Raw genomic sequence first — 143,505 nt, 5'->3', positions numbered from 1 at the left:
ACTTGTTGAGAAGATTGGATGCTACGAAAAGGAAGTGTTGGGATGCACATTTACTTTTCAGGGCAGCAGAGATTCATTTTGCATCAGCAGGGAAGTTTCAAGGGCTAGGAAAAATGATTTAATTTTGTGTCACACCTCTATGGAGAAAGCACTCTTTGAAATAAAGCTAGTCTTTACTGGCCCAAATACATGAGGATGAGACACTTCAATCTGTTTTGCCCTGTTCGAACACTCAGACATATGCCAGGAAATCCTTCCAGAGAGATGATTTCAGTGCTATCAGTTCAAGAGCCTCTAGGGCTGCTCAAGATCAAGCAGCCGAATCTGTTGGAAGCTTTCTGTCCCAGATGTGTTAATGTAAAGATCAACAGTATAGATTACCTCTGGTCAGTGACCACTTTGATTTACTTGAAACCTGCAACTAAATTCTAGTCTCTCAATGCAGTGCAATGCAAGGTGCGGAAAATCTATTTGTTCTCAATTACACTGGTAAGCACCATCAGACTCCCGTCCCCCTCCTTCCTCCTCAAAGGGCTCAAGCAGCAGAGAGAATCTAATTACCATAATTTAATCAGTTGAACAAACATGACCCTGCTGCTCTAAAACTGACCACTGGATGAACGTGTACCGGTACTGTCCTAAATGGGCCCACGGCTAAAAGTGCGTTCCAGTTGGGTGGCAGAAACTATAGTTTGAGGATGCTGTAATCAAATTTAACTGCGTTTTATTCAAAGGCTATCCAAGTAACCTGGTTTGTACTGGCCGGGGAAAGCGGTGTTCTCCCAGATGAAAAGGCTTTCTGCACGGTGCCCATGCTGCACCACCATCTAGCAGACCAAACAAAAGCACTAAGGTCATTTAATTTCTTAGGTCATTGCAGGCAATTTCACTTTTTGTACAATTTTGAATAAAACCCCTTTACACTTCTTTCTATTTATCTCTCTTCTATCTATCCTTTTTCTCTGAAATTTTTCCTGCAACTCTAAATTTAACGCACATGCAAATTCAGTGGAAGCCCCTTCAGGGACTACACAGCTATGCTAATTATGTATGCTGAGAAGATCAAGTGGCAACTAAGGAGATGCCCACTTAGTGCGAGCACCGCTCTGACTCACCAACCATGCTGTGTGACCACAGGCGGTGGGAGGCTGGGGGTACTGGGGTGAGTCTGGTTGGCTCTCCCATGAGGACAACATTGTTACCAATTCTAGTCCATCAGAGGAAGCTGCTCTGGGGAAACAGTCAATACCAAATGTTTTGGCACTTAGTCACTGTTGTCAGCTGTCAGATACAGCAGATTAGACCTCATTTAGCTGCACATAGCGAGCAAATCATCAGGAGAATGGTGTTCACACGACAAATACACGTGATGCCCCCCCGGCAGACGCTGGAGGTGTCTGGGGAGAGGGAATTCTGGAAATCCCTGCTCAGACTGTTGCCTCCACGGATGAGTGGTCGAAGATGGATGGACTCATAAGCAGGCAGATCACAACTATTTAAGTGGGTTGTATTTCTTCCTGCACTGCTTGCTCTAAGCTTGCTGTCGACAAGAGACTGGTGACTTTTCACTTTCAGATTGATCTGTGAAATCATTGAAAAAGTATTCATATTTACCTCTAGGTTACATGAATTACACATGTACTGCAGAGCAGTCCCTATAAAATATGTTGTCTTGGGCGAGAAAAAATATCAGAGTGGATCCTGATAATATGGTAATCTCCTGGAATTAAAAATAAACATATTTTTAAGGGTTTGGAACGGCATCTGAATGTGTACGTTTTTATGAATAAAATACAGAATCTATATGCAAAGTGAAATTATGAAAATAGTATTTTTATCCTGATTTCAAGATTGCTTTTTCACTTACATTGTGTGAAATGCATGAATTTAACACTTGCCTCCATGTCCTTAACATTCCCACATTGCCTGTACACTATTCTTTTTCTTCACATTGGCTTTATACATAATTTAAATATACTGTACCTTCCAGACACTTTCTCAAACTGAATATAATGTTAATCTGTGTCTGCCAGGGATTAAATTGACCTTGTCATCAATTCTTAATATTACTTCTACTCCTTGAACATTCTGTCCCATAGCATCAAATACAACCATTTTGGCACCTCCTGCAGACACAGATGGTACACTTTACCATCTGGGTACTGCTCTTGAATGGACCTCCAATATCAACACTCAATTTACAACCATCCATATTATAGAACGTGATATAATTACAAGTAGAGAAAGGCCATATAGAGGTGAAGTGGTGGATTCCTTCATTCTCACACAGTCTATTCATATGCACATATAATTCATTGCAGACATTCAAACAGGCTCGTTTGTCTGAGTTCATTTCCTGATGGCTCGTAATTTTGATATTTTATTGAGTTGGAGCCAGTGATGATGTGACAGATGGTTGCAATGTTTTTTTCGTTTGTTTGTTTGAGTGTCAGCTAATCATGTATTTTGGGGTTTCTCATTGGGAGAGGAATGAAATGACCGTGAAAAAGTGAGGATAAAAAGCAAAACAAAAAACCTTGACAGGAACCCTGAGCTGTAGACAGTTTATCTGGATAATGTGATGCTGGAATGGTCTCCATTAGGCATTTGTGACATCTGTGTCAACATAGACCAATGGGCCAGGTGGATAAGATGATGCCTCTGTTTGATCCATCCTTCATGTCTGTTCAAATTAGAATTAGAATGGGCCAAGTTTGGACACATTGCACTTTGTTTCTGAGCATGCAATATAAAAATATATATACCAAGAGGTAAACACAGCAAATTGTTTGGCCTTCTTCCATCAGGTAAGTAAAACTGAAAGGTTGCAGGTAGATATTTTAAAAGAGCAAAAGGAATTTGGCACATTGTGTATGTAATTGCACAAATTATCACACACTGCTTTCTCTTTCCACACTCGAATTTGAAGAGAGGCCATCTGTTGCTTGAGCGCCTGTAAATCAACAGCCCTGTTTTTATGTCATATTAACAAATAAATCCCTCATTTGTTGGCCGCATTCAGTTTATTGCTGTCAGTAACATGGTCATTCCATCACATTAAAGTAATTAAGGTTCAAATAATATTATGCGGCTTCTGGAGAACATACTCCAAATACAGATAAAATAATTAGAATGGCACTCAATAGAGCACGTACCTTTGCCAGGGCACAGAAGTCCATTTTAATTCAATTAATCTGAAATTGATGCCCGAGTCACCTCAGCTGACTGGAGCCCCCCCCCCCTGTCCCGCTTGTATCCGGGATCTTGTCCTTTCAGTCATAACCCAAAGCTCATGGCCATCGGTGAGCGTAGGAACGTAGATTGGCCGGTAAATCGAGAGCTTTGCCTTTCGGCTCAGTTTAGCTCCAGCTAGCAACCCACAGGCATGAACATCAAAAGTAAATTGGGTTTTCTCCTAAACAATTCTTGAGCTATGATAACTTAAATGCTATAAGAAACTGTTGAAATTCAATTAAATTTTGTGTTTTAATGATGATTCAGGATTTAAAATTACTAACAAATCAAGTTGCACAGATTCACCCATTTTTCAGTCCACAATTCCAACATAAACGTAACAATAATTACTAGACATGTTGATTGTTATAGTCCTAATCAAATGCATTTATTGTCCCCTGCCTCTCACTCTTCATTTTAACAGACTTTCAGCTATGTCTTTTATTCTTTAATTCCCCTTGCCGTCTTTCAGCCTGCCCATTTCTGTCTTGCTGTATTTGCTAGGTAGTGATTGAGCAATGTTCTCCCTTTCTCCCTTCCCTGTAATGACCAGCTCATGCATCACCTGCATACCAATTAGAGATCGGGTCCCACTCTATTCATACTGATCGCTGAAAATCAGGGGGACTGCAGGCTCATGCATGCCCTGGAGTTGAGATCTACCCCACCCACCCACAATGGGGCACTGATTTCCATTACACCTTAGGCTGTGTCTTGGTGACCATGACATACGCTAGGGCACCAACCCATTGCTCCTTGAAAGTGAATGCTCAATGATTGGAGTGCCTAGCTGAAGAGGGTGGTCTGCGTTAAGGCTGTTGAGGTAATCATCGCTGATACTCAAGCACCTAGACTCAAAGCTAGTTGAGACATTCTAGGTTTGGCTGAGGTCATATTTGCTGGTGCCCCTTGATCTCTTATGTTCTCAAGAAATGATGATTTTAAATGTCTGTAACTGTAAGAAATCACACTGAATAGTACCAGAGGAAATAGCAGACTATTTGTGTAGCTCTTCGAAAAGCTGATCTATTACATTGCAGATGAGTGTAAAGTCCATATAAACTTTAAGTGACAATGCTATTGAGGTGTATGCTAGTGTTCTAAAAACAATCGGAAGTAATTGTGATTGGGGCATCAGCAGTTAATTAAGGTAGGGACCAATAAAAGATTTAAGGGGTTTCCCTTAATTATGGACTTCTTCACCTAAATTAAGTCTAAATCTAAATCTCCCTCCCAATTAAATTCAGTTCTCCTCTGCTGACAGTTGGGGAAACTCATAAATTCTGCTGGTCAGACTAGGTTCCAGAGAAACCATGAATAAATTCCTAAATTATAACATAATTAAAATACGTTAAACCTCACCCTATAATTTCTAGCACTAGGACATATTTAAGGCAGACTGATAGCCGAACCAATGCATTCATTGACGGTAGCTCAGACCATGAATTAATGTGACTGTCTGGTGTTGTTGTTTTTTTTTGTTTGTTTGTTTTTTGAAGCACTGCATATGAAATCAACTTTCATCACATTGTCTGTACTTTTAAAATGATCAGCAGTGATGATATACATATAGGTTCATTCACGTCCAGTTCAGCTGTGTGACATCATCGCTACACATTTTAGAGTGTGAGTAAAACATCAGCGTAATATTGATTGTAAATAACAGTTTACTATAACAGTTTATAAATCATTCATCCATCCATCTATTTTCTTGCAGATAATTTGGAGTCGTCGGTTCACCTAAATTGCATGCTTTTGGAGGTGGGAGGAAACCGGAGAACCTGGAGAAAATTGCCGGATCTGAAGGATGGTGGAGGGTCTTTGATTTCAGGAAAAGCATTCGCCATCACTTGTAGCTTCTGTCTCAGCAGCTCGGACTGAATGAATACGGGAGGCGCCGTTCAGTGGATCTGTGCTCGACGCTGAACTTTCAGTACAAAGTGCCTCGTCAGAAGTTTATCAAATGAATATGAAATTGCGTATTGTTAGATACATAGGGCGTACCGAACCGAGACCCCTGAATCGAGCGGTTCGATACACATACATGTATTGTTGCACCGCTAATGTATCTCACATTTTAAATGGGGGTGCACAGAATAAAATAACTTGGTGTTTCTCAGGTCTTAAAGGAACATTTTGGCGTGATAAGGGAAAGGCAGCATATCCTCCTCCTCCTGCTCAAGTTTGACGGATGAACTTTTCCCAAAGAGAAATAAAGAATTCATACTTTATAGCTCAATGGAGGTCATGCGGCTCCTGGGTTAAGCCTTTGTTTCCTGCAATAGAAAGCTTGCAATAGTAACACTAACAAGCAGACGTGTTTACAGACCCTGAGAAGGGCCTTGTCGGAACACATGGACAGTTTGGTCTCATTGCTCGGGCTGTGCACCCACAGTCGTGATGTTGCCTATCAAATACAGGCGAGGCCCAGAGGGACTGGATCCAGCTTACTGCCGCGCCAGGCACAAGTCCAAATGCCTGGCACACACTCAGAAAGTTTAGAAGTGCTCATTGTATGCTATAGGAGAAGATATCTGGTGTCAGGAAAGAAACTACAGCAGAAATTCACCGTGAAAATTAAATCAAGCAGAAGGGATGGAGTACTACTAGCATAGTATGTATCCCATCCCATATATGTGCAAAGTGCATTTCAAAGGTCCAAGACTAGTCGACAGGTAAGACACATTTTCAGGTCTCTTCAAGGTGTTTGACCATTTGTACTAAATTTCATTTCTGCCCACATCTCTGCCCACAGAAATCGGTAAATAATATATTTTCAGATTTGCCTCATCAGCCTAACTGATTTTTCATTTTTATGAAAAAAGCAAATGTCTCATAAAAAGTAGTGACTGGGGCGACAAAAGGCTGAGAAAATGTTCCTGCAATCATGGGCAGACTGAAAACGATCATCCGGACTGTTGGGCAGTCCGTAGTTCAAGAGCCAGTGTCTTGGGGGGGTAAGGAGGAAGGGTTAGCACCCATGGTATGTGTAACCTGCATATCTGTCACATATATTAATGCTGAAATAGACATACAGGTCTAAGAACAACACATGGTGCCATCCAGACAATGTCCTCGACAGATGGCTCTACTTTTTCCAATAGGACAATGACACCACATTCTGTTGCCAGAAAACAGTGTCACCCCAAGAGTAAGAATCCTGGTGCAAGTCTGATCTGCAGCCCACACCTGTCTAGGTTTAAAAGGATCAGAAGTGCATCACCTTCTATTTACATGTTTTCCATAATGTACCAACTTCTAGCAAAAGGAAAAATGGATACAGCATATTTGTCTGACTGGACTGGACTGTGACAGTTGTATGGGTGTGAGCTGTGCTGGTGTTTGATGTTCTCATTAGTCCGTCCTGTTCTGCCGCCCTTCCTTCATTCTGCTCCACATGTTGCATAGCAGGTTAATCTGTCTCTCTCCTCTTTTTGTGTGTCACACTCAGGCTGTCATATCAGAGGCCCACCGGTGGAGCCGTACGGCTGCTTCCCGCAGGTTTGGGTTTTCCGCACAGCAGTTTGAGATGTCTTTTCTCAGTGACCCTGCTTGAAGTTCCTTTTTGGAGATGACTCACCTCCATCTGCCTGTTCTCCAGGAAGTCAATCTACTCCTTCAGAGCTTTATTTCCCTCCTTCGGTGAAGTGATTTCATTGATGGCAGTTTATAGGGCTTATCTGAACCTGTGCACAACTGAGGTGTCAGAACTCTGCAGCTCACTGGAACAGCAGAAGGTGCTGCAGGTTGGCAAAAAAGAGAGGCAGAAATATGTCTTTGGTCTAAATACAGTCCTATTCTAACATCCAGTGCACATGGAAGCGTGTTTTTTATTATTATTATGCTTTTCTTTTAAATCTGTAAATCAATTTTATAACAGAAGTGAAACCACCTTTTATTCATGCGCAGCAAAATTCTGATTTATCTTGACAGCAGCCCATTAAGAATGTTCCATTCTTTCTAGGTCACCACTAACCTCTCAGCTTCAATTGAGTTGTTAGTACGTTTCGATTGTAAATCTTTACTGAAGCTCTTTCCTGAAAGACTGGTTCTAGTCACCGAGTTACTACTTTACAAAGTCACCAAATTCACTTTTTTGTCTTTCGTTTGCACCAAAATACACAAGACATTTTACACAGCCATTACTATTTAGACTAACCTGTTTGGATCTTCACTTTGTGGGTCATGCACACAGACAAAATAAAGTAGGTAAAGAGGTCATTCTTCTATCCTAACTGCACTCATCGTTATTTAATTTAGGATTGCACAACATAATGCACTGATTGTAAATATGTCACTCTTATCTGTTTTAATGCTGTTTGATGAGGATGATGTAGGTGTGTATTTGCTATGGGGAACAAAGCGTCATTGATAATAACATCATTCATTATTCAGAAATCATGCTTGTAATTCCTTGAAGCATAAATTACCATGTTGCTACTTCATTAAGTCAACCAAGAGATTCCATTCATATAAGTGCATTGCTGAAAGTTTGTGAGGTAATTTCTCATGCAAGGAGTCTCATTCCTGAATGAATGAGAATTGTAAAGTGTTTAATAAATGATTTCACTTCGGCAAACAAAACATGGGCTGCAACATGTTTGAGCCTCACCGCCCCCCATAGCTCCTGTATATGCTAATGTCTGCTGTCTCTGTAGGAACTAGTGCCTCTATATATTGGACACCACACTGAAATCCATGGAGATCAGCTGAATTCCTGCTGAGATTATAAAAACTTTAGACCCTCTTACTTGTGACTCTAAAAGAGGTTCCTTTCAGATCTATGTCCCATTTTGTCAGCACTCTTATCTAGCTTACTTTATAACGGTAAGTGTTTTAGCAGCTTTGAAATAAAAGACTTCATCTGCATTCTACACTCTCTAACCAAGTAATCCGTGAGGCAGAAAAGCCCTTTTTTACGAGAGTGGTGAGTTCTCCAGTTGGTGAAGTGGGGTAGGCCAGAGGACAATGATTGAAGGGATATCAAGAAGGAATTCAGCCCATTTCACAAAGGGCTGTTTTATTGGTAATTACAGGGGAGTACTTCAGACAGTGAAAGCAGGAGTGACACCATTTCACTTCCGTGCAGTCGAGGAGAGACACAGCAGAGGTAAATGTGAGGGCAACAACCACTACCCATTATTGTCAGACTTCCAGTCCTTGTAGCTTCTAAAATACATTTCTTCACAATTGGTTTCGCTGTTCTTTTTTTATTGTGTGTGTGTGTGTGCACACACAACATTTTGATGAAGCTATGGTTCTCCTGTTCTCTGTTTTGGACGGATGACTGTAATAATTACTGTTCTCTTCTTTCCTGACTATTAGAATATAACAGAGCATGTGTGATAACATTTGCAGCCCTGATCGCTGACATGTATATCCGTATTGCATATTCGGATAGTACCTGTATGTTGTGTTGTTACTTTGATTGTCTCATATTGATGCACATGCATCGCCTTCGGGACTGCATTAAAGTCCAGTCTGTCTAATTAGGCACTGCCAAAATGGCAGCATTGGACCCACCGGAAATGAGACAAGAATAGTTAAGAATGTTTCCATCCACCTCTTTTACACATCTTAGCAGTTGGAAGATGGAGATTAACAGTTGGCAATACTGAATCTCTCTGCAGCCCATGTTTATTTCATGTAGGTTGCGTCTATTTTCAGGGGAGTGGAAAACTCAATGGATGCTTAAATTACACACTTCGCTTACTGGTTTACCATTTATTTATTTCCAATTCTTTACACAGGTGTAAGAAATATTCTGTATTTTTAGATGAATGACCAGAAGTGGACTTAGTATCAGAGGTGGATCTAATGTTTTAGGTCACATGGCTGTTAGTGAAACTCATTAAATGTGGAACGTGGTATCTTTAACAAGCCCAGTGATTGATAACTGGGACTGGTTTCAATCAAGCATGCTAATTACGTTGCTCTTTGTGTTGTGAGTGCTGGTTAATATTTATAAGCTCCTAGAAAGGAGACATTCTCTAAAGCAGTGACATGAGATATAATTTAAGCTAAGCATCCGCTGTCCTGAATGTGATTGTTGTCAGCGCAATGTCCCAGAAAGCTCAAACAAATCTCGAATTACAAATGAAGTCTATTAGATATTAAAATGAAGCTGTGCTTGACAGACCGCTCTGCTGCCTTGTCTTGAACACAACCAGTGATGCATAACCAGGAAAAGACAGACCAGACAATTGATGCCAACATCTTTTTTTAATTAGATCACCGAGCCGGATCTCTGCTCTGTTGTTACCTCTCAGCAAAAGCAGAATGTGTGCAAGACAACACGCATATATTGTTTATGCCTTGATCCTCACCTGACACACGTACACACACACACCTTTGCCTGAATTACCTGGAGAAATATATTGTCAGATGCTGTGGTTGAATATTTTGTTTTAGTGTAAATATATGGCCTTTTTCTTTTTGCATTGAGGTGCACACTTAAACTCCCCCCCTGTCTTTAGACAGGTTAGAGCTGAGGCTCCCCAGATCTATAAGCTTTCTCGATCATCTCATTGCTGTGTTTATCAGTTGCTGTCAGGGAGCAAAACTTCAAATCAATAAAGCAATTAGTACATCCCAACCCTTGACTCTCACTAGGGAAGATGTATTGGTTGCTACAGCAGCTGAAGCACAGCGGGACTTCATCTTCTCTTTGTGGGCAGCTGGACATTGAGAGATGCAGAGATCCATGGGCGTAATGCTATCGCATGCATGCTGTCTGAAGGAGCACCTGCCACTGAAAGAAACAGGGCACTCCTTTGAGGACAGTAATGTCCAGGTTTTAGCCAGGGAAGACCAGATTGTTTGAGAGAGGAGTTAAAGAAGCCATTTTTGGACCCAGATTTGTCTGTCCCAGCTTGAGGCGGGCCTGTGTTATTTCATGCACTAACTTCTGTCTTCTAGATTCTTCCCCTGCAATCACCTGCAACTCTTCACTCATCAGTCCTGACACTTCTTCTGATAGCTAAAATCAAAGTGCCCCCCCATTTCAGTCTGGGTCACATGAACACCATTTTGTCCCACTCACTCGTATACTGTGACACTTGATGTGAAGGAGTGTCCAATTGACAGATCTTGCATCCGGCAGATGGTGGACTATTTTGTGGACATTTGAAAACATACACACTCACTGATTTGCTCTAGCTTGTTTGTTTGTTAGTTTTTTTTGTAAATGTGTGTTTTATAGGAGCAACTGTTTAGATAAAAACAATATTAGCGTCGAAGTCGGCGATCTGCTTGAAATGTTTCTCTGCTCAAAAGGCACTTTGTCAGGTTTTTGTTGAAAACTTGGGATTTTGGTAAATTCTGACTTTTCAATGGCCAATAACTCCAACACTTCTGATGAAAGAAGATACTTTAATATTTCATTTAATACATTTGTTGTTTTCATAGTATTGGCACACAATATTCTGTGGGTCTTGAAAAATTGGGCAAAATGAGCAAACTGCTGGCAATCTGAGGGATGGCTGCTCTGAACATGGCTGGCATTGAAAGAGTTAATGGCTGTTTGTCTCTGTGTGACCTACTGACCTGTCCAGTATGTACCCAGGGCTGCCAAGTGTAGGTGCAGCTTATATGACCCTGCAGAGGATAACGTCTTAAAAAAAAAAGGAAAATAATGGCTCGAAATAAGGCTTTGTTTAATTGGAGCATAAAGTTCTTACATCAACAACTTTTTTTTATTTGATTTTGCAGAGTAGGAAAGGATACTCTGAATAAAGCATGCTGCCAGCTCCCAGTAGCGCCTAACACACACGAGTGGATATAAAGAGCTGAGCGACTGCTCAGTCTAACTGCCAGTTTGTGCCAATGAGACTGACTGGAAACCCGCCATGAGCATCGCCTCTATCCTTAGACACTCTGTGTCATTTGCCATAAAGGTACTCCAAGTATACTTCATTCTGATATACAGTACATAATCGTGAAATGTGGAAGTATCTCAGAGACACCAGAGCTTCGTGATGGGTAAAACGTCCCATTGGAGCTCTAAAAAAGGGTGCAAGATATTGTGTTTCTGCTTTTTAGAAGACAGGACATGACAACTGACATATTTACAGTGTTGGTGGTCTGTTGTGAACACTGACATAGATTCCATCTCATACCAGTCCAGGGTATGCCAATTAATAAGAACTAATTAATTTGCTTTGCTTTTAATGATGTTGCAGGACTTTCAACTCATCTGCACAACATTTTCTTTAAATTCACTCTGAAAATACAGAGGGGGGAGGGAAGTTGTCTCAGCCAGTGGTTAAATACATTTTTAAAATAATTTAATTCCCCATTAGATATTTGTTTCACTGACTTCCAGCGGTTCTCACTTTGCTAAAATGAAGGGGGGAAAGCGCTAAAGGAAGTCATGGTGCTATAATCGATATGCATGTTCTATGGTTATGAAAGATCATTGTTGCCTTCACAAAGAAGTGTTCTCTTAATCTGTGCTGAAGAATGTCACAAGCAAACTGTATACGTCTTTCAGTGGGAGCTCAAAGCTTCATGGAAATATGTTTAATTGCATGTATGACAGTCCATATTGTCATTGGCACAAAGAGCCTTTGTTTAGCAGCAGAGGGTAGCATCCAGTACGCTGCTCACATACAGGAGGAAGAGGGCCAGAAGACACGGCGTGAAAAAGAGAGAGAAGGGAGTCGATGGGAGTTTCCCAGCAGAGTCTGCAGAGACGGCGTCAGTGCTCTGTGAAATTTCACTTTGTGAAAAATCCTCCTGAAGTTGTCAATATTTATTTGATGATGAATTAATGTGAGTTATGCTGCCGCTTCCTTCGAGAAATTGCCGCTGACACTGCACACTAAGTTGGCGTCCTTAATTAAGTCCTCTTGAAAACGAGATGGTTTCATCTCAAGGGGTTTTATCCTTTCAAATAAATAAATAAATAAATAAAATAAATATCCTGAGGTCTGGTCCTGATGTGAAGGCTTTGCATGACAAACCTCCTTAGACCTCCAATAAACCTCTTCTTGCTCCCAAACCTGCATATCGTCTTTCATCTCCTCCTCCTCCCATTTGTGCTCTTTAACAAAAGTCTTAAGCGGCCCAAAGACTTTTGTTTTACCTCCTCTCAGTTGAAGACTGCACCAGATGGGCTTTATTCACCAGCGCTTGGCAGACGGCGAAGCCGTACACTTGAGGTTTACCGGTATTTATTTGAGGATGAATTAATGTGAGTTATGCTGCCGCTTCCTTCGAGAAATTGCCGCTGACACTGCACACTAAGTTGGCATCCTTAATTAAGTCCTGTTGAATAAACAACATTATGGCTGACCCTGAAGATGGCTGTGTTCCTGTCGCTATAACAGCCAAGTCAAACTTACCTTCTTCTGCTGAGCTGCGGTTGATGTCCCACAGGGTCACCCTATTTTCAATGTAATATAAGGTGCTTGTATTTGGTGCTTTGTTATCTGTCCCTGCTCATATTAAAGAGTCCTGAAGTAGACTTTACCCAGCTCTCCATTTGTGAAACGAACACAAGGCAGCCATATGAGAGATCCCCATCCAACAGTCATAAACTGCCTCCTCTGAAATGGACTTTTCCATTGTTTTATAAAACTTGATGTATCACTCCGATCCACGCCAGTGATTTATTTCTGTTGGTAACTTTCTAAAAACCTGAAAAGCATTTTACAGCATGCCCCCATTCTACCAAGCAAAAGGGGATAGCTGGCTATGCTGCTTGTGAGCAGACACTGAGCACATCCACTGAAAAATGCTGCAGATAAGCCACGGCAACAGATAACGCCATGATTCACTCCAACGTGGCTTCGCTCGGAAGCATGACAGGCTTCAGCTTTGCGGCCGGCAATCTCCTATGCTCTAAAATGCGACAGATGGCAGGCTGCTTGTTTGGTTTGTTCCAGGTGGGTAGTAAAGTGCACACAATCTGAAGATGTGCTGTTTCTCAAATATTAGTTCCTGCCTCTCATTAGAAGCTGTTCCAGCTGCAGTATGCAAGATTTAAAGATCCCCTCCAGTCATCGCTCCTGCAGATGAATGCCTGAGCTTCTTTGTGTGCAAAGATTTTAGAGTGAAAGAGCTGGTTTTGCATTCATTACCGAGAGGGTTAGTCTTCTGTGTTTCTGTGAGCTTGAATGCCACTCCAGGTGATGGAGAAACCTAAAATCCCCAACTGACCAACACAGGGAAGTAGGAGATGCATAAATATAGTAAAAAAAACAAAATTCACATTCATGTATTTTTTATTTATTTATTTTTTGCCGTGAAATGTGTTTTTAGGGAGTTTAAGAGAAATTATACCTCTTTTTATTCAGAGAAAAAGCTAAAGAGTGTGTATACTATTTTTATTTATGTCTCCATAAACCTTGACCTTAAACAAAACAATACAAGTTCAGCCTGTTGGTGAACTACATTATCAAGCTGCACAAATATTTTTATTTCAAAAGAAAAAATCTAAATTGTCTTATTGATGACGTATGCGGTAAATAAAATGTGGCCGATGTGTACATTTTATTGTCTTTTAACCAGAATACCAGCAGACCTTTTTCTGTCCTGGCAGTTTTTCTTCCAGAACCGGATGTATGTGAATGAAAATAACTAAATAGGATGACAATTATTTCACTTTCATTTCTTTCCATTTATTTCTGGTCACACTGCTTCAGTCCTGAAATCTGTTCTCTGTGTTTTACCAACTGTGATACTCTCTCTCTCACACACACACACACGCACCAGAGGCTCCTTAAAAGCCTTGATTTTTGAGTCAATATTTCAACTATAGAGAATAATCAGAATTTTATGTTTTGAATTCTTAAGGAAAGTCTTTCAAGGAAATACCGGACAAGCATGAGCTGAATGGCCTTCATTGTTGTGTTGTCAGCAACATTCCATTGTAGACGAGCACAGATGACTCATTCAGAAGACGTTTTTATAACGTTTGGCTTTTGGATTCAGAGATTTAGCGCTGCTTATATTTTAATGTAAAAGGAAATGAGTGCAAATTAACAAAATAAATCAGTTTTTGTTTTTAACCCTTCGTTTACTGAACACCTTCCAACCCAAGTTCACGTGTTAAATTATTTATGTGCAGGTCCTCGAGTTATTTCTCCTCTTGTTCATCCACTGGTTTGGGCAGCACGGTGGCGCAGTGGTTGCAGGTTCAAATCCAACTTGCGGCTGTTTGCGTGTTCTCCCCGTGTCTGCGTGGGTTCTCTCCGGGTTCTCCGGCTTTCTCCATCACCAAAAACATGCAGCTTAGGTCCAGGTCGTTATTGAAAAAGATAATTAATTGACTTACCTTGTTAAATAAAGGTAAATAAAATTAAGGTGCATTTCCTGTAATTCCTATGCAATGCAAAAATCCGACCACTGTTTTGCATCAGATAATAATGGCCCATTATAACAGGCATATAAATGACATGAGGCTAAATCACTCTGCGGTGGAACTGGAATAAAGCTGCTCCCAGCGGTATCTGTGCTTTTTGTTCTTACAGTCTACTTATACTAATAACACACATTGATTAGACTATTTATGTCACTTTCAATTTGTTTATTCCCTGTAACCCTTTGGTAATTAACTTCATTATACCATTTATTGGGTTCTAATGATCCCTGACAGTTAAGTGAACTCAGTGATACACATCCTCATACAGTCTCAGTGACTCATGCGTTCCCACAGATTCACCTGTTAAATGAGTCTAGAGAGAAAAACTACTGTGGAGTTATTTGCTTCAGTAAGACGATAAAATCACCCTCGCGTCTGTTTCTCCAACATGTATACGCCTCTGTTTCCCTCACATATTTGTTTTCCCTCCACCTTGTTGGCAGATTGTAATGTAAATGAGGCAACTGTGGACGTGCAAAAACAAATGCAGATGCTAAATATTACACAAAAAGCATCTGTAGATAAGAAAACATCCAAGAATGAGGACAATTCATGTGTGAAATTCAGCCTAATTGGATCACGGTGCTCCATCAAAAGCAACCTCTTTGTGTAAACATGCTGAGGGACTTTTGAGCGAGGTTTCCGTCAGCGTCCGTGAACGCCACACGGCCTGCTCATGTTTATTAAAGGGAAACTGATTCTCCATCAGATCAGCACAGATTTATTTGGTCAAAGAGGACTTCCCTCCATTGATGAGATTCTCTTATTCCATGCAGATGTTATAATGAAAATGCTGGTTACACATACTGTAGCAAACACCCATTCAATTCCCTATTATGACTGTGTTTTGTACAGGAACTGTCCAGTGCTGAATTTAGTGTTTTACATCAGGCACCTTGGGCAGCTCAGGGGTCCTTGGGGAAATCAATGTTCCGTTATTCACGACGTACTCGTTCGTTCTGCGTTGATGCCTGTCTGCGTTTGTGATGAAGGTGGGTCGCAACGATCGGTTAACGATCACTAATTAGTTGTTTAATATGCAAATGAAGCATCAAATTTCACCGCAAATTTAAACTAACATTACTTGTGTAGCAGTGTTTTATATTGATGTTTAATGTAATAACAGTTCACTAAGTTGAAGTTAATGTGCCCATTAAGCCAGATAGTGTCACAGGAAGTGACATCATGCTGCACGCGTTACCATCTCTGTCTGTAGGAGAGAGGTCTCACTCTGTGCGACAGCGTAACTCCAGATCTGACAAAAAAAAGTAATGACTATAACGATCCATATATATCCGAGTCCTGATCGGGAGCTAACGTCCGATTCCAATCGAGTCCTCAAGCTCGTGATTGGGCCCGATTTCCAATCACAAGATCGGATCTGGACATCCCTAAAAATGAACATTTAGCCCATTTAGCGCTACAGTATTTAAAAGTTCTGTTAGAAGTGCATTTAACCCTAAATGTAAATTAGTGCAATAGTTTTTTTTTTTATGAATGAATTCATTTGACACCTGACTACGGTGGCTGCTGCACTTGGCCCATAAACCTGCATCCAGACATGAAGGGAGGAAAAAGCGTAGAGAATCCTTTCAATTAAAAAACACAAAGCAAAAAACAGGAGGCCTACTTTGACATGCAGTGGAGTATTTCTGCCCCACAGAAGCCATGATTTCACACACACACACACCCTGCCCCCACCATAAGGCGTGTGTGGTCGCCTTTCAGCTGCTGATAAGGCGAAGACAGACGGCGACCATGGAAGCAACAGAGTGACCATGGAAGCCGTTCTGAAGTTGGAGGGGAGTGACACACAGGCTCTCGAATGCAACTGTTTCCTTCGTTTGCAACGTCACTCTTGGGATGATTTTCCAATCCGAAGTGGACAGCTCATGCCGTTTCATTGTGATCAGCCATCCCCCAAATTGACTGTGTCTGAAACACATCAGTGACTTGGACTGTAGAAATTGGGGCTTAAGCAGACCAAATAGCCATGTTATTACTACAGGGGCCGCTTGACTCCAAAACGCACATCATCCTTCCTCTCTGGTTCAAATACGGTTTCCCTCTTGTCACTCCCTGCAGGCCTGGAATCCAATTTAATGGATGTATTCACACGAACCTGTTGCCAGTGATGAGGGGAAGGAGGGGAGAGGGGAGGAAAAAGGGAGCGATGTAAGAAACGGGAGACCCCTCCTCCTCATTTGAATTAATTATTGTTGTGGTCACTAGAGCAGGGGTCTCATCAGCATAGGACCATGTTTAACTGTGAGACAGTATAAATGTAACTATATATAACCATGATTATAACATGAATAACCAGATAAAGAGGGAGGAGCTTAGTGTGTCATAGGAGGTTATGCCACCACTGTTGACTGAAGTCGCCTTATCTACAAGTGGATGGATGGATTGAGACAGATGAACATGCATTCAATATTGCTGCATCTGAAGCTGCTCTGCACCGCCTCCATCTTCCTGGCCATGCAACCCTTGAGCTGGAGCGGTCGTAAGGAGTCCAAAACTGCAGCAGATGCTCTCCTCTGACTTCCATTCAGCGACTTTAATGAGAGGAGGAAGCTAAGTCAATTGAAAGACTGTTTTTACAGATGGATTTAAGAGTGTGTGAGTTGAGTGATGAGGATGACGCGTACTTAAAAAGATGCAAGGCATTTTGCAAAGAACAAATTTCATTTGACTGACGACAATAACGGGCTGAAAACATTTAACTGCAGTAGTGACCTTGGTGCAGTCATCTCAGTTTATAGCAGGCTAAGCACACACACACACACGCAAAACGGTGACACTCTGGAACATTAGATTAGGGAACTGATACACTTTGTGTCATCTCTACTACTGCAAAGCAAAGTGACAGTACAGATTCCTCTGCTGTGTTTTTTCCTCATTACCAGCAGCCTCCTGTTTGTCCCTCTGAAGCCGCTCTCTATGAATACATATCAAGCAATGCTTGGTTATACTGTACCATACGAAGCGCCTTTCATCACAATGCTATGTTTCACAGTCGGTGGTCTGTTTCTGTGTTGTGAATTTTTATTTATTTGTTAAATACTATTTAAAAAAACGGCAGAGATATGTTCAGTCAAGCTGTGATTTTTGTCTTTTGCTTGCGTTTGAGTAAAAACAGTGTTTATGCATGCTTCTCAAAAGACTGAAAGAGCATGTGACTTTGTTTGTTCTCTTTTTAAATCATTACTTTTTTGGCACTTTGCCTTCATCCGATCCAACAGTGTGGCTACAGACAGATACTTGAAATTGTAGGTGAATTGTATTTGGTTTTATTACTGAGTATACACTCTATATTTGCTACATTTACATGGTTAATGTTTGCTTCAACGCCTGTGCTTTGGATATGCTAGCAAGATCAAGCTAGGATAAATAGTATTGGTAATTAATTAGTAACAATTATTGAAAGTTAAATTACCCCAGCCAAAAATATTGACATGCATTTTTACTGGCTGTAGAATAATTTGACTGCAGTGAGCTTTGGGCCAATAAAGGGCTGGAATAAGCAGAAAGGTTGTGGGTCTAAAACAAAAAAAGTGAAGGACTTAGTCCTGCCTGTCAAATCTTTTGCTTGGAGACCATGCATATTTGTTCTTCTTCAAAGACCCAATTATCACACCAAACAGGAACTCATTAGAACCGAGCCAATCCTAACAACACACCGCTAACAAGCTGTCCGGTCTCGCAACAGTTACTTTACAGGGAATGAACATCTTGCCTTTCGGTAACCGCATCCTTTCTCCTGTGGCACCACCCTCAGGATAAATGTATGATTTATAATTTAGCACATTTTAATAATCCAGCAATTGTGTTTACTGGTTTGGCAGCGAGCATTGCAGCTTCAAACATTAATCTGGAGATATACTGTTGTGTCCATGAAACGGTGGCTGGTGGCGCTTTATCAGTGGACTCACAAGATGCATTGCTATCCTGGAACATAAGTAGCCTGTTAATGTGACAGAGTATCCAAGGGAACGGTTCCCATAAGCCGTATTATCCACATTGTGCAGTAACTAATCATTCCCTGTGTCCCAACAGCCCATTCTTTTCTTGCCCTGAACCTCCACTGCATTTAACATCAGCAATTTCCAATAACTGCTTCATCATTCCCAGGATGTTCTTCAGTTTCCACCCGAGTCGTGGAGAACATGGGATCATCATCCACTTCCACAATGAACCTGATGCCACCTATTGTCTCATCGCTGCTGGAAGTTGTGATGGACTGGACAGCAGATTGTTGAAAATGCCTTTTATAGGACAGAGGATGATTTGAAGCCGTTTGGTATGATTGGAGATTCATTCATTCATTCATTGTCCCAACCGCTCAATCCGTTATCGGGTCGCGGGCCAAGCTGGAGCCAATCCCAGCAGTCAATGGGCGAGAGGCAGGGGACACCCTGGACAAGCCGCCAGTTCATCGCAGGGCCACACAAAGACAATCATTCACACACACACACTCACACCTACGGACAATTTAGTGTAACCAATTCACTTAATTTGCATGTTTTTGGTGGTGGGAGGAAGCCAGAGAACCCGGAGAGAACCCACACAGACACAGGGAGAACATGCAAACTCTTCACAGAAAGGCCACAAGTTGGATTTGAACCTGTGACCGACTTGCTGTGAGACAACAGCACTTACCACTGCGCCACCGTGCCCAATTAATTAATTTGTCCATTCACATTAACATTATCTAAGATAGATCATTGGCTTACAACAGATATAGAGCTCTTGTTTTATTCAAAGATAAAGCATATGAACTATTTGCTTCCATTTCAATTCATAACTTACTGCATAACTTTTCCCTCAGAAAGCAGCTTCATCCATAGTCAATGTGCAACAGATTCACACAATGTATTCATTGCTAAGCTAAGCGCCTTATCTGTCACTCCCTGAAACAATTGGATTGGCTAGAGTCACAGAAATATGATAGAAATATAAAGAAGCATAAAATTGAAAGTAAACAGAAAGGACTTTACAACTCGGCTTGAGCTTTTAAGATTTCCCTTGTTAACATTTGTCATGTGTGTCTCCTGAACTCCAGCAGGAACTGGTGAAACTCCTGACAAAATGTTATTCAGGCAAGACAACAATGAATACAAATTAAGTATTTTCATTACAAATTCTCTTAATCAGACTTTACATGAAATATTTTCCTTGAAGCTGCCTCCGGCCAAAAACTCGCTTCTTTTCTCATTCCTACATCTGACAGTTCAAGCTTCGCTGTGTAGAATGATGAATGTGCAGAGTCTGACACCAGACATTCATTTACCCAGAGCGAAAGTGATTTTGTTCACAATAAAAATCCAATTTTAAAGAAGCAGGCCTGCAAATGTAATTTGTGACATCATGAACAGATTGTAAACCGCACTTAGAAGCCAATCATCTGAGGACTTGTCGACAGGGAAAGGCTTCAACTGTTAGGATGACACACGTTGTCATAATAACAACTTCATGATTTATAAAGAGGAAGAAGAAATGTAATTATTACAAGGTACATAATTGTGGTGGTGTGGATAAACATCTCCATCTTAATGCCACCAAAACCAAGGCAATAATAATCAGCCCCCCCCCCCCCCCCCCCTCAGCTCAGCACTCCAACCTCATCAACAAGCAAACAGTGGCAAGATGACAGTTTTAAATGCCTTGGGGTAACATTGAAGAATCAACTCTCTTTCAACCAGCACACCAGTGGCATTCAGAAAAGAAGCCATCAAAGACTGTCAGCCATCCGTAAACTGAAAGGACTTTATGTCCCCCCCCGCCCCCATCTCCTCCTGCTGCTGTATCAAAGCATGGTTCAATCCTTTCTCCTCGACTGTTCCACCTCATTCTTCAACATGCGTCTGTTAAAACCAAGGCCAAACTCACACACACGATAACCACCACAGCGTCCAGAATAATCGGTCTCCCCCCGGCAAACCTCACAGACTTGAACAACAGGGCCGTTACACGCATTGCAGCCTCAGTAGAACAGGACATCACACACTTCCGCTAAACACCCATCTCACTCACCCTCGGGACACGGGTGCAGGTCACTGAGGTGTGGAAGGGCGCACTTTGGGAAGAGCTTGATCCCTGCTGCCATAGCGGCCCTTAATGAATGAATGATTGATTGATTGATTTAAATAAATCAAACTATTTATTCCAGGACTGCAAAAAACTGAGAACCAAAATAAAAATAAAGCCCCCCCCCCCCCCCCCAGACAAAGAGCGTTTTCGACGTGCTTTCTCAGTCTTCATTTGTGAGCTGGTTTACTATGTTTACTGAGCTACAGGCTTGTATTTCCAGCTGTACGTGACGCATGTAACTTCTTAACAGTTGTGTTACTCTCACTGCCGGAATGCAATTTAAAATATTGTACATTTTCTATTGGCATTGTGTTATGATGATTTGTTCTCTGCTGTAAGGAAAGAAATGTTTCCTTCACAAATCTATTCTTTGTGCTGCAGGCCAACAGTGTATGCATCAACATAATCATATTGATTTTAGAAAAACATTCCCATCCCAGGAGAGTGATAAAGTGTAATTACACACTTTATGGTACCCAAGTCTAATGTTTGTGAAGTAATTGAGACATTTTGCTTCACCTGTCATTCCGTGGTGTACTTCTAAAGTATCGTTTGCTGTTTTAGGTGTTTAGTGTGAATGTGGTTGGTGGATATTTTTCTGAATTCTGCTCACTTAAAGATTTTGCGACCCTGGGGCGTTTATGGGTGCGGCAGTGCAGGGGCAGAAAGAATCGTTAATCGTTTCAAGCAAGGAACGGCACATAAGCAAAGTGTACAAAGCGAAAGTCATCTCAAGGCACTTTAAAGGTGTAGCAGAGAAAGACAGAACCGAACTTGTCCCACAAGAGCAACCACTTTGGCAACGGAGGCAAGGAAAAACGTCCCTTTAACAGGCAGAAACCTTGGACAGAGCCTAAGGCTCATAGTAGGCGGCCATCTGTCTTGACCTGTTTGCTTGAGAAAGAGAAAGCGAGACCGAGGTAGAAAGACAGAGAGTAAATGTGGTATTTTTTTGTTTTTTATTTGAAGTCCAGCTCCCAGACTGAGAACCATGGTGGCCCTTGGACAAATAAAGCTGATGACCCTTGTCATTTGATTTTGTTGTTGTTATTATTTGCCACATAAAGGCAGCAATTTCTATAACAGTTTGCCTGGAGCAGCATCCATACTAGCGTCAGCGCCGGGTAATGCTTCACATTACTGAATATTACTAGGAAAAAATCAGATCTAAAGACACATAAAAGTGGCATGCACTTACACGTACCCATAAATGCCTCTGGTCCTGTGTGATAATACACATCTGGCTGCTCACATATTTAGATGCCCTGGGGATATTTTACACAGGAGCTCTGAAGAGCTGGCGCTCAACAAACTATTTCAAAGTGCTTCTCTCATTAGTAGTACATGGAGTAGCACCGGCACCATGCCACCTGACCTGGTTTTAACCAGCTGTCCAACCCATTCTAAGCGCTGCATCCTCACCTCATTGGTGTGAGGCGCACACCCTGCCCACAGCAGGAGCTGCTGCTGGAAAGTCCTTTAAATCCATCCCCAAGGGGAATGAACCCATTAGGATAAACAAGCACAGTAGAACCTTCACTTCTCTAAAAGCTTATTCCCTCCAGCCCCAACTTACTTCAGGCAGGAAACAACTCTGAACCTTACAAAGCTATGAATTTCCTGGAGGAAACCCGGCCTTAAAAAATGCTTGGAGTTGAAGGGTTAACCATAATCCTGGATCAGTTTCGTGTCGTTGAGGTATTTAGAGAGGAAGGGTTTGTGTTGCAGGGACCCATTCATGGGCTTCGTGCAGCAAATTGTTAAATTAATTATGCTCCCTCATTAGTCTTTCATCTGAGTCAAATGAGGGACCTATCTGTGGGATTATCCTGGGGGCCATTTATAAGCAAGTAGCAGATACACCAGGTTAATCTGCTATTTAGATGTTAACGCTCACAGAAACTGTGATTATTCATATGTTGAAAGTACAAACAGACAGGATGCGACTCAGTGTTTAATTCCAGGCAGAAGCAGAGTCAAAAGCCAAGCAATATATCAGTAGAAATAAATAGAGTGAGACATTGCGTTGCAACAACAAACCGGCACAGGAAGGAAGCAATCACAACACCCTCCATAAGGAGGACAACATGCAGGCACAAGTAGAGTTGGGTGGAAATAAGAGGTGGCAGGAAGACAGGCGAGTTAAAAAATAATACAACACAGAAAAACTAAGATGGAAATATCAAACCACTCGAGCTGACTCAGCAACACTTTAAACAGACAATGCTCTGCCGGTTTAACAGATGCGTTCTGTTATCTTTTAAAAAATTTAATTTTTGTTCTTTTTTATTTTGAAAGTATAATTCCAAATCTCCCTCTGGGGACAGCCTGATTGGCTCTCTGCTCCTAGGGAGGTGCTACAGGCCATTAAAAACACAACCAGCAGGCTCACTTCTCTCCCACAGGCACTCAGACTCTCAAGCAACACACAAAATAAACACATGGCTATTTTAACTAATGTGAAATCACCCCTGGGAAATGTTCAGTAAGATATTTATATGTTTGTTTATCAAGCAGGGGCAATAAGTGCCTTTACATATTTACCTCCGCCGAGGTGTTTAGGTTTTCGCCAGCATTGGTTTGTTTGTCTGTCTGTTTGTCTGTTAGCGAGATATCTCAAAAAGTTATGGAAAGGTCTTGTTTACATTTTCAAGTAATGGTGGAGAGTCTTACCAGGAATAGTTGTTTACATTTTTGTGATGATCCCGAAAAGATCCTGGATTCTGGATCACTTAAAAATCTTCGTTAACAATGACGTTTCAAAATTTGTTCCTCAATATCTCGGTTGATTATTAACCGATTTTTATGGAATTTGACATGGTCATGTAGGGTGGGGACCTCTATCTTGCCACCGAATTTCAACCGGATCGGATCCGGATTTCAGGTACTGTCGCAATCTGGATTTTCCAATTTACTTATAATGGGTTTCAAAAGATTACATCTTGTAAAATATGGATTAAATTCACTCACTAATAATCCCAGTCATGAAGGGGTCCGATATGAACTAGCATGCAAAATGTCTTCTGGATCTGATCCAGAATGAGGTCAGGAAAAAATATTGAATTTTAACATTGAAAACTTAATTTACTGATTCAAAAATCTGTTAAAAATACACATCAACTTTACGTAAGATACCAAGAACAATTTCTAACCTTTTGGTGAATGGCGTAAATCCAATTAGGAGGGGAATGAGCTGCTTGGTGGAGGTTTGCGCTCTCTGAGTGCTTTTCTATTTCTATTTATCATGGATTCTCATGCACCAACTTTCGTGCTTTTACCTGTATTTTGCATATTCTGTGACATCGAATAATTAATATTCCATTCATTTCACGAGCATCCTGTTGAGTATCGTCATGACTCTGCACTCCTCTTACAGCAGCATGAAGGTCAGACACAATCCATTTTTCATCTTTGACCAGATAAGAGAAGTCACAAATAATAAAAATCTGTTGAATCCATTAGCGGATGCACTCTACATCCAACTGTTACGTTCCCAGTTCTGTTTTGTTTTTCCTGCATGACCAATTTCTCCGGCTAATGCGGCAGGAATGCGTTAATATAAAATGGAACGTTGACTCTTTCCTGGTGGTATTAATGTGTAATCCCATCTGAAAATGACACGGATAAACTGAAATGCTTTGTGAAATTCCACAAAATAGAAATAGAATACTGTATTTCATAATAGAAATATGGCAGCAGCATTCAAAAGCAGCTCATTTGCTCAGTGAGATAGTTTTCATTTATTTCTCTGTCTACTATGCAAGATAAGGACTCACTCAATCACTGCTGCCACTTCTAAGATATAACGCTTGGTGTGTTTGAGGAACGTACTGCAACGGCTTTGGGAGTGTGAGCTAAATGTCTTAGACGATAGTAATGAAAAGCCTCTTCTGGTTTACAGCGCCTGTAAAATGTTGAATTCTGATGATGATGATGAATATATTTATTAGATAGAATGTTAGCGTAAGGTGGCTCGGTGGCGCAGTGGTAAGCGCTGTTGCCTCACAGCGAGATGGTCGCAGGTTCGTCTCCGGCTTGTGGCCATTCTGTGAGGAGTTTGCATGTTCTCCCCGTGTCTGCGTGGGTTCTCTCCGGGTTCTCCGGCTTCCTCCCACCTCCAAAGACATGCAGCCTAGGCTGTTTGGTGACACTAAATTGCCCGTAGGTGTGAGTGTGTGTGTGGCTGGTTGTCTGTCTCTGTGTTGCCCTGCGATGAACTGGCGGCTTGTCCGGGGTGTACCCTGCCTCTCGCCCATTGACTGCTGGGATTGGCTCCAGCTTGGCCCGCGACCCGATAGCGGAATAAGCGGTGAGAAAATGAAATGTTAGCGTACAAGTACAGTCACACAGTAGCATGTATTACAGTACATATTTTTATATGAGGTTTAAGGTTGTGCTTATCCAACCGCTTGCCATCTCCGGCCTGGCCTGCTGCATATCCTTCCTGGATGAAGCCGGTGCATTAACTCTGGTCATGGAGCTCTATAACCTGCTTTATTTTGTAATCCCCGATCAAGTAACTATAGAGTAAGGTGTCTGTCTGGCGTCTTTAGTTGCTCCAGAGCCGTCTGATATACATCACCCTGGGTGGGTGTACTGCCGCAGACCCAAGCTGTGCAAGCGTTGAATTTGATGCGATTTGTACTTGCAGCACTTTGAATATTAATATACTGAAGAGAGCCAGGCTCAGGACGAGCCCAAAAAAAGAGAACAGCAAAGACAGACTGGCAGGGAAGTCAGAAGAAAAGCAACTTCGCATGACATCCTCTGAAGAGAGTTGAGCAGAACGCTTACAGTATTCGGCACACCCAGCGTGCACTTTGGAGAAGCAGCAGTAGTAGCAGTGTAGCAGTATTAGCAATCAGTGTACTGCTGTCAACCAAACAGCAGCGTCTCCTGACCTGACGGTGTTACACTTTCACTCCAAAGAAAGTGGCAGCGTTGTACTTTTCTGAATACAATTAGGCATGTTTATTGAAATAGCTTCTTTTGAACAACAAAGCAATTGAAAGTTATTTTTTTAGAAAAAAGAAACAAAATAAAAAGTATTAGTAGGAACATGTAATTATAAAATAAAAGCTGTAAGGAACACAAGAGTAAAGATTACAATGTAAGAACTGAGTAATTAATTGGTTAAATAGCAGGCAGCGGAGCAAAAGATAAGGAGACCCCATTAAGTCCGATTCGCTTTTACTTTTCATGGTTGGTGTATAAAGACACCAAGAACAATCTATTCTAGAACCTTTTGGTGCGGATCCAGATCACCATGTGGACGGTGTACATCCAGTCACAGTGTCTCTCACCTTTGTAGTGTCGGGGGGGGGGGGAGACAAAAGCTTCTTCTGGACGAAATGCATATAAAATGCTTCACCTGAGCTGTTTCTTGAATCGTATTTCTCGCAAATGTATTTCTCTTGGACAGCTGTGGTTTTTAAAACCCAGTGGGGTGGAAAGCTTATATTCTGTGTCTTATTCGTGTAAAAATGCAAAGCCGGCCTCTATTTGTGATTGCATGCCTCACATTTCATGCTCCAATGACAACCAGCTGACAGATAATAATAGGAGACACAAAAGATTTAAGAGACGCCTTATCAAATAGAGGAAATCAACAACAGAACAGTCAAAGCAGTTAGTGGTAACACATTTTAAGAAATAGGGGATTTTAAGAAATAGGGGATGTGATCAGGATGTACCAGGGATTAATACATTTAGCAATTAAGCCGGTATCCAGCCACAGCAGGATGCAAATCTGAAAACTCACGTTTCCAATTGCCAAGACATAATTATTTTTATTCCAAATGGAACCTGGAAAGATGTTTTCTGCAATTTCCAACACAGTTCTAAAACAGATTTTCCACCTTCAACGTGATGTCAGTGTAAATGTGGCTGATCCCTGATTTTGTGGTGTTTGAACAGATATGTTGTGCGATGTTTATGGTTAGATGGCCTTTAATCACCCAACATGGCCAGACAAATCCTAATAGCCTGTGATTTGGAGAAAGGTTGCTCTAAGGTTTCACAGCGTTTCACACAAAGCTCCGTCTGAGACCTTTACTTACTCTCAGCAGTTTTGGTGCTTCGCCATTTCCAGGGTGCATCAAGTAGAAAGTCTTGATGACACAATGAGTGTCGATTTTAAAAATGCCTTAAAAGGTTTAAGAAGGAGTCACCAAAATGAGGTTTTCTTCTGTGTAAAGGGTATAATTACTGGTTAGAAAGGAGATAAATGCACTTCATTTCACAGGCCGAGGAAACAACGTAGGCAAAACAGGAAGTGGTTTGTTCTCTCTCTCTCCCTCTATGATTAAAAATTGTATAATAATATGATTGGATTGAATTTCCTTTGATGGAAACTATCAAAGGATTCTTATACAGTATTAAATATCAAAAACTGCAATCCCTGTGCCGCATCCATAGAGTCCATAATGGCCTTAAAAACTTTGATGCAGCAAAGGAAATGAAGTGTCTATAATTAGTTCACATTTTCTTCATTTAATTAATTCCGTATGCGACATCTGCCTCAGACGGTCTGATTAGATAAGAAAAGTTATACCAACTTGTAAAACAACACTTGTACAAGTTTCTCTCTCTCTCTCTCATGCTTGACTGCTTATCATAAATCTTGATTTGCTTTGGATCTGTTTTTACAAGCTTGCTGTATTCATTCAGGGTTGTAATGGCTGCCACGGACTGAATATTGATTAGGAAGATTATTATTCTCATATTTGTAGTTGGACTTTTAGGCTCACTGATACATTTCATAATTGCTCATAATTAAAAATATTGCTTTCTGGGGAATTCCTGTGATTTGGAAATGTGTAGCCAACTAATTTCACACATAGATATCAGTGGACTAAAGTAAAGTGAGCAACTTTTCAGTACAACCTCGACAGTCAATGGAATTTTATGGAATGTTATTTTCAGGCAAACTGCTTTGTAATTTTTGTTTCATAGATTTAATGGCAAAACTAGACTGTTACACCATAGAGGCCTCACCTAAAACTCCATCCGTCTACAGAGTTTCATCAAAATGCATCCTGTAGTTTGTATTTATGCATTGATGTCTGTCTAAAATCAAGGTCCTATTGTTTCAAATATTAAATATTAAACCCTGAATGATACAGACCAACTAAGAGGGACATGATAAAATAAACCGAAATTTCTTACTGAACCTTTCTTACCTGGTTTACCAGCAGATTTCCAAGCTCCTAACTGCAGTTTCCTCAGGTAACTTTCCCCCGGGTGTTTCACGTGATGCAATCTGCTCTCATCTTCCAGTTTACGTGGTTTGTCCTGTTTTGTGCATGCACCATAATGCAGATGATTCAGCACGGGGAGCAGCATTTATTTTGTCTCCCAGTTCTCTTCTTCCTCAATTGTGCATCCTGAGCACACGCCTTCCTCTCAGATAGAGCGAGCAGAAGAGGATGTGAAGGAGAGTGATGGTGCCCTATAGGAAGGAGGAGGCTTGACTGATGATCCGTCCTTGCTGCACAGTTGGTTGTCAGTGTATAAATGGTCACAGCCTCAGAGCTATTCAATCTAAACTATAGCGAGCTGAACTTATTGCAGTGCAGTTGCACTTGTCAACAGAATCCAAGTGAAAGATGTCAACACAGAGAACAACAACTGCATCCCAGCACCTTCACTTGATGATCCTGAGATTATATTACATTCCCCATTCTCTATTTTGATGTAAATGTGACTTTTGTTTATCCGGCATTACCAATAATGCTGGGGAAATATCATCTTGGCTGTTTATTTGAGAATATTTCTGTATTCATGAGATTGCTTGACTCAGTCCATCAATAAAACAAGAATTGTGCAACTGTTTTTGTTTGTTTGTTTGTTTGTTTCTCTATGAATGAAAATAAAGAAACATTAAAATGTCCTGTCCAGCATGACAGACAAGATTCCACATATGCCATTTCCTCTGCCGGCATCTGGCTCTTCCATTACAGGGAATTACTAACAGTCAGTCAGTGGTATTGGCAGCCGGCGCCGGTGATGTCGCCCCTGTGCGTGCCTCATTTATTGATGCCGAATCCTCCCTGAGCGCTTCAATGCTTGTCTACAGATAAGCAGGTTTGAAAGGCAGTTCCTCATGGGTGGAGGCTTTTGTAGTAAAACCACATGAGATTAAAATATAGTGGGATTTGAATGTAGCTTATTATAAGTGAATTTAAAAAAATATATATCAATATTTATATGACATCTCAAGCCCAAGAAATATGAGCGAGAGTTTCAATTACAAAAACTGACAGACAGAACTGAGTAAATATAAGATGTGAGTCTGACAGACATGGAAGGAGAACATCTACATGGACCTCTGTGACATTTACACACGAAACGCACTTAAGCATCAAACTCCGCTGATGTTTTCTTTTGACAGTCCTCCATCCTCTAAAGGGAAGCATATATAGAGTACAGATGCAATCAAGTCATGACACCCACTCAGGATTATCCATGGTGACTTACGTCTTGTCTGTCTCTCACTTCCCAAGTCTTGCCAGATCTTGCAGACTCCTCTGCATCTGCGGCATGCGGCAGGGAGGTTACCACAGCAACAACTCATCCCCCCCCCCCCATCTGTGCAATCTGATCTTGTTTATCGCGTTCCTCTTCCTATCTGAGCAGCCACATGAAAATAGCCCTTGATGCCTTTTGGGCAAAGGAATCAAATCTGAATGGTAATTGATCACAAAAGGACCGAGATTGCAATGTGTTAAGGATCCCTCAGAAACCCCAGTGTTAATTGGCCAATCACATGTCTGCCTTTGAGTCTGTGTGGCCCCACAATACACATGGGGGCCACCCTTTCATGGCTGAAGCAACTGCATGTTCCTGCATATACATTAACTCTCACCATCACGTCCTCTGGCTTTACCTGCAGCCATATCCGAGGTCTGGGGTCAACCGCTTCAACATGTTTTAATCCAACGATGAGTATATTGTCTCCATGTCATGCCAAGCACTTTTAATTATACACCCATTAGTAATTTCTGACCATCTCATTCTAAAGTGTTGTGGCTTTTTGCTGTAAATGCTTCTTGTAGGAGGGATTTAGGAACCTGGCTGCCAGGATTTGCTGCTTTTCAGCCACATGTGAGATTAGATACCAAACGATCAGATTGTGGCTCACAGCTTGTGTTCCTTTTTATCCAAAAGGTGTTTGATGGTGTTGAAATGGAGGCTCTGTGCAGGCTTGGAAAAAGAAAAAGAGCACCTTCTCAAAGCTTCCACAATTCAGGTGCTTCTCACGTCAACGTTTCTGTCATGTCACTTTGCATACAAATTGTGACATTTCTCATCAGGAGTAAGACAAAATCGCCCGATCAGACAGTTTCTGAGAAAAAAATCCAGTTTTCAGACTCAAATTGATATTTTCAAACAATATTTGTGGCAACAACGCCACCACCACTTTTCATGTCTGCATGTGTTCGTTCTTGTGTGAAACCATTTGCTCAGACAACCCAACCTCCTGGCGCTTTGATTAGCACGTTATACAAAGGCAAAAAAAATCAGTTCATTTTTATTTATAGAGCACCAGATCATAACAGACCGCTATCTCAAGGCACTTTACAGGTGTAGCAGGGAAAGACAGAACCCAACATTACCCACAAGAGCAAGAACTTTGGAGACGGAGGCAAGGAAAAACTTCCCTTTAACAGGCAGAAACCTTGGACAGAACTTAAGGCTCATAGTGGACGGCCATCTGTCTTGACCTGTTTGCTTGAGAGAGAAAGCGAGACGGAGGTAGAAAGACAGAGAGACAAAGAGAGGGAGAGCAGGAGCAGACAAAACTTAATGTCACAGGATGGACAAATGATGGACAAATGCACAGACATTTTTGTATTTGCATGTTTTTATACTTTGGCTTCATTGTGTGCTTTTATTTTGCCAAAAAGATAAACGGTGCCGCGAAAGGAAAGGTTACTGAATCTATTCGCAGTGAGCAGACGAACCTCTTTATACTTCCTTCATGGTCATCAACACAACCTTTTTTCTACTTGTTCCAGCAGCTGGCCAGAATTGAGAACAAGCTCTTCCGGCATTTCTGGGGCAGGAAGGAAGGAAATGTTCTCTCCCGTTCTCAAGGCTGAGCTTTATTAAAGGCTTCAGAAAACCGGTCATCTTCATCCATGTCTGGCCGGGGTTTAGCGACAGACACTCTTTGCCGAGAACACAAATTGATAAAGAGTGTTGCACGGTCACCAGCCAAATTGTCTGAGTAATGTCGCTATCCCGGTGTCCTGCACATCAGTACCGGTAGGTCCAAAAAACCTGCCACCCATACATCCTAACTTATACGGGGACTCGTTGCCTATTCTCTCACTGCTGATTAATGAGCAAAGGGAAATGCCAAAAAAAAAAGTTGCATGTGATCAGGATTAAATGGTTTTAATAGAACTGCATTAATTAATAGCATGTAAATCTGACTATTGTATGCTAAAAATCAATTTCACATTTTCCTCACAAAAGTCAGAGGGTGGCTTACATTCTTGTCTGAATATGTCACAAGGCTACAGGCTTTTCACTGCATGACATGAAGCCAAGACAATAAAGAAGTGCAAGAACAGGAGTGAATTCTGGCGTCTGTGGTTAGACTCACCCACTGCATGCTGGGATGAGCTCAGCCGCTCACATCCCTGCTTAGGAAACACTGCACGAGAGAGACGTACAGATTAATCGTGTGATTCAGGAACAGCATTAGCTCAAAATGTTTGATTCATATAGCGATGCACTGGGCTGTACGGTGGCGCAGTGGGTAGGGCTGTCGCCTCAAGCTGTCCTCAGAGCTCACGTTTGACAGTACATCTGAACACAAATAAAATGCAGTTTGCGAGAATGGTGGGACTCGCCCATTATGCACAGACTGAATTCATTATATTGCTTTAATAGAAAATCATAATGCAACGTTCGAGGGCATGTTGAGTTCAGCGAGGTTAATTTCATTCGCTCCTCTTTCTCTGGCAGCAAAGCGTTATCTCCACTGGCACATTTTAATAGGAGGAGTAATTGAATCGTTTGTGTAGCAAAGGCATTTCAATGCCACCGTTTTTAAAACCAAAGAGCACAACATATGAACGTCTCCGTAGCGCAGGGTTTCAGTGAGCTGTATTTTAAGCTGATGATACCTCAAACTGATTTGTTTGCATGCAGCACAGAAACACCAGCTGATAGAACCACCTCATAATAAACTTGTTTCAGTGTCTAGAGATGCTCGCAGTAATCGGCATCGCTGAACATCATCCTGAAGTTGCTTGCACATTTTGAGGGAAATTGTCTGAATGCTTGGAGGCTGTTTATGATTTCTCACGTTCGTTTGCGTGTAGTTTATTTTCCTCTTTATTTAGTGCCGTCGCGGTTCTTCGTGTTTTCATTTCCAAAGCTTTCAGTTATCGAGCTCTTTTATTGTGGAATCAGTTCCCTCTATTCATCTCTATGTTCAAGAGAAGACTGAAGACATTCCTTTTACAACAATGCCCACAGTTAACCCTTAATATGCTGTCATAGGCCTACACCGCTGGCGTAACCTCCTATGACACACTGAGCTCCTCCCGCTCCATCTGGTTAGTCACATTTTATAAATATATGTCAGTAATTCCTCTCTCTTCCCCATAGTCTTGTGCTCTCTCTCCCTCTGTTTGTCCCTCTTTCTGGCTCAGTCTGCATAGCAGTGGAAATTTATGCTGTGTTTCTTTATAATGTTACCTAAGGGAAGCATATACAGCGTGAATAAAATGGGTCCAAGCACCAAACCCTGTGGAACTCCATATTTAACTTCTGTCTACGTAGAAGATTTATCATGAACACGTATCTGCAACTTGTTTCAACAGTTGTGCTCTTAGGTATTTGTTCCTACTGGTCTCATTTTTAACAACACTGGCATGTACCATCATGTGACACGAGAACTTCTCGAGACAGTAAAGCTGAAGTAAACTGAGGCTCAGCTTTCATTACTTTGGCCTATGGCAGACAGACAGGAAGGAGAAGCTTTTGTACTTCCTTGCGTATTAATGAAACAGAGGAGAAAAGAAGGCTTGAGGTAATTACTCCATTTACCACTACCATCTCTGTGGCCTCCAACTGGACACCCACCGTACTGACTCCTAATGTTGTGCACAGAAGAACATGAGTTACTCAGACCTCTAAAGAATATTCATCAATCGCACTTGTTGTAGACGTTGAAGTTTGTCTCAGCATCAGCGATGTGAGGCGACAGTGAAACGAAGCCGCTGAAGTGTGATTCACGGATGAAAGGCTAAGAAAGACAGCAAGGTTAACTAGACTAAACTGCGCATTATTTGTTCTACTTCATTGCTGTCAAGAAACAATCTACCGCATGGCATGACATAATGAGGTGGGGGGGGGGGGGGGGGGGCAGAACTTCAGCTTAATAGTAAAAGACAGGAGCCTGTAAGAAGTATTACTGCAGACGGTTATACCTGGAAAACAGAATAGCAAATATCGGTGTGAGATCGCATCAATTCCTTCATTCATTCCTGAAAAGCAGTGAAAAAGGAAACAGCATGTTACAAAGAATATGTGAAGTTGTGATGGGATTTTCTGCCTTTGAACATGAAAGGTGATGTGATAAGTTTGAGTGGGAGACAAATAACAGCAGGGAATTTAAAAAGGAACACATAGAGAGTTTGTGCTGCTTCTTGTTCTTTGCACTTGATTTGAACTAAATTGTATATTTTGCTTTGTCCCAAAAGGGTTTTTCCAGGAAGGTTAGCCTCACCTCAAGCAAGTAAGCGTCGTCTGCACAGCCAAAGCCAGTAATGATGGAAGGCATGCCGATAAATAACCGTTGTGTTTAAATGGTGCAAAGTGTGTATCAAACAAACGGGTATCGCCATTCCGAACCTCAGCATCCGGCTGTCAGTCGCTACTGCCTTGCGCTCGGTTTTGCACTACCTCCGAAGTGTTTTGACAGTTTGGAGAATGTGCCAACGGATAGCAGACCGAAATGGGATGGTGGCGTACACCCGGCATCAACAGGCTGACACTGAGGACTCATCAAAGTGTCACAGCTTCACACACTAAGGCGGCCTCGTGACAGTGTGTCAGACTTAACACGGAGACTTTCCCAGAATAAGCAACGAGGCGGAAGGTGACTCGACCAACGATCCATCCATCGAGGATGGCGCTTTGCAATTGGGATTTGAGGATGCAACTCTTGACCCATAAGAAACACCCCACCGCAGCATTCCAGCACATCAAGCCGACATTCACAGCATTTTACATTTTACAATGATATCACCATTGTATTTATCTGTTAGTCTGATGTGCTAAAGGTTAGTTCCTTGTATCAGCGGGAGGTTTCTAAAACAGTGTTCTGAGGTGCAGACAAAGCACGAGGTGAGTTGGTGGGGGGGGGGGGGGGCATGCCGATGCAGTGATTAAGGCCATTAGTGCAAAATTGAACTCCTTCATGGAGTCGAGACAGTCAAGTCACATAAAGAGCCCCAAAAACTTCCAATTACGCGATGAATGCGGAAGCACACGGTGAACTTTAAGCCAATTTATCAAACACAAACACCGAGAGGCTGCACTGGAGCCTGCGGCAGGTCGATTACTGCAAGATATCTGCACCATCATCTCAAGAGCCGTTACCCACAGCCGTATCAATCACGGTGAAATGCAATGAGAGAAAAGTGTTGCTTTTTTTGTGCTTTTCTTTTGTGTGTTGCCAACAGCGATGTGGAGGTACCATCCCATAGTTGGTTACCCTGACGCAGATGAGTGCATTACTCAGAAGTGTCGTGTCAGCAATAATAATTGTACTGCATTCTTACGGGTTTGGTATGAAATGACCGATTAGGCTTTTTAGCTGCATTCCATACAGTGAAATGGCGGCGCAGCTGCAACTGCGAGCTAATCACTGGTGTGTGATGAGGAAATGCTTTCCTCTGGTAGCATCGCCGATCTGCAGCATTCTGATGCCATGAAACTGCCCCTCGCTCTGAAGGATTAGGAGTGTCCAGGTCTTCATGGTAACGGAGAGAATATAAATCCTGGGATTGAGGCCTTTGCAAAACTGCAGTTGGTGAATGGCACAACACTGCCCTCCAATGGAAGACTGAAGAACTGCCCCGACATAGAACTGAACTTTTTCCACATGCTGAAGTGTCCTTGGGCAAGACACTGAACCCCATCTGGCACCACCGTGCATCGCCAGCCGTCGCCCACTGGAGTGTGTGAATGGGTGAAAGTGAGGCCAAATTGTGAAGCGCTGTGGACAACACGAAGGTGGAAAAACACTTTAGTCCATTTACCAGCCCATTACAAATACTTGAAGCTGTCAAAGACATGGAATGACATGGAAGCCAAGCATGGAGTTCAAGTATTTAAATGAATATTGTACCCTAATGAGACAAATTGGACTTTCACAGAGCCTCACTCCACTTCCTGATTATACTTCTGGCTGCCCTGCAAACAAATGGATGAAGTCCAGATTGAGGAGATTGCAATTCTTGCTTTATTGCACATTTCATTCAGATTGCTCTGGATTCAGATTGAGGCTGTGGCAGCGTTCGATCAAGCCTCTCATATCTGGAGAGAGACGCCTCCAACACCGGCCGCTGTAGCACGGACACCTTTGAACCTGTTACATGTCGTATATGTTTGGGGACAATCTCCCTGATGACATCATTAAAAACCGAGAATCTCCTCTCCGCTCGACAAGACACACACACACAAAAAGACAAATGGGCACATTGACATTCAATTTCTTCAAACTAAACATGTTCCTCATTCTGCTCGCAGACTGCCTGGGAAGAATACCTTTCTGTTCTCTGTGGAGGAATGTAATTAATCACTTTCTCTGGCGCTGAGGGTGATCTGGCCTTCACAAGGACCCCCGCTCAAAAACACATCTTGACATTTTTACAAATCCACTTTTTCCCCACAGGGCAAAGTAAATCAGAAGCTACCGACAAGCCGAAGGGTCGCACGACGATGCACGGCATAAATGTAACAAGCAGCGCCGCCGCTTCAGCGCACCGCAGCTCGGGATTTCCTGGTGGGAGCAACACATCTCCAGAGTATTTCACTTTGTCGCTGTGGATAAACTTCAATTCCTGAACCTTTGGCTCAGTTTCAGAAAACACAACAATACAAATCTCAAAATGCAAAATGAACCAACAATGTTGTCAATGCAAAATCATCTTAAACCAGTTGTAATAGTCCTCCAATTAGAAGAGCCGTGTGGCGGTCAAAACTCACAATCCAAAATTGACTAGCTGGTTATATTTTAATCATCTTTCTTTAACCTACGTTTCATTAAGGCCGCCCGCGTGCTGCTGAGTCTCTGGTGATACATCCAGACACCATCGCTAAGATTCAATATAATTGTGATATTTTGTAAATGAATTGCTCCACAGGCTTGTTTGTTTGTGTTTCATCTACCATATTGACATTACATTGTCGTAAAAGCTAACAATAAATTAGCACACCGCCATCTCGCTGTTGGGGGTGGAAACGGTTTAAAAAGAATGCAGTCATGAATCTTTGCATGTGAATTAAAGCCAGTATTAAAGTGTTTTTGAGAAGCTTTGCAGGATTAAAACAGTCGTTTGCTGCCGCGTAAATGCTTTTATGTACGAAGGACTTTCAACGGAAACAAGCCCGCAAGGGCTTTTTTGAAATGCTCCTCTTAGACAGGATGTTTGACGTTATTTGTACTGTAATACATGCTACTGTGTGACTGTACTTGTACTCTAACATTCTATCTAATAAATATATTCATCATCATCATCAACCATTGCAGGTAAACTCCGTAATCAGATCATTCACAAATCCTACAAGTTCAAGGCTTTCACCTTCAGCCAGACTCCAGATCAGAAGATGCTCCAACCGCTTCAAAGGAAATGACAAACATCATAATTCGGGTTGAGGAATCTTTGAAAAGAAAACTTTTTCTTCAAAAATGTTAAAGTGAGTCTTTTGATTTCTTTGAGGTTCAAGATTAGACTCCATTATTTCCATCTTGAACAGGATTTAGTTTTGCATTGACTGAGGATTTGTTTTTATTCATGAAAGTATTCTCTTTCATCTTGCCTGGCATTCTGACTTAAACTTTCCACCTGTTCACACGGCACAGAAACACATTTTATGAGGTGCAACATCGATATTTGTCCTCTTAATTGTGAAAGTGACAGAAAATAATCGCATTTACTTTAAAAGGCTTGCGCATTCAGCATGCAAAATTATGCACAATTAATTTTCTATTAAAGCAGAATTGATGTCGCCTTCATGATGCAGACAAGCAAGCCATAATTGTCTCTGGTGTTGCATCGGCAGCTTCGGCTCATTACTGAAACAGATGCTGATTTAGCGGAGAGGGCCTTCAGGTTGGCAGGTGTTTTTGTGCATGTGTGTGCGCGCGCACGTGCACGTGTGTGTGTGTGTTTTCAAGTGGGACGTTCCTCTGCATTTGCAGTGTATGCCAGAATGCAAACAAGAAATTGAAAATACATCATAATAACGGAGTGCGTGTTCGTGTGGGGACAAAATATTTTCATTCTGGTGATGGATCTTTTCATTGTAATGAATATTGCAGATATCAATCGGTACGTGAAGACAAACCATTTTATAAATGATTAACTTGTTCAAAAGATTTCCTTTTGAATGGCTAGCTAGGATGAAAGAAGAGACTTTAATCTTTCGTTGTGTGCATAGTCATAGTAAATAATATTCCGTGGGTCTTGGAATGCCGGGAAAAATGCACGAAAACTGGGGCGCTCGGCATATAGCTAAGATGAAAATGGCTGGCACTCAATGAGTTAATTATGCTAATGTCACCGTCCTCGAATGCTTTCTGAAAACCCCCCCCCGTCATGAATCAAATGAACATGACCGATGCTTAGAAAGATGTTTATTCGTTTAAACCTTATTATAATGAATGCTGTAGAAACAAAAAAGCAATAAACAGAGATACACAAATAACAAATAAAACAACCACAAAGTATTTCCTTTCCCTCGTCGTTCCAGTTTGTTCTCGACCGGAGCGTCCCACAGTCCAGCGTGTCGCCACCTCGGGTTGTTTTGTCTTTTCAGGATGACCCTGAAAACTTCCTGGGTCAGGTCAGTCTCCAAACACGGCCTCACATCTTCCTCGCCCGTTTCTTGGGTCGCTGGTTGAAGACGGGCGAGGTCCCCATCAAGGAGTCAGGCGAATGTGACGCATAGCTTCCGTCGGACGCGGTGCCTCCAGGAGAGGGCGCAGTGGCTCCTCGTGATTCGCTCATGGTGGACATGGGCCCGCCCTCCTCAAACACATCCTCGCCCAGCACGCTGTGGTGGTGATGGTGGGGAGGATGACTGCTGGCATTCTGGCCCTCTTCGCCATCCTGCGGCTCCATTTTGACCTGCGGCCAAAGTGGCGAGTTGTTGGCTCCGCCCCCGCCTTATGAAGGAAGAGAAATAGTTTAGAAAAAGGAGATTTTCTTCCACAACAGCACTGGTCAAATCCACCGACTATTACTGTGTAACAAAGCGCAGGGCGCTCTCAGGCTCAGCAGCACGTCTAATAATGCCAAATGAAAAATTAAACAAATAAATAGCTTCCTGACATTTTCAATAAAGTAAATAAAATGAAGTTAGCTACTTTTGTTTTTACAGAAATGTGAGTCATATTAATCCCGATTGAGGAGCATTAGCTTGTGGTGCAAAAAGCAAAGTTGTCCTGCGTGTTCTCCGGAGTTTCTTCACTCGCAAAACGTTCTTTGTCCATGAGCACCACGCATGCACAGCCCACTGCTGATTGGCTGTTTTACCCGCGCCATGGCTCTGCATGTAGCCAATCAGATGATGCTGGTGACAGAGTGGTGTCGCTGTATCAGAGCCAAAATCAGACAGTTTTACATTGATCTCTTATCCGCCGTCTTATTGGCCGATGTGTGTCAAAGGCCGATTATCAGTCGATCCCTCGTACATATGCTCTGCAAGGAAGTCCGTGATACCGTGAATCAGCGGGAAATGAACTGCGATGTAGCGAGAGACGACTGTACACCAAACACATTTCTGATGATCAAGCAAAGCAAGCAGCTCCTTGAACTTCTCCGTATCATAAACACGGAGAGTTCGATCCAGCCAGGCTGCTCGTCTCACCTGAAGCGTGAGGGGAGGCTTCCCCATCCAAGCCCGACGCCAGCCTCTCGCTGTGGGCCCCGAGGACGCCCACGGGCAGCGCCTGGTCCCCAGAGGCCGGGTCGGCCTCGTGCTCCTCGCTCACAGGGAAGGATATGTCACTCATGGGCTCCTCCTTAATCCTCAGGGGTTTGCAGTCCTCCAGCGCTTTCTCAGGGTTCACCAGCCGCTCGTATTCCTCCGACAGGTCCTTGCTCACCTGGAACAGACAAAGCTTTTAGGAATCCCATTCTCCTGGTGAGAGCAGCGATCCGGAATGCTGAAACAATACTTTTCATATCATTAGATGTGTGTGTGTGTGTGATATTTTTCCGCTGTGCGGCTCACGGGAGTTGCTGGAGACTATCCCAGCTTGCTATGGGCTAAAGGCGGGGTACACCCCGAATGCATCGCCAGCACATCGCGGGGCCACATGGAGGCACACTAACATTCACGCACACACTCACAAACTACGGCTAATTTGGGGTCGCCAATTGACCTAAATTGGATGTTTTTGGAGGTGGGAGGAAACCGGAGAACCCATGCGGACTTTTATATCTATATTTCTGATTCTCTGAATGACTCAATTAGCCAATATGTCAGAATATAGAGACGGAGCCAGTCCGTAAGATAACTCGAAACGTTCTGGACGGATCTTGTTGAAATTTTCAGGAAATGTTGGGAATGTTACCAGGAACAGATGATTACATTTTGGTAACGATCCAGAAGAGATCTTGGATTATGGATCACTTTGATTTTATTTTTACATTACAATCAATGGAGCTTCAAAATGTGTTCCTCAATATCTCGGTTGATTATTGACCGATGTTTGTGGAATCATGTATCCGAATTTCATCCAGATCAGATCCAGAATGACGTTAGGAAATACTTTTCATGGTTGGTGTATAAAGATACCAAGAACAATCGAGAACGTTTTGATGATGATCCAGATCACCATGTGGACGGTGTCAATCCAGTTAGGAGGGGAACGAGCTGCTCAGCGGAGGTCTGCGCTCTCTGAGAGCTTTTCTAGTTTCTTTTTATAAAGTAGGAACCGAATGACGAAACGAACACTGAAATAATAGGCCTTAGATATTTGGATCAAACCCTTTTAAGCTATATAGAACCAAAGTCTTTACCGTTTTACAGTTGAATAGAGGGACGTCCCACTCCAGCCTCACCTGCAGCATGTAGCTGTGATAGTCCTTGATCCGCACTTGCCAGAAACGCTGCAGGGCGAGCACACTGCCGATGCCCACCTCGTGGAACACTTGCTCCACCACGTCCGGGAAGGGACTGGTGCCGACCCGAGCCTCCCGGTCCACTGCCACACGCAGCAGGCGGGTGATGCGCAAGTAATGCTCGTGCACCAGGTCCGTCAGGGTCTCAAGCACACTCTCCTGGGATGACTCGAAGCCAGCATGGGCCAGAACGGTGGCCACTGACTGATACAGGAGCTGTCTGCACGAGGGCCAGCTCAGCTCTGTGACAGGCTCGCCTTTTCCCCTTTCAGTGGAAGATGGAACGAGATCAAAGAGGCTTCTTAATTCTGAGCGTCTGATAGGACTAACTATGAAACGTGTGAACTGAGTTCAACTTCATGGCTGCAGCATCACATTAACTTACTTATAGAAGTCACTTTCAGGGTTACTGTGGCGCAGCTGGAAGGGCTGCCGTGGAGCTTTGCTGTCCACTGGTAGCAAGTCGTCTGGCACGGCCGGTGGGGTGGGAGGACGCAGAGGCAGGCTGGCATCGGCCTCCTCCTGCCTGTTGCCACCCTCCGAGGACGACTGTCCCTGAGCCAGCAGGCCACGGAGGCGGCGGGCGTGCTGACAGAGCTGCACTGTGTGGATGGTGAGGCTGCAGGGCTCAGAGGGGATGTCGAGCATCGTGGTGGGCCGGGGGCGCTGCGCCGAGGGCTGGTGCAGAGGGGGGTCCTGCATCTCCACTGAGCGAAACTCACGCTGGAGCAAATCGAAGGAGCTGCGACTGGGCGGAACGCCGGCGGGCCCCGGGATCTCGCCCCAGTAGCGCATCATGATGAGAGAGCCCGGGCTCAGGCTGAACTTAAAGCCGCCCCTGGTACTGAAGTTAGAGCGAGGAAGAGGAAATCAAGGATGAAATCGGGTTGTTGTTGTTGTTCAAATATGTTAATGCAGATTTTTTTCTGACAGACAGATTCTTAAGCACGAGAAAAATCACAGCAATTATAATATCTGAGAAATACATTATGAATTATCATTTGAAGCAAAATGATTCAGTCGCTGTTGTACATTACTCTTATTGACAGAATATGGGATTGATCAGCTAATTGCAATCAGATCAAACAAACAGATATTGATATTTACACATTCAACGCAAAGAGCTATATTCGATCAGCCTCCTGATTTATCATCCATCCGAAGGGACACATCTTTGCAAATCAAGTAATGTTAAAGCACTAAGCCAACTCTCACGGTTTCACTTAGAGTAGAGTCCAAACACTTTCTCTCCAGGCTTGAATTTACATAAAGTTTCCATGTCCAAAGTCCAGAAGGTACACGACTGCTGACCCAAAGGTAAAAGAAGAGACATCTCCAGCACCTCATTACCATCTAGATAAGATGCTGTTCTGTGGGTAATGGCAGAAAGCCTGCAGTGGTACATGGCGGGGGCTCAGCGATAATCAACAGCTGCCTCGAATACTGAAAACGTGCAGCGTGTGAGGGTCAAATTTATTCTAACAAGTTATCAGGAAATCCAGCAGAGAATGTCTCTCCAGCTGTGATCCTATGGAAACTATCTGGAGGGATTTAAAGAATTCCGTTGCAGCACACAAACCTGGAATATTGTAAAACTGGGGAGGTTTGAACACGAGGAATAATTTACGAGTCCTGGCAGATGCTGGTGCCTGGCTGTGCAGAGAAGCAAACGATACTCAGAAGTGTATTAAAGGTTGAATCATCTTGAGATTGAAGTAGTTAGTAAAAGTAAAAGTCTTTTGCAATGTTTGGGAAAATATTTGTAATATCTCTCGTATTGAGCTACACAATAGCCCAATAAGTCAATACATTTTGAGGGTCACAATGTCTTGAAATCGTAATAATGTACCGAATCGAGGGTTGCCTCCATCACGTCTATTTGCGCGTTAGCATACAAAGTGAAAAACGTCAAATTCAAATGCGTAGCATACATGCTCAGCTCGCTAAATTATCGATAAATTATCTAGATTAAACTCTAACTCACATTGCACAGAGCTGGTGGAAATGCCTGTTCCTTTGTTTATGATGACTCGAATCACCGTTCAGGAAGTAAGATTTGTTGTCCTCGCTATAAAAAGCTCGGGTTGAAAAGAGAAATATTATCGTTCCGCATTAGCAACTTATATTGGATGTAGAATAATGTAATGTATTAATATGTCGTGTATATTGTAGGAAATATTTTTCATATATTTTTATACCATTTTCTTTATAGTAACTTGTTCGAGTTTAAGGCTAATTGGCACCCACCGTAAAGGCAGGGGGAACCCGGACAACATTCACAGTCACACCAAACAAACATGGCCGCTTCATCGTTGTCAAACCTGTGTGTTGAAAATATAGCCGAAGAAACCCACCCTGCGATGGAAGCAGGAGAGTTCTCGGCGACGGAGACTGAAGAGGAACCGACGGGAGATGGCGCGCACAAACCCGAGCCAGAAAAGGAGGACATTTTTAAGAAGCCGGCTCTTTTTGCTGCACCTTCCCTGGCCGGCGTGCGCAGCAGCACCGCCGCTCCCTCCAGAACACACGCTGAAAATAACGACGCCGAAGACGCGGAGACAACCAGAGAGGATTCTCCGAGTTCTGACGGCGAAGGTGAAGCAAAGGAAAAGGGGCGAGAAGAGGATGAAGAAGATGCCAAAGCGGAGAATATGGTTCCTCCCAAAATTAAAACGGAGGCTAAGCCGCGAGTGGTTCAGCTCCAACCCCCCCCGGGCGGTCATTTCCCCCCCATCCCATATACGGAGCCGCCTTGGGGTGGGAAAGCTTCAGACGTCCCTTACGCGTTGGAGATCCTGAAGAACGGTGCCATTGTGGACACGGTGCCCCTCACGCAGAGAAGTCACTTCGTGGTCGGTCGTCTACCTGTGTGTGACGTCACTCTGGAGCATCCCTCCATCTCCAGGTACCACGCAGTGATTCAGTACCGGGGACAGGCCGGAGCCGGCGACGCCGCCGGGGAGGAGACGGGCTTCTACCTCCACGACCTGGGCAGCACGCACGGAACCGTGGTGAACAAGAGCAGGATCCCGCCGAGGACCGACGTCCGGCTCCGTGTGGGGCACGTGTTGAAGTTCGGGGGGAGCACCAGGCTCTTTGTGCTGCAGGTAACGGGCGACGCTCAAGGTTCTACCGACCTTGGACTCTGTGGAACATCTAAAGCAGGGGTCCCCAAACCTTTTCCTGTGGGGGGCCACATAACGTTTCCCTTCTCTGATGGGGGGGCCGGGGTCAGTTTGTACAGGAAAAGTGTGACGATGGCAGGGGGGCCTAAACATTTATTGTTTTCCAGACAGCCACCAAATAACCCTTTCTTCACAGAAAAAAAGGTCAGGAAATAAATAATAACACTATTAATAAAATAAATAATAACTAAATAACCCTTTCCGGGTTTGTCATGGAACATTAACTTTCTGGTCGTATGTGATCATCATTAAAATTGTCCCAAACAAAAGGAAGAATGCTTTTCTTCATAATATTATTCTCCACTATCAATACTATTTTTAGGAAACAAAAGATAGAATTAATGAACCCTCTTAAATGCACCGAATACCATTATTGACCCCCCCACCGGCTACTTATGTTGTATGGAAAGGAAAATTATAATAATTTTTTTTTATTTGGGATTGTTCAAGAGGCCCTGGCCAAATGTTGAGGCGGGCCGTAGTTTGGGGACCACTGGTCTAAACATTGTCTAAGAATCCGGAGCAAAACGAGCGTCTTTTAACCTTATTTGTTCAACTTAAGCCTTTTGTGTGTTTTTTTTTGGTGAGGACATAAATGGAATTTGTTTATCACGTCTTTGGATGGCAGAAATGAAATCGAGATTTAAGATGAGGTTTATTCAGACAGAATGATTATGTTCATTATTCAAACGCCTCTAATTGAAATGTAACGGAGGTTTCGTGCTGCAGAAGTCTTCAGCGACTCCGTGGAGACACTTCAGGAAGTCGTCTATAGTGTTTCCTGCCTCCAGAAGGACCTGCTAAATGCGGAGGTGTGGCCTGAAATGGCCCCTTTTTCATCTCGACCCGAGGGGAGAGGTCCCGGGCCCAGAAGCGGTTTTGTTCTTCGTCACTCTCCTGCTGCTCTCCTCACACAGGGCCCGGAGTTTGACGAGGAAGAGGAGTCTGAGCTTACGGTGACCGAGCTGAAGGAGCGAGCCCGGAAACAGAGGGCGGACCTGGAGCGGAGGATGACGGGAGGTGATTCTGATGAGGAGAACAAGAACGAGGAAGAGGACGATGGGGACGGTGAAACCAAGAAGGGTGAAAGGAAACCATCAAATGATGACTCCGGCTGCTCGTGGGGAATGGGTGAGCCTTTCCTCTGGTTGGGGGGGGGAGGGGGCACAGCTTGCCATGTTGACTCATTGCTGTGTTGATGACCTAATCCTGTCGCTATCTCCCTTCCTGTCATCCGATCTGCCTCCGTGAAGCCGAGGAGGCCTTTCCAGAGGAAGACGAGAACGAGGAAAATCCTTTTTCAACGGAGTTCCAAGAGGACCAGGAAGCCGCCTACCTGAAAGACCCAAAGAAGGCTTTGCAGGGCTTCTATGACAGAGAAGGTGAGGGGGGGGGGGGGGGGAATCGGGGACATCCAGTTATTTCATTTCCAGTTTTGATTTTGTGACTCCATTGTTTCAGGAGAGGAGCTGGAGTTTGAGTATGAAGACAAAAACCACGGCAGCTGGCTCTGCAGAATCAAGTCAGTGACGATGAAGGTTCCGTTGACGGAATTGATTTTATAATAATAACATCTGGAGTGCTGCTCTGTCAGGCTTCCTGTGGACGACGCCCTGGGCAGGCAGCTGGTCGCTGAGGTGACCCACACAGGGAAGAAGAAGGAAGCAGCCATCTTGTGCTGCTTGGACGCCTGTCGGATGCTGGAAGCCAGAGGGCTGCTGCGCCAGGAAGCAGGTGTGACCTCATCGCTCCCGGGAATGTCTGAAATGAGCAGCACGAACCTTCTTCATCGATGTCACGAGGATTTGCATTAGTAGCGTTCCCCGTTCTGCGGACTTGCTCCTAGTGTCCCGTAAGCGCAAGAAGAAGAACTGGGAGGACGACGACTACTACGACAGCGATGACGACACGTTCCTGGACCGCACCGGCACTGTGGAGAAGAAGAGGCAGGAGAGGATGAAGAAGGCGGGAAAGGTGGAGGAGCGGCCTGAGACCTACGAGTCATTGGTAAAATTCTGCTGCTGTTCATTCTCTCTCATTGTTACCTTATTAACTCCTTGAGTGCCAGCCACAGACTATGCAGTACCGGTGCTCCCCTCACGCTTAGCGGATCCACTGTTTGAGCCGTAGCTGACGCGAGAAGCAGCGCTGTAAGGTGTATTTATACAACCGGCACTAATGCTGCACGTACTGCGTCCTTCCTGAAATCGGTTCTCATGTAGGTGTCCAAACTATCGCACGTGGAGAAGGAGCTGGCGGAGACGCAGGAGAAGCTCAATGCGGTGAGAGGAGGTGAGCCATTCTGGCCTGGGTGCTGCCTGTTCTGAGCCCACACCCCCAACAGAGGCGTGTTCTCATTGCCTTACTGTGTGTGTGTGTCCCCCCCCCCTCATTTAGGCTGCTCCGACTCCTCCGCTGAGGACCCACTCGATGCTTTCATGACTGCAGTGCGAAGCGAGGCGGCGATGGACGCCGTAGAGCGCAAGAAGCTCCACCTGCATGCAGCCGACTTGCGGAAAGACGCTCAGAGGCTCCGCCGGCTGGTCGAGCTCACACGGCCCACCCAGATGCCCTCGCTGCTGCAGAGGTTAGACACGGCCCACCCGGATGCCCTCGCTGCTGCAGAGGTTAGACACGGCCCACCCGGATGCCCTCGCTGCTGCAGAGGTTAGACACGGCCCACCCGGATGCCCTCGCTGCTGCAGAGGTTAGACACGGCCCACCCAGATGCCCTCGCTGCTGCAGAGGTTAGACACAGCCCACCCAGATGCCCTCGCTGCTGCAGAGGTTAGACACGGCCCACCCAGATGCCCTCGCTGCTGCAGAGGTTAGACACGGCCCACCCAGATGCCCTCGCTGCTGCAGAGGTTAGACATGGCCCACCCAGATGCCCTCGCTGCTGCAGAGGTTAGACACGGCCCACCCGGATGCCCTCGCTGCTGCAGAGGTTAGACACGGCCCACCCAGATGCCCTCGCTGCTGCAGAGGTTAGACATGGCCCACCCAGATGCCCTCGCTGCTGTGCTGCAGAGGTTAGACACGGCCCACCCAGATGCCCTCGCTGCTGTGCTGCAGAGGTTAGACACGGCCCACCCAGATGCCCTCGCTGCTGCAGAGGTTAGACACGGCCCACCCAGATGCCCTCGCTGCTGTGCTGCAGAGGTTAGACACAGCGTTAGATCGGGGGGGGCTCAGCCCTGATACGCCCCCCTCTATTGTATACACGTAAACAGGAATCTAAAGATAGAACAGTTCAGCCACAGATGAATATTAACAGCAGCCCCCCCCCCCCCCCCCCATCAAGGCGAAAGTGAGGTGGAGTTTCTTATCCCGCGAAACGCGTCTATGGCTTCACAGCAGAAGTAATCTGGAATTTGTATTAGGATCTGTGTGGAGTCATTTCAAGTTTGAATTTAGTTTAGAAAAAGTCCTCGTCTTCTTCCCTTATTAACGATGCAAAACTGTTTTTTGGACAAAGAAACTTCACCCCCAATTTCCATTGGCGTGGGGCAACTACAGAAGACAAGGACTTGCTGTTCCTTTTGGGGTGACCCGTTTCTTTTTCCTGCACATGTTAATGCTTAAAGTTATGTTCTTGCATGATAGTTCAAACTCAGAGCCGGGGAAGCCAAAGAAAACCTTGCCGCTGTTCGGAGCCATGAAGGGAGGAAGCAAATTCAAGTTGAGAACTGGCACCATTGGGGTAGGTGCTGTCCAATCGTCTGACCCTGTCCTTGGATGTCCTCTAACCATGGTGTCTGACCTCTTGTAGAATTTGCCCCCAAAACGCCCCAACTTGCCTGCCGAGCTCTTTGACATGAAAGCTCTTTCAGCTGATGGAGAAGAGGTAGAAGAAGAGGAGGGGATGCATATTAATGAGGACAACGAAGACGGAGGAACTGTGGGAGAGACAAAAGTTGATTCTGAGGAGTCTCAAGAAAGCAAGTCTTCAGGGAGGGACGAACAGCAAGCAGGACAGGCAAGAAAGCCAAAAGGTAAAAGACTGAAGAACAAATACAGTAATACCTTGATATACGAGTAATGGGTTCAGAAGTTTTAACATGAATTACTTGTCACTAGGTGGCAGTATACCTGACGTATACGAAAAGGGTTCCGCTGTTAGCGTAGCATCCATATGTCAAGAAATACAGCGGATTTCCTGATTTCTGCTTTTCAAATCTGTATTTTTAATGATAACATTATTTCGGTGTGACTTATTAGGGCGAAGTCGAGGGGAGGAGTCAACCGAGTCAGAGGAGCAGGTTCTTGGGCGCAGCGGGAGCGTGGTCCCGTCTGGTCCAGGTGGGTCCCGTGTTTTACTGTGCCTGCACTAGTCTGTGGCGTCTCCAGTGATGCTCCACCTCCTCAGGGTCCAAAGTGGAGACGGACAAGGAGCCAGCAGCAGAGCCCAGCGCCAGAAAAAAGCTGAAGAAGAAACCAATGGGCCCCAGCAAGGTCGGCAGACACACACACACACACACACACACACACACACACACACATTTAATAGCATTATGCAGAAGAGCGTGACTCAACTCGTGCTTTGACTCCTCAGCCTCCAGTGCAGCTGTCGGGACAGTATCCAGAGGACGACCCTGATTACTGTGTGTGGATGCCTCCTGCAGGTGAAGGACCTTTATCTGTTTGTTTTAGCCTCCGACGCTAGCTCTCTGACCAAACCGCGTCACCTCGGTCGAAGTGGGATGCAAAGTTTGCCCAGACCTCCTGATCCTGAATCCCGCTGCGCTCCTCTCTTCTCCAGGTCAGACTGGAGATGGCCGCACTTCCTTAAACGACAAATACGGCTACTGAGGGTTTGTGTTTCCACCCTGCGGTGCTTCAGATGCAGATAATCCCTGCAACGCAAATCTCCCCGGCGTCTCAGCCCCCACTCGTCCTAGTGGATGGGTGGCCAACGGGCCCGGCTCGGATGCTACTGCTGCCCAACCTTCCAGCCCCCCCCCCCCAGCAGACACTGGGCCTTCGGCCCACTGGCACTTTCCGCTCTGGGAGATGAGCCGCAGGAATTGCGTCCTTCAATGCTAAATCTCACAAACCGAAAACAGGAGGAGGCCAAAGCAGGAGCGGGCACTGATCTGAACTTCTGTTTGGCTGTTCTTGAAGTTTCAGTCCCCCCCCCCTCAGAGGAGGGAGTGTTGAAACAGCTTTTCTGACCATCTGGACACTCGGATGGCTTAGTGGATGAAACGCAATCTCATAATGACTCAAGCTCAGTGGAGCGCGCGCACGCACACACACACACACACTGGACATCCTTTCCAAAGTCCCCATTTTGGCTTTGTGAGCAAGTCAGCTATTGGTCAATACCTCGAGCTGACGAGTCATTACGCTGTGAAATCACTCTCAGCGATTTTTCCTGTTTTCGTTTGCTTATGTTGAAACAAAAAAGAAATAAATTGAAACTGTATTTTCGTATAAAATGTTGAAATTGTCTTTGCATAATTTTGCACCGAAGCCGCTCACGCTCACTCGGCCCTGAGACAGCAACCTGTTCTCCAGCTTTGGTTTGACCTGGTGGGGAACGTTCCCTCCTCCCACCTGGCAGATCCTTACGATGTGTACTGCTCCAAATAAAGGCGAACTCAACCAGAGGCCACAAGGCATTTATTGAATCGCTTTGTGCAGCAGCGGATGGAATCGTCACGACGGTACATTCTTAGTGGCGTCCGAGGGGCCGACGACTGCCTCAAGTTTCATTCAAACGGACAGGAATGTGATTTAAAGGCAGCAGATCTGTTGACTATCCTGGGATGTCTTCTACTTACAAAAGTAACGAGGTGCGAGTGCGAGAAACCAAGAAACCATTCTCGCACTTCTTTATTCCCACATTCCTTATTTCTGAGAACCAGTGGAAATTCATGCAAAGGCAAAGAGGATACGAGTGCTGAACTTTGACCTGGACTAAACGGCATTCATTAAGAAACTACGTACATGTTTGACATCGCTCATCAGGATCAACATTCACTAAGCCACATTCAGACAGAGGAATGCGACCGCCGGCTGCCATGTTTATTAGGACGCGAAATACTTGATTGTCTTACATGCATATTTTCCCTTGATTATTGATCCTACTGGGAACTATTAGGCTTCAGATGATTGGTCTTGTCCCTTTGTGCCACCGCCTGTTCCTTGATCAGTCCTCCAATCGCCGGATCTTCTCAGAGACAGACATAAAAGCGGATCCTGAAGTATTCCGAGTATTTTCAGGTGAATAACAACGATCCATGTTGACGGATTACCTGAGTGCGCAATAAAAATCCATCAAATACAAAAGTCTTTCTCGTGGTTCATTTCAGGAGAGTCGCTCCATGGTCTCGCTGCAGGAGCCAAAGAAAAGCATGGCGGGGGGGGGGGCTTTTCTTGGATACATTTCCTTATGAGCAGGGGGGATCCTCCGGCGGGGTCAGGGGGCTGCAGGGCGGCACTGTGCTCAAGGAGCGGAAGGCGAAGATGGAGGGATCGTAGGTATACCTGGGTAGAGGACGGCTAGCAGAAAGACTCTGAAAACAGAGAAACACAGAGAAACGGTCACTGAGGAGAAAGAGCCTGCTTCTTCACTCGTGGGGGGTTGTTGGGTCTCGTGAAGAATAAGGGGGGGGGGGGGGGGGGAGACCTGCTGTTGCCGCTGGAGGAGGAACGCAAAGTTAAAACAGGAATACCTCGCTGGCCCAGGAGCCGAGCCGGCGGCACGAAAGATTGTCCTCGTCGTTTTCACTTCGTCTCCGGAGTAAAGCGTCCACGCGAGACGAGTGTCCTAAACACGTCTCCTTATTAAAGGCGGCTCTACCATCAATCTTTATCTCCTCTCCAGACTTTAGAGGCTGAAACCAGATGCCTGCCGGCTGCAGCCTTGGAAGCGCAACAACCCCCCCCCCCACACACACACACACACATCCTCAGCTCTAACAACTCCCCTGCTTGAGTCTAGTCTCAAAGCTGGGCCCCCCATCCAGATCGGTGTCTCTTCTGGATCCTGGCCAGAGAGGATAGGGGGGGGGGGGGGGTTGGATCTGGGTGCGTTGTAAACACAAACCCCTAAAATGGTGGAGATTGTACACATCGTTTGATGTACTATTGGTGGAGCTAAACCGTTAGCAGCAGGGCTAGAAATGGAAAATGACTTCATCCTTGGAAATACACAAGGAAGCCGCACAGCACACCTCCTCCTCCTCCTCCTCTCACTTCTTCATCACAAGCCAACCTCAAAGATGGTGCTGATGACAAACATCGATGTGGCTGCTGCAGCCCAGACGAGTATTAGGAGTCGGCCTCGTTTACTTGCTGCAGATAAATAAATACAAAATGGACTCACCCGGATCTTGAGAGTCCGTGTTTTCCCTCCGCAGTTCTTTTTCAGCAGCATTTTCTGAGGACAACAAGAATTGACAGTGATTAAGGATCCACTCCTGGAATGATCTGCAGCAGCTTTCTTACTCGGGTTTGTGCTCCTTTAGAGCTTCAGCACAGAATCCGTGCCACATTCTGACCTAAGGGTGGGGGGGGGGGGGATACGAGGCAGATCCAGCTGCCTCTAAACGATCATGCGTGTGCAATAGCCCGTCTCCCGCTCCCCTCCTCGTCCACGCAGCTCCAAAAACAGTAAAATCACACACAGTAGGGGTGGAGGATTGGGGGGGGGGGGGGGGCACCCTCTAAGGGGGAAGAATGGAAACACAAAACTGCTGCTGTGATGTGGGTGCGAGCCCTCGTGCTCACCTCCTTCCTCGGTGTGTGTGACGAAGTGAAACATTCTGACTTGTCACAAACCGTTTTGGGGCAGCGTTGTCAGTTTAAAGGACACGACGTTTGAGTATTTACAGTCGACCCCGAGGTCGGCTGGCCCCAGAGCACAACACCACCACGCTGCCGTGGGCCTTTGAGCAACACGTCTTAATTCTATCGCACCGTTTGCATTCCGAGGGGCTCGATTGATTAGCATCTGCGTCGCAAGCTGTTCTTCTTCTCTTCAGAATCAGGCTAACAAACAATGGCGCCGCTGAATTGGAGCTGTGTCTGTGTCTGCTAGCTGCCTCTGAAGGCCTCCTATTGTACTCAGATGAGAGGGGACACTTTCACACACTGACAGGAGGATAGATGTGCGCACACACACACACACACACACACTCCCTCTCTTCACCCCGATTGCTGCCTGCTGTCTCTCATCCTCTGTTCTTGCCTTCTACACACCCTGAAACCTGCAGGTTCTCTCTCTGCAGACCCCCCCCCCCCCCCCCCATCGAGGCTGTCGGCCAACAAGTCGCTGGATTGGAGTGATTCTAACGATTCGTGGGCCAGCTTCTCTGTGACTCGTTAGTGGCTGTCATCTTTCTGTCGTTTATTTAATCCTCTCCTTCTGCCTCCACCCCTCCATCGCTTCCCCCCCCCTCGCTTGCCAGCCTTTGTGAGAAACGGGGGACGGGATGGGGGGGGGGACGACATCTGCTGTCCGTGCCTCCCTCTCCTTCATCACTCTCCAGCCAGACCACCGTGGTGGCGAGCGTGGGCATGGAATATTTGGTATGTTCATTGTGTGTGTGTGTGTGTCGGGGGGGGGGGGAGCCTGCAGGAACATAATGGTGATTTTCAGTTATCCGGGGGGGGTATCACCGTCAGTGATACTTTCTGACTGGACAGGCTGATGTCAGAGGAGCCGGCCCCTTTATATTTTGAGCAGGCAGCAGACTGAACCACCCAATCGTATAAAAACAGTACATGGAAAAAAAAAAAATATATATATATATATATATATATATATAGCCGGTCCGATGGATGGCCATCCAACAGGTTCTGTCCAAGGTTTCTGCCTGTTAAAGGGAAGTTTTTCCTTGCCTCCGTTGCCAAAGTGCTTGCTCTTTTGGGTCGAGTTGGGTTCTGTGTTTCCCTGCGACTCCTGTAAAGTGCCTTGAGACGACTTCCTGTTGTATCCGGCGCTTTAGTAACAAAACTGAATTGAATTGAATGCTGAGTATTGTTAGTGGGTTCGCTCCACGGGGAGGAGGCGAGCTAGCTCACAGCTTTAGCTAGGACTACAAACCTGCTGCATCTTCTCCAGGTCCAGACTGGGTCTTCCCAGCTCCCCAGCGAAACTGTGCCGATACTTCCTGTAAGGTGCTGACTGGTGGTCAAAGTGGGTCAGAATGATGGGCCGGGCCATCGGCTGCACCACCTGCAGCTGAAAGCGCATGGGGGGTGGCTTGAAGCTGCGCGGTGGACTGGAGCTGAAAAGCACGGGGCTGGGGGAAGCAGCCGAGCAGGCGCCGGGCTCGGCCAAGGGCCTGGCGGAGGCGGCCGGTGAGCCACAGCCACACAGGTCCCGCACCTCCTCGTCACTGGAGGCGCTGCTGTGGTGGTCACCGTGGCGCTGGGGGAGGGCAGAAACCCACTTCCTGTTGTCACCGCAGCTGATGCGTTCGAGCTCCTCCTCTGAAGAGTGGCGATCCAGATTCGCGTCGAAAAGGAGACGGAGGCGCCGCAGCCGAGCTGGGGAGGGCGGACCCTGATTGTGCTGCTGGCTGGTGGCCAAAGGCGTGAGGGCGCAGTTCCTCCGCCTCTCTAGGGGAGTCGAGACGGAGCAAAGTTAAAGGAGGAGGGAGGAGACAGTCCCCAAACCGAGTGTGTTTATCTAATGGTGGCGTGTGATCGGCGATAAAGGCGCTCGCTATCTCTCACCCACAGTGAGAGAGCTGCCAGAGTTCGCTTACCTCGGTCAATCTGAGCGAGCTCCTGGTTCTCCCCCTCCGAGTCATCGCTCTCCCCCCCCTCTTCACTGCCGTGGTAAGAAATCTGGAAAAGGGATTGAGATCCTGCTGTGGCTCGAGTTGGACATATGGTACCGCTTCCGGGAATTAACCCTTAACGTTGGTGGGAAGTCTGGGGAGAACGTTCAACAATGTTTCCTCGTTCTTCGGCATCAGTTTCTGGCCCAACTCACGCCAGGGTTAGGGTTCACGCTTGGAATTATTACAATATTAGACATTAATAAAATCTACAGTAATGCGATGTGATGCGCGGATTATTCTGGGGAAAAAAGCATGAGCAGTGGGCTTGCTGTGCGTAAATCTCCAGAGATTATACGTTTAAGAAAATGCAGGAAGACAAGCCAGAATTTATAGCTTGAAAGGTTTGCATTTAACACGTTATACTGCTATAATACAGCAGAAACTATGAAAAATACACAGTGGAATACCAATAAAGCAGGCGTAATAATGTAATCATTAACTGCAGGCCGCTGCAGAGAAACTGCTTCAACGAAACATGAAGTCAGCTTCTGTGCGAAGCTGCAGAGGCGGACAGAATGAAATCCTGTCGTTCCGTCGCATCGCTAAACCGCTTGCTAAGCTGGATCAATGGAGACGTCACAGCGCCGGGCGCCCGTTCACACAAGCATCAGCCCCGACACGCCCCCCCCCCCCCCGCAAAACACACAACACAAGGGTCGGTTCATGATTAACGGAATCTCCTGGGACAGATATGGGAGGAGAGGACTTTTAGCACACACACACGCACACACACGCGCCAAATGCTGCTGCTGGAGTATATTTATCAGAAGTGGATCAAACCTCCAGTCTACATCCCAAAGTATTCTTGAACGAGTAACTTAACCACAACTTGGGCACCAGAAAGGCTCCTCCTCACCACGAGGGAACTTCCCAGCGAGATGGATGAAGTACAGAGTGAAATACGACACCATAAACTCAGTATCTATGCCAACACGTCATCAGCCGCTGATCCGGATCTGTTGAGCACGCTTTGTAGGCATTAACAGCGATATGAACAATATTCACGTCACAGACCGAGACCTTCCCTTGGGAGTATTTCCCTGGGAGTATTTCCCTGGGAGTATTTCCCCGGGAGTAACCTGGATTCCCGACGCTTCTTTCTTTCACGCTCTGTTTTAGCCGGACGTTTCGGATGCTCCTCAACTTTCGGGGTTTGTCTTTGGACGCGTCGGCCGCTGCTGCAAACGGCCGACGTGGATAATTAGAGAGTTCAGGACAACAACAGCTTCTAACATGGGCTTCACAGACATGTTTGTCTTAGTTATGACCCAAATTAACTATCACTGCCACGCCATCCACACACACACACACACACACACACACACACACACACACACACACCCTTTACTACAAACGTGACTCATTGCGGTCAGTCAAGCAGCGTCCATCTATTAGTGAGACAGTTTGTGACATGCTGCATGTGTGTGTGTGTGTGTGTGTGTGTGTGTGTGTGTGCGAGCACGCCGTGTTTTGACAACCGGCCCGCAAGAGAACAAGTCACAAGACAAAAAAAAAGTGAAGCCATGCAGTTCAAACATTTTCTGTGAACTCTTCCTCTGCGTCGAGCCTTTTAGCACAAAAGCAGCGACGCGTTTACAGGAAAAACGTCACGTTTAGTTTCATAGCGAGAAAAACGTCACGTTTAGTTTAGTAACCGGATGATTGGATGCAATTAGGTAGGCAGGTGTGGGAGGGAGCACCTGTGGCCCATTTACCACTGATTGGGGGGGGGGGGGCGTATATAGGTGCTTCCCCTCCCTCGTTCCAGCTTCCTCATTTGTGTTTTCCCCGTCGAAGGCAGGTTGGCCGTAGACTGTCACTGCCTTGTCTCTCCTTTTCATTTGTTAGTTTTGTTTGTGGAGCGTTTTTAAGGACGTTTTTAGAGTCTTAAATAAATATTTTGGATTATTAACTGCCGTGCTGGTTTTCACTGTGAGCGGACCTGTGGGTGGGAAACCTGCTAAAACGAGCTGGGAACCAAAGGAACACGAAATAGATCTTTAGGTTGAAAGTCCTAAAGTGGCGTTGTTGGCGACATTTCGTTTAGCCCCATATGCCCAACGCCACAGTTTCATAGCGAGAAAGACGCCACGTTTAGTTTCGTAGCTGATCTTACCTTCAGGTGAAAAGGATGCATCTCATTGAGGGAATGTCTTCGCAGCTTCTTCGTCAGCGTCTTAAGCATTTTGTATTTATTTAACGGTATCTTAAAGCTTATCCATCGCTATTTGCGCTCTTATCAGCGTCTTTACGCAGCAGAACTAGCAGCGAACCCGCCTAGCTTCGGATTAGCTGCTGTCCAGAGTGACAGCTGCGGCTAGCTGCGGCTGGCTGCGTTTAGCTGCGTTTAGCTGCGCAGCTAGCTGCGTTTAGCTGCGTTTAGCTGCGGCTAGCTGCGGCTAGCTGCGTTTAGCTGCGGCTAGCTGCGTTTAGCTGCGGCTAGCTGCGGCTAGCGGCGTAAACGCAGCTGGTCCGCAGCGAACTCGGGACTTTCCGGTTCATTTCGAGGCTCCGTTTTCTGCTCCTCGCGTCCCGGTGAAAGACGCGCCTCCTCCGGCTCACCAGCGGAGCTCAGAGATGTCTGGAAAAATTTTAAAATTATATCAACTTATTTGCACTTAGACGCGCGCACGCAACCAAATCGCACACCAGCCGCACGGGCACGAAGGAGCGCTCCTCCGGCTCGACGCACCACCCGCTGATTGGCTGTGACGCCGAGTGACGTCACACTGCGAGTTAAAGCTCCTCTTGTTTACTTCCTCCTCTCGACATCAGCTGAAACCTTTTTGTGTGAAAGCTGAGCCAGTAAATGTCCAAAAAAGCAACATCCAAGCTGTGGCATTATTCAAGCCGCTTATCTATTTGGTTAAATATTCTATTTATCAGCACATCACATGGCAATAATAATGATCGTACGACAAGAGAGTAGTTTGAAAGATGGATAGCAAGACACCAAACCTTTGACAGTATTCCTCAGTAACGCTTGTGATAATTTTCCTTTGGGAATGCCCAATAAGGCCAAAGCTTCGCCTTCCTCACCGATGGCGAGACGCTTTCTTCCATAATTTCCGTATCCTTGATGAAATCCGGCGTGTCTGGATGGCGTTGAGCTGCAGTAGATGACGTTTCTTGTGTGTTTCAGTCTAGGGCGAGAACATCTTAGAGTTCAGGAATAGCAATGTAAACAAAAAACTAAAGTTTTGCATTGAATGTGGAACAAATACTTTTGATATCTGCTGAATTGAGCTTTTCAGACTGTTCTTATTTGATTTGATTGCAAACAGGAGACTCTTTTGCTGACTATTTAATGCCATGGGATGTGAGTCATCAATAGAATTCCTCCTTTAACATAATTTGCTTGTCATATAAGGATACAGTCCATTATAACGTCTGCCAGATCATATTCTGACAAGACCAGTCGTCTTTTATTACAGTTAGCCTTTTATTTCATCCCATTTGCCAGCAACAACAGCCAGGCCTTTATTTTGAAACTGGAGAGAGAGAGAGAGAGAGAGAGAGGGGCAGTGGGAGATGTGAAAAGGGAGAGTGCGTCAGGTGGAATTGGTTTAAGTGGGGGTATCCAGTTTCAGTGATGTCGTTCTTTGCCAGCGCTGTCTGTGAGATGTGCCGTATGTCGCATGCACGTACACAACTGCGTTTGTTTCAGTGCTTTAACAGGGAAAACGGAGTATCCTCAGATTCAATGGAAGTCCTTAAAACCGCGCAGGGACTTCTTCCTCCCGCATGAACTGTAGCTCTGGTTATATTTACAATGCATGCTGCTGTAAATGTAAAATCAGAAGGTACGAGTCGTTGTTTGTAGCCTTCTCTCTGCTGCTGTTGAACAGTGATCTCTGTGAGAGACTTTCTCACTGAACACCTGAAGTCAATGACCTGCCTGACTTTCCAAGGAGCTTGTGGCTTGGCTCCAGATCAAAGCTCTATTCAAATCCAATTTACTGCTGAATAGAGCCAACAAGCCAGCGATATCCAGAACGTGCTTGGCCTGAGTTACTGAGAGTTGCACGTGTTTATTTGTCTAAAAATCTTAAATTGTATCATTTAAAAATTAATGATTTATCAGCCTTGTTGACTGCTTTTGTGGTTTCTTGTATTCACATTTTCTTTCCACACGAGGGCGCCAGCCGTGTTCTTAGGCATGAAATTCGGTTTCCTGAAAGCAGACCTCATGTTTCCAGAAACCTAAACACAAGTCCAACAAACACACACACAAAATGCTAAATGCCACAAACCCCTTGCAAAATGGATATTTGCCCCCAAATCAATGTTCACTCTCGTCAAAATGGTATTTTGTGTTCAAATGACACACATACGAGGATATGAAGAGACACTTTCAGGATCCGGTTGAACACTGATGGAACGCACGAGTATGAATGACCATCAGGAGATTACAGTGATGCCTGTGCAGCTCTGTGATGCACCGACTCCTGTTGCAAGATGTCACAGTATCATGTTTATATACTCAGATATACAGTAAAACACACAAATATGCATGTATTCTCCAGAATAGTTTTGCGAACACATCATAGCAAACACTGATGTGTAGAAAGAACATAGAACAGGCCTGCACAGTAAACATCACTACACAACATGTAAACCGTGGTCGACCAAAGTGGCCCGGATCTCATCGAAGACGATGGCTCTCCTTCCTCTTCCTCTCCTCCTCGTCCTCGTCCTTACTCTCACTACTCTGCCTCTCTGATCTCCTTTCTCTTCGATGTTGCCGTCCATCGCTCTCCAAACCAGACGTCCATCTCTGGCCATTTTGTTGCTGAAGCTCTGATTCCAGATTGCATGGCAGGCTTGGAATAGACGTTTAGCCATTTGAGTGGCAGCGTGTTCCATGAAGAGGGTTTATCCATGAAGATTGAGCAAACTAGAGAGAAATGTGAGTAGTGATCTGAGGAATGTGTGCTATGCTATTGAGAATTGAGTGAAGAGCCGGAATTGTGTTTGTGTTTCTGCAGAATTGGTTCATGAGCCAGAGGTTTCAGTGATTGTGTTTCAGGTTCGGAGTTTTGTGTGTAGGTAACATTGAAAAACTGTAAAAATCAAACAAATCAGTTCCCCACAAACTAAAAAAGGTTCAGAGCCAGAATAGTGAGTTTGGATAAGGGGTTTGTGGAGAGGAGAAAAGAGGAGAGGCCTTGAGGCCTGGTGACTAAATATGGCTCACTCTGAAATCAGGAAACAGCGTTTGATTTCTCTGGCTGGATGGTTGCATAAGTGGAACAATGTGGGGGCAGATGATGCGAACATGCGCCGGTGATGTCAACATGTTTCCCTTTCCCTTGTCAATTGTTTCGCGTTGCTGAAATAGCTGATGACACACCAGCCAGATGACCTGTGAGCGTCACCGCGTCTGTTTTTAGCAGCGCATCCCGCAGATCTCGGCCCACTTGGCTTTAGAAGTCCTCGTCTTTCTCTTCCCTCTTGCCCACGTCGCCCACGCTCTCCCCTGGATAGCGGTTTATGGCCACAGCCTCTCCTCCTTTCCCCTCCACTCTTCGCTCACCCACTGACCTACTGGCGGAAAGCGTGGGGGGGGGGGTCCATCTGTGCTGATGAGGTTACTTTTAGCCTCCCAGGCTGCTATTTTCTCTTCCAGTACGAAGCCCAGGTGAACACGGAGGCCTTACCTGAAGAATTAAAGCCATTTAATCGCGAGATGAATCATGTTTCTCAGCTAAAGGGGAAAGCTGCAGCTTCTCCACTGAAGATTTATGTCGTATTTATATTCCTCTTTGAGTCAAAGCTGCTCATATCGAAAGAGAAATGACCGATGACTGACGGTGGCACTCCGATAAGCTTTTATTGGGGGATTGTAAAAATGAGGCTCCTTTTGCTTTGCATTATGGGAGTCTGCACCAATATTCCCAGAAATCCATCTTATAATGTGAAGACTCTTTTTAACCTGTCGGGAACAATTATGTTGTAAGAAATGTACCTTAATAAGTACATAGCTCTTTTTGCAAGTCATTTCTTATTTTATTTTAACCAATTAGAAAATTCTAATCATAATTTAGAAGGGTATAATAAAAGGCTATATAAAAAACAACTTTTTATTTAATATTCCAGTTAGAGCATATTTAAAGAGGCACTAACGGCAAACGTCAGATTTATTTTGTTAAACATATTGGATAAATGCAACTATTGTATTGTGTTCTTTACAGCATCAACCTGCAGCACATTAATTAGGAAGAGTGCACGTGCAAAAACAATAATGCAGCCTCTTTCAGGGTGAAACATCCCTTTATGCTGCAACACAGGGATGACAGAATAGCACGAGGGTATCACACAAAGATGCTAAAAAAAAAAAACCTCAACACTGAATGACGGAATTCGGATGACCTGAGAGGAAAAAGAAGAAATGATCTCAGTTGTGTTGCTAAAGATAGAGTTTGACCTCAGATTAGTCTCATGGCTTAAGTCTTGTTCTCCTAACCAGCATGATGTCAGCACAATTGCGTCATCATCATAAAGAAAACATGAACCTGCAGTGATGCCTTGATAGAAATGTGTCTCCTTTTAAAACCCATAGGAAATCATTTTTTACTTGCTGCCATTAGAAGCACCCATTCCCTCTGTAGCTGCCCTCTGACTACATCACATTTCTGTGTCTACCAGCAGGTCATGATGACTTTTGATCAGTGGTTGGTTTGTTCGTCATCAAAAACAACAAACTCTGCTGCTAACATTTTCTCTATAATAACTTCAATAATAAATCCAGAAAAATCGTTTTTCAGACCCTCAAACTGTGGATTTGAAAGCAAAAGAACATTTCTTCAATTTGTCCGTTCAGTTCGAGAAGCTTTTACGTTTTATATTTATTCAAGTATTTCCTCCTGACATGCATGTACTTCAAATAGTTACTTTTTCTACCAATACTACCTATATTTATTTCACATGTATCGTTGTAGTAGACATGCAAGTTAGTATTTTCAATAAACGTGAGTCTATACAAATAATCATATCCTTTAAAATTATTTTTTATAATTTCCTAATGGGTTAAAAAATGTAAAAAAAAGTTGCAAAAAGAGCTGTGTACTTATTATGGTCAATTTTTCTGCAGATAATAAACAGAAATTTTTCACCTTTTCCTTTGATTGTTAATCATCCGCTTTATGGACTTGGATTGTAAAGGTGCAAAGAAAGTGAGCGTTAAAGCAAGAACTTTTCAGTCATCCCTTATCAGAGAACAACAGAGGGCAGCAGAGTGTTGTCCTTCACAGTCGTCTTCAAGCTGTAGACGAGATGAGAACAGTGGGAAACACAGCAGGCCTTTGGCCCCCGTCATCAGCTTGGTATGGAAACACTGCATTTAGATGAAGGATGAAGCTCGACTGGCCACGGCCAACATTAACAGACGCAGGGGGGGGGGGCCTTCGGGGTGCCACTTCCTCTCTTCTCTCTCTTGGCAGTGGTATAATTGCTGTGGTTGCCTAGCGACCGGAAGCATGGAAACAGAAGGTGTCACTTGTTACCTCAGAGCTGGATTTAGCCAAAATGTGGCCAACGGATCATAATGGGGATGGAGTGGAGCGAGAGGTCAGTGAAGGTCGTGGATTAATTGCTGCACAACGTTTGACTGGATGTTTGCAAAAAAAAAAAAAAAAACGCAGCTGTGTATAAAAAATAAAATAAAAACCCGATTCAGACAGACACACTTTAAGGTGTCAACGTGCATAAAAAAATGATGGATCACAAAGTGAGGGAAAAACATGATTAATATAACTTGAGTCAACCTTTTTGTGTGAACACACAGATTTTCATCTGCTATAATAATGGCACTATTTCATCACTACACCATCAAAAGATCTTTTCTTTTTCTTTTTTGGACTGAGGAATATAATGTTAGACATTTGTGCGGAGTAATAAGTGATATTTTTAGAACGCATTGGCATGAAATGAGACAGCATTTACTGACATGACATTCCACTTCCTGCTCAGTACAGTGCTTGAGGACAAATATACCGTTCAATTACGGTATATATACAATTATATAAATTAAATTGAATTGAATCAATTCCATTCAATGAAAATGTATTTCTATAGCGCCGGATCATCGAAAGTTATCTCAAGGCACTTTACAGGATTAGCAAGGAAAGACAGAACCCAACTTGACCCACAAGAACAAGAACTGTGGAGACGGAGGCAAGGAAAAACTTCCCTCTAACTGGCAGAAACCTTGGACAGAACCTCAGGCTCATAGTGGGCGGCCATCTGTCTGGACTGGCTGGGTTGAGAAGGAGAGAGAGAGAGAGAGAGAGAGAGAGGATGACAGTCAAAAACAAGGACACGCCACTGATTGATCAAGTAGACACAGATGAACCAGAGACATCGTGTTTGCACTTGAATGCAGGATTTCACAGAATCCTGCATTGTCAAATTCAAAATGGGATTTTGGTCCATGTTCCTATGGCGATCAGCTAAGATTCCCGCCTGCCTTAACGGAGTGCAGCACTGTGCAGCGACATCAAGGAAAAATCGTGGTGTTAGAAGTGAGCAGAGCCGGCTGGAGTCGTACCATGCAGTGAAAGGTGCTTTGCATGCATTTGCATTTGGTATAGCTAAGCTAATGTCTGCAGAAAGGAAGCAGGTCACAGCAGGTTAGTTTTAATGCTAATGCTAGCAAACACAAAGGATTCAACGGCGACCTTGGGAGTAGGAGTGCAGTGGGGGTACATGTGATGAAAGCGGCCATGCTACTGCGTGAGCTAGCATGTCGGCTCCATGCAAGCTGGATAAATAAAATAATGGAAAGTTATCAGTGGGATCAAATCAAATGGAATCTTAGCATCCCCGCTTGTGTGTTTACTGTGACTGCTTCTGCTCCTCTCTCCCCACTATGACCTGCATGACCCCCGTCTCCTCCTCCACACCCACTCGTCCATCTCTTCCTTCGTCCAATCATCCCGTCCCGCTACTCTCCCATCGTGTTCGTCGTGCAAACCCGTTATTTACCCTTCTGCATCAACTGCCTCCTTCCTCTCCAGTTTCCACTCTATTTTCAAACGTCTTCCCTCCCTCCCATCCTCTGCTGTGCGCCTCCATCTCTGCCTCCGTCTCTGGTGTGCACGCAGTGGATGGCGACGGCCCACTCGGTCCTCTCGGGGAGCAGAAGGTTTGTCCACTCCTACTCAGGCTTTGCGTCATGGAACACAGAGACACAGAGATAGAGGAGGGAGAACAGATGGGAGGAGGACACACTGGCTGCCTGTTGTATAACATTACTCCTAAAAACACGGGTTATTGTGGACTTAAGGAAGCCTACATAAAGGGCGTTGATATATATAGAGGCAGGAACCGTAACGAAAAGGAGATTCTATCCCGCACTTTTAGGTTCATGCATTCAAGGTCATTATTTTCAGAGAAAGCACACATGAAATTTTATTCGTTTAATATTCATTTTAGATGTGATTTTAACAGAAAACAAAATTATTTTCATCTCCTCTTTTATTATATTACCTGCAGTCAACTTTTCAGGCCACACATTCATCCTGGACCTGTTGCCCACACGGAAATCTAATGTGTGTGTGTGTGTGTGTGTGTGTTGCAAGATTTTTGTAACCATAGCAACCTGATGCACATCAGTGCATGACATCATAAGTGACACAGCCATTGCCATTTACGCAAGTGGGAAGACAATTCAGAGCGCTCTGATATTGTGTTTGCCTGCAGCAGCTCCTGCTCTCGGATTTCTAACAAGCATTACAGAAGCTTCTGTTTGTGAGTGGCGATCAAAAAAACAAAATACTGCATAAATGGTACAGAGAATTCTGGCAACAGAGTGTGTCAAATGCTAATGCTTGTTTGCTGGATTTACACAGAAACAAAGGAATGATTAAATGTATCCTATCATGTAAACAAGAGATTAGACGTTATCATTGAAAGGAGATCATAAACAGTCAAATCTGGGTCATGCTGAAAACAAAATTCTACCCTCAGAGAGAATCCCCGGTGATTTTGATGACTTGATGACTGAATGAAGATATGTGAGCAAAAACCGGCGACCCTTCCTGGGTGTACGCCGCCTCTTGTCCGATTGTCAGCTGGGACGGATCTCAGCTTCTCTGCAGCAGACATGGGACTGGACTCCAGCTCTGATTGGCTGGATAAATAAATAAATAATAATAAAGAAGGATAAATAAATAAAAAGAAACGAGGACATTGTGGAGCGAAGACACGTCATGATAAATGAAGATGCGATGATGAAAATGGAGCATGACGAGGAAGACGAAGCTGCCATCTGGTTCTGAATCATTATTTAGCCCATTTGACATTATGGCAGAGGCTGCCTCGTATCTATCATGTTTTTCTTATACATATATTGATTTTTTTTTTTAATTATTATTATTATTATTTATTGTTACTTTTGTCACGTGTGATCCGTTTCCGTCCAAGCTGACCCGGAAGTAGTTCTTCAGCCGGAAGCGCGCTCCCTCAATGTGACTTACCTCTGTTTACCACCGACCTAGGGCTTTGTTGAAGTCTCTAAAATGTTTCTTACCACCGCGAACTGTGAGTTTTTAGAAACCTTTCTCTGTCGTCGTCGTAAACTTCGGTTCCATTCCTCTGCCGAGCTGCTTTTAACAGCTAGTGTGTTAGCTAGAGGCTAGTTGCTAAGTGTCGGTTCACGCTGTCTAACCTGACTTAGTGACACTTCTACGTATTTACGTTTGGACTATTTTTGTAGCACTTTAATCGTAAACGTTTAAAGTGTTGTCACGTTTGCCCTTGGTGAGTTTTTAACTGTTAGCTTTTGCTAACTAGCTTATTTACCTCACTTCAAAAAAAAACATAATCATGGCGCATTCGGTTTTTTTTCTCAGTTTTCTTAAGGCTAATTATTAAAAGTTAAAATTTGTGCACAAATATTTCTTTCTGACAAACACGACCTCATGTCACCTGTATATTACGTTTTGGCCCTTGCAATCCGTTTAGCCGGCAGGTGTAACCTGGTGCATGAAGATGCTGATTAAACAGAAACCCTAAACACAATCTACGCTCGATTTTTGTTGAATGTCTTCTCCGGAATGTGTCGATTCATATTTGCAAAGCATTAACCGTCTGATTCTGATGCTTCTCTGCTCCACCAGTGGCCAAGGCAAAATCAAAGTGAGTGGAACAGAATAGTTGTAGTTCCTGTGAAGTACCAGATGCTAACATGCTAACGCTGTTTCCCATCAGGACCATCCTGGTACAGATGATGAGTGCTGCAGGGACCGGCTACTTCTTCAACACTAAGAGGAACCGTCTCAAGGACAAACTGGTGCTGCGCAAGCATGATCCGTTCGGTGAGATGGAGTTGAGCTGTTTGTTCATGTTGTGCACGTTATAATGCTGTGATGTGCATGAGTCAGTGAGCAAGGCAGCACGAGCACGTCAGTCTGGATTCTAACAGGAGGCCTGTATGTTTTGTGAGATGCAGTAATACCTCGACATACGAGCAAACCTGCCAGCAATAATTACATGAAGATGAGAGCATAAAATTGAGCACGCTTCACTCGTTCAGTGTAAAATTCATAATAAAACCACTTTCTATTTTATATTACAGTAATATCATTTTGTGTGCATCAATACGGCAGTTTAAAAACATGTTTTTTCCATTACTAGCATTGATTTGGGTTTTTGTTTGTTTTAGACGGCCAGAACAAATTACAAATGTTTTCAGCTATTTCGTATGGGAATAAATGAATTGAGTTACGAGCTCGGTCCAGGAGCGGCTTATACTTATATATGTCACGGTATTACTGCATTTAGAATGAAACGGTCAGTGGGTTAAAATAAAAAAGGGACACGTCCACGATGATAGTCAGAAACAAAAGTATTCTAGTATTTGGTTTTAATCGATGACCAGTTTCAAATCCGTAATAAAATGGTAATGAACAAGTGGAAATCAGGCGTTATCGTCTGTATTTATTTGCTGATGTCATGAATCCAGGTTCCGGGGGGGACCTCTGTAGAGGTCACTGGTTTGACCCCAGGGATAATGCATTGCTCTCTGTTTCATCCGGATGCGCCGGCTTCCATTTAGGATCTTCTCTCTGTCTTGCAGTGAACAAGCATGTCCTATTCTTTGAGAAGAGGAAGATCAGATCGATCTAACGTGCGGACAGCGCGACCTTGCTGGGATTGAACAGACCGTCGTTTTATTGTCGGGGGGGGGGCCTGCTTGGATTTCAGACACTCTGAGAGGAATCGTTCCTGGATCTGTACAAAGTCTGCGTTCATTCCAGCGGGATTCAAACCCTGAAGAAAGTGGACGTAACAAATGACCACCCGTATATCTGTGTGTGTGTTTTAACCTTTGCTGTGAAGCTGCTAGTAAACTGTAGCATCACTCACGAGTGTCCTGCTCATGTTTACAACAGCTTGGGGTACTTAAATGGGATGAAGAGATGAATGCATCACAGAGGCTTTCATCTAAACGCTGTGTCCAACTTCAGAACAGCACGGCTGGCAGATCCTCTCTGAGGGGGTACGACGTTTGAGTCCCGGCAGCCTGCACGCTCACTGCCGCCACCTGATTGGCTCTCCGGGACATCTCTTCCAGAGGCATCGCAGGATAATGAGCCATGTAAAACGCCAGCGCTCCAATAAAGCTGTCTCCAGCACCCTGGGAAAAAAACGATATTACATCAGTGCTTTTATTAAATCGCTCCTGTGCTTTCCTGCTGCGTTATTCTGCAGCCAAGCCCCCCCCCTCCCCTCCCTGCTGAGCAGCATCGCAATACTGCGTGCATGCGAGGAGCAATAAAACCGGACGCCACGATAACACAACTTATTAGCCTTTGAAAGTTTAATATTATACGATGGAGACGGGAGGCATTCACTTCGCTGTCAACAGTAGGTGGCGCTACGGCTCAACTACGATGACAAGTTTCTGAGAATGTTCCTTGAGCTTTCAGTGAAACATAAATGAGAACCACAGAGATGAACAAATAGGGAGACGAGCGACTTTGCTTCAAGGTCGTCGGGTCGGCTTCGTTTGAGCTCCAGTAAACCGGCCGGTGTTCCGCTTGTGGCTGTTTTTCAAAAGATCATTCATGCAGTTTCTCTACTGATAGACACGGAATGTGTTGTGTACGCCCTGGAGGAGTTTGGCTGGGGGGGGGGGGCTCACTTATGGGAAAAGGCACAATGGAATGTGGCGACCAGCTCATGTTTAACCACAAATCCTCACCCCAAATAAAGGTTCTCTCAAGGCGGCTCCATTACTCCTCGCTGCCTCTACGGCGCAGGGGAAACGGACCCGGGCCGAGAACACAGCCCCCGAAAGCCCTCTCTGATGACCCAGATGACGGATGCCAGCGATGTAGGATGAAAAATGCGATTTGATTTATTTGAAAGGTCATCATTACGGCCGTTACACTCTGGGGAATGCCACGGGCGTGACTCCCGGACTGGGAAGAGTGAGGTCAGAGCTCAAACATTTCACAGGCTGGCTGGACGTCCGTGTTTAAAAGCCTCCGTGTGTTTATGTCTCCTGTCTGGTAGCGCGGCCGGGCTAAAGTTGGGCTAGCATCTGGAAGCAAGGCCCAGCTGACTGGTCTCCCAGTTCACATATTGCGGTTGAAACGATGATGTCACTCTTGAGTTGTTGGGAACTGATGACCAACAGTGCACTGGGGGGGGGGGGATTTTAGTGTCAGGAAACTCAGACAATCAAAGTTCTATGAATGCTAATAACCGCTAAAATTTAACAAAATCAAATGTAAAAAATACATAATTAAGGAAGGAAAATGGCAGAAATTCTGAATGTTATTTAAATGACCAGACTTATCAGAGTCTGAATCAGGCCTGCATTAAAATCATTCTTAAATCTTTGAGAAAATGAATGACGGTTCTCGATGACACGACTTAATTTGTTTCCATTGAAATGTTTTACTTTGAAAGCGTGATGTTTGGCGTCTTCATTCCCATCTGATTTATTTTCCTTTGTTTATGAAATATAAAACTGAAGTACCTGATTTTTAAAATAAATGACCACAAGAGCTACTTGAAGATTTAGATCCAATCGGATATATAATATAATATATCAGAAACGTGAAGCTGTCCTGGACAATGCGAAGGGAATTTCAATAACATGCAGGTAGATTGTGAAAGTTACACTTCCCTGTGTTATAAATAATTATAAAACATACATTTAACCATCAATTATTGTGCAGATGTTACACAATATAGAATTATATCAAATACAAAAAATCTAAATCGTCTTTTATTCCCATTAAATATTTCATGCATTGAATTACTGTCCGGCTAATAAGCGCATGCTTCTCAGTAATGATGCATGGAAATCAATGTAAACGCACGATGCAAATATTCTACAGCTTCATCAGGTAGAAATAAAGCCTGGCTCCTCTGCAGGTATGCTTCTTAATTGTTTTGCACGCTAATTCGTATTTCTTAAAAAGGTAAATCTGTCTTGATTTTATGCCCCTGAAACACTGCATGCATTGAATGCCAGTCTTTTTCTGCAGTAATAGAATAGCTGCTAGAATGATTATGCAAACGCCGAACCTACCAAACAAAAGATTAAAGCCTCTTTTTTTCATCAGAAAGAAAAAGTGTGTTCCTACCATTTTTCATTCCGGAGTTATGTTAGGGTTTCAAAAATATTCTTTAGACGTGAATGGCACTCAAAGAGTTAAGAGCGGATTGTGTAGGAAGTTCTCTTTAGTTTGATGCGTTTTTGTGAAATAAACACGTCAAAAATCTGATTTCAAAAAAAGCTAAAAGTTTTAATTTTCTCATATAAAGTCATCGTTTGACTATTTAACTCATCAGCAGCACGGCTCCAAGGAAATTACATTTTTTATTGCCTCTGGCGGCAGCATGAACGGTGTTGGTCTAAAATGAAGAGAAGACAAGCAGAATAGCAGCAAAAGCTGCCACGGAACAAGGAGCGCGTGTAGAAAGTCCTCTGACAGAGAATCCAAGGACAAAGACAACAGCGGCGCTCACAAGCTTTGACTGACAGCTGATGCCACAGCGCCGAGCTGCAGACACAGAATCTATAGGGCACACTTAAAGAGCGCCGCTCTGCACGTCTTTACACTCTTCTGGGTACAATGAGTACGTCGAGTCTCCAGAACCGGTGACCGAGAGTCTCGCCCGAAGGCTTCCCGCGATCTCGACTCCCACCCCGATCGGCCAGATGGAGCTTTCCGCCGTTAACGGATGAAGCCTCCAGCCTTTGTCAATGAAAGGCATCCCGGGAGAGAGGAGACCTGAATGGAGAGGGGCTTCCGATAAGCAGCCAGCCGGACATGTCTCGTCTCGAGTAACGAGAGAGGAAGATTCATTTAATCAAACCAATCTTTGGTACACCTGTGGTGCTTCGTCTCGACGCTCTCTCTCATGTGCTGTCCATTACAACCCGGTGATGTGGCAGGTCTCTCATCGGCCCACGCCGACCCACGGCGCTCAGGAGGTATTCCTTAGGTTACCAGGGACGAATCATCCCATTGGTCCTTGCGGGCCTCCAGTCAACGGAGACGACTGGGAGCAATTTGACTGTCCAGACTCGCTGTGCAGCTGTAATGTCTGGTTTAGATGCCGCTGTCTACCTTTTGCCCGACGCAGTGGACCTCCCGGTGCAGTGGAAACCGAGGCCACCCAAGTCCTGCTGAGGCTGGAAGGCTGCGTGTGTGTGTGCGTGTGTGTGTACTAAAGACTCGTCTTTACCAAATGGACCAGACGAGGGAAGCCTGCATTCAATTTAAAAATAGATGAAAGAAACAAAAAAAAGATGAAGTCGATGAGATTTGCTTTGTCATCAGGATTCCTGACCTTGACTCAGAGCATAATATATATTATTCAGGCATTTGCAGGAGGAGCAGATATTTAAGTCAGGAGGACTTAAAGTGTGTTGGTAATTTATTGTAATTTATGTAAGTTATTGTCATTCATTGTCATTTTGCATCTGTGGTGTAAAATTATTTTTAGTTTTCTAATGTTATTCTGCATCAATTGAGTTATTTAATATTGGTTTTATTTTTATTTGTATTGAGAAAATTGTATTGTTAAATGTCGATGATTTATGTACGAAGGACTTTCAACGGAAACAAGACCGCAAGGGCTTTTTAGAAATGCTCCTCTTAGACAGGATGTTTGACTTTATTTGTACTGTAATACATGCTACTGTGTGATTGTACTTGTACTCTAACATTCTATCTAATAAATATATTCATCATCATCATCAGTCATCCTAAGACAAAAAAAAATTACACGCACCCAAATAAGAAAAGTGAAAGTTCCATTTGTGTTTGTCCTGATTAGCAGAGAGTTGAGCCACACTGAGAAAGTGCAGGCGACGAGTGGGTTGAATTACAGCCTAGAAATACTACCTCGGTGTACAAGCAAAACTGAAAAGTTACAGCAAGAAATAAAAGGAAAAACATGGTTTAGACTGAATATTAGAGCAAAACTAACATGCAAGCGTAGCTATAAAAACATGAGGTAATCAAAGATTTACTGGGCCTGCAGGCTCAGGGCGAAACAGCAATCACGCTAATAACCTGCTGCTCTCCGTTAAAAGAAAGAAAGAAAGAAAGAAAAGGCTTTACTGGAAGAGGGATTATGACGTCCAAAAGAGTTCAACAATCCGGAATTTATGGATCCATCAAAGAACAGAAGGGGGGGGGGGGGGGGGGGGGTATGCAGCAGGTCCAACCACAGCTTTCTGCAGACTGATGCAAGCCGAAGAGGTGAATCATGTGAGGGGGGGGGGGTTCCTGGAAGGCGGTGAGAATGAAGATGGTGAATAAGGTGAAGTAGCTGCTGCTCAGTCCCTCCTTTAGTGTGTGTGTGTGTGTGTGTAAATAAACACACAGCACACAGCTTTGTGGGTTTAAAGTAAAGCTGCAACCGCACGCTTGCTATTCTGGAGTAAAAACAGCATTTGGAAATTATAGCACTATAAAAGCACCCGGGAGGTGTGTGTGTGTGTGTGTGCAATTAAGCAATTACATTAAAGCAATTACAACGTTCAATGAGATCTGATTCACACAAAGCGGCGTTCAACACCTCTGTGCGGTGACGCGTTTGCTCAGTGGAACAGGAAGTCGGTGACGACAACAAACCACACGGACCAGCTTGAAGTGAGTCAAGTGGTCCTGATTAGGATCAGGGAGGGGAACCACCTCCGGTCACGGCAGCCCCGGTGATCCGGCCCCGTTCCGCCTGAGCAGCAGACGGACCTGCGGCCCGAGCCGAGCGCCAGCAGCACCGGACGCTTCGCCGTCAACGGAGCAGCTCTCCTTCAAACCGGAACATTTCCTTCCTGATTTTAAATATTCCTCACCTTTCATTGCGTCATCTTCCTGGGTCATAAAGAACTACTGAACTGATAAGTACATGAGGTACTCACTCTGTGTACTCCATGTATTGGATCGAGATAATTGATATCTGTGAGCATTTGAGATGAAGCGGTTGCTTTCTCTGGGTTTATTTATTCACTACAACATCATAGATGCATAGTTTAAATACTCATGATGTCTGGGTTTAAGAGGACGGAGTGTCATAATGTATTTTTGTTATTATTTATGCTTGTGTGTCTCTGGTTGTTTTTAGAGTTGTAGGATCATGTCCCCGTGTTCTGCTTTTTCCTTGTTCTGTTCCGCTGTATGTACAAATATGTACAAATACTTGATTATGCATAATGACTGCATTATTAATAAATGTTATTATTCATTATCGTTTTAAAATCACACACTAATTTCTATATATTTTTAATACTTGTCACAGAGGTTTTTTTTCCTTTGTGTGTATATATATATATATGTATAGTGAACATGCAAAAGATAAATGTATGCTCTTGATCTCTGGACTTACTGATGATAGATCTGGATGAAAAGTTAAAGCATCAGCCGACGATTCATTCACAGAAAAATATAAATATCTCTATTAAATTCCGTTTGCCTACATCTAATTCACCCCCAAAAAATTGTTTTTATATTAGCATCAATGCTGGATGAGAAATCCGGGGATCAGGTTGATGTTTGCTGGAGAGATCTACAGCGATAAAAGGAAACACCTGCCCAGGTGACAGTAAAACACACTCAGCACACGCGTCACGCTTACCGTGGTGTCCGCTGCTCGCACCGCGGTGGCCGGTACGTGCGTGGAGACAGAATCCTGCGCCTTGAGCACCACGCAGCCTTCGCGGCCCAAAGTGACGATGACTGACCGGCAACCTCGCTTCAGCAGCTCCCGACAGGCCCGATGAGATTCCTCCACGTTAGCTACCGAGCAGCCGGTCAGCAGCTCGGCCTGGAAGCAGACGGAGCAGATGAGCACATGTAATCACCCAGGAGCTCACTCGGCTCTTAAACCTTCACCTCAGGTAGCTGATGACTCGGCACCGTTCCTCCTCAACCCGTCATCGCGTCCAGGTCAGGGAACAGTTAATCAGGGGTTAGGCATTAAAATGAAAGATAAAGGTAAAACCAGCACAAATGGGACGGAGAATTCTGTAAATAACGAGATGCATGATGGACCCCCCCCCCCCCCCCCCCACAACAAACAAAATCTCTGCTCGGAATCGTTCGCTTTTCACGACCATTCAATGTGTCTCTGGTTAGCAGTTCCACGGAGCTTTTGCTTACTGGCTGTAGTTTATGGTTGGGCTCTGGGATGCCAGCTCTTAATTACACACTGACCGTGGTCAGAAAGGCTCATAAAAACACACACGCACACACGCCGTCTGTTGAGGATTCGCTGCATCCGTCTGCAGGCCGAGCGCTTTCCTCTCAGCACGTTAGTTTATCTGGCTCGGTGACAAAGCAGCTGATGTCTGGGCAACTTCAAGGAAACCCGGGGCCACAACAGCTGTCTCCGTGGCGACTGGCATCCTTAAAGATCAGGACCGGAGAAAGTCACGTGAAAGGGCCGGCGCCCGCGAGGGTACACGCTCCCACGAAACACAAAAAGAGAGGCCACTAATGAACCCCGACATCTGCGTTATAAAACAGGTATTTACGAGATACGACTCTCCTAAAGTGACTCGCTCAATGCTCATCTTTATACATGATGTAAAGACACTGAGCCCCACGCTGGTGCTTCATAACAGTAACGCATGGCTGGGTCACGAGCAGTGGAATAACGGCAGGCGCCTTTTGACCTCATCAATTAATCAGCATTTTGGCCTCTGGAGCAGAAACAGTGTGACGTAATTATTTATAAAATATTTATTCTGAATAAAAGCACAATTACCACTCAACAATACAGTAAAATTCACATTTGCATTTTCTCTCTTAATACACACCGCCTGTTTTTACTGCTGGGGATGGACCGATCTGTGTCGTGTTCTGTCACATCTGATTTTATAGCTACACTGCAATCATGGAAAATAATTTCCAGTTAGTTATTTTTGATTCGTGCTTTTATCCTGTTTTAGCCGAGAGAGAGAGAGAGAGATTTTGTTTTCCCTTCAAAGAATCAGACATTGTTCAAGAAAGCCACATGAAAGCGTCGAGAAAGCTGTAAAGCGTTACTCATGAGCTAAAAACAGTATCTAAGGGGGTACTTTCCCTTTAATTTGCTCTAATTAGAGGTCTGTAATCAACACTGCGCCCAACAGCAGCATGGGAAACGTGCACGGGAAACGTGCACAGGAAACGTGCACGCTTTCCTTTCGGGTTCGTGTTGCTCACGGGCCGGCTCGCAGGTGAGGTCCTCAGGTGGACATCAAACCTAATTCCCTCCAATGAAAAACACTTCTGCATCGTCTGTGGGCTGATGATCAAAGAGGGCCTTCACCCTGTCATCCTTAACCCCCCCCCCCTGCCTGAATACAGTACAGTGAGACCACACACAAATACGCAGAGCACCAACTGTGTGCCCACACGGGACGGGTCAAGGCACGGCTCACGCTCACAGTGAAAAAAGGTCTGAGGATGAAACAGCCCCCCCCCCCCACCTCTGTGATGTGTCAAAGTGAACAATGACCTTAGACAGTTCAGAAATAAACCGCAGAGTGTATCGGTGCTTTCAGAGCCCGCAGCCAGAGGGAAGAGGGAAGAGCGCCGTTTTGTTAGTCATCAGCTCCGCATCAGGGCGGGGCATCAATCTGCCCCCCCTCTGTGTGCAGGAATATGAGAACGTTGCGTTATGTCTCTCTTGTTGTCTCGCGCTCACACAGCATGCACCCATTTCTCAACGCATAAGCAGAAACGCTGTCGGGGGGGGGGGGGGGGGCGTATTTAGGAGCCTACACACTGGTTTATATCTGTATTTTCATACTTTGCACTGCGTCTGCATGAAGTAACTTTTTCCTGACACCGTGTCTAAATCTTCCTCCTGATGGAGTGACGTTATTTTTTTAGGTTTAGCATCTTCCCAAATAAAATAAGCAGAGAATATTTCCATTGAATGAAAACGATTGTTCAATAAAGAGCCCTGGAAATGAAACATGATGCACAGAAAACCGGCAGGACTACATGAAACCTGTTGGAGGGATGAGGCCCGGTTCTGGTCAGGACAGCTAAAACTCACAGGTGTTGGGCCTGTTTCTATTCCAGGTAGCTCGTGAATTCTTGACTTATGGCCAAACACATCTTTTGGCGAGGTCGCAGTGACCTTTGACCGCTAAATTCTAAATCTAATCAGTCGAGGTTTGCTACACATCTTAAGCAATGCGTTCGTAAGAATGGGACGCGTCGAACACCAGGCTTTGTGTTCTGTTCCAGACCCAAGCAGCTCTTCACCCTTTGGTTTGATTGCGTTTCTAAAAGTCTGATTCGGCGCAGTAATTCACTCCAAGCAGCGAACTCAGTTTCGTTACTGCGTTTTTTTTGCATTGTACTTCACCCGTCCCTCGGGGTGTGATCTCTACGCCCCGGCGTTCAGAATAAAACACAATATAACTAACCCCCCCATGACCCGGCTCTCACGTCGGCCCGTTGCGTTCCGTCGACTCTCCCTTTCATGTCCTCACACCTGGTTGCAGCTTCTCTCCGCCCCGCATCGCCACATCAAATAGAGGCTCCCGGCAAACTCGCATCGACTCCATCCCCGAGGGGCCGTCGACTCTGACACAGAGCACATCTGCCTTGTTTTTACTACAATTCCCATCTATCCCTGCCCCCCTCCGTCACTCATCTGTCATCGCCTGCCAGTCAGGACATGAGCTGCGACGCCGCTGGCTTTCACCGATCGCTGGTCGCTGGGGTTACGGGTTACGTCAAAGCCCAGGTCACGCTGATCCCACACACTCCGTTGTATTACTCACACCGAGATGCTGCCGCACCGATATTAAAACCAAGAACCCTATCTTATAAATAAAATAAAAAATGTATTGCTGTTCCTGTCAAATTATCCAAATCGTCTTTTTTTTAAATCAGTAAATGGGTTGTTCTTATAAACATTTCGGGCAATCTAGCAAAGCCAAAATTAAATGTTTGTCATTTTAGGTTTAGAGTTTGACACGGTTAGCATGGGTGCTACTGCACACACACACACACAGGTTCATGTACCTGGGGGAGCAGGCAAGACATGCATTTTCTTTACTTCTGGCATTTTGGACAGTTTTAGTCTTTTGCAGTCATCAAATTTATATTTAAGGACTCAGCTGGAATAATAAAAAGACAGCTGGATGTTTTTCAAGCAACTCTTAGATCTCTGTTTCATGTTCCAAAATCAGAAAATAAAACTGAGAGTTGCTGAAGTTTGCTAAAGATGCAAATCTGTGTTATAAAAAATAAATAAAATAAAAATAAAAACCACCACACATTGGTAAAAGGTTGCTCAACCCACAGCTTGGCTTACAGGGTTTGCTCCTTTGATACTTTGATTCCATGTTTTTGTCGGGAGGCAGACTTATAGTATAGAACTCTTTGGGTGTGTCTTTGGGTGTGTGTGTGTGTGTGTGTGTGTGCGTGTGTGTGGTCAGTCACCTCAGATTCGTTGCAGCAAAACACATCAGAAGCTCTGTAGAAACCTGCATCCAGGTGAGGGATTGCTGGCGCTGGGTTGAATATTGTCTTAACTGTAAGAAGAAACCAGGCATTGATCTTTTCAGTCACCACAGAGTCATTTATCACAATATAAAGGACACTCAGCATGAAAGCAACAATTAGAAGGGCTTAAAAAGAGTCACGGCTCGAAAATAGAGCGCCACGTTAAAGTTCAAGCAATGCCAAAGTCTGGCATTGCTTTAATTCAACTCGGTAGCAACAAAGGCGAGTGAGCCACGACGGAGGGCTGCTTCTGGGGAAAAAGAGGTGGCCTCTAAATGATTCAATTAGCATTGCCTGGAAAGGAAATAAAAAAAAGCATTGGGACATACAGAAAAAGAAGAGCCGACTTCCTGTTTCCGTTTGTGCTGTGCTGAAGTTCCTGGATCGTGCGTGCGGAAAAGACTCACCATGATGAATATGTGTGTGTCAGTATGTGGGTGGGAGGAGCTGTGACCCCTCCTGTGTATATTGATGAGCACAAGAGAGGTGCAGGCTGTTTTCAGATCAATCCCCTCCGCGTGTTGCACATCCCCGTCTCATGCATATTCATGAGGGGAAAGCAACAACGCTTCTCATTCTGTGATTTCTGTGCATGTGTGAGGATGAGGCGGTTAACTCGGGTGTCTGTGTTTGAAACAAAGCGCCCTGCGAGCGAGTGGATGAGAGGGAGACATATGTTCGCCGTTGGCGACATCAAAGCCTCTCTATAGCGTAAAATCGAATTTGCGGTTGTGTATGCGTGAGCAGATAGGAGAGCAGCTGCGTGGGTTTGTGGAGGACTTTGGCCACCTGCGGTGTTGAGGTGGATGCCGGGCTGCTCACGAGTGAAAGTGCTAATAATACCTCTCAACACACCCAACTGTACAGACGTTCATCTCCTCTTCCGTGAAAGATGCAGCTGCAGTTTTGTGTATTTCAAGCTTTCGTCACCACCAACAGTGAAAAACAAAGAGTCACATGTCCCTTTATTGCTCACTAAGCAGACACCTTGAATTCACAGCTCTTAATCTAGTGCATCACTGTGTGATGTCACCGCGATGATGCTACACAGATCACTTCTCCGTCGCTGGACTGGGACTCAGCGCCTGGTCGCCCCCGACAAATACAGATTTCAATCTCGAATAAACTAAATGATTATCTGGACTCAGATCCATTTCCAAACACAGGTGAAACATGGAGTTGTGTTCAGGTAGTTCCATCCTGATTGGTCTATTATTATTATTTTTTAATGATGTTGGGAAAACGTTAAAAAGAGATGTCCGGACGTCCTTGCGGTTTGACTGGTTTGACTGGTTTGGCTCTGGCCCACAGCCCTTTGCCTCATGTCCAGCCTCCACGCTCTCTTCCATCGTCTGTCACACATCTTCAACCGTCTTATTAAGGAAAGGCAACAAAGCCAAACGAATGTTTTGACATGCATCCTACATGGTGGCAAAAGCAAAGAAGTGAAGTGGTCCAGAAACGGTATCCGTTTGTTAGCACTGGTTTGGTTCAGTATTAAAAAATGTTTTTTCTATGTAATTATTTACAGAGTAATAGTGTAGTATTATTCTTTTTCTTTAAAGAACAAACTTGATTACACAACATTTGAATTCAGTTACTGCAGCGCATCTGAAGATCATTAACAACTATTAGAAGCAAACTGCCGATTCTATTTTAACAGATGTTCGGAGGGATTTTATGATTTGCTCATCTTCAGTGTGTAAATAGAATTCCTGGGAATCTTCTGAAGTTCTAATTCAATAAAAAAAAAATAATAATCTTGGAAAACTATTCAGACTATATGTGTTATATTGCCCACGCTAATCACTGCTGAATATGTAAGCTTGATTCTGCTATTAGTTGGAGTAATTATTATTATTATAAAGTACTGTGGCATTAGCAGACATTCAGTCTGCAGCACTAACCACAGGATAAACAGAGAAAGTGATTGAATCATATGAAAATATTAGCCATAGCCATTAGCCATATTTATTATTGTGTGTAGCTGTGGGCAGAACTGGGATGTGGTCTTTTCCAATCTCCCCTGCATGGGATTGGCTCCAAGCACGCCACTCTGGTGATGCTGCTACATGCATGGTGGTGAAGCACGAATGCAACGGGTTGCTGGGGATGCCAGTTATCAATATGCACACAAGAGAGCTGTGTGAAATCCCTAATGCACCGATGCATGAAGGAATCTGCAAGCGAGTACTCACGTGGATGCAACATCAACCAGAGAGTCAGTCTCAGGTTGCTTTGTTTCGCTCTCCAGGTGTTAGAAAAGCATGAAAAGCACACACACACACACACACACACACAGCTGCTGGTACAGCTGTGCCAATTCTGGGATGTGTGTCGCTGAGTCATGTCTGGTTGGGGAGTGTGTCACAACTCAGGGGTTTTTCTCCTACCGAAGTTCAAACCTGGTTGCCCATGTGCTAGATGAGTGTTCCTGAAATTAAAAAAATATCCTTTGTCTGTGGCCGATTTAAGAGGAAACGTGGCTGGAAAACAAGAGGGGGGGGGGGGCAGAGAGGGTTTCATACGCTCCTTTACAGTCGCACATGCTCACATCCACACACAAGCACAAAGGAATCGAGTCAGCAGCGAGAACGTGAAAGGGCTTTAAGAGGCTTTAATTGCCTCTGATGAGGAATAAGAAATCAGCATCATGCTCAGACAAGAAAGAGGAGGAAGAGCGGATGAAACGACACGACTCCTGCCAGTTACTCACTTCTTAAGAGGAATTGAAGTCCATCTACTTCTCAATATGAAATGCCGGATGGCAATGAATTAGGCACATTAGTGCGTTCTACTGAGAAAGTTGATGAACATTTAAATCACCACAAGGATAACTGCTTCAGAGGGTATCTTGACAAGTGGTTTGAGAGCCGTCATCGACAGTACGTGTGGCTCGATGGTGACATTTGCGTAATTTGAGCGGCACCTCACCCCCGCGTCGATTAATCCCTCCCACACAACCCATTAACACCCCTTTTCTCCAGAGAACTCAATTTACACAATGTTCAGACGCGGTGCCGTCGAGGTAACATCTTTGCCAAGCATCTTTGCTGGTATTCCATTTCTCCTGGCACTGCACGCCACGGTCGATGCAGTGAAGGGGGGGTGCTGGGAGAGGCCATCTGGGTATCCCATCTGCAACGTGGTTATGGCTGCGACTCTTCCGTTCTGGCAACCTGCAGCGAGCGATTATTGACGACAGGCCCTGATGATGGGGTGAAAGGCTCCCCAGGCGTCTTCAATGACGTAGAGGGCTGCTAATAATAGCATGCTGTTAATGAGCATGAGCTTAATAACCTGGTTACCATCAAAAAGGTGGCAGGAGGGATGGACAGAGGGATTGAGGTGGTTTAAAATAGGCCGTGTTTATGCAGGGCTAAGTAGATCCTTCGGACTTTTGGTGAAGTTTGCAAAGACAACAAACAATAAATTACATCTGTTGACATTCTCGCGTTGATAAAAGTGACGTGAAGCCTGTCTCTGAAGAGGACAGGGGAGTGCAGCTACGGCACATAACAGCCAGACACATCTCCTCACTCTAAACCGTGTTTATCCAACATAAAGATGGCATCGGCAGGTAGGAAGGATGATCTTGTGATAGGTGCGGGGTAAAAAGCATCCTCGAAAATAGTCTTTGGATTATCTCTGATGGAAAAAGTCTTCAACTGAAAGACCTCACTTAACGACTGGATGATAATCGTGTCGGTCAGATGCAACATAAATATTACATCTGAGGAGAGAACGACTTAACGCCAGTGAGGCTTCCTGTCCATGCAGAAAGAGAATTTGGTGAAGAAATTGGAAACGGTAGATTAAAAAGTTGACTCAATGATCAGGCTTATTTTGTTGACTGCATAATGAACCAGAAAAGCACTCAGAGAGCGCAGACCTCCGCCAAGCAGCTCATTCCTCTCCTAACTGGATCTACACCATCCACATGGTGATCTGGATCATCAGCAAAAGGTTCTAGATTGTTCTTGGTATCTTTAAACACAAGCCATGAAAAGTCAAAGTGAATCAGAGTTGATGTGTATTTTTAACAGATTCGTGAATGTTAAAATGTAACATTTATTTCCTAACGTCAGTCTGGATCCGATCCAGATGAAATTCGGTAGTGAGATAGAGACCCCCACCCTGCATGACTGTTGATGAACGGATAGATAGGCGTTTTCATAACCTTCTTGGCGGAGGTAATAATCCATTTCAGAAATTTGTAGAAAAGTGTCTGCGTGGGTTCTCTCTGGGTTCTCCGGTTTCCTCCCACCTCCAAAAACATGTAGTTTAGGTGAATTATTCGCACCAAGTTGTCTGTAGGTGGGAGTGTGAATGTTTGTCTTGTGCGTCATGTGTACCTGCAATGAGCTGGCGTCTCATCCGGGGTGTGTACCCCGCCTTTTGCCCTTAGCCAGCTCGGATAGGCCCCAGCGGACCCGTGACGTCGATTGTTACACAACAATATGTTTGGATAACTCAAACGCCTGCTCTGTCTTCACCGATCTGTACGGACAGTCGGAGTGCCGAGTCTGTGGCTGGAAGTCAGGGGTGAAAGGTCTGACACGAATGTGTCATATAAACACATCTTTTTAAAGATGGAGAATCAATGAAAACTTGCAATAACATTTTAAGCTGCTTAAAATGAAAGTTGAAACAAACCCACGTAACGCTTCCTGTTGTTGTCACGGACATAATGGCGACGTCTGGTTGGGTTTTACGCAGATTTAGTCAGTTATTTACAGCCTTGATTCATAGACTGTGAAAATAATCTGATTATGTTTGTAATAGTTGTTCGAACTTTAGTGTCTCCCAAAAATGTAGTACATACAATCTATTTTTTAGCCAGATTTGCTTTATATCATAGATGCTTGTGCTGCCAAAGCAACTGCAAGCCAGAGTTCTATGCTGGTCACAACTGAGCCGACCTTCAGCTGCTGCTGCAGACGACACCAGAACACTAATCTACTGTCTATTTAATCAATAAGTAAGCAGACCCAGCCAAACAGCAGGGGGCTCAACAGGGTTGAGCGTGACAATGAGACAGAAGGAGTTTATATAGTCACGTTTGAAAAAAGTAGGAGGTTTTGGAACATATTGAGCAAACAGATAGCCAGAGAAGAAGTGGATTATGTTGCAAGAGGGGATTGAGAAGTCTCTCTTGACATTCAGACAATTTCCTGGACAGAGATTTTTCCTCTATCAGTACGAAGGTCCAGCACGCCTCCGTATTTGCCACACCAACGTCACTGACCTTTATTCTCTTGAGCCATTTGTAGAGCTTGCAAGGACATCTGTGGGCTGATCTCCAGCTGGCACACCAGCACTTTAGCCTGGCTGATGGCAGGGAGAGCCTTCTGCAGTTCCTCACTGCTTAGCAGCATGTTGGCACCGGCCACGATCACAATGGCATTCTCACCTGCCAGCGGACACCAAGCAAGGAGGGAACGGAGTCAAATATGGCTTCAAATGACTGCAGGATTACATTTGTACGTCTACTTAAGCCTTTCAGGAAATCAAGGCTTCTAAATCATAAATTGATTTACAATCAAACAATGCATCTGCATTTTCCATGTGAAAAAAAATCCAAATGTAATTACAATTATGCAAATTTATGCAAAAATATTTTATTTTACCTTATTTTCCCAAAAAAATATTTTTTTTGCAATTATTTCATGATTCATGCTTTAAAGGGTTAAAGCAGTTATCCAACCCATTTGAGTGAAGTGTGCAAGTGTGTGCACATTTGTCATTACAGTCACTTGAGCAGTGGTATATCTAAATGCATTGGGAGAAATACTTCACCGACAACACTCATGCACTCTTGGTTGTGTGTACACCAAAACAATTTGTACAATTTAGAGTTTTTAGGATCTCAGAAGTAAAAGCATTGACCTGCATCATTGACAGTGATGGAAGCAACTCCTGTGGCGGCATCAGAGGTCTGCCTCACAAAATCTGAGACATAGGGGAAAGGTAAAAGGTACAATGAATCAACCCTTATGTAACTATCCAACAAAAATAAATACATTGGTTTTCTTTCATGGTGGCTGAAAACATTTAGCCCAATGTCCATCCGCCTTTGGGAAACAGTGTGACTCAAACAATAAATAATTGGTTGAAGCACTTTGGCCATGATGAGACTAGCCATAGACACTGCCGGTGTATAGAGCACAAGTTTGGAAAAGAAAATTCGTTCTTAACAATACTACAACAGAAAACACAACAGAGAAGCAACAACAATAGTAAAGCTTTCATATGCCTTAAGTAACTCAAAGTACTGATACAGACTACAAAAGAAATTGCTCTGAATGTGAACTTTTTGCCTTGAAAGGTGGTAATGGAAACCAATTTGGCATATCACGCACAAAAAAAAGAGAGTCCTCTGCCCTACCTGTGTGCACACAGTTGTTCTTGAAATTCTGGATGTAATTGTCTCCGAATAAGTCTTTACCAACCTAAAAAAGATTGAAGGCAAAATGATGAGAACAAAGAAAGAGTCGAGCAGGGTCAGACTTGGTTAGCGGCAACCTCTGAAAAGTAGTACAAGCAAATCTCAGTTGGGTTGGATTTTTGTGTGCCCTGGCAGCATACTGGCATGGTGCCGCCGCCGAAAATGTGTAAACGCACAAACGCACACACTCTCTAACACACGACCAGCTGCGCCAAGCCTTCAAGACAAGATAACCCCGCCTTTACGCCTCTTCATGCCCACCTCGCCTTCGGTTTCCTTCCCCTCTTCTCCCGATCCGCACTGGGATACCCACATTTGTAGCTACTTTTGGTTGTGGAAGGGGTCCCCACCTTGCTCCAAGGCACCTACATCAAACCCACGCTTTCAAATAAATGTGCCAAAACACGGGCACTCCTAATTGGCTGCGATAGTGGGTTGCGTTGGTATTGGCTGCTTGGCCCCAATCTCTTTGAAGAGTGGCCTTTCGTCTTGGATGTTTTTGACAAGCCTGGTTGTCTATTTTTGGTTTCTCCCCATGCCCAGAGAGCTCCTCCCGTACTGGGTTGTTATCGATCGGGCCTCTTTGTTCTGATAGAGGTGGGGCTTCAGTGCTTTGGTGCTCAGGTTGAAAGGCCGCACTGAGCGTACTGATTGGAGACTCAGGGTTGCATGTTTGGGGAATTGGCTTCTTTGAAGGCAAGCAAATGTGGGTGGTCTTATGCATACGGCATGGTATTGATCAAGTCAAAATACGAGTTGATCTGGGGAAATGACTCAAGTCTGAAACAAACTGTAAGATTTTTGGAAGTGGTTAACTAGTTGGTGGACCATTGGAGCTGATTATTTCTGAGCCTACTGCTGGATGAGTCAATGGTTGGGCATGTAGTTATTTATGTTACAATCCATACTAACATAAGCACATCAACAGTGTATTGTTGCAAACCTGATTCTACCTTCATACCTTGCAGACCATAGCAGTTTTGGCCCCCAGTTTTGCAGCCTGTATGCACTGGTTGGCCCCTTTCCCTCCAAAGCCAATAAAGAACTTGTGACCATGGAGGGTTTCGCCCGCTTTGGGAAGCCTTGGTGCCTGGCTGGAAGAAAAAAAAAGGTAAAGTAATTAATCCTTCAAACAATATGATGTCCATATTTACATTCAAATTATTTTTATGCATAAAATGTTTTGCTCACTTCATTTTTACCTCAAGAACATCTTCACACGGCAGGTTAAGAATAAAAATACATTCCTACTAAACTATGAAAAGTGTTTTACTTGGCTTTGTGAGTGTGCTAGTGAGTGAAGTGAGATGTCAAGCAAGCCACAACTTTCCCTTTTAAAAGTATTTATTTCCTGTGAAAATGCACAAAAGCTTTCTGTGGTGTCTGATAAGGACTATATCATTTGGTTGCAAGAAAGTCTTTCAAAGATCAACAAATCCAAACTTGACTTAAGAGACCATAGGGAACCTTTTTTTTTTTAAATGTCACCCTATTTTCCGCACTTAAAAACAAAGCATTACCAAAAACCTCAGCAAAACTTTTTCAATTGCGTCGTCCATTTCAAAAGCATTCAGGACATTTACGTTTCCACCAGATATGCCCAAGCAAGTCTTGCTAAATTTGCAAATGATGCAACCAGCAGAACTCATAGATGTCTCAACTCAACTCAGAAATGCCTGACTCAACAGAGTTGGGTTAAGACACGCTCACCCCTCAAGGTTGATATGCCACAGGTGGGTGCCCTCAGGGGCAGCTGCCTGTTGGCTGAGGCTTCCAAAGTGGGCAATGACTAACACAGGGGATTGAAAACAGACAACCTCATACTGTCCATCGGGACGCTGTGGTCTGGCCATGGACCAGTGCCCGTTCACAAAGGCTTTTTCTTTTCTTTTTTAAAGATGGAGAAATGGCATAAACCTGTTTCCCACAAATGCTTTGACTTCTCTTCCTATACTTGTATACATGTGACTGTGTTTGTGGCAAGTGTGCTACAGTGAGTTCACTCCATCGCAGTATTTCCAGTCAGTGAGAAGCTGGTGGCAAACACGGCAAACTGTTGGTGTGTTAAACAGTTCAATACCTAAAGCTACAATAAGATATATTGTCAGCAAGGATGGAATATGGTGGGAAGAAACAGAGGAGGAAGGCATCTAAATGCACACCCACATAGACATTACCTATTCTACTTGGTACAGCTGTCTTGTTGATTTGTCACTGCTTTTGTCTCTCGGTGCTTACAAATACTCCAGTGATGTACTGTATATATAAATACTAACAAGCTTGTTTTGGAGGTGGAAAAATCTACATTGTGGTAGTAGGTCAGAACAGACGGAATAAAAACCAACACAACATCTGTTACCCCAGAAACACGCACCAGGTGGCAACCCTCTTTTCAGACAGTAAATACTACCATCACATCTGAATATCTATCCTCATTAGCTTAGCTTAGGACAAACAAGTGGAAAACATTAGCCTGGCCATGAGCAAAAGAGCAAAAATATACCAGTAATATACCAGTAACTAGGGGTGCACTTTCATAAAGTAAATGCTAATACTCCTGGGGAGTCTGATTTCCTTGGTCATTTCTTTGTTTCTTTGTTATCTGCTCCAACAAGAGTATAAGTGTCTAAACTCTCTCCCAGTCCCTCAGAACTGAAGAAGCCTCTTGTATGAGAGGAGAAGAGTCTTTTGATTGAACATGAACAGGTCCATCGTTTTTCTGAAATACACTACTGTACTGTATTTTGGTGCTGAATCTTAATAATTTTTTAAGATAGAATTTTGTATTTTTTTACAAAAATAAAGAATTTCGAGAGGCTGTGAAACACTGTGAAATAGCAAATATAGAATAGAATAGAAAGCCTTTATTGTCATGGCATAGTAGCTACACAATGAGATATATGTTAATATTGTTCATGAAATGCCGCAATAGCGCGAAGCCGCGAAGTAGGAGGGATCACTGTAATACAAAACTCCAAGGATGAGGCAAGTGGGTTTAATTTGATTAATAAACAATGGACAGATATGAAGTCAAGAATTTATGTCATGGTTTATTCCATTTCCTCTCTTTGTCTTGTCCTCCATATGTAGGCCACTCACTTTCTTATTTTATAAGATTCCCAGGAAAATTAGCTGCATCGTGTTGTAGTTGATCTTAACATTGAAGTTCTTGTGACATCTATTGAATCACCTGTGATAATCCGAGAATGGCCTATGTGGTATTGTCCACATACAATTTGACCAAGAGCCACTTGAAAGCTGATCTAACTGACAGGTAAGATAAATTAAATAAATCCACCCACGCCCCGTCACGCCAAGAGACACTTGGCCATTGTCGTCTGTGTCAATGCGCCAAATAAACAGGCCACGTATTTGCTTAAGTACAACCTCATTGCATTTTCTCCCATTAAACCAAAAGGCCAAAGCAGGTGTTCACTGACGTGAAATGTTTGCTTTAAGGCCGGCCTTCATTTCCCTCGCCTCCATTCTATAACAGTAATTCCTCAGCCGTTGGTGAGCAACAGGAGGGGGGGGAGTAGACACGGACAAAAACAACCTGAACTGCTGTTTTCTTGTGTCTGGACAACAGCACGTCTTTTTCCAGTTCCCTACACGGCCTTCACTGAGCACTTAGAAGCTAAATAAAGCAAAAGCACATGCTTGAATTAATCAAAATTTCAAATAAAGTCAGTTTCTTGAATAAGAAAGTGAGACAATATAGACATTTCAGAAGCTGTGGTAAATATTTGGAATTTGTTTTGCCCCCCCAAAAAAATATTCGACTTTGATTATGCTGAAAGCAGAGGCAGCTCACTAACTGCTCCCGCCCTTCACACCTGGAGCCCATATTGGTGACTCTGAGCAAGAGACAGACTCTCATTTAAAGATGAGTGTTTACTTTGCTGTGACAGAAGGAATCGTGCGGTCCGGTCTGGTTCCGCTCTAAATATTTGGGAACTCGGGTTTCACTGGGCAGAGGAAATAGTGCTTGGCCCCCTGGCAGTAGGGGGCACTGTGCAGCTTTCACCGTGGGTTAAACCCCACAACAGCGGTGCAGTGTGTGTAGCCGACAAGTCAAAACAGACATTTCATCAGAGCACCAGACAGTGCCAATACTTTAGTACTGCATTTAAGTAGTATTTCTTTTCCCAACAACTTTTGACTTTTATCCTGAAGATCCTTACAATTTCAAAGCCACAGTCCCCCTCTACGCTAACAGATCATTTCGGTTCTACATCAACACATTCTTTCCTGACATGAAGATAAAGACTGATTTAATCCTAAATGGGCAACAAATGGGAACGACAATCACTTCTTGTATTCATGAATAAGTATCACACACGACAAAGAATAAACAGGTATGATGCCAAAACAGACAAGGAATGTGCAAAAAAAAACAAAATTGACTTTTTGTAATCTTTGTTATAGTTATTTGTTTTTACCATATAATGACATTATTTCTACGTCTGGAAGCTAAAAGGTTTCAGTCCCTTAAATTAAGATTAATATTGACCTCAACAGCATAATACTTTTCAAGAAGGTTAAAAATATTCACTTTTACCCAAGAAAGAAACTACATCTTTCATCAGAGTTTTTTTCATATACAAGTACTGCACTGCTCCTCGGATTATTTGTACTGCAGCACAGGAGTGTGAGAGTGCATGTGAGTTTCGGCTGCCTGTCAGCTAATTGTAAACGCTGGCTGTTCAAGACAACTGGATTCCTAACTTCAAAATCATGCATATCACTTTGAAGGGCTGCAAACTATTCCAACTACCCTCCCCTATCCACATTGTGACCTCTATCCAGAAAGCCAAGTCTCTCCCTCCCTCCCTCTCTCTCTCTCTCTCTCCCTCCCTCTCTCTCACTCTCTCTCTCACACGCACTCTCCACAAAAACAGGCCGTTTCCCGTCACCCTATTAAGGTCTTAATTTACAACTCTTTCCCTTCAAAGTATCTTGTTGAATTACTAATGAACAACAAAATAAATACTCCCCCCCCCCCCCCCCCCCCCACATCAAAAAAGCTTCATATGTTTCTGGGGACTTGAGTGACAGCTCAGATGTGACAAGCAGACTTGGACTCGCCTAAAACTTTCCCCCCACTCGCCCGGGTTGTTGTTTACACAGAGAACCATCTGCTGGCAGCCAGGAGACACTTATTATTCCCAGGTCTCAAATAAAAATGGAGCACAAGCTCGTGTGGCAAAAGTGTCGCACGGCAATCACGACGCCCTCCTTTGTCCCGTCAAGAGGGGATTTAGCAGACGGGCGCTCGTGGGGGATTGGCGTTACTCTCTATTGACACGGCGTATCTTCTTTGAGCTCGCATCATCCTTCACAAAGGTTATTGTGAGTGACAAATTGTTTTCAAGCAACCCACTGTGTTGGTGTTGCTGACTCAGGGTTTATGGGAACGGATCCTACTTGGCTCAACACATTCCCAACAAGTAGGAGAATGATGCAACGCTGACCACATTTAATAAAAGCAGTGATTAAACCAGATCCTTTTCTCACTTTGAGTTCAGGTCGTCTGACAGACAGACAGACAGACAGAACGCCATTCTGTATCAACACAAGCTGCAGTCAAAGAGCTCAATCCCACCCCAGGGCGACCCGAGCCCCATTCGGGCAGAGTCATTGCAGGTCTGGTGCACTAATGCTCTGTTTGAACGCATTGAATGAATGAATGAATCACTACTGAATGTGTGCGATATTGGTTTAACGTGTTCAGATGTGCAAACGACCCGCAGGGGTTTATCTATGTGGTAAAGTCAGTCGCTTGAAGTAGATGCGTACATGATGACTGATGAGGAAGCATCGAAATACACCAGCGTCCACGTCTGCTGCTGCGTCTTACGCGCACGCCAGAGTGGCGCCATAATTCCTCGCGTCGGTCCAGCTTGAACAATCCAAAGGGGGTCGCAAAGAAGGGATCCATCTTGGCCTTGTTACTCAATACCGCTTTAGAAGAGGATTCTGTTGCCATATTATGTTCCTGCAGCCAAAAGCAACAGTCCCATGACATGACAATACTACTAAATACTACTACACTACTCCAAAACATTTCTTTCCATGGTCATCCATCAAGTAGTTGATGTGAAACTGACACAAAGTCTAAACATTCCTAGCATACTTTGCTAAAGACATGGAAAGAATCCCGGATCCATCCCTTTATCCGGATGGATCCACTGCTAAACTCAATGTCACTAGCCCATCAAATTCCATGGAAATCTGATGTAGTGTTTGTGCAATCCTGCTAACAGACCAAAAAACAAAAAAAAACAAAACACAAAGACAAAATAGCTGTGGAGTCACTTTTCGAGTTTTATTGGAGATAATGATGATTAAGATTTTTTTTGCAGTTCTGTTATGTTCAATACTTTAATGCAGATATTACATGACTTTAAATGATGTTGAAGAAAATCCTGTTTCATTCTGGCAGAGCAGACGTTTCCATCACTCTCAACACTCTTTGCATTTAGGACGAGCAGCATTATCTATGTTTAGAGCACTTCCTCTGCTCTTGTGTCAACAGCGCTGTGCAGTGCATTATGGGTTATCATGTCATGTTTTCCACAAGCTTGCACGCCAATGTATAAAAAGAAATTGAAGGAACATTGCTCTCGCGTCGGCTAAAAATAAAATGAAGGGAACATGTTATAAGCAAAGACGATTCGAGATCTTTGACTCACTCACTCTACTAAGAGATATGCCGGCCATTCCAGTGTGAGACAAATCTATTCATAACCTTTTTGAGTCATCACAGGGCTAGTTAAACTGGGAGAAGAATCTAGTGGATGGGTGTGATGCAACAACAGAGCAGCAGCAATACGATTATAGCTGAGGAAATGGCACCAAAACATATGAAAGTGTTGCAAAATTACTTTTGCCGACAGAAAGTGGAGGCAAAGGTTTTGTGCTTCAAGTAGGAACCAATCATCTGATGACAGAATAATCATTTCAGCAACGACACAAACATCACGTAAATGCAGCACGTCATCAGAACAGGCTTGCGCATATAAGTACAGGTAGTCGTCGACTTGCGACCTATGCGACTGCTCGACCGCACTCGTCTTTTGTTGTTGTTTTTGTCTGTTTACGAGGTGTAATGTGTAAATGTACTCACCTCACCAAGTCAGTCATACAGGAGCCAACCACCATCACATCAAACGCCTCTTCAGTCATCATCTGGTTAAGACACATTTAGGTTAAATCATGAGTCCACCAATGAGGACAGAACACAACACCAAGCTGGCTCCTCCTTGGGGGGCATTTCAGGCAAATTATGTAAACTACTTTACTGACAGCCTCCAAACCAAAATCACTTGATAGTATTTATCTCCCACATTAGATGAGCTTGAGTGAAACAAGGGAGAATGTAAATCTAAAGCATTCACCACAAGCTGGGTTGGGAAGGTTCCAATCTTATTGCAGGAGTAGTGTGTGTGTGTGTGTGTGGTGGGGGGGGGGGGGGGGGGGGGGGGGGGGGGTATTTCAATGCTACAACACATTAATGCGCCACAGCCCAGTAAAGTATATAATTAATTCAATCCTCGGCTCGTATCAGAGCCGATGCTTGTGTGTTAATCTCTTCAAATCTGTGCCTATGCAGCGGAGGACTTGGAAAGCCTGGCCGCCGGCCGCCGCACGGCTCACTTCTCTCTCCCACCTCATGCAGTATATTGTCTCCCCAGGACAGGCATGGAAAAGCTCGCCCTGAACCCCTTCACGTCTCCACGGTGGGAGAATATCAACAGGATCTGCGTTGTCTGACCACTTAAAACAGAAATGAACCTTTTATATGGTTCTCCCTCTTTTTTTGGTTAATTTGAACTACAGTGGCCGACCGACCAGATTTAGGCTGCGTGTGGCTTGGCCTGTCAAGACCTAATGGACAATGAATGGTATAACATTTATACAACCACTTATACTCAACCACCTGCTTTTCACCAACTAAAATGTCCCTAATCACCGAAATGCTTGTTTTTATTCTTACCCCTATCCCCAAATCACATTTACAATAAGCCACGTTTTACATACATGCAGACAGACAGACTCCTCCCACTAATAATATATATATATATATGGCTGGTATCAGTCATTCAAAAGGGTGTCATATATTTGTGAAAGGTAAGAAGTTAAAGCCTGGAGGACATTCTCCTGATTGAGATGGTTTTAATGACAGTTGCCTTGACATATGTACAGTCTCTCTTTACACTCTTTAATCTTTTGATCAGAAACAGCCCATGAAGCACACGATTCTTAAATCAGTGTTATTGTTCACATGGAAAAAGCACCATTGTGTTTGTTGTACCTGCTGATGCCATTTATGTACCCTTTGTTTAAATTAAACACCTTTCAGGTATCATACCACCTACACAGTACACAAAATACACAACATAAATACACAACGCTCGCTTTAACTCTCTGAAAATGAGTAAATGACAGGCAACATCCAAGGGAAACATGACCACTATTAATTACACAAACGCATACGCCATATAAAGTGAGCTGAGCAGGATGAACATGTAAATCGAAATTACCTTGAAATCAACTTTATTTATCTCAGAGAACGCGACACTGACACGCAAGTGACGGTCAAAGTGCAGCGTGACAGTTCCCGAATGCTGTAGCGATTGCTTGGTCAATTTTGGTCAATGCTGATATTCATTGATTTTATAACATAGTTCATTTTGTTAGATACAATCTATAAACAATAAATGTATCTTTATTAGTAATATCACACCAAAGGTTTTCCCCCACGAATGAGAATAGTCTTGCTTTGGTGACAGGCATTATTATAGACAGCTGCTTAAAGCTTCGAAAAGGACCCAAACAACAGATACCGGAAGTTCTGAGGGAATGGAGTAATCTTTGGATAAATGATCTGATCTTTCATCTTTTTCAGGTACTCTAACTTATGCCGTGTATTAAATTTGAATAATAAATACGTGTAACTTTAAAGAAGATTCATTGCGAGTCATAGTCGTTCAAACTGTGGCAAAATGTATCCTTTTTGTGGTAAATTAACAAAAATGCTAAACGTTAAATAGCTTACGAGTACTGTATTGTGAATGTTGAATCCTTAAAAGAAAACAAAAACCAAACAAACAAACGAGAAAACATAATTTCGCCAGAACCATTTTAACAGTAAGCATAAACGAAGGTGTTGGACATCACCTGTGTCAGTCTGCAAGGCAGAGTGATGGAAAGGGTGCTAGTGTTATCATGCAACTCCCAGCAGTAATGTGCTGAGTCAACGTGCTTTGACAGGTTGTTTGTTAGAAAATAGTCTCTATGAAATGCTTTAAATACTTAAATACCTATAATATCACATTTGTATTACCAGGAATTGACTGCTAAGACAGAAAGAAAAACCACCACTGGGTCATTAATATGAAGTAACTAATGTTTTTGGAATTTAGAACAAATAGTTTGTTTTTTTTGTTTGTTTGTTTTTTACAAAGTAACGTTCTGATTACTGTCTTCAGACTCCTCAGCTCACTGAAAATGAGCAACATGTCTCCAGAGGTTGCGCTGCACCGGATCTCACCTGAGCTGCGTCCCTTGCTGAGCACTGTTGTGCGAAACGGCCGAGTAGGACTCGACTCTTCAAACTGTCTCCGTGTCACAGACCTCAAGTCGGGGTGAGGAGTAGTTTTTAATCTTATGTTGTTTATGCCTCCCAAACAAGAAAATGCAGATTACCGGTAGTTCATTATGTCTCTATGTTTTAAACATATAGTATATCCACACAAACAGCTTCCATCATGAGTTCTAATTAGGAGGTGAACAAGTCAGAACCCCAGTAGAGGCAGTAGGCTTCTCTGGCGTTCTCTTTTATAAAGATTTTTAGAACTACTCCCTCTATCAAGAAGGTTAGAATTTGGCTGGTGTTGGATTTGTCCATAAAATTACACAGTGACATCCCCAAAAGATCTTCCCAACGTCAGAGTCCGATTTAGAACCAAGTACATTTCCAGAGCTGGTGAAACAGAATGTTTAATATAGCTCGCTGGAAATCCATGACTGCGTGATGATAAATAATTACACACAATTTGCTGTTCAATTTGACCCATCTTGAAAAAGCATTCAGCTAGATCATGAAGAGAAAGAAAAAAAATTGCTTTTCTTGAATCACTGTGAAACTAATTCTGGGTGAGGTTTCCGTAGTTACAGTAAAACAAAATCATGGGAATATTGCTTCTATAGGTGAAATAAAATGTTGCCGCTACTGACTGCTGTTTACTTAATGATTGCTTTCTTGATTCATCACTGGAGGCTCGTATATAATACTTTATTTTAATGTTGCTGTTAATAATAATAATCACTAGCCATAGATTGTAACTGTCATTGAAAGGTTGTATTTATTTTCCACATTGGTTAGGTTGTATAATAAGATACTTCCTAATAAGATAGAAAACTTCAACAGATGCTTGCAGTGTCTTGTTTCTCTAAATTTAGGGTGTTGATTTCTATTGTTGTTATTTTAAAAGTCTCTCCTTTTTTAACATCAACCCTCTAACCCCCACCCTCACTTCCTTTTTTAAGGGGGGGGACTAACTGTTGCTAGGCAAATTAAAATAGTCTGGATGATTATAACATTACACATTTCCACTTGGAACTGTCAAATTAATTAACCTAAATCCTTTTAAAATGTCAGCCTTGACAGTTTTGTCAAAGTGAGACATGTTAATAAGTTTGGGTTAAAATATTAAGTACCTCCACTCTGTGTACGGTTCACAACAGCCAGCTGACATTTGAGCAGGAAGCTGCAGGATTTCTTTTAGGTTGAACGAGCAACTCCAGCTTCAAGGCTTATTTCAGCCTCAGCTTGTCGAGGACTTCTAACGAGAACACATGATAGCGTTTGTGCAACACGGACGGAGAACTGTTTAGAGGCTGATGGATGAGGAACGTCACGTGGGTCAGAGCTGAGACGTGGTGGACGTCGTCTCTCTGTACCTTGCTACTCCTTACAGCTTGTCTTTTTGTCTTTTTTCGTGAACCCTCACACTCAGGTGCACGTCACTGACCCCTGGTCCCTGCTGTGATCGCTTTAAACTCCACATCCCCTTCGCTGGAGAAACCCTGAAATGTAAGTCAGTTGCTCACGTTGTGATGAGTCACACCACTCTGACATTGAGTGAAGGAACAGCCACGGATATTTATTGTTGAGCTGTCGTTAATGGCTTTTGAATCATTTGTGGAGAGAACACACGTGCTCACATTGCTTTTCTATATTTAAAGCATCACTAGATTTATAGAATTGGATCTCATACGTGCCTTTGTTTGGGACGAGATATATCTTATTATGTGTGTCATATATTTTATCTTAAACAACTGAAAACAAATTATGTAGCAGTGAAAATGTGAACCTTGCTGAGTGAGCGGTTAAGATTTCAGCTTTCATCCATTTGTTTGTTTACTGTTTTGGACACCCTGCTGTGCTCAGGTTAATTTATTCATCGTCTTCAACAATAGGTCAGCGCTTAAAAAAAGTGCTACATTAATTTTATTGTTGAGAGATGAACTTATAAAATAACCGGTGGTTTCACGCTAAGGTCGCTAACACCAGTAGATGCATGCCATCAGCTCTTTCAGCGCAGTGTTGGTGTGATCTAAAGAAATGTGCTGCTTGAAGTCAGACGTATCTGAGGATGGAGGAATGCATCTGCAAATCTGGTTTGCAATCCCACTGCTAAACATAGGAGGAGAAAAAGAAGTAGCACCGTGGTGGATGTAATACAGAGCTGTGGAATGATAACTCTCAATCCTAAACTTGCATACATTCAGGTGTGTGTGTGTATATATATATATGATATTAAGAGCATTTGCATGAGGCTTGGATTGAGTTACAAGTAAGGGGCTAAAAGAAAATTAGCGCATGAAAAGGCCTTTTTTTAAGAGTAAAACTGCAGACGAAAGACATAAATAACAAAATGCAGAGACAAGCAAACGAATACAGATCATGTTAATATAACTTAATATACTAAAAGAAAAATAGCCAAGAAGCATTTTGATTCAATTGGAAAGCTGGAGTATATAATGTTTTTAAATCTTATTTAAATGAACTGAAAGTGTGAGCAGACTGGCATTTTGTTCCACAGTTGAGAATAAAAACTAAAATCCGCTGTGGCTTGTTTGGTGGACTTGCTGCATTTTTAAAATGTGAAAATATCAGTGATCCTTATTTGCAATGATAAACAGAGTCCTTAAAAGGATGAACAAATAATTAACCCATGTGCTGAATATGCAGTAAGACTAAGAAAGTAAAAGCCCAGGAACTTTAGGCATGTTAATTGGATCAGTGTGTTCCTTATGATGATGGTCCCAATAAGCATTTTGTATTGGAAGCGTCTCAAAGGCAGCTTTGTGACACAAGTGTGTTAAATAAAGAACAAAACTGTGTTTTCGATCCAAAGTCGCAGAAGTCCCTAATCATCCGAGCAAAAGCATCAATTAATTGACATTATCCCATTAATCGACTCGTCCAACAGGCAGCGAAGGAGCTTCAAAGCTACGGTCGGCGACGTGTGCCAGATCTGTCAGGCAGATTAGTGGAACAGGTTTCTGCATTTGAGACGTTGCTGCGAAGCCGTTTGAAGAGATGCCGACCGATTTCACAGGGCTTCCAAAAAATAACGACCTTGTGCGTGTGATGGCCGAAGTAACGAATGCCAACAATGAGACGCTTGGCAACAAAAGACTGAAGCTGTGTGTGTGTGTGTGTGTGCGTGTGTGTGTGTGAGCGTTTCTCCAGTATGTAACTTTTAATGCAAATGTGGTCCTACTTTGGAATAAACAGCTTCTGCGTAACTGGGGGGGGGGTCATGTAGATGTAGTTTTGACCACTGTCACAGTGTTGAGGTATATATAGATGTAAAGTGGAGGATACCGTTGACAGTGGGATGGGATTAATCCGTCTTCAGCAAAAGAGGTCCATTTAGAATCTCTGCTCACGCAGAGCTGCTTTTTTTCCATGATGGCACGGATAAAGTTGAATTTGAATCAGCAGATGTGTTCAGGAAGCCTGCGAAGTCCTGCTTGTATGGAATGCAGTTTCTTTATATGAAGCCTTTCATTTAAACGTTTTAAACAACAACGGCGAACATTTGCCTCGCTGTCGCTACATCCTCACTGATTCGCCGGTTTCCGGACGGCGTGCATCATGGGATGCTTGTTGTTGTTGTTCTCGTGGGTACGCGAGTCGTTTCAGGACGGTGACGGTGGAGTCTGATAGCAGCCAGACGTGTAAACAGACAAACAACAACATCAGCCCTTGAGCACTGATATGTTTTGTCGATGTCAATCACTGTCATTTACAGCTTTCTGAACACGTGATAGCCCCCCCCCTCCCCCTCCCCCCCGGCATGCTTTGTCCTCGGGAAGGCTTTCTGTTCATGACGGATGCGGGGCAGGGCTGCATGTTGGTGTCTCTGGACCTGCCCTCTGATAGCGTGCAGCAGAACGCAGAACGGCACGCTGTGTGCAAACATAGAAGCTATTAATGCGAGCCCAGCCCGCACCCATTCCACCAGCCTGGCAGGCTCAACGGCAATTTCTGGCCTTTGTTGATGAACATATCGCATCCTGGTGACCTCAATAAAATGTTCAGGGACATTCTGCAGTGGCTTTAGGCTTCTTTCGTTCGTCTATTGTCATGCCGTTTATAAACACTCCCACATTCCCGCCCTGGAATCGTACCGGCTGCATGTCTGACGCTCTTCCAGTGGTTTGCAGAAGATTCCCAGCACATCCTCCCAGCCCCTCGTTTGACTGATGATAAAATGCTTCCATATGTGCCGTTTGCCACTTCTTTGGCACTCAACCAAAACAGAACAGTTGCTGCACACGAATAGAATTGTGTAACATGACATCGGAACAATGTGTGTAAGATGTCAGTTCGGAGCATTTCTAGTCTGAAGTTAAAGAGAGTTTTTACTTGTATGCATTCAGAGTTGTTGTTGTTTTTGTTGTTTTTCTGCACATTTGTTTCTCTCTGTTCAGATTTTGAAAGAACAAAACGGAACTTGATTTTAGCCTCATGCTATTTTGTTTATCAAACGGACCTGTTTTGCATTTCCTGTGGTTCCAGAAGCAGCTGCCCGAACAAGCCGCTTCATGTCGCCTCCAGATTCAAACTGAGTCGGTGCAGAAGCTGCTCCCATCGGTTCAGCCCGGTCCAAAATTTACAGTCCAGAAATGATGCAATATTCAGATTTATTTTTTCCTTTTATGAAGCTTAGGGGCGCAGTTGGAATCAAAAGCAGAGAACAAATGCATGAAAATGAGCTCTCATTTGATCAGTCAAAGGAAATCAAAGTGTTTTTAATTCACAGCGTCCACATTAATGGACCACATTAATCAAGTCATGAGTTTTCCCTGTTTTCTTCCAGGGGATATCATATTCAATGCACAGTATCCAGAACTGCCGCCGGATTTTATTTTTGGAGAAGATGTGGAGTTCCTCCCTGAGCCCTCGGAGCTTCCAGTGAGTAGCCAGACTTTCTGTGAGGATCAATCATTGCAAGGATATTCTGGAAGAGATTAAAAGGCTCATTAATCACTTTCAGGATTTGTTTTATCTCACAGAGAAGATATACTTTTACTTTAATTTTCCCACCACACATGGCAAATAAATTGACCACATGATTTGCTTTTGTTATTCACTTGGTGAAGCCACATCCTCCCTCTCATTTGCCACACTGCCTGATTTCTCCTGTGTGGTCCTAAATGTAAGACAGATGCATCACATTGCCAATCACATCTCCATTCACAGTGAAGCTCATGAGAGATATGATATTTAAACGTGGTCGTCTTGTTCAGATATAGATATATTGTCCATAAAAGTCTCTAGACGTGAATGTGTGTCTCGTGTAAGAGCTGTTTTTTACGGCCTGATTTCATCAGCGCTGTCGGGGTCAGATGGGGTGTGGTTTGTATGCAGAGTTATTGCAGCACAAAAGCGGCAACAACATAACCAATAGTTCCAGATAACCACTTTGCATGAGGGTTATTTGCATGAAAATCTAAATTGTACAATCTTTTATTATAAATGTCTCAGGACCTCGTACCACCTTGTTGCATTAACTCTTTTTTTCATTATTATTTTTAATAATGCTATTTTGAATTTCAGATGTTTTTTCCATTATTATTGGTGTTATTTCACTAACCTTGCTATAATATCCTGTGACGTCCAAGAAAGGACCATTGTGTGAATATATATATCCATTACATTCATTACATTACATAATGTTGTAGACTAATCAAATGGCTATAAATCAATTTTCTAAAATGATCTTTAAAAGATTTCCGTTTAGGTTTCTTGGGACCGATGTTTAATTCACTGCAGTGCTGGTAAATGAAACGTGTTATTGCTAAATGTAACTTCAGCCCTGTTTTTAAAACATTTTGAGTGAATATTTTTAGGATTACTGGAATTTCCTGAAGACATTTTCAAACTTTTTTCTGCCTCTGTATTACATTGCCTGAACTGGTTTCTTCTATTAGACATTTAAACTGTGCCAACTGTAAGGTCTTCCCACTGTGTGAACCTATTTTTCTATGGCTTCAGGAATTTAGCACATTTTAAAAATGTATTTAACTCCTTATCTCCAGGCATTTGCTATTTTTTATTTATTTATTTGGAACTTCTCTAAAATTAACCTCAGCTGAACCTAAACATACTGTGTGTGTGTGATGAAAATAATAAAATAATTCAGTTCATTCTCTTAAACACATGCCTAGATATGTTGCAATACATTTTGCAGACATCTGCCCAAACCTGTTTCGGGTGGGATGAGCCCAGACTTGCTTTTATTTGTCTATTTCTTTCTTCTTCTAAGGCTGTCTGTTGATACGAAGACAACTGCCACAGGACAGCCTACAGTTTGAGGAGAGTTGAGCCGAGTTAATGATGTCACAAGTTGCTTTGGGAATCGTGCATTGTATGAGTTTAGCAACTGAGATTCACTTTTAATCCAGACACCAAAACGGTGACGTCGTCTCCTGCACACAGCAAGCCATTAAAAACTGTAGTGTAATGCCCAAAAGTATTATAAAGGAATCATTTTACATTTTAATTTCAACATCTGTGGCACTTTTTATACATCTGATAGAGATAAATTAATAGTATGTAGAATCAGACGACCTAAAAAGTCTTACCTCCTGCCTCACCACGTAAACATTGGATGCAGATTATAAGACGAGGAGGACGCTTGGCTGGAACATCCCTCTCGGTTCTCAGAGAAAATGTTCTACCTGATCAAATAAACCTTGAACAACGATGACAAGGAAATGAATGTCTATCATCTGCTCAGAAAGGACTAGGGAGACTGTCAGCCTTCATTGAGATGAGTTTTCTATTGGCTACTTCCTTGTTTTTGGGATGCCAGCATGCAGTTCTCCAGTGCTATTTTTGCAGCAGCCTAAAATATAGAAGCTAAATTCCCCTGCTTGTGTCAGAGTCTGGGGGGGGGACTATTGCTCACCGTCTTACAAGTCCAGGTGTGTGCATGAGGGGAAGTACCTTCACTGAGCCAGTTCTTGGCAGCCCAGCACTTGTTTGTCTTTCTCACTAATATCCTCCCTCTGTTTTTTCTCTTCATGCTTCTATAATCCTCTTTTGTGTGTCTGTCTGCCTGAGATCCTCCTCTCCTGCTCACTCCCTTTTCCTGTACATTTTCAGTAAGTACAACCCCCTTGAACCCTTTTAAAACTGGAATTCCCAGTTTTCATGATTTCCACTCTCCCCTGAGAAATATTAACCACTAGATAAGAATTTGCTGCGTGAATTTTAAAGAAACCTCTCAAAGCAAGGGGAACTGGTGTCTGCAGAATGTTCTACAGCACAGATTAAAACAGTTTGGTGAGACTGTGCTGAAGGTATTTGTGTATTCAGCAACTCTGAATGGATCAAGCCTCACTGTTGACTCTTGTGTTTTTAGCCTTTGTAATGCAGTGGGGCAAACATTAAGCTAATTTTAGCTTCTCTGTCAGTGGCTTCTTGAATTCTTGATGTCTCAGCAACACGCTGCTCTGGTTTACAGCTGTCCAAGGGTATCATTAGCGTCTCTGTTTAGCCTTGTGTTTCTCCTGCTGCCAGCCAGGCCTACTGCTGCTGTACATCCAGCTTGTCCCCTGAGGGGTCGCCACAGCAACCCAACCTTCTCCACTTCACCCTGTCCTTTGCATCGTCCTCCCGGCAGCCACTCTCATGTCCTCCCTCGCTACCTCCATGTATCTTCTCCTGGGTCGACCCAATTACGAGGGGACTGAGCTGCTTGGCGGAGGTCTGTGCTCTGAGTGCTTTTCTAGATATTATTGTTATTAGATGTATTATTACCGCTTTTACTACAACAGGCTTTGTGTCTATTACTCAGACTTCACCACGGAGCTTTTACACCGACCACTTCTGTCAAACAGCTTTTACTGCCACTTGAACCATGAATACTCATCAACTAATCAACTCCAGCTGTCAACGTTGCTTAGCAACGGGCTGTATTTCTTGACTCGAGGAGTAAAGACATGAAGGTTCAGTGAAGTTCTTTGTAGAATGTCTCATTTTTTGGGTTTCAGCATGGCCTTCCTGGTATATTTGGGACAGATTTATTTTTGCATTGTTATTTGGGTGCAAGGAGTCCGTGTTAAGTTCCACTGTAGCCTAAATGGTATCTAGACCGTTGGTAATCGGCCACTAGGCCATCTCCCAATCTCAGAGAGCTTTGATGCATGCACTCGAAGGCTTGTTTTTATCTGGTCACTCTTCTTAAGTCTTGTATATAAAGTCATCTGCTGCTCGAATTGTTCTTTTTTTAAGTGAGCCATTGTCACTTTTAACAACAAATAAATCCTAAATTAACCAGTGACTGTCCGTTTAATCTAATCATCATTGCTTTCAGATTTTATTGATTCCGATTTGTATGCAAAAGGCACTTTGAGCAGCTCTTTAACTCAGTCAATGCCATTGACGTCTAATGACGTCAATCTAAATCCTAACGGTCACTGCTAATTGACGTCTGACGTCAATTCGGTTTGAAATCGAATTCTGCCTCTCTTTAATGGCCAATAACTCCAGAACGTAAAACGGCACGTTTCCTGCTGCACTGACATTTGACACCATTGCACCTGTGCACAAGTCAGGAGACGGGTCAGTAATTCCCACCTCATTAGCACCCCCCCACACAATCTCTAAGATGTATGAGAACATTAAAGCCCCTTCACAGTTTGGCTTTAGGAGTATTCATTCTACAGAAGCTGTCTGCTGCTACTTTATTTAATTAATTAAAAAGTCTATAGAAGTAGAAAAATGACAAAACAAGAACCAACTTGCATCAAGTTTTTGTTTGGATCAGGTTTGGATTTTGAAGAAGAAAAAAATGGCAAGGAGGAACATCCAAACAGAGAAAGAACGCCTGATGTTCCACTGGAGCTATTTCCATACTGCTCCTGCTGTGGTTTAATGGTGACTGACAACGCACCATGTTCCAGACAGTTTAACAGCCCAATAGCAATCAAGGCTGCATTTAACTCTTCCTGGAGTGGAGAATAATTGGGAAAGACTTGTGCTCACCAATTATATTGAGCAGAATACAACAGAATATGCCTCCTCATCTCAAGAGCAGGAAATGACAAACACAAGAGGCAAAAAGGGAGGGGGGGGGGGCAGCATTACTTAAACCACTTGCGTAGAAGATGTACTGTTGCATAAAATCATTATTTTGCTTCCCTTATTCAGTAAATGCTGACAGACTACAGATCTATATTTAATTTTATCTTCATGTTTAAATATATAGTAATATGTTTTAATCGGTTATACACTCAATGCACACCAATATAGTTAGTTTTGTATTTTTTTCTTTTTTTTTGTGGAGGTTTTTACTTCAACAAATAATTCCCTTAAATAATTTGTTACAGAGAAACAACACTTTAAGTACGTTACATTTATGGCAAATGTACAAGGCAATATCAATTCTAAGGAAGGTGGGTTTGTATGTTTATTTTTGCCCAATAAATTCATGCAATGTGCCCCTTAGATCTCTGATAAATGACACAAGCATTCCACGAGTTCAGCCATGTTGAAAATGGAGACGGCAAACATTTATAGGGCAAGAATCTCACAATGATGATGATATAAATGCTTGTTATGGGTGCTATGCTTAGGATGCACTCTACCTGCTGTTAAGTAAGTGAATTATAATTTATTTTGGTCTTTTCATTAGACGTGTCAGAAAGTGAGGACTAACGCCAGATTTATTCTTTATTAATTTCCAGTCAGTCAAATGCCTTCGACCAATGACTGGCCCCCAGATTAAAATGCGCACCTTTTCAGAAAATGAAGACTCTCCTGAGAAATTAGTTTGGTACAATGAAACATTGTAATTTTGATATCAGGACAACTCCCACGAAGATAATGGAGCTTAAAGCCAATCTAAACACTCTCCAGTGAAGGAAGAGGAAGCACACTTGATTTCATTTTACCCCCTGGTAATCCTGAATGTGCTGTGTTTGTGAGCACTTCCTTAGTGCTGCCCCTGCTGCTGCTCTTACAATGGACCTCAGATGGACCATAAAGCGGCATTATGTCAACCTAAGCACAGTGTACCGCCTGTTGCCCCTGCTTCCTTCCTGATTTTGAGAATACTGTGTTCCAGCTTTTATTCCAGTTTATTATTGGCAGTGCTCCCTTACAGGTTTGGGAATGCTTTTAGTCGACAGGTTATTGTTTGTGACCAGAGCTTGCTGATTGGAAATGGGTTTGGCAATTCTTAAACGCCAGCTGAGAGGATGGAAGAAAACAAGACACTCATCTGCCAAGACCACCTCCCAGTGGATTGGTTTTGGGCTAAGATAGATCCTAAACACCGTTTAAAGTAGTCATAAAAGTGATATCGTGTTGGACCCAAACTGCATGAATCACGGGGGGGGGGGGACAAAAATATTTGGGCTTAGTTTGCCAAGTGTCTTAAACACATGACAAAAGCAATTTAGCATGATCTTACACTTGGCACTCTCTGGGGGCGAAATAGGGTGTGAGCCCACACTTGAATTAGCGACCAGATTAATTTAATACTTGGGAGGTTTTTTTTTTTTAATGCCTCACACTTTCAAGTCTGCAGCGATTTATTGGATCAGGTTGCCAGCATCTATAAAAATCACATTTAAGATGCAAAAAATAAACATATCTTCTCTTGGCCAATATAATTATCTTTCATTTTCAGATGCCAGTCCCGCTGTCATTAGGCTAAGGTAAACGTTGGATCCAAGATGGTACAAATGGATGGCACAGGAAGACAACATTCTGTCAAATTCGGCCTATTCAGTGTGAAAATGCCCAATTTAGATGTACAGTTTGTTCTTCAAGGATAACCCTATTGAGTTTCCTCTCTTATACTCGGCATGCTTGCGGTGTGTTAGTGTAACTAAACTTGTAGCTGGAGGATGTTGATAAGGCTACGACTTTGATGTATTGAGTCCAATATTCCAACTCGAGACTTTTCCTTTTGATTCAAATTGTCCTACATGCTACTAGCTATGCTGGTCACGTGGATTTACGGGGGGAGAGTTGACCACATCAGTCTCAACTAAATCCTTGATAAACTAGAGCCTTACTTTTATTATTGTTTTAGAAATTGTTCTATCGCTCTAGTGGATGGCTTGAGTTGACACCACAAATACAAAAGCCACAACAGTGTTGCGGTAATGAACCATTTTCAGAGGGATTTGATGACGATAGAAACACTGCATCAGCTCATTTAGGGCTTTTAATGTTGCCTACCTCTTATGTAAATTAAGATTTACATTTTTACAGCGCAGCCAACAGATGTCAAGAATTACTACCTGTTAAACGTTATCTAGCAGTACCCTGTTCCACCCGGTAGGGCAAATGGGGCAAATGATCGTTAACGACGGATCTGGTGGAATCAGCGAATAGGAGTCTTGACTACCTGAACGAACGACGACGACGGATCCATTAGTCTCAGGTACACAACCATGTCTTTAAACGGTGACAAAGTTGGATTGTCCTTGTCCCATTTGCTAGAGCTCCACAGCTTTTTCTTTTCTGCCCTCTCCTCCACCTCTGTGCTCTCCTCACTGCATCTCCTTCTCCTCAGTGGAGTTTCGCTGATATTCCATGTCACAATCCTGACACAGCACCGCCTCAATCTCTCCTCAGTTTCAGCTCACTCCTGCCCCGGAGCATTGACCGCCTCTTTTTTGACAATGCCTGTCCTTGTTTGCATTCATTTCGGGAATCCCTGTATTGCTGGTAACCACTGCTGGTTCTGGAATGATGAGGTCACCGCCTCTGTTTAGCCCGGTCCTGCCATTGCTCCCCCCTTCTCCCGTGATGGTGTTGCACTAAAACAATGGAAGCTTTCTTTATTGGACTGATATGGGCAGACAGACAGGCATGCAAACAAAAAGACAGTCAACCTAGCAATCAGAGTCTTGCTTTTGACATCTAGATGTGATCGCTATTAATGTCTCTGGTTAATTCCAATACATCACCACGTTCCCTCCGACTCGGTACACACCCAGACAAGTATCTTTTTTCCCGTCAATTTGAGTTGATCGGCATTTACAACCATGCACAGAAAGTTACTAGTTGCATCATTTTTTCTGAGCCACATTTAGATTTTGCCAAAAGTATTTCAGTTTCAGAATGAGTGGTGAAAATAATTGCTTTCACTTTGAAGACTCACGCAGACCATTGTTCTGGGTACCTACACCACCCTTCTTTTCTCAGATGGTGCCATCAATACCATGCAACACAAATTTGATGTTGCATTTTCTCCAAGCAATGCAAATCTGCATATTAGAAGGACCCGTTGTTTCAAAGGCGTGTCCATGCAGTGAATTTAGCCACTTGCTGTGTTTTGTTTTGGTCTTCATTTGCATGCTGTACTTCTGCACTTTAAATCTCTAGTCATCCATTGTTTTCTGCAATGTATTTTTACCCAGTGTTGTTCATATTAAGGAGCGGCACGTTGAGGAGAGGCGAGCGCTGTCGCCTCACAGCAAGAAGGTGTCTGGTTCGAATCCTATCTTTGTGGAGTTTGTATGTTCTCCCCGTGTCCGCGTTCTCCGGTTTCCTCCCACCTCCAAAAATGCTATTTTGGTCAAATGGCTACCCCAAATGTTCCATAGTATATGAGTGTGTGTGTGAATGGTTGTCTGTCTCTTATTCCATAGACATGCAGATTTTCTTCGGCGTTATTTCACTGTGCTCTGTCCCAATTGTTTATTTTTATTTTTTACTTTTAGTATGGATTATTCATACTCTCATTATACCCATGGCAATGCCTAATAAATAACAAATCATTCTGCCAATCTTTTTACTTCATTTGCTTTTGTAATATACTGCAATCGTGTATTCTTTCATGTGATCACATGTTGTAAACTTGAAACAAAGCAAGAATCTTTGTCTCTCTTCCTCAGCACTTGGCCCAGTGGGATGCTGGGAACTCTGAGTGTTTGCTACAGCTGGTGAAGGAGCTCATCCAGCAGTACCACCACTACCAGTGCCAGCGTCTGCGGGAAAGCTCCAGGCTGCTGTTTGAGTACGACAGCCTGCTGGAGGATCCCAACTACGGCCGCAACATGGAGATTTACGCCGGACACAAGAACAGCTGGGTGCGTTCATCACAATGTGAGAAGAGGGGAACGAAGCGCCCGTGTCTGAGCCTTGAGAATATTTCTGCAAACATCATAGCAAAGCAAGGCTTAGGAAGATGAAAGGCTTGTTTTAAAATGTAAAAATTCAAACTTGGAACAATCAAAATGATTCAATCCATGTCTCCAAAATCCCCAAACCCCAATCTTAATTGCAAAACAAATTATTTACACCCATTTGTTTGTGTTTTTTCATATAAGGTACATTTTTAATGCTATTTATTTTTCTAATAACCAGTATCTTAAAAAATGAATCCGGATCAAAGCATTTTAAGCTGAACCTGTTAAAGTAGGATGTTCAGCAGGCCTGTTAGGAGCTGTAAAACTGAAGGTTACTGAAGCATAATGAGGAATGCTGTTGCCTCACACCTGGGGCTGTTCCTGCTTCCTCCCACCACCAAAAACATGCAATTTTAGGAGAACTGATCGCTCCAAATTGTCAGTGGGTATCTGTCTTTCTGTGTGGCGACCTGTCCAGGGTGTGCCCCGCTCTCGCCCGTAGTGCAGCCTGACCCAGATTCCGATCGTGTTGTCTCATCTTCATGGAGACGACTGAATAAGTAGGTGGTTAAAATCGCTGGTGCGACGCACAGAGGTCCCAACCCGGTACCAGAACTCTGATCAAAGAGAACGTCAGTAAGAACCGGGATGAGATATTTGGGATTAAATGCTAAGATGTGAGGGGAAAGCAAGAGGCACTTTATGGTGTAATAAAATTGAGAACACATGGGATCAAGGACAACGTGAACCCGTTGCACCTTGTTATTGGAAGTCTGTATTTCAGAGGGAATGATGTCAATGTCCTAAAAGAGTGGTTCGTCTTTATTATGACCTGTTACACCGATATATCAAGGAGAAGGTCGACCCTGATTACACACCGGATCTATAAAATGGTCTTTGCAGAAAACGTGCCTGAGTAGCTGACGCTCCTCTGGGAGGTGGGAATACTTCTCCGTACTAAAGCTCACAAACACGGTGTTCAATCCCAGAAAGCGGCCGTAACACCGCTCTACGAGATCGCTGACCACGAGCCCTTGAGAAGCGTCTCTTCCAGTTGCATCACCAGTCAGCCGCTGTGTCACATGTGACTTAAGGAAGGCTCCCGTCCTTGAACTGTCTGCTGCTGTAGAGAGGAGCCAGCAGGAGGGACGGGACGCCCTGTGGGGAACCCGCCCAGCACAAATGCTGCTTGCACAACACAACTCTGACTCTCTGAGGCCTATCATTATTGGGCATCAAAAGGTTCGTAGGCATTTTGTAAAACAGAAAACTCCCGGTAATTAGTCTGTCCCCATTTGCGACGAGCAATTTATTTTTTTTAAATATCTGATAATCCCCAGAGTAACCCATCAAAATGTGCAACCTTTATAAAAGCTGTTCTGCTATTTAGATGTGCCGGATTCGTAATTTCCGAGGTTTACACATATGATGTTACCGTGTGGCGTTTGTGTCGGCGTCTCTGAAGGTTCTCTACATCTGACTCTTATCTTGCAGACTGGAGAGTTCTCAGCTCGGTTCCTTCTGAAACTCCCTGTGGACTTTAGCAACATTCCCATCTATCTTCTTAAGGTAATTAACACCCCCCCCCCCCCCCCCCCCCCACCACCACCACACTACACAGACTCATCACACAGGTACACACGTCCCTTGCGTCATTTGCACGTCGTGGACCTGCAGCCTATTTTTAGCCTCAGGGAAGAGTTTGTCTTGCTTCGAGCTTCCATTTAAAAACAGTGCGACGTTATTAGTATTTTTTTTAACGCAGGTTTGTCTTAATGCTTTTTTATGAATGTGCAATGAGAGCAGCAGAGTTTATTCAGATGATCTACAGTGCGGCTGCGTACGTACGCGTGCAGACTCCGGTCTGGGGGGCTGCGAGTTGACTAATCAGCAAGCCGTCACTCTCAATCGGCTCTGAGCTGCGTGGTGTCTGGAGGCAGCTCTCTCTCTCTCTCACACACACACACACACACACATATCTCCACTTCGCTTTCCACTCCCCCCCCCCCCCATCTTGGATCGGCTGCACACTGGAGGCCCGTCTGTCTGTCCTCTGTTTGTGATGTGAAATGATGGTAAACATAAGAGCAATCACCGTCAGCATGTCCAGCCGTGTCTCTGAAACTTGTCTCTCTCACCCAAAGTGATATTTCTTTGTTACATTGGCTTCATTTTTTTTTACATTTGTTGATAGTTGCTTTTTTTTACCTTGAGGCAGGAAACTTTCTACCCTCAACCCTGGCAGGAGCTCTATTGGTGGCTTTTCTTTTTTTTTTATGGGTTTGCTGTCACTGACTGGAGTTTTCTGCACAAAGGTTTTGAGACACGCTGACACTTAGCCAGTGGGTGGTGGGAGCGCTGCAGCCCCTGATGCAGGAGTCTATTTAGCATACAGTGATTTTTAGAGGCGCAATCTTTGATATTGATCCACATTCGTATCTAATCATAGCTAGTTCTTTGCTTTACATTTGCGAAAGACACATGCACTTCCAGTATTATGCGGCGCTTGGCAGGAAGGGTGTTCACAGTATTACCATAAGAGCACTTGAAGTCTAAGGAAGAGTATCGACTCGCAGAGAGGAAAGTAATGAATATCAGCCCACACCTTGTCCGCCTACGCGATGCAGAGGAACAGGATTATGAAGCGTATAGGCCGGACCCGTACTGTACGCCGAACCGGTGACCTGAATCTTCAATTTGACAGTTGTCGTGCAATTAGTCCTGTCAGTGTGGCTGCCAGTCTGGGCTCAGTTGTTTTTGTGCATTACACATTTTGCATTGCACAATTCCAGACCATTGTCGAGCAACTGAAGTGCAATTAATTCCCTCCTACAGTACTTCCTGGTTGCGTGCAAAGATATGTCCTTTAAAGTCACTGTGCAGGAACATTGCAAACAGTGTCTTTTTGTTTTTATTTTGTTGAGATCATGTCTTAAGGCACATGAAAATGATCTCATCTGTGTCTGACAAGTTTTGTTTTTTTTGCAGGAAGTAGTATTGTCGCATTAAAATCCTTGAAATTGCATGTAATCCTTTTGGAAGGTGCGTCACATGTCTGTTACGTAAGCCAGGTGCGTATGATCGGCACAAATCAGGCAAAACGTGCCCTTAGCAGGAATTCCCTATGTGTAGACCTTCTCTATTAAACCAGCCCTGCATATAATTCTAAAGACTGCTACTTTTCCTTGCGGAGTTTAATCGTCTCAGACGTTCCGGGGCTCTGCTGCACTTATTGAGCGCTCCTCTGTGTGCAGAATGCATGTGGAGGGCAGTACCAGGATCAGCCCAGGTCCTGACTCTGTCATGACTCTTATTAAATCAGGTGCTTTGAGTTTGTTGATGTGGCTGCCTTGCACATTTGCAGTTTAATTACAGGCTCGATTCGTCAACAGGGATTATTCCCCGTCTTTTTAATCGGACCTCTGTATTGACCCAGCACAGCTGCTAACACACAGCACGTACGGCGAAACAGCTGGCTCGACCTTTTTTTCCACAAAGTGAAGTAATGTAAATCTGCCGTATTGGCCAATCAGAGATAGGGAAGCACACAGTTGACTTCGAGTGTTTACTCTGCCTGATAATCATCACGGGCTCATACCATTAGAAAGGACTCTACTTTCAGAGTGGCTGATCTCTGGCGTGAATCATGTTTCGTCGTTTGATTGGCGCCTGAAGCAATGTGTTGGAATCAATACAACCCTCGGCGGGGGCGGGGCTTGTATATTTTAAACACAGGGCTGCTCACTGAAATTGCTTAAAAAGCACTGAATTCTTTTATTTGCATGAAAAAAGCCCGGTAATGCTGCTCAGACGGAATATAAGCCATCAGCCAGGTAGAGGTCAGACTGTTGACCCTCATTTGAATCAAGGCCCTCATCAAATCCACGGATGTCCTTGCTCTAGGCGGGGAGGGCTCTGCACCGAAGCGGAAATCCGTCCAGACATAAGCTGCTCCGCCGAGATGCTGCCGGTGGCCGCCGCGCTTCGGAGGACGACCGTTACCTGGAGCGAAGCTACAGCCCGGTCTGAGCTCACCACAATGGACATGTTTACCTTCCTGCATGCACTGGCCTGCCTCAGGGAGGGTGGCAGAAAGAACTCTCAGTTTTCCTTTCTTTTCTTTTTTTTAAAGGGGGCAGCCTGTCGTAGTCCGAATGAAAGCGTCGGAGGGACAGATGAGTGGAAGGTGGTGAAACATGCAGCGTTCTTCTGATTGAAAGGGCATGTCGTCCTCTTGGGCATCGTTTTAGTGGCTCATCTTTTAAAGCATTCTTTGACCTCAAGTTACGCTCTCCTGTAGCTCTGGCCTTTAGCCTCCCACGGTATGCTGCGTGCTCGTGTAGAGTATGAGTTCTAGCACGGCTGATGGGAGAAGCTCAATGGGACTATTTCTATTCTCTAGTGAACAGATTTATTCCGTCGTAAGAAGAAAGATTAAGAGAATATGATGTCGTGTTGCTTCATCCTACTCCACGACCACCTTCTTACGTTTGCAGCTGGGAACTTTTCTTTCAAACATCACCCTCTTGCACCTCACGGGACTTTCTCTTTTGTCTTTTAGCAGACCCAACGAGGCCGTCAAAGTGTCTTAACGGGGTTAGCAGTCATTTTAGCAACATCAGTTGCTAATCTTGGCACTGGGTGCTCTGCCTTGGCTGGTTTTCAACCAGTCAGCTTCTCTCACTCAGCATTCCTCCTCTGCTTGAAGAGTACTGACCGTCCTGTGCTAAAAAAACAAAGTGCTGCTGAAGTGTGTTGTAAGAACTACACCTAGTTCCTAGTTCTTGCAGTGCAGAGGTGATGGAAACAAGAGTGGCTCTTAGAACCATGAAAAGGTTCTTTAAGACACCTATTATTAACATGTTCAATAAAAGGTTGATGTCTGTTCATTAAATGCAACACAGTCAGCAATCATTTGGCTTAGCGTCGCAAAAAGACTGTTAATAGTTAAAAATAGGTCTGACTTGTTGCCCAGTGGTGACTAGTCCCGTCAAGGAAAATCGCCTACAAGTCATCAAAAAAATGATTGGCCTGGTTTAAAAAATAAGATCAGTTTAAACTGATGAGCTTCAGAGGTGCGAGTCGAGTTTTTTGGGTTTTACCTTTTAAACTACTACCTTGCTGTCTCTTCCTACCCCCGTTCATTCCGACGAGTCAAGCGAATTGTCGGCTTGAGCGATCTCCTCAAAGTCAGAGGTATGCAAATAAGAATCTTTTCCTAAATACAGAACTCTTGCTGCAGGAGAAGTTTAGTGTTTTTCTTGCCTATTTCGATCATTGTTTATCAAGCTTCCTCTCTACTGCACAGTAACTGGCAGCCTATTTCCGGAGGCCCCACAGATCTGACCTGAGGGATGCTGCATTGAGCTCTGGGCGTGTCTGTGTCCAGTGTTGTGGCTCTACGAGCTGTGCATGCTTCGACAGGGGCACTTGCATCTAATTATTTTTACTCTAATTATTTTTGGTCTTGCATCTTCAAACCCTCCCCCTTTCAACAGACACACACACACACACACACACTTTAACCTTCGGAGCTCCACCGGCAGCGACTGATGGGGAGAGCCGGGGTGAAGCAGAGCCTTGGGCTCTCATTCTGCCTTTTCATTTCCACGCTTGTTTTTCTTTTTCTTTTATTTGGGTTTTTTAAATGTAATTTTATCTCATTATCAACTCTAGAATTGCCCTTGAGCAAATGCTGCATTCCCCAAGAACAATCTTTACAAATTAGATGTTTGAAATAAAAAGCAACGTCAAAAATAGTGATTAATTTGCCAACGAGTTTCTTCTCAGACTCTCACTTCATTTATGGGTTGTCAGTTGTAAATACCATCTTTATCATTGGCTAAAATTCCGGTGTAGGCCATCTGCTTATGGACTTTTTCGTTTGAATAATTTCCTCATCCTGCTGTTTAGAGATCAGCTCCAGTAAACACGTTGCAGAGGAAGATGAAAACACGTTTTTTTTATAATACGTAATGGCACTCATGGCGGTCTGTTTAACCCTGAGCCTACCTTCAGCATCACGGGTAGGTGAGGCTGCAGCCTTGCAGCGACACCTCTACAGACTGGCCGGGGGGTGGGGCGGTTGTCAGATAATCCTTGGCTGTTTTTGTCCAACTTGATTCTTGTGTTTTTTTGTCTTTTCTTTTGAGACACGTTCTTTAGTTGAACTGGGGGGGCTCATTTTGGGCCCCAACTGCATCCTTGGTGGAGGTTTGAAAGCATTTTCTTTGAAAACATCTGGATATCGATATGAATTTCCAAAGGATTTTCCAAGACTGCTTCTGGTGGCATAATGTCTAAATATATATATTTTTTTATTTGAAAGTCCTGTTTCATCGACTGTGAAATCACATTTTAGTTTGAGATCAAGCAACATCAACTGTGATTCTAGTAATTTTGAACTTTGGTGTGGATAATCGGACCCTTTTGGTAATGGAAAAAAATAGGAATTATATTTTCAAAGTGAAAATCAGTTTAAATAATTGCTTTTTTTTATTGTTATTACCCATTTCTGAAAAGTAATGAGCGAAAGATGCACTGACTGAAAACACTGAATTTTCTGGCATTGAAACTGCACTAAAAGAGTGATTTAATCCAGAAACAATTAAACGTGTCGACCATAACGACACTCTTGTTGTTCCCATTACTTATTCATTGTGAGCAGTGCTGAGTTGAAATGGTAATTCTGTTAAAAGCAGTTCCTGTTTTCAGTGATTGTTCCCTGCAGGCTTCGAGACCACGATACAAATTTGATAAATCTCCTCCGAGCCTTTGGCCTGTTTACTTGCAACGCCAGTGTTAAGTGGGTTCTGAAGGGATCAAGCCAGAAGCATCTCTGGCGGCATGAATTCAGCTTATGATTAATTCAGGAGGCTGTTGTTTTACTCAAATCAATCGATTTCATCCTCCCACCCTTCGCATCCATGTCTGAAAGTGAGGTCTTCCAAAGATCAAAATGCTGTCAGTCCAGCATGGCCCTGGAATTAACACCAATTACAGCGATGGAGCCGTTATTTAATTCATCATCATTTGATTTTGAACCGATACTGAGTCCTGATCCGATTATTTTATTTTTTCCATGTATTATAAAAGTAAGAAGATTGAAGAAACGAATCTAGGATGTCCCTTATTTTTTATTTTATCATCTTATTTCAACATTTAACTCATAAACAGAGCACTTCTGTGGCGTAGCTTCAACATTCAAGTAATAATTAAAATACTTTTGTCACTTTGGACTTGGACTAGCGCAACAGGAAATATTAAATATTAATATTTAAAATAAAATGAACAGCAGCTCAATCGGCAGGTTGTTGTTGTCCACACCGCAGACGTACTCGCGCGACTCGCTTCAAGCTGATTCCGTGTTTAGCCAGCATTCGACCAATGGCGTCACAGGAAGTGATGTCATGCTGCAGTTTCTGTTGGAGTAGAGCGGTATCACTCTGTGCCGCAGCGTTACTCCAGATCTGATAAACAGTAATGGCAATAACGATCCATATATATCAGAGTCCAGATCGGGAGGTAACGTCCGATTCCGATCGAGTCCGCAAGCTCGTGATCAGCACCGATTTCCGATCACGAGATCGGATCTGGACATCCCTAAGTGACAGATTTAAATAATAAAACGACTATTGTATGTTTGACCGGATTTTGGTGGAAGAGTCACTTCGCCATGTTAACTCGAAGCTGCGGTAACTTGTTTAAGTGAAGTTCACCCACAGCATTTCGACCTACAGGGTGTACAGACTGTGCCCATGTACCATTGAGCCATGGAAAGCAGTAGAACCCCTTCAGAGTAGCTCTTGCAGTGATTTCCAGTGATCAATCTGAGCACCTCGGCACTTTGTTAAAAACACTTAAACGCCACACCGCCTCCGCAAAGCCCGGATCACGAGCCACTCGTGTGGTGGCCGACATTACTCCATCACCACCACCGGGGCACCTTTTCAGCAGCACTCAAGTCCTGCCTCTTGTGCATTTACGCGCGTTCGACCGCGGCCGCCGTGACTTTCCAACTGCTGAGCCTCAGCTGCGGTCGTCCGGCCGTTCCTGTTGCCACACAGTCGTCTGGCCTTTCTCAACCACTCTTGGGGCTTCTGTTGTTGTGGTTTTCTGCCCAGCTCGGGTCCCGCTTTTCATGGCAGTTGAGCTTTTGGAGAAGTCGTGGCTGAAGAATGTCCTGCTTGCATCGCACGATGACTCTTTCGCAATTCTGTGGAGAGACACTGGAACTGTGGCCACTTACGTGTCCAAACACACGATGGCTGTCCTTGAAAGAGCCATTAAGACTATGATTAAAACTGCCCCCCCCCATGTCAGCTGCCTCTGCCGTCGCCGCTGTCCATTGTGTCATCCATTACGTCAAAGCAAGGGTGTTCAGCGGTGTCAGCTGTGCATCTTGACTGCGTTATTCATCTTTGACCTGGTGGTTTTAGGTTTTTACCACATGGCTTCATGCCAGGTCAAAAGAGTTGTCGTCACTGAGCGGCGTGGAAAGAATTGAACTGGCTATTAATGTCTCATTCATTCTCGAGACATTGGCGTGTGTGTCTCTGGTGGTCAAATGACAAGAGGGAAGACCGAAAATGACTCCATGTCCATCTTTTTGTCGTCTATTCTGGACCTGTTTTTTTTTTTTCTACTTAAAGCCTGTGCCTTCGCGTGACTGTTGAGCTTTTGGTGCCAAAGCAAGTGGTTGTAATTTGTGGCCTTGCCATGCCCTTGCACAGTAAACACTGACTAAGAGCTCAGGAATCTTAAGAGCTATAAAATAATTGCAGGTTACTGTGTTCTTCTCCAACAACTCTCCTTCTCCTGTCTTGTCCCTGTTTTTTATTTTATTTTATGCAGCTACTCTTCAAAATGAGGGTTTCTTCTCCTGCAGGTGTTCTTTTTGCTCATTATGTTATTTACCTAATCACATAAAGAGAAATGCACCCGCTTCTGGTTTGCCTGCTTAATAAGTTAAGAAGTCCCCTTCGTTTTGAATTCAAAGCAAGGGCTCAACTCGGGCCTTGTTTTGAATCGATCCAGGGTAAAGCAAAGCATGAATTCTGCGTCGCTAATACCTCCTGAACGTCCTCCTCTTTGAGTGATTGCGTATCTGTATGGAACTGAGACATGGCATTTAGTAGGGACGCAAGTTGCCCGAAAGACATCGTCGAGTAATTGCCAGTTTGGGCTTCACTAATGCAGTGTAAGGCTGGAAATGGGGAAAGGCCAGCCTCTGCTTCCATGCAGATAAACAATTATGTGGCTTTTAAATGGTGAATGTATCACAGCTGGGTATTCCTGTGATGTTGAACTTAAATGTCAGGCGGAGCAGCTCCAAAACAGAAATAAGAATTGAGAGAAATGTTCATATTTTTTTTAATCTTTGTATCTGAGAGCTAAAAATAAGTTGTGATTACTGGTCATGCCATTTGTTTGGTTTCTTCCACTGACACGTTATCAGTTATCCTAACAAACGATGCGCATCACGGGTAATATGTGTGCTCCGTGACGGCAGGAAACGTACACCCTTCTTCTGAGTTTGCTGACGCAGTGAACCGAAACTCCTCTGTTGCAAGAGTTTTGACGCAACTGCAAAAGAGAAGGATACGGTGGGTCAGTGGTTAGTGCGTTATTCACCAACGCAAGTGTTTCATCAGCCCTGATTCAAGCATGAGAGGACCAGGGGCCTCTGATTTACATCCAATAAAAACAATATCAATATGTCTTGTTGCCATTATTGACTTATATATATATATATTCAATATAAATATAATTAGTGTACATGTTTCATGAAATCCAGCCTTTTTTTTCCCCAGCAGTGGAATCATAAGGGTTGTTTCTTTAATTATCAAAAATTCTATTCAAAGAACTCCCTTTTTTATTCTCGTTTTCTGTGAAAAGGATTGAACACATGAATTCTAATTGGCATTTGAACACATGATTGGAACCGTGACGGGGTTCACTAAGCCGCTTGTCGTATTCGGGATTTCTCAGAATCTAAAGAAGATGCTCCGATCGCACCAAGACTTGCGTGACATTCATACCACATGGTCCTGTTGATTTGTTCTGTTCTAATAAAGTTGAAGTTGAACGAAACACAATTACGCGTTAGTCACGAACAGACGACGGGACTACGAGCCTGAATGCACCTGTGGTTTAGTCTGTAATTGAAACTCCTTTTTGAAGCTCCAGAACTTTGTTTCAGATTTGTGTTCTGCACAAACTCTGCGGGTTCTGAACCCCGCTGTTACTCCTGCCAGGTGGTTTAACATCTGCCCTTCGACAGCTTTTCAGCCCTTTGAGAAAATGTCCCGCGAGGAGAGAGCTAAGGAGTCTGGGTAAACGTTGCTCTTGCTAATCGTTGCCAGCTTTCATCTTGCTCGTGTCTGGCCTCCACTGCACAAGCACGGTGCAGAAATCAAAGACCACCTGTGTACTAGCGTTTGGGGCTGACCGAGACAGACGCACGGCATATAATGTTTTTAATTATTTCTGTATGCGACGAGTCCCTGAAGCCGTCCTGAGAAGCACCTGTTGTGGAGATGACTGTCCAACATCCCCATAGAATATATTCAACTCTAATGCACTTGCAATGTGAGTGAGCTCTCAGGAAGAGGAGGGGGGTGGAGGGGGTGCCTCCACCCCCCTCTTGTAAATGACCATTTACAAGAGCTGGAAAGGCCGCTTGCAGATGAGCAAATGGAACTTCATCATATTTCTTGTCGTCACCCCTGGCGGTGTGCTTTCGACCACTGACCCAACACTTACGGCAACAACCCTGGTGCTGCATCGAAAGATGTTTTTGTCAGAAAGGCCGTGCCTTAAGACGCATGACTAGTGGCACCGGAGCCTCGCCGCGTGATGAGGTAGTTAGCAACAAGAGAAAACATGAGCTCCTTGACCTTTATGTCTTTGGCTGTGCTTTACAATGGCTCCGGTCGACTCACCTGCTTTTTCTTTTCCCATACATGTTCTTCTCGTTTTAGTTTTTATTTTATGCAGAATTATAACAGAGTAAGTTGACAGTGCTCATCGTTAATCAGAGAGACTATAGTCTGCTCACATCCCATTGATGATGACACGCTCGCTCGCTGTATCATACCCTCGCTAGGTGTGGGACTGTGCACAATGACTAATGCCTCTGACGCTGCTGAATCGGTAATTGTTTGCACATGAATAAACAACTTATTTTTCACTCCAGCTGAGTCAGCTCTTGCCCCATGGTGTCATGACAGTCATCCAATCGGGAGATGTATTTATTTAGTGTGCCTTAAAATGACCATTTACAACAACAAAATGTAACAATTTAATTGACTTTTTAGTTTAATTACGGATGCTTTTGATTCTCCTAATTCTATGAGGATTTACTGGCTCAATTTCTATGGGCCTGTTGGGGGGGGGCATCCATCCATCCAACCATCCATATTTTACTGGTGTCCTTGACATTGTGAGTTAGTATAAATAAAGAACTCTGCTGCTATTAGGAAATGATTAAATGTTTCTCAGAGGAAACGGTATTCTTCATTCACCTCCTTTTGAAGTGTTGCAGTAAATGGTCATAGATTACTTCAGGAGATGAAGACTAGCACCCTGGTATCTTCTGCATAGGAGGAATAGTGATGCTGAGGGGGGGGGGGGTCATTTATAGAGCACGGAGCTCGCATCCACTCGCTATTGCTCCAGTGACCCCAGCATGACTCTCTGACACCAAAGGTTATGCCCGTCTCCCTCTGCAGTCTGCCGTCACCCCAACTATCCCCCTTACAACCACCCACAGCATAACACAAAATGAAGATTCCCACCCACCTTCTTGTACCCACTCCAGAGCGTCAGTGGTTTCCAGCTTTACAGTCTCGGGAGAGCCCCTCCTCCTCTTTTTTCTCCGCGCCGTCCCAAATATATAGGACTTTAAAGCTCTGCATATGAGCCATATGGCTAGTGTGACATTCTACATGATAATGATGATGAAATTACAGGAACGATCATCTACAATCGCCGGGTTTGATCACAGCCTCGCCTGAGTGGCTAAAGGTGTTCTTGCATCTTCAGTCTGCACATGTCCTTTCCGGGTTTTCTTCTTTCTCACTTAGTTATTTTGCCACCTGTCAGCTGAGAGGTGGAATAGCGGCCCTTGTAGCTTTTAGCCAGACAGGCTAATGGAGCAGCAAGTCGGGCCTTGCTGGCTGCTTTAAGAAAGCTTTACGTACATTTGTGCTTGTGGAATATTTTGTCTCACGGCTCCCACGTCGCATCGCAGATTACAGTTGTGCGCTCGCACAAGCAGTAAAGAACAAACCCGAGTAAATATTAAAGCGCTGCCTGTTTCACTCAAGCAGCTTTGTTCTCCCACTGAAAAGTGGTCGTCGCCTTGTGGGAAGGAGAGTGGAGAGGAACAGCAGGTTCCGTCCAACCTGTCCTATTTGGTACATTTGCTCTCAGGAGCAGAACTCGAACACAACATCGTATGTTTTAGATTTTTCACTTCCGTGGCTCGGCGCCATCTGCAAGTGGAATATTTGTTTTAGATGGTTTCTCCGAGATGTTCCACAAAAGCATTTTTGTCATGAAATTCTATGCACCCCTCCCCCCTGCCTGAGTGGTGCCTGTCTAATCATGACATTTTAAACATCTCCTTCATAGTTTAGGCGTCAAAGATTTCACTTTTTAATTGTAGTTATCGTACAGCATCATTTAACAGACATGGCATGAATGTTGAACTGTGTTTCAAATACAAAATGTATATTGTGTAGGCTTCTTTAATTGCTGAGACAGACGCATATAAAATGTTGTTTCCTTTTCCCTTTATGTATTTGTGATTTCAGTAAATGCCATTTTCTATGGCTATTTAGGCCGAATGTCCTGTTGGACCAAAACGGGTTAGGAGCTGCCGCTCAAATGACCGGAAGACTCCCATTAGTGGTGCAACCGAACAAAAACACCCTGCAACACTTTCACTGAAGCAATATTAATGCAATTACAGTCATCACCTCCAGATGAAACGGCAAAATGACCAAGCCAACGTGTTCCGATTGGCTTTTGCAGCTTAAGATTTGATGCGAATTCAAGCAAATAGTTTAATGTCAAGTTGGATAATGTGAAGAGGACAAAGACTCGAAGATGTCAAGTCAAAATAAACTGTATGACCACAAGGTTGAGCCGTCAGATGGCGTTTGACTTCTGTATAGTGTCATGTCTAAACACATACAACACACACGCATGTATTTCTCCACATGCAAACACACATGATTGAGTCACATTTATGGCTGCAAGCCCCAACATGCCGCTCCGTGAAGGCCAGATGATTAACACTGGCACACTATCGGCGCCGCTTGGCCACAGCCGCACAAATGACTCGTTGCTCTGTGAAATAATGACCAGCTTGGTTAATTGTCTCGGCGGCTCATCTGTTGCTCATCTGGCAGGCATCGCTGTGAAGGATGTATAGATCTGCAGAGCATGAGGAAGATTTTAGAAGCAATGGCTTTCTGTGCTAAATATATAATGTGTTTGATGGCTTTTAGGGTTTCTTTTAAACATGTCTAATCGTATAATAAATTGTCTTTTGCTACACAAGTCGTGCGTGTTTTTAGTTGTGGCAGCTCCCTTTATTTCCATTATGGCTCAAATTGTTGCAGAATCTGTGCACATTCAGTTTGGTGTCAAATTTGGACATTTTCCATGTCAAGCAGTCGCAACATGAGGATCACATTTTCATATGAGGTTCCTATTCCGATGGACTACGGGACTTCATGCAGTCACAGAGAGAGAAACCTTTGGGGGCGGCTGAATGTCTTGTTACCAACAGCAGTTTAGAAAGAAGAAAGGAACGTTCCATTCTTCCTCCTGTGATGTCATTTTTTCTAGAAACATTCCATTCCAGCTATAAATTCCCCAGAAAAGTCCAAAATACTGTGAAAATGACAATGTAAGTCAAAATGCCGGACACGCATAAATATACAACATACAACATACATTCGGAGGAGTCTCAGCGTTATTCTACTGCTGTTTCAAACACACTGGTCTAACCTTGTGTTGCTTTTCTAGCATTTTGCTCCTTATGCTTGTGCAGAATAACACAGAATTGCTGTTCTTATATGCTCTATTGCTACTTTGTTTCAACACAAATCGTTGATGCAGAAATGTGGTCTTATTCTGCCGTTTGCAAACACGCCCGTTGCACAAAGCTTTTGTGACTCTAGCAACAGGGCGCTGTTTGCATGTGTTTGGGTCCTGTTCTATCAATGTGGTTCCAGGTGGAGCTTGTGTGCTTTTGTCATTTCTTGCCTATTATCCTCGTGTCAAAATTGAGCCCGAGCACAAGGTGCAACTATGCGCTGCCTGGTTAATCATCGACCATCAGCTTCATGAGTTGTGAGTTTCAGGAAGATGGACAAACACTGGATATGGCAGATATTTCAGAAGAGGGCATCAACATCCTCTTGGACTTCCGTGCCGGTTGCGTCGTGGTGAAAAGTGCTTGCCTTGCAATGTTCTATATTTTGAGGTGAAGGAAGGAGGGTGCCACAAATGCATAACGTAATGTGTCAGACATTAATTCAGCGTGCTGGGTTGAAAGGATGTTATTTCACATGGTGCACGTTCCTATTTGGAGCTCTTGACATTTTATAAAGGTAAAGTTTTTGTCTGACAATACTAAAATGTCCTGCTTAGACTCATTTAAATGTATTTAAGAATCAACAACAATGATTCCACAGTATGTGTTTGTTGAACGGTTCCCTCTTTCTCAGAGAACAAACATGCCCACTTCTTATCACGATGTACTGAGGGAGTGAAAGGAGAACCGCGATGTATGTAGTGTGTGAGAAATTGTGCAAATGTAAAACATAAATCCCCATTGTGTGTCTTTCTTCTTGCCTGAAAATGGTTGATAAATGCTCAAAAACAAAGATACAAATTGTTTGTTGTTGCCTTTTACTCATGGTCCTGTTCGGTTTAATGTTCGCAATGACTTTTTAAACAATAAATGAAAGCTGTAGATTAACCAAGAAATGTTTTGGATCTCTATTTGGTTATTTGGTTCAAAAGGTCATACCTGAATTGAAGCCACAGCCTTTCACTTATAGATCTTAGAATATGAAGTTGAGCCGTGTCCAGCGTATGTACAGGGACACCCAGAAGCTGGACATGTCCTTGCACAACACCCCGGCTGTCAGTCAAGCCGCCCCATTAAGTTGGGCATGACATTTAAAGTTGGGCGAAGAAGTCGCACCGAGTGCCCTTACCTCCTCTGCACTCGCCCTCCAGTAGAGCCCCTTTGCCGCGCTTGAGCATGAGCATGTTTGTGTGTGTTGTGACTTTGGCCGGACTTAGTCTGGCATAAGGACAGCTGTCACATCCCCAACCTGTCACATGCAACACAGAGGAGATGCCACAGGCTGGGACATTGGGAGACACAAGGACGGACACAAGGAAACGTGTCCGTGCATTTGTGTGTCTTCATGAACCCATCTGTCTGAAAGCGTATGAAGGATTGAAGACGTGGGTTGGTGGCCATGTGAAAGGCTTTGACTCGGAGGCACCCACTAACCTTCACGTCCAAGCATGCACGATCTTTAGCCGCTCTCTTATAGCCAGTCCTTGAGCATTTGAGTCACGTTCCCCAGGGGTATGGAGTCCAGTGAATACTGCTCAAATGTCCACCCAACACGCCTGCAGGCCGCCTTCCTTGTCCCGCAGTCCCCTGACCCAAGCCATTTTGGTACTCATTACTTACCAATGAAGTAGAGTCTTCATTAAGGTCCTGTCTGTGGCCTGTGGAGGAAAGGCTTTTTTATGTCCCTTCACTAATAACTATTTACATAAGCAAGCAGCAGTTGCCCTCAAGTGTATTTGTTAAAAGGGCTTAAGATGTGTGTGTGTGTGTACTGAAACATTAATGCCCATTTGGGGCCTTTTAGGTCATTATAGATCTTCTGTTTCGATTTAAGTACCGGTAATAGTCCTGTGTGGTCAGGTTGAAAGGCTAACTCTTAGGTCCACCTTCTGATCTTGTTTTAACTTCCTGTATAACTGTTCTAATTATTTTTTGAGGAAGAAAAATGTGTGTGTATCAAAATTAACAGCACACAGTAAGGGCTACCCCCTCGGCACTCGGTGTACTGTACTCCATAACCAAAACCAGTCCGGTATATAATTCTACACTCTAATTTGCTGTAACCCAAACATGGAAAGGTTTTTGTCCAGAAATGTAATCAGCGTTTCAATTTGAGAGTTGAAAACATCCTTGTTTAGCTGCCTATAGTCATTAAAATGCGACAATATTTATGATGATGAGGATAACTTATTTAAGATAAATATTTCTTGAGCTCGGAAATTAGGAACCGTGTCTAACCGTTCCTATCCTTTGCCACATCTGCGGTCTCTATTCCCTCATTTTTTTGATGATTAATTATTTGTCGCTTTATTGGTGCTGATGGTGATACCACTGCCTCAGAGCTTTTAGTGCGTTTCTTAACTTTGCTTCTTTTGATATTTATTTCAAGGTTCATACAGTGTATGTATGTCACTTCTCGATTTTATGTACAAGTCAGTTTGTGAAATAATGACATTTGATGTAGCTTTATTGTTTATATAAACCAACAAACTATTTTATCTGCCGAGCTTGAGCTTCAAACAGTGATTTGAAATGGCAATGGCTAAAAGTAAAAGGGTCTGCCTTTAGTTTGTTTGTTTGTTTGTTTGTTTGACTGATCTAGTATGACTTGTGACAGTTCTTTGTCTACTGGGATGAGATGAGTCTGAATCATGCTGCTATCAACGGCACACTCGGTCCCATCCGATCGAGGGACCTCTTGCTGCAGCCCTTTCCAAGCTTTGCCGTGTTTTTCCATCTGGCCCCTCTCGCCCTCCTGTTGCTTCTCATCTGCATGTTAATCTGGTCCTAATCCAAAAGAAGCATCTATTAATTCACCTTTAAAGACGAGAACAGGACCTGACAGCTACAAACTGGAGCAGAGCAATCTTTTCCCAAGCCTTGCGCCCCCCCCCCCCCCCCCACGCCTGTTCCTGTCTGTCCCATATCGTCAGAGGCGGAAGCTATGAGCACTGCTGTGAGGCAGAGAGCGCTTCTTGTTTACTGATGCACACTATATTGATGCGAGTTGATTCCATCAAGAAACACTCTTGGCTGCCTTTCACTGCCTCCCCTCTAGCTCCTTATATTGTGCTAACGAGTCAGGCACTGACGGTTAGCTCAGTGACTGTTTATATGTTCATTTTCTGCCATGTAATGCATTGTAGATTTTAGGGGGGGGTTGTCACATACCTGAGGCTGTAAGCATCTTGAATGAGTCTTTCCTTGATTGAAGACTATGGTAAAAGTCATTAGATTAAAGGCAGGAAGTTTAATTTCACTGTACGCATAGAAAATGTTCTTCATCGGAATTTGTTTTTGCACTCACTCATCCATGTTTTTCTTTCTCAAGCTAATGGTCATTCAGATCTGTAAGTAGCAGTCCAAAGCACGTGTAATTAGCATATTAGCCTGATAACGTCCAAAGCTGCCACGCTGCAAACTGGTTGCACTGTGCCTCTGTCCATCATGCATGGTGGTTGGATTTCCTCTCACCTCAGCGGGCAGTAATTATAGCAAATGGATGAGTTCAAACCATCTGTAAGACATTTGATTAACACTGCCCAGCCTGTGTCAAGAGAGAGAGGGGAGGGGGGAGGGGGGGGGGGTCCCACAATGGTACTTCATGTGGAATTGCACTAATAGTGCATGAGAAGTAGCCATGCTCGAGGAAAAACATCACAGAATGAGAAATTAGAGCCACGAAGGGACAGACGAGGTTTCGAGTGAGCAGCTCCGGGTGGCCCTCTGCATCCATCTCACACATGATTTGATTGGTGCTCCCAGTCATCAGCTCGGCTTCAGCGTGCGGCTACTGAGGCTAATGTGGCATGAAACAAAGCAGATGTTTCTTCTGGTGTCTTTCCTCTTCTCCCTTTCATTTCTAGGGTTGTGGGACTTGCACATTTGTTGTGCAGACATGGTTTGCACCCATGCACCACATACTGTAGCTAACTTCTTTTATGGATAAGTAAGTGGCTGCCCGAAAACTTGAAGGCAAACTTAAAGAAATTGCAAACAAAGTATTTGTCATATTATCAAACTGGAATCTCCTCTTTCGAATGCCAATGATGGAGGAACACATTTTTGCACCTTCCCAAACCTTAACAATTCAGCAAAATATGTCTACTTCTTTTGATGATCACTTAATTTGTGTTTAGTGCCTTACCGACCAGTCCTGATGTTTTCCAGGACACAGCGCTGGACCCTGGAGAGGATGTGGCCCTACTCTCAGTGAGCTTTGAGGATGCTGAAGCCACCCAAGTGCTCCCTAAACTCTACCTCTCCCCGAGCATTGAACAGTAAGCAGACCCTATATTTAACTATTTATTTTATATTTCCTGTATCAGTTGGTTCAGGTCAAATTATGTTTGAGTGGAATGATCTGAGAGCTCAGTTAAAAAGATTGATGGTAGCAGTTTGATTTCTCCTCACCTCAGCTGAGATGTTCCACATTTTCTCTCCATCAACAAACAGGAAGTTGATGGTATGAACCATTTGTCCATTCCTATCTCAACTACCTTGAGATTGCAATGATTCTGTTTCACTTTGTCAATGAAAGGTCTATGAAGTGCCTACAGAGAAGCGTTGTGCAAACCATTTAACCAGTCGCATTACTGCAGTACTAACTGAGACGTAGCAATGTGCAGGTGAGTTCCAGAGGTTCACTCCTGCAGACAATATACCTTTAGAACTTCTAGAATAGAATGGCAAAATCGGCTGATTGCGTCGCCTTAGATTCCCAGGATGCAAGATGCTTTCAAAATGTTTACAATATGTTGCAAATAATCCTAGATCCCAGTTTCTCATCAACGAGGGAAGTCCAAAAAGATGGGATGGATGATACACATGTGAGCTCAGGAGGACTGGATGTCTACACACATCTTGAGTGTTAATAGTGTCTGTGCGTCTGTGCGTGCGTGTGTGTGTGTGTGTGTGTGTGTGCACCCTACAGATGTGTACATGCACTAATCCATTTTTCGGTCTTGCTGGATCTGCCGTGTTTCCTGTGTCAGGTTACATTTGGGTGTGTGTGTGCAGAAGGGTGTGTGCTCGGATGAATGCATTTTTGTGGGTTTTTTTATGTCCCAAATGAATGTCTGTTTTTGTGTGTTTGTTTGCACGCGCCGGTGTTTGAGCAGCCTTTGCTCTCAACACGGTCTTTCTAGGTGCGTGTGCAGAGAAATGTGCGCGTGTGAGTGAGAGAGAGAGAGACAGGTACGGGCCCACTCTGACCCCGAGGCCCCACGGTTTGGGCTTTCGTGCTCAGAATAATCTCAGGCTGATGTTTATTTACAAGCGCACGCCCCGTCGCACCAGGTTAAGAGACCTCAGCGCCCCCCACCCCACCCCATCACCACCACATGTGTGCGCGCGCACACACAAACGCCACCACAACCCTTTTCTCTCCCTCCCTTCCCCTCTCCCAATCATTAGGACTTCATCTCCAAGACGACAATGTCTGCAAAGACATTCTGCACTGTTCAAATTCTGCGGTGCGCTGCTCACAGAAACCGCTGAAACGGCGCATTGAGAGGAAGCATAGCGACGGGTAAAGTAACCGTTAACTCGGCTACACTGGGAAAGTTACAATCAGAACATTTCAACAGCCCAGTCTCAGCCTCCAAAGGTCTCGTCTCTTCTCAGTCTCGGTCTCCATGCTCTCTGGTCTCGGTAATGTCTTGGTCTCGGTTGGTGTGGTCTCGACTACAACACGACTAATTACACCACACAAAACGAGGGTCACCGGACTGCTAATGGTCCTGCATGGTCCTGGTGTTCTTTCCATGCTGTTAATGCGTAAGAGGATATTTACACACAAGGACGAGGCATATTATTCCTAACTTCAATGAGAACAACCTCCACATGCTTCTTTTAAGTTTTTACTGGAGTTTTAAACAAAACAAAATCCCAAATATCTGCTTTTCGTCGCTCTTGTTTCTAGTAAATGGTCGTGTTTTAAAGTAGCTGTTTTGATGGGCACCTTTCTTCACAGATAAACAGTCAAACAGGCTTTCACCATCAGCACTGTTTTGGTGTCAAAATACTTTAAATATGCATGTTGGGTACATGTGTCGGCCTGTTCCGTGATGGGGAGGAGGAGGAGGAGGAGGAGGAGGAGGAGGAGGCTGACCTTCCAGACCAGACCGAAGCTGCTGCAGCGCTGTTACAGCTTCTCCGCCTCTGCCAGTTGCATGAAGAGAACCGACAGAAGGAGGCTAAAGGCATTGGAGTGGAGAGCAAGAATTGGGGAATCCACGGCGCACGAATAGGGGTCTTCGCTTACACTGCGGTTGAGGGCTCGATAAAGGAGAGGCTGTAAAACAAATCCTGTTTGTCTAAACCCAAGAAAACACAGAGGCTTGTCGGTGTCCTATTGAGCCCAGCGCTCATTTCCCACTCCTGTGCTCCGTCTTAGTGTTGCCTCTTTCTCCTGAGATATTTGCACATATGCATATCAAGGCCTTGCATGAATATGATCCACTACGTGCTTTTGTGCACCTTCTTGTCAGCTGTGTGGGAGTGTGTTAATTCATGACCCAAGGCAAGACTGTATGTCTTCTGCACGGCTGTTTGAAGACAAATGATAATGTGTGTGTGTGTGTGAAGACAAATGATAATGTGTGTGTGTGTGTATGTGAGCTCGTGCATGAGCACATCTCTATTGTACATCTTAATTGTGGATGCGACTGAATTTTGCATGCGGATGTGTGCGAGCCTTTTGCTGTACATTTGTTCGCACAGATCTGTTTTTGCTCCGTGTCCTTACTGGCCTTTGTTAGCTGTGGGTCTCGTGTCGCCGCCTGTTGTCTCTGCATCGGCGCCAGTCAAGAGGAAAACTCGTTTGTTCACATCTCTCTGTCTCTCTAGCAAGCGTTTGACTGACAGCGACACGCAGAAGCCTCTGTTGCATTCATCTGAGCGACAACGAATGTTTGCGCACATCAGGCCAAAATAAAAGTCGTATCGAAGCCACTCTGGAAATTGTTTAAATCGGTTCCGACGTATGAAATGGAGCGTCTAGCAGCTGCGGACAGCAACGGAAATTGGCGCAGCTTTGATTTTCTCACCGCTGGATTTCGGTGTTAGTACAGGCTGTTATATTAAGTACATCTATTCAGTGTCAAAATGTTCTTCGTGTCTGCAGTCTCTGTCAGTCCAGATTCTAGTCAATCATCTTAGTCTTTTTTTTTTTTGTCTGTGCATTCCCCCTCCGTCTGTCCACACGCCTACTTTCCCGTCATCGGACTGAATGTCCAACGCGATGTACAGGCGCTCGTCGACTTACGACCATAATTGTTTCTGAGGGTTTTGTCGTCAGGTGACTTGGTTGCAAGTCGGCCCATGTTAAATTACCGGGACTATATTGTGCTGCATCATGAAACTATAAATGAAGAAGAGAGAGAGAGACTATTTCCTCTTGGTAGACATTGTGGGTGAGACCGCAGAAACTGTTGTGTACTCCATTCGCTCGCTCGCTTTCTGGTACGTCGTATAAAACACGTCTTAAACAGACCAAAAAACAAAAGACCAGTGCGGTGGTAAAGTCAAACTGTCACGAGTCGCGTAAGTCATAAGTCGACGACCCCTCTGTATACAGAAGTAACCTAAACATAAATTCATTTTATGTTTGCACTGAAGTGCAGTCGTCTTTTTCTCACTCTGAAATCTCAGCAATGGCTTTCTTGCTGCAACCCATCACACCTGCAACTCGAAGTCTCTGAGACTTGTTTACTACGACCACGATTAAGCTGTGCTTGGAGCTGTTGTCCTGTGAGTCACCGATCACGGAAGCTGTTGACTCTTCTGATGCTGGTGTGGCTTTGGGTCTGCCAGACCTCCTCCTGTCAGCATTTCTCCCAGTTTCTGAGTGCCTTTTGATAGCGAAGGAAGCTGTATTCACCAACACCTTGACTTTCTTGGTAATTTCTCTGGAGCAAAGACTTACATTTGTGCTATAATGGTCTGCTTCCTGCCGTTAATTGCCTTTTCCTCTCAATTTTTATAGTAACAGACTACTTTCTAACGTACAATGCTGGTCAAATAAAGCTCACGGCGGTATGATACCAATACATTTATGCAGACACGGGGGGGTCGTAAGTAATTAAGAAACGTTGGGGCGCCTGTGTCGGAATTGGTGGAACCAACTTTCAAGGCTTGATCAACATCCATAGTTTGTTCCCTGAAAAAGACCTTTTTGTATAATTATATATATTTTTATTTTGTTTTACCTCTTGCAGTTCACCACTTACCTTTGCACCATTTCAAGCTGTTCATTGGGCTTAAAAAGCTTGAGAAAAATGGTGATGTTCTAAAACTTAGAACCAGTAGTGTACATAATACACACGCCTGGAGATCTATACTATAGAGTGTGAATGTTATTGGAATAATTCAATTTAAATGAAGACGTATTAAGTATAGATTAATTAGTTACTAACAGTATACTGATACTTATTGATGCAAAGTCTCTAAGGGAAACTAAGCAACAGCCGTTTGCTGTTGGAGGATTGATAACCACAAGTTAATACAAATGAACAGGATGGAGGAAGTAGAAACTGAGTGACCTTACCGTGTGTATAGAAATGTCTCCTGCAGGTAAACTCATTGATTGGTTGTTCCTGAAAGAATGCGACCTTGGAATTTGATGTTGTGCAAATATAAAATCTTTGCATTTCATATTTTTAGTACTTTTATTTGTCCAAACTGACCTTTAACTTTTCAGCATCTTCAGTCATGGTCCTGTTTGGATTTCAGTCATGTCAGCTGCATATCTTTTTATCACAGTTCAGTGATTTTATTCATCTTCCATCCGTCCGTCCAGTTTGCCCTTCTCCTTCAGTTATTTTGTCTTCATCACCTTTTGAAATGAAATTGTTCCTGTTTTTAACACTCGTGTGTGCTCTCCACTCCAAACTCCCCCCTCAGCTTCATTCCTGTTTCTCCGCTTCTGCCGCCTTTCTCTTTTCCCTCCATCTCTCTCGGTTTTGTATCACTCCCTCTCCTCTGCTGATCCCTCTGGCTGATCCTCAAAGGGAACCAGCAAAGTGAGTGGGACTTGAAAGAGAGAGAAGAGCTGCGCTCTACCCAGCAAGGTCGTCCCTCGCCCGACTGAAATGCAACAAGGAGGAGAAAAAACACAGCACACGAGAGAGGATAGATTTTCCCTCTTTCTCCTTTTCTCTTTCCTCCACCTCTCTACTCTTCTTTCATCGCTCCTGAGTTGTTTGATATCTCTTTGTTACTCTCCTCCAGCAGGGGCTTGGATCTAAGAGTTCTGAATGTAAACTCGTAAGCCCCCTGAGCTACAATGTTATACCTCTATTTCTATTCCCTCTTCCTCTCTCTTTCTTTCTTTTTCTTCTCCTGTCTTCAAAGAGCCCATCATCATGTAATGTTGTCTGCCTTACAGAGCAGCAGAGTGAAAAAAATATGTGAAATACCTTGACAGACACCCACATATTTGCCAATAATGTACAGTGGACGTAGACTGCTGCATCGGCTCCTGTCTCTGATTGGACTGTGCAACCATATTTGCTTCTTTTTCTGCAGGAATTATTGATTGTGCGAAGTCAAATCCCTGTTATTGTGCGGCTTACAGACCCACCTGCTGAAGAATCAGTATTCGTTTTCTGTTTTACAGCTCTAAAGGAAAATATAAATGAAAGGAACGGTTTTGTGCCTTTGATTTTCCCTCCCTGCTCATTTAAGAGCGGTTGAGTGTTAAATAGATTGAGAGAATAAAATTGATAAATAACAGAATTCTGTGTGGGAGTCTTTGGCTGGAATTTGTTGTCAGACTAAATAATGTATTTAGTGAACTATTTTGTTGCAGTGAAGGTCATGCTGTGAAAAATGCAGATTTGGAGTACAAAATATTTGAGTGACTATACTGTCAGATGGATCAATTCTAATAGGACACTGTATACCATAATTGATTGATGCATTGATTAAGGCCAGTGTCATGATGATTTCCGCCGCTGAGTGTTGGTTTGTTTGTTTGTTTATTTCTCTGTCTGTTAGCATGACAGCTCAAAACTTTACAGTCGGATCTTGATGGAATTTTCAGGAACTGTTGGGAACGTTACCAGAAACAGATTATTACATTTTGGTGATGATCCAGAAGAGATCCTGGATTCTGGATCACTTTGAAATGTTCGTTTGCATTATAGTCAATGGAGCTTTAAAATTTGTTCCTCAAAATCTTGGTTGATTATTTACCGATGATTATGGAATTTGACTTAGTCCTGTAGGATGGGGGCCTTGATCTCACCGCCGAATTTCATCCGGATCGGATCCAGAATGACGTTAGGAAAGAACATTGTATTCACACATTGAGGGCCACATTTACATATTCAAAAATCAGTTAATAATACACATCAAGTCCGATTCACTTGACTTTTCATGGTTGGTGTATAAAGATGGCAAGAACAATTTTGATGATGATCCAGATCACCATGTGGACGGTGTAGATCCAATTAGGAGGGGAATGAGCTGCTTGGCGGAGGTCTGCGCTCTTGGTGCTTTTCTAGTTTCGAGTGTTTTGGCCCATTCTTGACAACGTCCTTGAAAATTAATCATCTCTGATACAGAATCTTAGCAAATGTTTTTCAGAAGTCCCTTTTTTGGGCTTGTTCCCAAAGGTGAAGATTTTGAGATTATTGGTTAAACAGTATGTATTAAATGAAAAACTAGTCAATCTAGAATGTCTTGGTGCCTCAGCTGTACCTGCTAAGAGTGAAGGCAATGAACAAAATAAGTTATGATTGCCTTTGAAGCCAAGATATTAAAATTAACTTGTCGATTGGACCTACAGAACATTGTCATATATTGATATGTTTATTATTTCTCATCAATACAAAATGGCAAATACAAATGGGTGAAGCCAAATCAGCTTTATATTTATCTGGAATGGCCAATTCTGTAGCTTTGGATCAGCTTAGGCTGCCGTTTGTGTCTTGAGGTAGAACTTATTTCATTCTTTATTAGTATGACTTACAAATCTGTGTTTTTGATCACTATCAGTAAATAATGTTATCATTTGAAGCGTCTTTTGAATTATTCCGTGTATATATATATATATATATAGTCTCGTTTTTCTAACCTGGTTGCATTTTTGTCTCCTTCGCTCTTTTCATTTTCATGTTCGCTTCTCTTTTACCTGATTGCTCTGTGCCCATGAGATGAGTTGGATACGTCTCTCCTCCCCCCAGAAAACCTGCTGCATTGCATAAAAGAATCGAGTGGGCACCGTCTCTGCCCCCAAACCAGATTTAGGAGCCCAGAAAAATCAACACAGAGAGACAGTTTTAGGCTGCAGTGCACTTATGTTTGTGTATCTGCATTTGCCTTTAGGTTTGTGTTTGTGTGTGTGTGTATGTGTGCGTGCACATGCTGCGTGCCGGCTGATGTGTGGGTGTACAGTTTGCGTGTCCCTTCTCCAGGGTCTGTAGAGGTGTTTTATAGCCTTTGAAAATCTTTGCATTTCGATCAGATATTTTCCAAGGTTTTCTGTCGCATTCTTAAATGTGTCAGTCTGATGAAGTAAACTCACAAAGCCGACAACCCGACTCGGCAGTCAGAGACGTCAGCGCGGACGCTGTGCTGTAAGCGCAGACATGTATAACACCGAACATAAAACACGTTAAGGAAGCACAGAAATAGGTTCGAGGCTGAGCAGAGTCTCATACAGTAAACTTTGCAGCACGCAATTCATATACACATTTGTTACCAACAGTCAATCATGCCTTTGTTGTCCCCGCTGTAACCCCTGGAAACGTGCTGAAGACATTCTCCCCAAATATTGATGAGCGAATAAGCAACGATCAAAAAAGGGGGCTGAGCGTAATAAACAAACAGGCCCACATCTGCCATCAGGCTTTGGTCAAGATGTAAACATTACAATCCGTACACAGTGTTTTCTTTCCACTGAAGTCCCGCCCCTTCAAACCAGTTACAAAACAGACAAAACCCCCCCCCAAAAAATCTTTTTTTCTTTTTTTGTTCTAAACCTCATTATACCTGTGCCTACTTGATAATGATTTTTCTTTCAAACACTTTGTTCTATGTTGTTAAAATGTAAAACCACATTTTCATCACCAAATGTTTTTCAATCCACAAAAGCCGCCGCCCCCGCTGGCTGAGAGGCGGCGTTCAGTCGTTCAGGTCGAGGTAAATCAAGAAGAGCGAAGAAGAAGAATCAACTGGGCATGTTCAAGTTTGGTTGAGAGGTGAAACGTTTTCAGCGATATTTAAACGAGGTGATTCTGCTTTTTTGTTCTGAATGTTTTCCTATTCCCCAGCCTTATAAAGTGTGTGCATGCATGTGTGTGTGCATGTGCGTGTGTTGGTTCCTGCCTGAGGCTCTTATTAATCTGGTTTTATCTAGAGAGCCATTCTAGAAATCTGAAATTCAAAGTAACTAAAAGGTTTCTGACAGCTGCTGCAGTATCCTCAGAACGGAATTATTCCTCGGAATCAAGAAGTGGAATCACGAAGGAGCCTTTTGAAGGAGCCAATCAAAATAGAAATGTCGCCGCTTTGATATCCCATTTTGTCCTCGATAATCTGTGGTCTTTGGTTATGAATCATGTCTGTCCTCGTTCCAGTTTAGGCGTTATCGGCTCTCACGCTGTCGCACGCTCCCTCCCTCACACAAATAAACAAACCGCACCGTCACCGTCTACCTGAGTCACGCAGGATAATCTCTGTTTGATGAGTCCAAAGGCCGCTCGGTCGCTGTGCAGTGTGTGTGTGTAAATACGTCGTACAGTACTGTAGGAGTTGTGTTAGCAGCGCGTCTGCATGATGACACCAGTGTGTGTGGGCAGATTTGAGAGGCAGGGGCTCTTCAGGGTGCCACTTTGGAGGTAAAATCCCTTTATGCGGAGCCTCTGAGCTCTCGCATAGGGTCAGAACCTAAAGTCTCTGCTGGAAGCAGGGTGTCCAAAACCATGGTGGACAAGAGGGGAGGGGGTTGGGATGCTGCCAAGTGTGCCGAAGTAACCCAATAAACTGGAGCTGCTGAAGCCTCTTCAGCTATTCCCCACATTGTGCAACACCGACAGGCACTTGTTGGAGAAGAGGTGGCTCGCCGTGACGAGGAGGAGGCACGGGGCAGGGAGGAAGGACGTAGCCGTGAGGGGGCCGAGGGACGAAGTCAGGAGGAGAGGCCAGCTGAAGTGTGAGTGGGTTATTCACATGGAGGGAGGGTGTGTGTGTGTGCGTGTGTGTGCGTGTGTGTGTGTGTGTGTGCGTGTGTGTGTGTGTGCGTGTGCGTACATGCTCCATAATGATTATTAGTTCAATTATTGTCATCCTACTGTTTGTGTTCACGCAAGCAGTCAATGTGAATTAGCTTTATATATATATATATAATAGTATGTATTTTAACAGTGTCTCTGAGGAAGCGACAGGAGGCGGAGCTAGAAGTGGAGGAGATGAAGATGCTGAGGTTCTCCTTGAGATTAGAAATGAGACAATAAGAGGGACAGTGAGGGTTAGACGTTTTGGAGACAAGGTCAAAGAGGACAGACTTTGATGGTTTGGACATGTCCAGAGGAGAGACAGGGACTATATCGGTAGAAGGATGCTGAGAATGGAACTGCCAGGGAGCAGGACTAGAGGTCGACCCAGGAGAAGATACATGGACGTAGTGAGGGAGGACATGAGAGTGGCTGGTGTTGGGGAGGACGATGCAAAGGACAGGGTGAAGCGGAGAACGTTGGGTTGCTGTGGCGACCCCTCAGGGGACAAGAAGAAAGTACAGTAGTAGATGCAGTATGTAGTTCTCTAATCCAGTCACAATCCACTATGAACCTAAGAAGCCGCACGGAGGAGTCTGTCACGATGCCAGAGGTCATGACCGCAGACGAGGGTGGGATCTACTGACGAATCAAAAGCTGAATCCCTCGATGCCCGCGTTGCTGCTGATTCCTCACCAAACTGTGATAGAGAAGGAGGGATGCATGGCCTCAACTTCAGTGTTTATGTCCCGTCGTAGGGTACTTTTAACTTCTCAGGTTGTCCTAATTTTGGAAATATTTAGTTGTGTAGAAGCATAGATGGCGAAGTTATGACAGGAAGGCAGCAATAATAATCTGTGGAAGCATAGGTGGGCGTCATTTCCATTTCCATTTCCATTTACTCTCCTCGTGGCTGCGAATCGTTTTCAATCGACCAGCGAAGCCATTATGCTAATGCTAATTCTTTGCACAAGGCTCATTGTAAGACGTTGGATTCTATAGAAATGGATTCAGACCAGGAAAAGAGGCTGTTTGAATAGAACCACATGAATGTTGAGTTGAGCATCAGTTAATAATTAGGCCATTGATCTATTCTCTGATCAGTATATTTCTAATTGTTTAATACATTTTGATCATTTCTAAACTCTGGTGTGTGACATAAGGAAGCATTTGGCACACAAGAGCTTGTTTTCTGGTTGCTCTGTGCCTTGTAGGTAAATGTTGTGTGTGTGTGTGTGTGTGTGTGTGTGTGTGTGTGTGTGCCTGAGTCCACTCGTGACCCTTTCGTGTAGCGTATTATGGAATCACTTTCCCGTAAACAGATGTGGTTTTTGGTTATGACACTGAAGTGCTCGCTGCTGTGCTCAACCCTCTTCCTGACGACTCCCACAGCATTTCTTCAGAATTTCAATATTTTGTAATTTTAATGGCTTCCGTGAAATGTTGAGAATATTTTCATCAGAAGAAGAAACTGAACTCTCGGGGGGGGGGGGGGGGGGGGGTGTTGCAGATTAACTCTTGACCTGGTCTTTAGTCATATTCGTCTGTTACATGCTCACGTTACTCAATACTGAAAGGTGAAAACGAGGACAGAGGAGGTTTGATTGTGTAACCTTTCAATATTAGAACATTCTGAATGCAGTTCTGTTCAGAATGATAAAGTTAAAAAGCAGACAGACCTCCGACGAGCAGCTCAGTCTCCCTATAGTCTGATTTACACCCAAAATAATCTACATTTACTTTATCTGTATTTTTAGATTCCTTAACCATGAAAATGAACCTTTTTTTGGATTCACGTCGAAGTTATGGAAGCGAACTGAATGCCTATTTTACAAGATACGACTTTAATGAAATAGAATCCATTATAAGTAAATGGGGAAAATCCGGATCGCGACAGTATCCACATTCCGGATCCGAGCCGGATGAAATTCGGTGGTAAGAAAGGGGTCCCCACCCTACATGACTGTCAAACTCCATAAGCATCCGTCAATAATCAACCGAGATATTGAGGAACAAATTCCATTGATCGCTCTGTTACCAAAAATGTCAAGATGATCCAGAATCCAGATTCTCTCGTGGATCATCACCAGAATTTAATCTACTGTTCCTGGTAAGATTCCCAACATTTTAACATCCGTCCAGAACTTTTTGCGTTATCTTGCTTAAAGTCAGACAAACCAACGCAGGCGAAAACATAACCTCCCCGGCGGAGGTAATAACATAGCAATGATGTGCATCTCCATAACCTGATATATAAAACTCACGTATCTGCTGCAATCACCAGAATAAAAACATCTAAATCTAGATTGATCTTAAAGAATTTAAATAATGTACTGTGCAGCAGATCTTTTAAGATATCCTAGAGAGAGATTAAATAAGCGTGCAATAATCACTAGTGGAGCTTTGCTGCGGGATTGAGTGGAAGAATGTTTAAAAAAAAATAGCTGTGGAGAAGAATTAGGATGCTACAGACAATGAGTCAATAATTGTTTTATTCTGCCATTTATTTATGCAGTTCGAAGCATGTTCACAAGGGCGTGTAACGTTTCGTACCGTCTTGGTGGCTCTGGGAACATGTCTGGGGAGCTGAAGCGTTCCCAATCTGATAGCTGTCTTTTTTCCACTCACCAGTGCCCTGGGAGGTTCGTCCGCACTTCATATCCCAGCATTCCCCAGCGGTGGATGCCTCATCGATTACGTCCCGCAAGTTTGCCAATTACTGACCAGCAAGGTAAAGCGCGACGTCACTTTACTTTTACACAGTGTGGACGAATGTGCCTTTTGTGTCTTTATAAATATGGAACGTTGCGTGTGAGTCATTCCGAGCTTTTGTGCAGCAAAGCGTGTGTCCGCTGATGAATGTCTCGTGTCAGGCTGTGTGTGTGTCGACGCGTGTTGCGTGCGCTCATGCACGTGAATCTGGCGTCTGCAGAACTGGCCGTGCTCCATGCGCTCTCTGAGCGCCGCTTGGCCACTGCGGGCTGACAGGTAGATTTTCTGTGTGATACAATGTAATGCGGACTTCCTTGGGGAAAATGCCCATATGCACACACACACACAGACACACACACATGCATCGCCGGGGGGGGGGGGGGCTACACACAGACAGACAACCACTCGCACCCACTGATCATTCGGAGAAATCAATTCACCTAAATTGCATGTTTTTGGAGGTAGGAGGAAAGCAGAGAAACGACCAACGACCTCATGGGCTGATTGGGCTCAGTGGGTCGTCCGGTGACCGTTAGGTCAGTGGTTTGAATCCCGTGCTCTAACTGTCCACATGTTGAAGTGTCCTAGAGCAAAGACTCTGAACCCCAAATTGCTCCCAGGCCTGGCGGTGCCCTGCATGGCAGCAGTCGCCCACTGGAGTGTGAGTGTGAGGCTGGAAGCTCCTTGGGCACCACAAAGGTGTAAAAAGCATTAAATAAGGGCAGCCCATTTACGATTTAATCACTCAGATCTGCTGTTTCCATGAAGCTTTGTGGCTAGGAAAAGGAAAGCTAGGCCAGGAAAGCACCCGTAAAATGTGTGTTGATCCACATAATCAGATGTTTACTATAACTTTGTTTTTGCAGTGCAATTCTCCTTTGAAATCGGATGTCACTGTGGATCTTATCAGAACGATCATGCATTAACAGTCAGCTATCGGATCGGTCTCTCTCTCTCTAAGGCTGGGGGTGTAACAGAGAGAGGAGGTTTCTCAACCGCACAACAGGAAGCATTTCCGGCACTATTGCATCAGACTTTCCAAAGACACATGTACGAACAGAATAAATGGCTGCGGAGGCGAGGGCGTAATGGAGGTAGGCCGGTTTGAATACCTGTCGAGCGAGGTCACCTGTCTTGCATCACTCAGATCCACAAGCAGCCAATGAAAAGGCTTGGCGGGGAGCCTCTGCCACAGTGGGGGTGGAAAGCCCTTTCACAGCATGGCTGATCCATCGTTCCTTTGAAAGAGACATGCAACAACGCACGCACACATGTGGACTAACTCGAGGAACAGCTTATTGAGTATGTGGCCCTGCAGCTTTTCAGAAAGCCAGAATTTTAAAGTTGAAGCGACCTTTAAGAAGCCCGTCCCTCTCACTGCTTCTGCAGGCCAGGACGTTTAATCGCCTTCTGGGAGACGTGAAACAGTACTGATAGTGTGATAGTCAGGACAATCAAAAGGAAGACCCTGAAATCGTGTGGACAGGATCGTTTCTGAGAGTACGGGAAGGTCAGAAATAGGGAAGGCGTCCTTTTGGTTCATTAGAACGCTTCCAGGTCAAGAGTCAAGAACTTAAAATCAGTATGAACACAATCAATAAGCCCCTTAGAATGAGAAACCATAGATACGTGCCAGTATTTAACAATTTAAACGCTTTCTGTTATATTTGTTTAACAGCGGGAACGTTTCATAAATGTCCCGTCTCAATCTTAAAGGAAATGAATCCCAGATCCGAAGCGCTGATCCTGATTGGCTCTCCCACGCAGAGTTCACACCTCCAGTCATGCTATGGAAAGTCATTGCTTCTCGTTTTTCTGCTTCTGTTCCACTTTGAGAACCGAACCTTTCACTCTCCAGGTGCAGTATGTGATCCAGGGCTATCACAAGAGGAGGGAGTACATTGCTGCCTTCCTCAGTCACTTTGGAACGTGAGTCAGTTCCATTGAAGTGATCGTAACGCGTATTGAGCCGCCGTCCACTTGTCACTGTCACAAAGGAACATGCTGATGTTGCAGGGGCGTGGTGGAGTACGATGCAGAAGGCTTCACAAAACTCACGCTTCTACTCGTGTGGAAGGACTTTTGCTTCCTCGTGCACGGTAAGATTGTCAGGTCAGGATTATATTTGCACTCTGACAGGTTTTAACCCTATAATGACCCCACGGCCCTCTTTACCCTCCTCCTCCCTCCTCGCAGTGGATCTCCCATTGTACTTCCCCAGGGACCAGCCCACCCTCACCTTCCAGTCCGTGTACCACTTCACCAACAGCGGCCAGCTCTACTCCCAAGTGCAGAAGTCGTACCCCTACAGCCCCCGCTGGGATGGCAATGAGATGGCAAAGAGGGCCAAGTCAGTAGATCCGGCGTTGTGATAGTCGGTTAGATTCGTTGCAACACAGCAAAACACACAACCTACATCCAAAGACTGTTATATAAGACGAATGGTTTCTGATAAGTAGCAACAAGTTCCGCTTTGTTCCGCTGAGTATCGAGTACGGTCGGCTTTAGATACGTGAATCAATAAGGCCATATGTTCTGGGCTGCTCTGTGCACAGGCCACTTCTTTGTATTCACGGATTTTAATCCACCCTCAGTAAACAGACCGTTTTGACCCCATTAGCGTCCCTCTATAGGCGTCGCTTGCTTTTTACGTGTCAAAGGTTAAGAACTGCTGTAAATATTTTTGCAGAGACCACACAGAACAGCGCCGTATTGGATGATCTTCAAAGTAGATGAATCGATTGATGGTTTCTTCTAATTCCTTGAATGTCATTTCTCCATGAAATAATAAATAAATCCAACAACTGGATAAGAGATCAGGGGCTTCAGCTCATAAGAATGTGAATGTCTTCCAAATTAAATAAATTGTATTTTAATTCTCCCCTCCGGGAGATAATAGAAATTAACCTTCTTGCTAATTATTTCTGTCCATGAACAAAATAATGAGGGGGATAAAGGAAAGGGTTCCGTCGCTGTGGTTTCTGGACCGTGATACTTTTTCACAAACAAAGGTTTTTTGTTCTTTTATTTATTCATGTCATGATTATGAGTTGAACTTCAGTGTTTCCAAACTCAAAACCTGCAGATAAAAACACATTTATCACCTGTGATATTACTTTCACATGTGGGGAGCTGATCATTTCGGGCTGTCCTGGTTTTTGCCGAGATGAAACAATCAGAGACGAACATTTTCTACAGTCACACAACATTTGAAACTTAAATATTCTAATTAAATCTTGCAATATTTTTGTGGGAGTTTTCCCCACATTTCTAAAGGCTCATGCAGTAGAGGAGGCTTCTCGTTTTTTGCACATCTCTTGCCTAGCCAATAAAAAGCCACGCCTAACCCAATAAAAGCACAGCTTTTGTTCGGATAAACAAAGAGGGCAGCTTCTGTCAGCTTTATTGGAGCTTCCAGCCCTGATGCTATGCTATGCTATGCTCAGCTAGGCTGTGCTAAGCTAGTTTACATAATGAAAAAACAGGAACGAATCAAGCAACACATGCTGCTGTTCATCGACATCCGTGGAGCGGCGTGCTGGATGCGTAGAAGCAGCAGAATCACAATTATTGTCTCTCTCTCTCTCTCTCTCTCTCTCTCTGTCTCTCTCACCCACTCCTCCCTGTTCCTCTGTCTCTCTCACCCAGGGCCTACTTTAAGAGCTTCATCCCTCAGTTCCAAGAGGGAGCCTTCGCCAACGGGAAGCTCTAGTACCCTCCAGCCTAATTGCACGCCTGCACAGTCGCCCGTGGGCGTCTGTGTGTGACGATGTGTCTGTGCGTGCCATTGTGTACCTGAGTTTGAGTATGTACACACATGGATATTGTGAAATGTACTGTGCTGTTCAGCTGCACACACGCTCAGTGGATTCCAGTTGAAAATGTTTTTTTTTTTATCTTACTTTCCTTGAGAACTCACCTGAGTGTTAGAAGTCGTGCACCAGGTGATGCAACGATGAGCTTCCTGCACCTCTAAATGATCACATGAATGTTGCGCTGATGCTACGCTACGCGGCTGGGAAGCTGACTCAGATCGGCTTTTTTTTTTACGTTTTCTGTCATGCCAGTAACGCCTGGCTTTACGCGGTGCGACCGCGACACTCACCGCACTTCAAACCAGAGCTGCCATTCTAACACTAACGTGTTAGTAAGAAGACGAACTGACTCACAGGTCTGTGGGCGCGACACTCGGGTAGCTTCGTAACTGTCCGTATTAAAATAATCTAGTTTGCCTTTCAATTGTGTTTTCAATTTGACGTGTCGAAAGCCCTGCAGAGTCGAAGTTAGAAGATGTTTGTTGAAGATCTTTCCCAGTAAAGAAATCTGTTTCCTCTCAGTGCGTCTTTGTGTCATCTTTCAATTTGTTTCTATGGTAACAACTAGAGGGTCGTAACATCAAGATGCTTTTAATTACAGCGTTGGTTCTGATAATTAAAATATGTTTACTCAGAATATGAGAGCACGTATCACATTGAGGTTTTAATGATATTACATGAACTTAATATGAAACTGAGTCTGGACCTTCAGTGTGTACTGGGGTGGTTTGCAGCAAAGTGGGACGAGGATGCCAACCATCCAGTAGTCAACGCAACAGCTAACATGCTGCCTCAACAACAAACTGAGTTTAAAAATGGAGTGTGACTTTAAGATAATTGCACATTTGTAAAATATTTTTAGTCTTTTGAGTGATTATCTGATCTGACAATCCATGTTCTGCCCATGGCTGGTTGGTTATACTAACAGTGAAGGCTACTGTGGCACAAAGTGGGACGCATTGGCAGACTGGGTGGCCTGATCTGTAAAAAAAAATACATGATCCTCACTCCATCTTTAGATTTTGTGTTTTAGTCTGAAAATATAAAAACTATCAAACAAATTCTCAGAATTGGCCGTGAAGATGCGTTCAGATCAGTCCCAGATGTAATGCTCTTATAAACGCTACAGACGCTGCTGAGTTTGTGTAGCGAGGAGCCGCAACACAGAGAAGATGTGTGTGTGTGTGTGTGAGCGAGAGAGTTTGTGCAGGCGTGTGCTTGTTTTCATCATTAAATGTGAGGGTCATAGTTAGGGGTCCTTCCTGGCCCGAGGCTCAGCCCTTTGCTATATTTATTGTTGGTAATGCAGCAACTGTCAAGTCTAATTGAGAACTCTAAGGTGAATGCATCTGGGGCATTTAATAGCATCAAGGCTCTTCATAAAATAATTAAAAAAGCAAGATTCTTTTTGTCTTTTTCGCTGCCTCGGTGCATGTTTCTCGTTCTAACCTTTCTCGACCTGCTTTCAGAAACGTCTGTTGTCAGCCGCAGGACGAGCGTCTCCTTTTGGAGATCTGAAGGGGGGGGGTTGCATCTTAGCACGACATCACAAGTTATGACTTGATTTTCAATCATTTCAGCGATTTAGAACTTGTTAATAATAATCATTATATTACACATACTTACTTGATGCTTGATCTGTCTCTGCTGCTCTGCTTAAGTCCCCTTTAGATGGCCTCCTCTTCCGGAAGCGTCTGCGTCCAAACGTCTCACCTTGGCACGCTCATAAGCAACTTAGCGCAGACTTATCCTCCGCAGTGATCCGGTGAAGGTGCTGCTTGAGGTGCCTTTTGAAGATGCGTTTCTCAGCCCCTTGGATCACAGTGCAGAGGTCTGCCAACCCTCCGAGCTAATGCTCCAAATCCACTAATCCAGCCGTCTTTAAGAGATCTCGACAGCAGTCGGATGGAATAATTAGCCTGGAATCTGTGAACTGGGGATGATTAGACTGACGAGCGCTTTTGTGGTCCAACCGGGTTCCTGCTTTGCTGGACTGGGTCTCACTGGGGGGGGGGGGGGGGGGGGGTCGGTAGTCCTTTTCCCTCTGAAGAAGAGGCTCATTATCGGTGTCAATTCTGGACAGGAATGATATGATCTCCGCCCTAGCCCTGATGGTGGACAGAATGCTAACTGGACTCGAGCTAACAAAGTAATACGTTTACAATTGATGCTTGGCGGCGTCCTCGTAGCTTGCCAACGTGATCATTAGCATCAGATTAACGTTAACTGCTTTGGTGACGAGCCTCTAAGCAGTTAGCTCAGAGGCAGAGGGGACCTGCCAACCCAGAGAACTGACAAGTGTGTGAAACAGGATCACTTAAAGCTTCAGCCATGAAGCGCCTTCCTGGGCAAGAACCCAGAGGCTGCTCCTGGCATCGCTCACCCCGCGTCACCTCAGAAGTGGGCCTAGTCGGGAGAAAGTTCTGAAGCCTTATGGGGAAGGGGGGGGCTGAGGGAGAGCAACAAAGTGGCATGGAAGCAGGGAGTGAATACGGAGAGACGATGGCAGAACAGAGATGGGTACGAAAGTGACGGAAAAGCCTGACTCACTCGCAGACAGTAAACAGCTGGGGCCGCACAGGAGGACACGAGGAGCGTCCGTTCTAGTGTCCGAACCCCCCCGTCTGTCAGCGATGCCTCACTGTTTCATGTCATCGTTGTTTTCTGAGCTGCAGCCTTTTGATTTAACGCGTTCCTGCAGAAAAGGCAAAAGAGGAAGGAGAGGGTGAAATCACAAACTCTAATGACTGTGGGGTACTTTGTGTTTTGTCTCTAAGTACAAATTCGGAGTGACATTGGGGGAGTTTTTGGTCCACCCCCTCCCCATTTTGAAGGGATGTGGTTGAAGAGGACGGTGTGTGTGAGCGGTGGATTTCAGGGTTGTTGATGCGAACCGTGTTGAGGATGATGGAGCTGAGAGGCTTAACTAATTTTGGAAAGGGAGCAAGAGGAGGAGAGCGGAGGGGGGGGGGATTTGGGGCCTTTTGTTACAGCCTGTTTGATCTGGGAATTAAAAAAAATGCCCCAGAGATGTCGTGAAAATCTGAGAATTACTGCTGGGGTCCCTCTGTTTTCTTTTTTTATCTTAACTCGAGAAGCACAGGAATTCTAATGAACTCCCAAGTCAAAATGCCCCCCCACCCCCCTCCCCAAAAAAAACTTAACTGGATCTGGGTAAAAGCCTGGTTGTTAATTGCTAATTACTCCCCGTGCATGAAAAGCCAGGAGAGTGTCGCTAAGCTCATCAAACGAGGCTTCGCTCTGGAGCTCGTAGGTTTCCCCGTTTTGTCTCGTCTGCGTGTCATTGAGGCGTTCTGGTTCTGGATGGCCTTGTTTTGGATGGCTTTTGACAGGATAAAGCCAGAAGAGGAGGGGAAAGAGCCGAGAAGGGAGCGCCTCCCTCATTTCCCCCTGGGTGTGATCACAGAAACTCGATTAAGGCCTTTCATGGGTTAACCAAAGCGCGTCCCTCAGGTGTTTCCCTCTGGAACGCAGATTTCAGCTGCTCTGATTTAAGCCAGCGGTTTGGCCTTGGTTCAATGCTTGATTGTTGTTAAAAATTAGATTTAATCAGCTCAAAAATACTCCAACCTGGCAGAAAGAGGATTTCCTTTCTCTAATGGAGGTTTTTTAAAGGTTCTATCTCGGAATCATTTTTGTTATCAGATGGATTTCTGATATTCAAGAAAGCCGCAGTAAGATACGTCATGCTAGCTGGATCATTTAAGGCTGTTTACTGACTTGCATGTGATGTGTCGTCGTCGTCCCCCGCCCCCCCCCCGCCCCACCAGCTACCTGGGGAGCTGTCAGTCCGGATTGCAGTGCTGTCGGTTCGGCCTGTCAGGCTGAGGGACGTGTTCTGATCAGCCGTGGACACTGATAGCGCTGTCAAGTGAGATGACAGCCGCAGTGAAGACGTGCGTAGACAGGTGCATGTAATGTGACAAGACTCCTTCACCCCCCCCCCCCCACCACCCCCCTCCCCTGCTTACGAAAAATACATATCCATGCGTTGGAAGTTGGAAGAGTACACAAGGGGTGAGAATGTTTCCTGTACGCTGGGGGAAAGTTTTTCAACTTTTTTAAATGCTGATTCCATTTTTGTTTTGTCTTTCTTTAACCACGTCGGTCAGATGAGAAGCTGCTCTCATTTACAAGAACATTCGCATCCTGGCATTCACACTCCGGTGTGAGGCACTGGAGGCAAGGTGGGTGGACTGGGATGGAGCGGGATTCAAACCACCAACCTTGAGATTATCGGACGGCCCACTCTACCATAAACCCTGGTGGATTGGTCACACTAAATTATTGTCTGTAGGTGTGAGTGTGAGCGTGCTTGTTTGTGATGAGCTTTATGATGTCACAGGCATCAGGACAGAAATGCCCCCCCCCCCCCCCCATCAGGCCCCGCCCACCTCCAGCCTCCGTTCAGCTGGAAGCCGCTGACTTGTGTCTGCTGCTCGGGCCCACTGGGTCGTGTCCCTAAGGATTCTGAGCACTAATATGAAAAGTGGTTGCGGCAAATGAGACGAGAGCAAAGGGTGAGCGAGGCTGGGGGGAGGCGAGGGAGATTGGAGTCGTGGGGGGGGGGGGGGGCTCATGCCAAGTGACACAAACCCCCTTTGGCAGCCTAATTAAATTTTCCACTTTTCCACACTCACATTACGCTTCCGTTCAGCCGGAACGAACGGACGCAGCCGAGGAGTCGACCCCAGGAAGAAGATCAACCATGCCCCCCCCCCCCCCCGTCCTCTTCCTCCACGCAATGCCTCATTCCGCTGTGATCAATGGCATCCGCTGCTGTCACCGTTAGCCATTCGCCTGAGACCTCAGTTTATTCGTGCACGTGTGTTGGTGCTCTTCCAATAGCGGTATCAAATAGCAGCGTGTTCCGCCGCGTCTTCGGGGACTACCAGATGCATTGCCTTGAGCGTTTTGTTTTAAGGATTCATGGTCCCCAGAAGAAGAAAAATAAATCTTGACTAATACCGTCAGCCCATCAGCCTAGTTTGTGTTTTGTGCTCACTCAGACACGTACATATGATGTCCCCACTGCTCTGCAATTACACAATTACATCTCGAGAGTACTGCGTGTAAAAGAAAAACGTGTGTACTGTTGATTTCGGGGCGAGCTGTGCCTTTAAGATTGACTTGTCTTCATCTGGAGAGAGGAGGACGGCAGCCTTTGAGCTGAGCTCAAGCACCAGTCGGGCGACTCGGTTCCCCAACCGAACGCATTAACATTCCGGCCTGCAGCCGGCTCGTAAATTGCACGGACGGTCTGGTTGATGGTGTGAGATAAACGTGGCCATTGTTTCGCGCTGTGGCTGCGCTCAGGCGCGTCACCCAAAAGCTATTTGATTTGTTTCTGGTCGACGACGAGGAAAACAACACGCAAACAGAATAAGGTGCAGATACGAAGCGCGTCCTTGTCAGACATTTTCCTCTCCTGCGGTTCGAGCGTTGGGGGAAGCGCTTGTT

The 143,505-nt window shown here is 44.1% G+C and overlaps 5 protein-coding genes and 2 long non-coding RNA genes across 7 annotated transcripts; 3 read left to right on the top strand and 4 right to left on the bottom strand.

Annotated features, from left to right (window-relative positions):
• Nucleotides 1–37,681: 37,681 nt before the first annotated feature.
• supt7l (SPT7 like, STAGA complex subunit gamma) lies at nucleotides 37,682–40,869 on the bottom strand. Its single transcript, XM_068752359.1, has 4 exons — nucleotides 40,457–40,869; nucleotides 40,012–40,336; nucleotides 38,813–39,050; nucleotides 37,682–38,108 (listed from the first exon to the last, which is right to left on the bottom strand). Exons 1-4 carry the CDS (start codon nucleotides 40,867–40,869, stop codon nucleotides 37,807–37,809), a joined length of 1,278 nt encoding a protein of 425 aa, XP_068608460.1. The 3' UTR covers nucleotides 37,682–37,806.
• A 1,499-nt stretch (nucleotides 40,870–42,368) lies between these two features.
• Nucleotides 42,369–49,559, top strand: slc4a1ap (solute carrier family 4 member 1 adaptor protein). Its single transcript, XM_068751946.1, has 14 exons — nucleotides 42,369–43,178; nucleotides 44,174–44,387; nucleotides 44,510–44,638; nucleotides 44,718–44,778; nucleotides 44,851–44,990; nucleotides 45,103–45,263; nucleotides 45,479–45,548; nucleotides 45,654–45,843; nucleotides 46,863–46,959; nucleotides 47,029–47,275; nucleotides 47,478–47,558; nucleotides 47,626–47,711; nucleotides 47,812–47,881; nucleotides 48,019–49,559. Exons 1-14 carry the CDS (start codon nucleotides 42,369–42,371, stop codon nucleotides 48,066–48,068), a joined length of 2,406 nt encoding a protein of 801 aa, XP_068608047.1. The 3' UTR covers nucleotides 48,069–49,559.
• A 91-nt stretch (nucleotides 49,560–49,650) lies between these two features.
• LOC137907233 (uncharacterized) lies at nucleotides 49,651–52,367 on the bottom strand. Its single transcript, XR_011105931.1, has 3 exons — nucleotides 52,312–52,367; nucleotides 50,590–50,643; nucleotides 49,651–49,777 (listed from the first exon to the last, which is right to left on the bottom strand). It is a non-coding gene; the product is annotated as an uncharacterized lncRNA (long non-coding RNA).
• Nucleotides 52,368–63,511: 11,144 nt separating this feature from the next.
• mrpl33 (mitochondrial ribosomal protein L33) lies at nucleotides 63,512–65,495 on the top strand. The gene is made up of 4 exons (XM_068751829.1): nucleotides 63,512–63,598; nucleotides 64,177–64,195; nucleotides 64,268–64,374; nucleotides 65,136–65,495. Exons 1-4 carry the CDS (start codon nucleotides 63,577–63,579, stop codon nucleotides 65,183–65,185), a joined length of 198 nt encoding a protein of 65 aa, XP_068607930.1. The 5' UTR covers nucleotides 63,512–63,576; the 3' UTR covers nucleotides 65,186–65,495.
• Nucleotides 64,906–90,045, bottom strand: rbks (ribokinase). The gene is made up of 9 exons (XM_068751828.1): nucleotides 90,034–90,045; nucleotides 88,617–88,678; nucleotides 82,449–82,581; nucleotides 81,428–81,491; nucleotides 80,929–80,991; nucleotides 80,288–80,452; nucleotides 74,977–75,068; nucleotides 71,165–71,353; nucleotides 64,906–65,696 (listed from the first exon to the last, which is right to left on the bottom strand). The coding sequence occupies exons 2-9, from the start codon at nucleotides 88,676–88,678 to the stop codon at nucleotides 65,523–65,525; spliced, it is 942 nt and encodes a 313-aa protein (XP_068607929.1). The 5' UTR covers nucleotides 90,034–90,045; the 3' UTR covers nucleotides 64,906–65,522.
• Nucleotides 90,046–90,346: 301 nt separating this feature from the next.
• On the top strand, nucleotides 90,347–138,567 carry babam2 (BRISC and BRCA1 A complex member 2). Its single transcript, XM_068751893.1, has 12 exons — nucleotides 90,347–90,398; nucleotides 90,982–91,137; nucleotides 92,512–92,588; nucleotides 95,890–95,984; nucleotides 103,934–104,128; nucleotides 105,662–105,736; nucleotides 122,448–122,557; nucleotides 134,129–134,228; nucleotides 136,068–136,138; nucleotides 136,226–136,308; nucleotides 136,406–136,559; nucleotides 137,858–138,567. Exons 2-12 carry the CDS (start codon nucleotides 91,001–91,003, stop codon nucleotides 137,919–137,921), a joined length of 1,161 nt encoding a protein of 386 aa, XP_068607994.1. The 5' UTR covers nucleotides 90,347–90,398; nucleotides 90,982–91,000; the 3' UTR covers nucleotides 137,922–138,567.
• LOC137907547 (uncharacterized) lies at nucleotides 95,787–97,875 on the bottom strand. The gene is made up of 3 exons (XR_011105936.1): nucleotides 97,658–97,875; nucleotides 97,278–97,376; nucleotides 95,787–96,030 (listed from the first exon to the last, which is right to left on the bottom strand). It is a non-coding gene; the product is annotated as an uncharacterized lncRNA (long non-coding RNA).
• Nucleotides 138,568–143,505: the final 4,938 nt, after the last annotated feature.

Source organism: Brachionichthys hirsutus, chromosome 18 (assembly GCF_040956055.1).
Source record: "Brachionichthys hirsutus isolate HB-005 chromosome 18, CSIRO-AGI_Bhir_v1, whole genome shotgun sequence".
Lineage (NCBI taxonomy): Eukaryota > Metazoa > Chordata > Actinopteri > Lophiiformes > Brachionichthyidae > Brachionichthys > Brachionichthys hirsutus.
The sequence above is the reverse complement of the archived record's forward strand: the minus strand, read 5'-3'. Positions and strand labels throughout refer to the sequence as shown.

What these genes read in the sequence shown, in the direction of transcription:
- supt7l (XM_068752359.1), bottom strand. Translation starts at nt 40,869, where the DNA reads ATGATGCGCTACTGGGGCGAGATCCCGGGGCCCGCCGGCGTTCCGCCC. An exon ending in CCTGAAAGTGACTTCTATAA is followed by an intron (nt 40,337 to 40,456) that starts GTAAGTTAATGT and finishes TTCCACTGAAAG; the next exon opens with GGGAAAAGGCGAGCCTGTCA. An exon ending in ATCACAGCTACATGCTGCAG is followed by an intron (nt 39,051 to 40,011) that starts GTGAGGCTGGAG and finishes TGTCTGTTCCAG; the next exon opens with GTGAGCAAGGACCTGTCGGA.
- slc4a1ap (XM_068751946.1), top strand. Translation starts at nt 42,369, where the DNA reads ATGGCCGCTTCATCGTTGTCAAACCTGTGTGTTGAAAATATAGCCGAA. An exon ending in GGGCTTCTATGACAGAGAAG is followed by an intron (nt 44,639 to 44,717) that starts GTGAGGGGGGGG and finishes CCATTGTTTCAG; the next exon opens with GAGAGGAGCTGGAGTTTGAG. An exon ending in TGAGAACTGGCACCATTGGG is followed by an intron (nt 46,960 to 47,028) that starts GTAGGTGCTGTC and finishes GACCTCTTGTAG; the next exon opens with AATTTGCCCCCAAAACGCCC.
- mrpl33 (XM_068751829.1), top strand. Translation starts at nt 63,577, where the DNA reads ATGTTTCTTACCACCGCGAACT. An exon ending in GCGCAAGCATGATCCGTTCG is followed by an intron (nt 64,375 to 65,135) that starts GTGAGATGGAGT and finishes TCTGTCTTGCAG; the next exon opens with TGAACAAGCATGTCCTATTC.
- rbks (XM_068751828.1), bottom strand. Translation starts at nt 88,678, where the DNA reads ATGATGACTGAAGAGGCGTTTGATGTGATGGTGGTTGGCTCCTGTATG. An exon ending in TGTATGACTGACTTGGTGAG is followed by an intron (nt 82,582 to 88,616) that starts GTGAGTACATTT and finishes TTTTTCTTCCAG; the next exon opens with CCAGGCACCAAGGCTTCCCA. An exon ending in TGCGAGCAGCGGACACCACG is followed by an intron (nt 65,697 to 71,164) that starts GTAAGCGTGACG and finishes TTTTTTTCCCAG; the next exon opens with GGTGCTGGAGACAGCTTTAT.
- babam2 (XM_068751893.1), top strand. Translation starts at nt 91,001, where the DNA reads ATGAGCAACATGTCTCCAGAGGTTGCGCTGCACCGGATCTCACCTGAG. An exon ending in GTCACAGACCTCAAGTCGGG is followed by an intron (nt 91,138 to 92,511) that starts GTGAGGAGTAGT and finishes CCTCACACTCAG; the next exon opens with GTGCACGTCACTGACCCCTG. An exon ending in TTCCCATCTATCTTCTTAAG is followed by an intron (nt 105,737 to 122,447) that starts GTAATTAACACC and finishes GATGTTTTCCAG; the next exon opens with GACACAGCGCTGGACCCTGG.